This window comes from Pinus tabuliformis, chromosome X, assembly GCF_031772625.1.
Source record: "Pinus tabuliformis cultivar Carrire ecotype Pingquan chromosome X, CPIR1, whole genome shotgun sequence".
Classification (NCBI taxonomy): Eukaryota; Viridiplantae; Streptophyta; class Pinopsida; order Pinales; family Pinaceae; genus Pinus; species Pinus tabuliformis.
This window is the reverse complement of record NC_142308.1, coordinates 212,147,560-212,291,738: the sequence shown is the minus strand read 5'-3', so window position 1 is coordinate 212,291,738 and position 144,179 is coordinate 212,147,560.

Below are 144,179 nucleotides of genomic sequence, written 5' to 3'. Positions count from 1 at the left end.
AGCATATTGTCATCAAAATGAGAAGCATGCATATATAGGAAAAAAAATAATGATGATAAGAATTGGTAAAACGAATATAATACCGTTCAAAAATTATACATGTACACATCGATCATTAGGGTTAGATAGTTAAAACCTAATGTAACAATGCATATGTATTCAAGCTGAACAATGATTTAAGGAAAGAGAAACCCAGTTAGGTTTTAAAAACAAACGAAAAATACTTTGCTAACATAATAATTATCACAATAATATAACTATTTTGAAAAAACCTACAAAAGGGAGTTTAGTAATACAAGTCTGGTAAGAACTTCGTTTAACCATTTCTTCCAATATACACTGAACCATAATGACATTCAGTACCTCAAGGGTACATACCCTAAAAGAGAAAAATGAAGTAAAATTATATCATTCAAACAACAATATGATTTTTTTGTTAAAAGAAATGAGCAAACCGAAATGGGTACCAGACTTGTCATAGGATAGTTATGGTTAAACAGTTTTGAAACCCTATCTTAAAAGTAAATTTTAAAATAAAATGCCAGTGAATAATCAAGGATTATGAGAAAAGTTTGTAAATGAACGTCATTCACATTACTGGAAAAAAAAATCAAGTAGACACGAGGAGATTAGTATACAATCAATTCTCAACTTGAATTTTTTGGCAAATAAGATTACAAAGCACTTTAACTGACATCTTTGGAATTTAGTTCAAGTATGAGCCATAAATGTTTTGTATAAAAATCCTCTGCGAAATGTTTGTATGGGTTTATTAAATAGAAGGTTTTCCATTAAGGAAAATCCATCTATATACCTTCCAATACAAGAAAAAAGAACATAAGTACTAGTTGTAAAAACAAAAAATAGAAATGAGTAAAATCTTCCAAGAAAGGAACCACAGTAATATAAATTACCTTTATGGTTTGTTGTGGCTAAGCTCAAGGAAGAAGTTTGATCAACAAGTGACTGTGTTAGTGCTTGAAATTTCACCTCAGGCTGAGAAAGGTAAACTTCAAGGCAACATCAAACCACTTAGCCTCGTAGCTAGTCCTACGGGGCACGAGAGGGCTCTCTCCGGTCTATCTCAGTAAAGATCTTCAATGGGTGAGATGACCAATAGGAAAACACTGATTTTAGGCTAGTAAACTGATCAAGAGGTTTAAATTTCGGATTTTTAAAGTTTTGGTGGAAAATTGGGGAATGGCAATTTCGGGTGCGGGGATTGGACACAGCTTTCGCAGGGAGTTCTTTGGGGTGAGGTAGGAAACATTATCGATGCCTTTGATAGAGATGGATGGATGAGAATGACTGGTGAGGAGTTAAGGAGAGCAAGCAATAACCTTGAATTCCCCTTAAACAGTTGAAAACATTGATATTAAGCAAACTTAAAAGCAGAGCATGACAGTCATGAATTCTACTTTAACACTTCATTTGCCTAATTTGCAGAAGGAAAAGTAAGGAAATAATTCACATAACACACTTACAAGTACAAAGAGAAACACACCATCAATACATGTGACCACAAGAATCCCAAAAAGGACTGCAAAACCCTGGTCTTCCTTTGCCAAAAATTGCAGAGATACAGTGAATAATACAATAAGAGCTTCTCCCTCAAGAGTCCAACCATGAAAATGAGCAAGAAAGTACATAATATAGGCCATCTAACATCTTTCCCTGCCTCTAGGGGTCAAGCTCAACCTTCTAGGAGCTATTTCAACTAATTCTAAACTAAGCACTGAAAACTAGGCAATCAAAACAACTTGCCTCTATAAGCTAAGAAACCAATTCATTCATTAAATGCATGCTATTTCATGAATGAATCTTCTAGAGAAGGTAAATAAGTGTCATATCAACATGAAAATACATAAATTACATCAAAGAGGGTGAAAAATCCCATCAAAAGTCAAAACGAGTAAAGGCTGGGCGAATCCATGAGCTGTAAGTGAAAAATTGTGAAAATTGCCTGATGGGTCACGCGCATTTCCTGGACGGGTCGCGGGCCTTTGGAGGCACTTTTGAGGCTCTTCCAGGTGTCAAAATGAGGCAAAAGTGTGCTTTTTGGAAATTTCTGGATGTCTACTTTCCAACACAAGTGGAATTTCTGAATTTGGTTGTCATTTGACTCTCCAAAATTGCAATCTCCCAAGACTACTTTTTGTGTGTCAAAAATGTGGCAGAAAGTCATTTTTTGCTTGTTTTTTGACTTTCTGGAGGCCCAAAACTTCATAAAATCTCTTGGAAATGGGTGAGCATGTGTAACTTTTCATGGAAAATCCGGAAATGCTGAGTTTTCCCGGAACAGAGTAGCCAAATGAAAGGGTCGCGCGGGGGGTGAGACCCGTTGAGGGGACAAAACCTGTTTTTTGCCTGAAAAAACCAAAATGACCCAAAATGCTCAAAATTTCTTGGAATTTGTGCTAGGGCTGAGCTATTTAGTGCCATGCTCAGTCAAAGAGGCTTTGGCCAAAATTTTGAGTGGATCGGGCCTTTTCCATCGTTTTAGTGCCTTGGCCAACCTCCTTGGATCTCGCGAGTGTAATTTTGACATTTCTCTAAAACCATGACACCTGTGCAAAAAGTGAAGGAGGTTTTTCTTCTTTGGCATGTTATGGAAAAAAACCTCTCTCAGTTTTCCAAAATTCATCTTTTATTGCTTTGGAACATCATTTGAGTGCGACTTGTCCCGATGTGTGAAACAAGGAATTTTGTCGAAATGGAGCGAAATGAAGGGGATAGGGGGCTTCTAAATTCTTGGGGAAATATTTGGGAGTGGGGAGGGATGTTAGGAAGTAGGGGAAAGTCGAATCTCTGAGATTGAGCGAGGGGAAGGGGTCCAAAAGGGCAAAACACAGGCCAAACCTAGAAAATTGCCAAGTTGTAGCTAGAAACTAGGGTTTGTGCAAAAATGAGGAATTTGGGGGATCTCAGTGATGGGAAGCATTTGATAAGGTACATGAAGGATAGGGGAAGGTGTATGAACATCAGGATACAAGTTTTTCCGATGATTTGACCATCCAAGAGAAATTTCCTTCAAAGCCCTAGGAGAGGGAAATGACCTTGCCTAGGCGCAACTGAAGCATGAACAAGGTGTAAAATGACTCATTAGACACTGACATGATAGTGACAACCCTATGAATGATGATAGACTCAGCTGAATAATGACATGGACCGACATTTTGACAACTTTAGAAGGAGTGAAAGAAAACCCTAGACCTAATGCCTAGTGACCAAATTTTGCTTGAAAACTCTTTGAAATGACAAAATTTGACTTGGAAACTATGAGACCACTTTGTAAGAGCATATTTGATCACTGGAGGAAGGCTGGAAAGACTGACACTAACAGACTGAATTCTCAAAAAATTAACTAGAGAAACTATAAATATTAAATGTATTCCAACCTATTTATGGTTCTCGAAAACCATCAACCAAGCGGGTCTCCTCGATTTGAAATGCCAATTAGAGGTAACACCATTTTTTATAGGAGCCCCATCCAGAGTATCAACCAAGTTTCCATATAATCTGATATATTTTCCTTGGCTAAAAAATTCAACACAAGAGAGTAATTATTTTTGGATCAAAAATGAGTGTTCCTTGTTAAATGATCAATTGCATAAAGTATCAAGGTCCCTCTATCGAAAGGGAAGAGAAAAGTGGACCCTTTAAAGACATATTAATAATAATCTAGAAATGGCATACGAGAATATACATATGAATGAACCATTGATCAACTAGAAAAATAGTTCACAAGGAAGCAATGATTTTTAAATAAAATACAAAAAACCTTCAACAAGAAAGGTACCAAAGCCACCGAAATAGTTCAATTTCCTTAGTACAAATGAAAACAACATACATTGTAAAAATTCAAAGAATAGTCTTACAATATTCATGACATATGCATGAAAGCGTGTTGGCTCAACGAGCTTCCAAATTAAGTAAACGTTCCAAGATACATCAAGATAGTGAACACCACTAGCCCCAATAGTGGAGCATTCGAGTAGTCACTCGCTCCTCCAAAACAATTATCTTACTTTGCAATGCCTAGTAGGTGGATCCAAGGTGAAATATCCTTTAAATGAGAAATGAGGGGGTATATATAACAAATAGGGTGACCATTCACATCCCTTGTGACTCTTGCACTACCCTTGGGACTGTTTGAATTCTCAATGACCTTTCAACTTCCTACATGACTTTTTTATTACATGGATGATTCTTGGACTTCCACTTTACATTAAAATTCTCCAATTTTGAATTGACATAATCCATAAATAATGTGGAAAATAATCATTCGTGACCATACATGACATGACACCAATGACATATATCGTATGATGATGTGGCCATGCCAAGTTGTCCTTCTTGATGCTTTGTCTTCAATAAACTATGTAGAGAATACTTTGTCTTCCTAAGAGATATGCTCTCTTATTCATATTTGACCTCCAAAGGGTTGTGAATTAGATGAAGCCTTCATGCAGTCCTCATATTTAGTCCTCTATTATAATCTAATGTTCCTTCATCCTCTTGCATGATGACCATCATATCTCCTTAGCTCCTTAGGTGTCTTCTGGGATGGTCTCCTTCTCCATCTCCTTCATCATTATCCTGTCATGACATAATAGAATACCTATGATTAAAATCCACTCATGACAAGATGACATTAGTTTAATAAACCCCTAATCCAAGATGCTTCATGCAATCACTGATTGGGAAGGGATTTGGTGGCTGGTTGAGCATCTGACTTAGGGATTGCATAGCTCCAAAGTCCAAGGTCTGGGACTGAGGCTTGAGACTACGAAATGCATAGTTTAGGATGACCAGGGTTAAAGGACTGCACATTTGATGGACTAAAGAACTCAGGTTCGAGGCTTCATCCTTGAGATTACGTAACACAAAGTTATTGAGACCTCGGCATAGAGACTACACATTTCAGGGACTCAAGGACTCAGGATGGAGGCTTTGGCCTTGATACTGCAAAGTGCGTACTTTTGGAGGCTTGGGATGAGTGACTACACATTTGAGAAACTCAAGAGGTCAAGCATAGAGCTTGATGTTTCCCAATGTGTAGTTCATACAAGAGAACACGCTGGGAGATTGCATAGTTGAGGGGTTCAAGGAATCAAGCTTGAGGCTCGGAGATTGAAGTTGCCTAATGCATAGTTATGGAGGGAGTGAAGCCAAGTGATTGTGTCATTGTGCAATTCAAGAGCTCAAGGTTGAGGCTGGATGCTTGAGACTGTGCAATGTGCAGAGAAGGTTAGCTAGAATGAAGGATTTTGAAGTTCTGGAGCTCAAGGACTGGGACTGAGCACTGAGAATGCGTAGTGTGCAGTTCCAAGAGGTAAGGTAAGGGATTGACGGTTGATACTACATAATGTGTAGTTCAAGAAGGCCGAGTGAAATCAAGTTTCTTGGGAACAAATTTTTTTTAGATAAGGTTGTGTGGAATCAGTGAGGTTCAAGTGAGTAGAGACAAAACTATATCATGATCAAACACTGGAAAGATTCAACAAGACAACATTGATCACCCAAAAAATAAGAAAAAAATGATGCCCTTAATGCGATAGCAATGAAACATACCTCTCCAAGTGCCTCACACAGGATACGCTTTGTGATGAAAGTGACTAAACTCATGCGATAGTGCATGAAACCTTGGGAATGAATGTAAAACATGTCCACACGACTAGTAGGAATCATCAACATTAAAGTTACCCCTTTAAACAAGCCAAAACTCCACTTTACATGATAAGTGAGACTTCCCATGCCAAAAGAATACATTTTCTATATAAAGAGAAAAGTGCGAACAAGACTTGTGATATTCGAAAGATGATGAAAACAACACATGCCAAAGAAAAAAATACACGAAAATGACACTAATTAAGACGAAATCAAGAGAAGGTGATAGTCGAAAACACAAAAGAAACACTCGCGAAATCGAAGGTGCACAATCATGACAATTTGGAAAAACCACTAAAAAAAAGTACACTCATAGCCAAAAGTGATAGATTGTCAATGAAATCTCACACTAGCTATCAACATGCATTTATCTTTGTAGAGGCACAATATTGATGGTGATCCAAAAATGGATCCTGGATAAACCTCTAAGTCTAAAAGACTTCATGCAAGAGGTGAAAAGTGCCAAATGGCACAAATCCATTATAAATCAAAGGAAAATGAAAATCATAGGCTACTCTCAAAAATAGTCTTATTGTAGGGATCCCTCTATTCTGAATCCAACACAACTTAAATGGGCGAAAATAGATTTCAGATGGGAAAGTTATCATAAAATGAAGATGCCCTTTTCAAAGGAAAAAGAAGCAAAATCCCTTGAATAATGGGTCTAAAAACCCTCTTAGTCTCCCAAATCTCCTCAAAGGTCAAAACCACCAAAAAAGGGGAAGTCTTAAGGAAGCGAATTACACTATCGGAACCTTAAAAACATGAGAAAGCAACAAAAATGAGGCAATCAGAGGCTTGAACAGTGGTTGCATAGGGGCCATCGGATTTGGCCGATCAATGATCCAGATCCAATCGGCAATCGCAATTGGCGAAGGCAATCGGAGGCATAGCGCGATGGGATCGGGCTAATGCGATACTGTGATTTCCGAAATCAGCGGATCACAATCGGCGATACCATAAGGCAAAGGTGGGACCCCAGGCGATGCAATGGTGCAATCACTGAAATCGGCGAATCGCAATTGGCGAATTACAATGGAACGGGGCCACATATATATGTATATATGCCCGATGCGATATTGCGGACCCGATGGATATATAAATGCTATTTCATAATATTTGAAATCCATCTGTTGGCATTTTTAGCGTGTTCTCATGTATTTCGTTTATCAAGAGAAATACAAAGGGGAGTACGGATGCGATATAAACCGGACCCGAAAGGGTTCCGGAATCGAAATATATATAATTTCAAATATGCCCAAATCCATATTTACATTAATTTCACTGATTTGATGTATTTTAAAATACAAAGTGAAACCTATGGATAGGCCAATTGTGATATGCAATAGCGATTCCCAAGCAGACCTAATAGGGATATAAAGCGTGATTATAAAACTTTGAAGTCCGGGACTATTTGTTCTACGGATTTTTCCATGTTTTACAACATTCTCTGTGTAAAACATAGAATGACTATTTTTAATAGATTTCAAGCGTCGACGCCGTCATCCATTAAGGAACAAGTGGCCACCTACCCTAAGGACATTATGCAATGTTACTGAACACTCAGAAGAGGGATTTGAGTGGACCCAAAGCCGGAAGATAGAGAGCCCAAAAGCGAAAACCAACAAACAGCATCGATTTGGCTTAAAAGCCATGAATGTCAAAGACAAAGGGCTACTGAGTGTTGAAAGTGGCCCAGTTACTATTGAAGGTTGTTGTTGAGGTTTTTTTGTAAAGCAGAAGCAAAAGGAAGCATAGAAGCCAAGAAGGCAGCATAGAAGCAAAAGAGCAGCTGAGGGAGCCTTTGGGGTCACTTGAAGTTCAAGTGAAAAGCTAAGGAGTTGAAGGTTGTAGAAGGGAGACAGAAGCCAGCGCCGAAGAGCCAGAACCAGATCCAAAGAACCAAAGTCAGAGCCAAGAGCTAGAAGGAACAGCCAAAGAGCCAAATCCAAGACCAAAGAGCCAAAAGCCAGAGCTTCAAGAGCCAAGGGGATTAAATGGTGTTTGGACCCACTATTTTTATGTATGAACAGTAGGAGTTGGGCCAAGAGCTTGTAAAAAAGACTAATACCATAATCCCAGAGAGCTTAGCTGAGTTGACTAAAGCTCACGGAGACGTAGCCCAAAAGTTTTGGGTGAACTCAAAATTAAATCGTTGTTTCTGTGTGTGTTTTATTGCTGCATTATATATGCTGCTTTAGTTACTGTTATATGCATTTATATATCAGTTTTAGCACATTAATTTACAACACATAACTAGTTTAAAACAAATACAAGCATACACCCATATTTTCAAGCATTTCTTAATTCCGTATTGGTTAATCATATAGACTTGGGAAAATTCAAGCTTTGGAAGTGGGAGAGGTTCTTGTAAGCTAGAAAAGAAGCCTAAGAGCCCCATTTTCAGATCAAGTGGTATCAAAGCTTAAGTTTGATTAGCCACACCTTCAAAGAAGGTATTATCAGAATATGTGATTGATATAGAAAAGATTGCTTGTTTGAAAGGTGTTGGAATAGCAAGAGGCTGATTGTATGCTTGTTTGTAGACTTACTATTTGCTGAGTTTGTAGAGGTGAAGGGAAATATATTGATAGCTCAGACTAGGAAGGACAAGAAGGAGAAGGGCTGAAGGCATTCTTCTACCCCAAAGGATCTCAAGGCAATCTAAAGCACAAGAGGTTTGTTGCAAGAGGTTGCTTAAATAAGCTCTTTATTTATCTTGTTGAATTTTTTTTTGTTCATTAGCATAATGACAACTTCTACAAGTGGGTCCTCAAATTTTGATCTCTTAAAAATATTCCTTGATGAAGACATGAAGCAAGAATTGTCCACCATGATGGATATGGTGAGAGAAATGAATGAGGATGGAAGGAAGAGAAGCAGTTTCTTACTGATAGACTGTAGGAAATGGAGAGACAACTTCATATTACAAATATGAACCTAAAAAGGATGCATGAGTTGGAAACACAAATCTTTGTTGCCCAAGAAGCATTAGCCAAGTATTAGCTTGAAGAAGAGGCAAGCCATTCCAGTTTGTCTTTAAATCCTTTTGAGAATGCTTGTATTGGTTCTTTTGAGAAACATACTAAAGGCATAGGTTCCAAGCTAATGTCCAAGATGGGTTATGAAGGAAAGGGCTTGGGAAAGCATGCAGGAGGTATTGTTGAACCAATAATGGTTGAGGAAAGTCTTAAGTATTTGGGTCTTGGCTATGGACAGTCTTATGGACAGAGTTCCAAAGCTACCATGAAGGCCATTGAAACAGTCCCAGGAAGGAGTTTCATTTATTGTCCTCTACTTCAGAAGTGTGAAGGTCATATCCAAGAGGAATACAATAGCTTGAAACATCAATTGTAGGATGCAGGTGTTCAGAAGCACGCACTTGAACCAGAGAGTTGGGGAGACTCTAACAACCTTGAACTGTTTGATGGTGTTCCAAAGGGAGCCACTTCTTTATTTGCTTCACCTCCTCATGAAGGCAATAAAGGTGAAAGAGGCAGGTATAAATTTGGTTCTAGTTATATTCCTTTTGATTTTACAAAGCATGATAAAATTCCACATAAGTATGGGGAAAGAGTTTCATGTTCCTTTTTTGCAAGGATAATTTTAGGGGCGAATGTTCACCCTTTGGCGAAATTAAGGGGTTTTAAATTTTTAGTGGGCGAATATTTTGTATCATAGTACATTTTTACAAATCACCTCAAATAGCCCACCTTATTTTAAGGGAGAGGGTAAAAAAGGTAAATTTAGCCCTTGAAATTAGGACTTACAACCTTCCATTTGCCCATTTTCAAGAATAGGTTTTATTTAAGTGAATCCATTCGCCCATTTTCAAGAATAGGTTTTATTCAAGTGAATCCTATGGGCCAAATACCATATTTATAAAAGAGGTATGGTAAATTAATAAAAATATAAATAAATGAGAGGTATGGTAAATAAATAAAACATTTTTTTATATTTACTCCATAAGTCACCTTATATACATGTAAGGGTGTAAACAAATTAAAATATAAGTAAAGTGGAGGTATGGTAAATAAATAAAATGTCTTTTTATACTTACTCAAAAGGTATGGTAAATAAATAAAAATATAAATAAACTAGACGTATCGTAAATAAATAAAACCTCTTTTTATATTTAGTCCATAACCCTCGTTCTATTTATGAAGGTTCATGAAAGAGGTTTTATTTAATTGAATCCTATGGGCCAAATACCATATTTGTAAAAGAGGTATGGTAAATTAATAAAAATATAAATAAACGAGAGGTATGGTAAACAAATAAAACATTTTTTTTATATTTACTCCATAAGTCACCTTATATTTATGAACACTCAAAAAAATGGGTTATATTTAGGTGAAACCTATGGCCAAAATACTATGGGACAAATACCATGGACTAGAATGTTATTAATACCATGCAAAAAACCATTATTAACCCTAATATTAGAATTAGTAAAAATAAAAATGGCACATGGTATTGACCCATGGTATTCACCAAAATGGCACATGGTATTGACCCATGCTATTCACCTGGAATGTAGCCTATTTAAATGGGGGAATTAAACCAGCATGTAGCCTATGCTAAGATTCACTAGGACTTTACAAAGTTTTATTATTTAGTGAAAGACTCGCCAAGATCTTACAAGATTTTATAATTGAGTAAAATATTTGCCATGCCTGGTGAGAGATTCACCAAAAAATTATATATAAATATTATATTATTGATAAAATCACCTTCCATTTTTCCTATATACCATGGAGATTCACCCATTTATTATATTTATAAATTTAGGGGGGGTTCTCAAAATTTTCCCTGCTTTTTTGGTTTGGATAACCATGATGTTTCTAGATGTTGGAAGAGAATGGCTGCATACAGGAAGCAGAATAAGGAAAAGAAGCAAGTAGCTAAAGGTCCATTGGACAAGGCAAATAATGTTGTGAAGAGGATGCACATGTAGTGCACTTACTGCCATAAGCAAGGACATATTGCTGCAAAGTGTTGGACACTGAATCCAACAATGCTTCCACCAAAGCTGAAGAAAGTGGAAAGAGAAGATGGCAGAAATGGAAGTGAAGATTCCAGGAATGATGCGTCTCAAAATGATTCACATGAGGATGTTGATGTGCAGACAAAGGTAGTACCTTTGAAAGGGATTGGTAAGGAACGGCTAGAGTTCTTATCTGATTGAGATTGCATGTCTATTGATGCATCTACATTATATTTCATTTCAGCTTCAAAAGTACAATGTGCTTAAGTGAAATTTGAGGGAGGAAATGCATGCATGACCTTGAGGTGCATGAACACAGGGATGTCAATGGTTTCCTTGTTTTTGAACATGTATGTGTAATTAACTTGAAGGGTTGATCAATTTGACATGCATGTGATGCCATGTTGACTTGAAAGAATTTAACTTGGTCTCCAAATGGAGATAATGATGAAAGTTCTATCTTTTGGAAAAAGAGTCCTAATGGTCTTTTTCTACATGCTTGACTGAAGGGTCATCTATTTAAAGGAATGTTTTGTGGGCTTTTTATATAGTCCATCATTTGTATGCAGATGTAAGACATGGAGGTGTTCATAAGATGTGAAAATATGTTTCTTTTGCTGAAGCAGGAGTTAGTCCATCTAGTTGTCGTTTGTATGCCTGTTGTCATTAACAGTTGTTGTTGGCAACCTTTCAAACATGTACAAATGAAAGTTTTGTGGAGCAGATGTACTTCACATTTGTTGATCCACCTTGGATCAATGATCAAGGCAAAGAAGCTCAAACTACCTTCTATGACTATTTTAGTAGATGTTCTGGAGGAAGGCAAGGAGGAATATAATTCTTCTCACGAAGACCAGCCCATCCAGAGAAGGGAAGTGGTCAGAAACCTTGGTTCAGAGGCACTATGCAAAGGAAAGTGTAGGGAAGCTAAAAGAAGAGGGTGAGTCACTCTCATTTACTATTTAGATCAATATATCAGTCTTTTGGAGACCAAAAGTTCTTTTAGTGGGGAGGCGTGATCGAAAAATGCGTCCTGGATAAACCTCTAAGTCTAAAAGACTTCATACAAGAGGTAAAAAGTGCCAAATGGCACAAATCCTTTGTAAATCAAAGGAAAATGAAAATCACAGGCTACTCTCAGAAATAGTCTCATTGCAAGGATCCCTCTATTCTAAATCCAACGCAAATTTAATGGGCGAAAACAGATTTCAGATGGGAAAGCTATCATAAAATGAAGCCGCCCTATTTCAAAGGAAAAAGAGGAAAAATCCCTTGAATAATATGTCTAAAAACCCTCTTAGTCTTCCAAATCTCCTCAAAGGTCAAAACCACCAAAAAATGGGAAGACTTAAGGAAGTGTATTACACTATCGGAATGTTAAAAACATGTGAAAACAAAAAAAATGAGGCAATCGCAGGCTTGAACAATGGTTACACAGGGGCCGTCAGATCTGGCCAATCAATGGTACAGATCTGATCTGCAATCAAAATTGGCAAAGGTAGTCGGGGGACAATCGGAGGCATAGTGCGATGGGACCGGGATGATGTGATACCGTCATCGCTGAAATCGGCGATACCACAAGGCAAAGCCAAGACCCTAGGCGATGCGATGGTGCGATTGCCAAAATCGGTGGATCGCAATCAGCACATTACAATGGAACAGGGTGACATATATATGTATATATGCCCGATGCAATATTACAGACCCGATGGATATATAAATGCTGTTTCATAAGATTAGAAATCCATCCGTTGGAATTTTGACGTGTTTTCGTGTATTTTGTTTATCAAGCGAAATACAAAGCAGAGTTCCGATGTGATGTAAAATGGACCCAAAATGGTTTTGGAATGGAAATATATATAATTTCAAATCTTCTCAAAGCCATATTTATGTTAATTTCACCATTTTGATGTATTTTAAAATACAAATGGAAACCTGTGGACATGATAATTGCGATATGCAATAGCGATTCGCAAGTGGACCCGATAGGGATATAAAGCGGGATTATAAAACTTTGAAGTCCGGGACTGTGTGTTCTGCGGATTTTTCCATGTTTTACAACGTTCTCTGTGTAAAACATAGAATCACTGTTTTTAAGGGATTTCAAGTGCCAACACCCTCATTTGTTAAGGAACAGGTGGCCACCTACCCTAAGGGCGTTATGTAATTATTATTGAATGCTCAGAAGAGGGATTCGAGTAGTCTCAAAGGCAGAAGACAGAGAGCTCAAAAGGGAAAACCAACAGACAGTGCCGATTTGGCTTAAAAGCCATCAATGTCAAATACAAAGGGTTGTTGAGTGTTGACAGTGGTCGAGCTGCCGTTGAAGGTTGCTGTTGGGGTTTTGTTGTGAAGCAGAAGCAAAAGAGGCAGCATAGAAGCCAAGGAGGCAGTGCAGAAGCAAAAGGGAAGCTAAGGGAGCCTTTGGGGACACTTGATGTTCAAGTGGAAAGCCAAGGAATTGAAGGATGTAGAAGGCAAAAAGAAGCGAGAACTGAAGAGCCAAAGAGCTGGAGAGCCAGAGCTAAGAGCTAAAGTTAGAGCCAAGAGCCCGAACCAGATCCAAAGAGCCAGAGTCAAAGCCAAGAGCCAGAACCAAGAGCCAAAGAGCCAGAGCTAAGAGCCAAGATCCAAAAGCCAGAGATTGAAGAGCCAAGGGGATTAAATGGTGTCTGGACTCACTGTTTTTGTGTAATAACAGTAGGATTTGGGCCAAGAACTTGTAGAAAGGACTAATACCATAATCTCAAAGAGCTTAGCTAAGTTGACTAGAGCTCACGAAGATGTAGCCCAAGATTTTTGGGTGAACTCCAAATTAAATCATTGTTTCTGTGTGTGTTTTATTGTTGCATTATCTCTGCTGCCTTATTTACTATTATATGCATTTATATATTAGTTTCAACACATTAATTTACATCACATAATCAGTTTAAAACAACTACAAGCATGCACCCATATTTTCAAGAATTTCTTAATTCCGCATTGGTTAATCAAATAGACATGGGAAAATTCAAGCTTTGGAAGTGGGAGAGGTTCTTGTAAGCTAGACAAGAAGCCTAAGAGCCCCATTTTCAGATCAGATGGACTATTTTATGCTTGTACAAGCTTGTGCAAAAAATGCACTCATGAAATAGTTGCAGACTGAGAATGTGCGAGCAGGTGACTTTGACACTCATAATCCAAGATGGATCTCAAATACTTAACAAGGCATCAATTGACAAAGAAGTGATTACGGAATGACTGGTCAAAAGATCCTCAGTAGGCTCCAAAATTCAAGTGTAGGAAACATTTTGGAGGGTGTTTGTCATAGTGGAAACACTTGGCGACACAATGGTAGAAATCCAACTTCTCTGACTTGGTAAACTCTTTGTGCACGGTCTAGCTCTAAAAGAATTATTGATTCATCGTTCAAATTACCCCAGCTTTCCCACTTACCTTATGCATTATCAAAATGTTTCAAGATAAGGCAAGGGTAATGTAGCATGCGAGTTTTATATTTTCAGAGTATAGCTTTTCATCTATGGTGTTTATTTTCTTCTAGCAGGCCTCGACGGTACCTCAACATAGTCACTTCAGGAGCACAAACATTGCTCAACTGACAGTGATCTTGTACAATACCTCGGTGGATTTTCTTGCTTCACCTCCTCACACAAGAAGCCTTTCTCTTCTTTCACACTATATTTATTTATTTTATATAGAACTGTGCATTGGAACTTATTTATTTCATGGGCGAAAGAGGGATCCCAACTGTTTGAGAGTAGAAGAGGTTGTCCTTTAGAGAAGTATGTATAAGAGTTATGATATTAATTTTATCATTTATATTTTTACATTGTCCTACTCTAGTGATTAGATAAGCATGGATAACGTTGAAGAATAAATAACTGAATATACTCATGATATTTCTAGAGTAGACAAAGATATCATGGTTTGACAGAAAGCTTTCCTTATGTAAGGATCATATTTTCCGTGAGAACATCATTGACCAAAAGGTGTAACCAAGATGGAGAAGAAGGACATAAGGTTATCCAAATGTTGCAGTGTCACAAAGCCCTTTTCTATTTGGCCACTTTGTCTTTTGAGCCCAAATGGGACACCCTTCATGGAGAGTCTCATTAACAAAATAGAAAATAAAAGCCACGGGACAACATGAAAGAATAACCAGAGCAAAAGCAAAAGGGGGCTAAACTAAAACATGATGCAAGACATAATTAAGAAAAAACAAGAAAGACTAATAGAGAGTAAGTGAAATATGAGTGAAATAGATGGGAAACTAGAATGTAGCTAGTCCTACTCCTAACCTAATATCTATAATGTTAGGGTCGAGTATAATGAAATTTCCATTGAAGCCACCGTAGCTGTTGCTGACCTACATACACAAAGATACAAACAATTAAAACTAATATAAAGTGATGTGAAATATAAAAAATAAGAGTTTGAATAACTTTCAAAACAAATAGAAGGTATTTCCTGTTAGTAGAAAGATATTCCATAGTGACTACTTTTAACTAGTTCATGTTCTTACTATTTCGATAAAAAACTATCATTAAACAAACCTTGGAAGCTTCTTGGAGATATGTCTTCATTTGTGTTGTAATTAGAAAGCATGAGGAAAGATAAAATCGTGTTATTTGTGATGGATATATCCAAGTAATATTTCTCCAACCATTTAGTGATTTCATCATGAAATTTGAAACAATCCTCTTGAAAACCTTATAATATTTGAAAATGTGAATTTGCAATTAAAAGTGCGGTATCAAGATGAGAATGTTGTAAGGGAAAATAAATATTATCATGCTTAAAAGACTCATCAAGATGGTGAGGGCCAGACACAACCATCAGTGAATGTTGAAGCACCTCAACAACTTGACAAGTATCTGAACCGAGATATAAACTATAACGATTAATCAATGTGAAACAAATGTCATTGGATATAGTGATGGGAAAATGGTAAAATGATTGACAATTAATATTATAATCACATAGCCCACAGGGCTTTGGATTGACGGTGAATGGGTGCGCTGTTAAGGCACTCCTTGCGATAGGTCACCGGTTCAAATCCCCCGTGGGTACTTAGGTTAGTCTAATAGATAAAAAAAATATATTATAATCACATGGACCATTTGTGACATGATATTATCGATTAGAATATAACAAAGATAGATCCATTTGAATATATTTTAAAATGCTCTGAATAATATAACCATTTTCCTCGCATGCGGGATATGATAAACCATTTTCCTATAACTGATGAAAAATTGTACAAGCATTGTAATCATCAAAATAATTGAAAAGGAATGCAGGTATAAAAAATATATGAAACCATTTAGGATGAAATGGATGGAAAAGAGGAACTTGATTCAATAAATAAATAAAAAACTTTCAAACACTCAAGAGGATTTCTGGTGTCATGAAGACATTCACAAGAAAAAACAAGAGATGATTATTTGCCATAACACTCAACATATATGAATTATTTGGCCAAAGGTAATATTCAAATTGATCTACTTCACAATTCTACACAATCACAAAAGGTATACACTCCAAAACTAAATTTGATACAAGAGATTTGCATGAGGATGAATTCACTACAATAGTATGATCATTAACCTCATCTCGACAAGTAGAAAAATTGTGATGAGAAATCCTGAAATCCATCGAGTATGAGTTTTCATCCAGCAAAATAATACGAATGAAATTTTTTGTGTAAAAATCCAAATGCGACATGGTTCAGGAATTTCACCAGGTGTGAAGTAGGAAATTGTTCCCTCTACGGATAGAGGAAACCCCTCTAGCCCTAGAGTGGATCTAGTCACAGCAAAGACAAAACAACAATCGATTCCCTTAAATAGTCATCGTTGGAGGCCTACCTCAAACCAGTGGTTGATGAAGTTCCATTGCCCTTCTCTAGCTTCTATTTCTTTCTCCTCAATGAGTAATCAACCTGAAACACCATAAGAAAACAATAAAGCACGTAACTGAGAACAACAATGATATATTTACTTATAAAGTCAAGAAATCATAAGCTATCAAGTAAATTGTACACAAGATATAGGAAATCATCATTGATTGTATTACAATGAATGAAGAGAAAAACTTACAACCAAGTCTTGACATCGTAAGCCTTCTCGAATGGTCCAAACGTTATGTTTCTTCAAGCATTCACTCTCAAGAATGGGTCTCCCAAATAGATAATATCTCTCTCTCACTCACAAGATCTAATACAAGGTTAAGGCACTCCACAACCTATTACCAAACTATTAGCAATTCCACACTTGTCACACTTACACCAAAGCTATCTACTTAGTTTCAAAGCAAACTCAAAAGAGCTAACCAGCACTGCCCAACTAAAGAACTAGCAGATCATAGCAAAGGTGAGTGATTTTATAGGAGAAGGAGTCTCCATGAAATGAGGGAGAGGGAGCTTATCCTCAAGGGAGGTTGCACAAGGGGCGGAACCACCATCGCAGAGGAGGAAAAGCGACCCAAACTGAACCAACGACCAACTCTAGAAACACCTAGAAAGCCGATTTTTTGAACAAATTCGCCAAATCTGGGTCGTCGCAAGTCATGAACTAAGGATCGGTGATAAAATCGCAAGGAGGCAATTCATTCAGACCAATCGTCACAAAAAATAGTTTGAAGCCTCATACTGAGCCTTAAAATCACACCATCACGGGAAACACATGTACACTGACGACGCTGTCGCGACGAGTCAGTTCATGACAATGGATCATTGTGCCATTTAATGTCTTATTAGCGACAATGCAGAAACTTAGGAAAAAGGGTCAGTTATTCAGCATTAGAGAGCACTGTTTAATCTTTTTGCATAAGTGGGAAGATATGGACATGTGTATTTGATACATGACACAGCAAAGGGACTAAGATGAGGACAATGAAAAAGTACTGTGTAACAGATGCCCCCTAAAGCATGAAACACGGGAGAGTGGGAGGGGTGAAATGCTTTACAAGACCATGACCAAATTAGAACACCACCTCGAAGAACCTGCAGGTGCAAGTACAACTGATATATCTGACAATGAAATACATGTAGTCTAGGATTGGGTGCAGCCATCCAAAAGACATATGAAACATGGTCTGTGGTATGGACACAGCCACCCAGTTGATAAGACCATAATGATAAAGGTATGGTCGCCGCCATCCATGAAGACTCAGATACTGTCACAACCATCCAATCAAAGAGTCATGTATGTAATCATGAACCAATCCACGCAGCCCGAACATATGTGAGCTTAGTCCGGGGTCTTGAAACCCTAACCAATTTGAGTACAAATTCTAACATGCAAACAGACATGCTAAAGTCGAGCAGGATATAAATTCGCTTGATTACTGGTCCATAATGAAAATAGTTAACAAGCACGAAAGAAACAGTCAATAATGCCAATGGCTCTCAAGGTATTTCTAGTACAATCCACGAAGCGTGAAAAACGGGTTGAAGTCGAACACTCATGGAATCACCCAATTGAAGCCCAATGATGAAATCCTATCATCAGGCACGAAGAAATTGCCATTGAGGAATGCAACCTCTAAGGCCCCGAAAGGGATCTCTAGATCAATCTCCTAGATAATGAGCTGGTGTCGACAGAGATGATCCGTCGCAGGAGGGCCATAATGTTTCCCCCATCAACGACTTAAGATAAGGAACAAGTGGTAGATGGTGAAACAGAGCATCAAAGGAGGAGGTAAGGGTGTAAACTGCAGAAGGATTATACTCTTGAACATATTGGTGACACGACTCCAGAATATGGCAACATTTTGGTACCGAGGGATCGGAGGTCTAATGGAGACAACATGGATCAGATGGAAGGAGGCAAAATGGCAACCCAAAACCCCAGAAGGCTAAAGACGATGTGAGGATATCCCAACCTGACGAGAAGAAAAAGTGTCGATGTTCAAGAGTGACTAGCTACCATAGGTAACCAATGACGACTTCCAACTTTTCCCCCGCCATTGCAAACGAGTACCCCAATTATTTTTGAAAAACAAGTTTGAAGGGGATAGCATATGCTTGTGATATAAGTTTGACCTTCAGACGAATCCAACCTAGTAATAGTTTAATGATCCATAGGGAGGAGAAGCTCGAGTCTCATCATGGTGACCAGTCCAATGTCGTTAGGGTTTAACGAGTCTGACACAGGTAAAACTCGAAGTCCTTTCCATCTTTAGAGAGTTTGAAAAAGGCACAGAAGAGAAAAATCCAGGGGGGTCCTTTTTCATAAGTATGTGTCCCTCAAGCCCGAAAAAGTAAAAAACAATACCTGAGAGAACCGCTTGACCATTACGACCAAGGAGTACTTCTTTTAATTAATGGTCCCAATTCGGAAAAGTAAAAATGTGATCAGAGACACGTTGTTTCATAACCAAAATCGAACTTGAAATGACAAAAGTCCCGCTATATTTTCACATTTATACAGTCGGAAAAGAGCTGAAAGTGGACCGCCTTTTTAATTCCATTTAATCAGTTAAAAAGGAAAACTCGGCAATCTTTTCATTTTTTACGAGTCAGAAAAGGAGCTTAAAGGTGACTCATCCTAGGGGAACAAGTGGTATAAAGGGTAGAAGCTAGTTCTGGTAATGCTGGAACTACTCAAAACACATAATGGCCAAGAGGCTAGCTAACAAAACCATTCATCACTGTGGTCCCTCACGAAAGGAAAAACAACCAAGTGAAAGCATATGATCAACCAAAGAGATGGTGGCGATGGAATGAAAAAACCAAGGATCATCTAGGAGAATTTAGCGGATAAAAACGGCAATCACGAGGTGTAAATCGGGTATGGGTTCAAGTTTACACAAGCTTGAACCATGGAGAACTCTGCTTGGATTCGGTTTCATGTTTACACAAGCTTGAAATGAAAAACTATGCTTGTTATAAGTTCACATGCCCTCAGCATGATGACACAAATCGAGGTACTTGCCACCCAAGCTTCATTGCATTCAACGAGGTGGATGGAATGAAAGTTCACTTTCGAGATCTTGGAAAGACTCAACTTGGATTTTACGAAATCTTAATCAAAGTCTCAATTTGGAAAGGGAGTTGTTTCCTTCTTTTAACGAGGTCGACACAAGATAAGAACCATCCTCAGACACCTTGTTTCATTTTTTAACGAGGTCAACACAAGATAAGAACCATCCTTGGGACTTGTTCATAGGTCATATGAAAACATGACTCCCAAGAGATCTTCACTGGATGGAAGAACCACGCTCTGGGAGGAACACATGTCATTAGAAACCAATGACAGATCGGGTTCCAATGCCCCCAGTACATGATGTACGAGACCATCTGCATGATCATCAGTAGATGCAAAGACAGAACGGGTAGCCACATAATTAACCTGTGGCAAGGAAGTTACTGCTTGCAGATAAGAACCAATGGAGAATGATGGTGGTACAGGGGGCACCGGGTGACTAAAGAACGATATTTAATCGATAGTTAGTGACCATTCTTCCATCGTTTAGAAAGCAAAGCACACGGAAAAGTGAAGAAACAAGAGCTCCCATGGCATAAATATAATCATGGCCAAGGACAAGACTAAACTCTAAAGCAACTTGGACAACCATCACATATATATAGACAGTTTTGCCTCCCAAAGTAATAGGGAACTTCGAAAGGATCCCTAAAGGTTGACTGGTTCCTCCGTCAAATTCCAACAGATTCTGCGTGACTAGCACAAGTTGTGGGGAGCCCAAAGCTTGCCAAGTAGTGAAAGGCATAAGACTGACAGACTGACCTTCGTCCAAGAGAGTGCCAGGTACTGCCTTATCATAGGCATGTACTGTAATCTGGAAAGTAATGTAGGATGGAAGGTATAATGTAGTCAAATGACTCTAGTCGAAGGAAACGACTGAACTACTTGGCGGGGGTATCATATGACTGCCCCCATGCTCAACAGGAACCGAAGAAGGACCATTTGAATCAGCTGGGATAGGACGGTCGTTCTCGGACTTAGGATAATCTGACGAGACAAGAAGAATATGAGCAGTATAATCGTGATGTTTTTCGGGAACAGAGTGGACCATTAGTGGGGAATCCAAGTCGACACTCTCTCCGACCAATGGCTGGTCAGGAACAGACTGAGGACAACAGGGTTTGGGAAATGGAGGATGGAAAACAGAAGAATCTAAGTTAATCTTTTTTTCAACCAAGAGACGGTCTGAAGAGAGCCTCTGATAACCAACAGGAAGTGGAGGCAAAGTAGCTGTAAGACATTCCAAAACAGCGGAAGCTTTATCCATGAGCAGACAAATGTGAAGGGGATGGTTACCTTCACATAGCCTACAGGGGAATAAAATCTTCCCTTTCTTCTTACCACTACCAATTGAGGATTGAACATCGACATGAGCTGTAGAGGATGATGGGGGATGGGCCAGATCGTGAGACCATACATCTAAGATCCGAGGAATTCCAGGACAATCACGACGAAGATGATCACCCTTGCACAATTTACAAGGAAACTTAACCTTCCACAGAGGAGCAGAAGGTGTTCTGACCTGAGATGTACTCAGAGCAATAGTTGCACGGGTGGCCTCGCACTTATCGGACTTCTTCTTCTTCTTCTTCTTCTTCTTAGTCTCCTAGTTACTAGATGTGGAACTTTCACCAGGCGAAGGAGGAGATGAAGGTGAAGCAATAGAGGAAGAAGGTGCAGGCTCAACTTTGGAGTCATCCTGTCGTGGTGGAGCCGAAGGAGATGGTGGAACAAGAGTCATGACACTCAAAACCGCCGAGGTTGAAAGCAACTAAATGGGGAAAAAGATGGTTAACCCAGGCAAGGACAATGTTTCCATATAAAGATCACCAACATTTCTAAAAGGAGGAAACAAACCAGGAGTTCCATCTAGGGGAAGACCTTGGCCGGTAGACTCGGGGAAGGTTGCCATCGGGAACGAGCCTGAAAAGAATTTGTACTATAACCAAGAACTCGAACTATTACTAGGAATATTTCGTGGGTAACAAAATTTTATGACACAGGAACAAAACTTGACCTTTTCATGTTTCAAGAGTCGAGAAAAGGACGAAAAGGTGACTCTATCTCTTTCGAGGTTTAATGATCCTGAAAGGAAAAGTGCTCAGATGATCCTTTTCTTTTAGGGAGTCGAAAAGGAATGAAAGTGACTACTCTAGAGAAATAGGCAAAAGGTTAACCAGAAAAACCATAAAACTACATATACACCTTGGTGATCAAATGAAAGAGAAATGACCAAGGATTTTCCCTATGGTAGTCAATATTCCTGAATGTTGTGTTCGGTGCATTACGGTTCACAAGGTGGAAGACACAGATTCCTATGGATGTAGGATGATAACCTAGTGGGGTCTCCTGATATATACTCAATGGTACTGGGAGCAGGAGTCTGTACTAGGCAGCTATTGAGTCATAGAAGGAGGAATCACACAACCTTAAGTGAAAGCAATAATGACTAGGTTTAATGACACCAGAGCATGTCTCTAGCCTAGACCTCTAAATAATGTGCATTAAGTTCCAATGCATTGTTAAGTTCACTCAGTTAATTTTAGAGTTGATCTTAAATTAAGTTTCAGTTTTTAGGACCTACCGAATGTATCTCAACAATTTCTAGGATGCAACTACAATGCGAAAAGCATCAATCATTTCGATGAACACCTACTTAAAGGAGGGTAGAAAGCTCATTCCCAAGAAAACACAAGCAAATGCAAACACTAAGAAACCCAATGCATCAATACACTAATCTCACAATGCATTGATACTACTAATGATAGATTTAAAGTTTGCTTTCCAATTTCTCAAACATGAAGATTTGAAATGCAAATGTACTTTCACTTTCGTATACTAAATGAATGCAATCTTTCGATTTTGATTTTTTTTTTGTGTGTTTCAATATAAAGAGACAAATGAGCGAGTGTAAACTGATCAATCCAAACAATTGTAATCTATGCTTGGTAGTGAAGAAATCGAATCAATCGTAAGAAATTTCCTCAAGAATCGACACCAGAAATCGACTAGCCAAAACAAGTAGTAAAAGATTCAAGAAAATCAATAAGACGGTTGCGGATGAACCTTGAATAGACAAGAAACCCAGACAAATGGTTAAAAAACTTGAAAGAGCTAGGTCACAGGGCTAAAAGTACAAGATTCACTCAAATGAAGCCAAAGAGACACTGCGTTAACTAAAAGCAAGCAAAACAAGCTGATGGGAGAGAGGAAACAACAGAGGATAAACAAGACTAGTTGATTTAGGAGGTAAAGTTGTAAAAACAACTTTACAGGAATCGTCGTAGGTGTTACACTGACAACTAGAGACGTCGTCGTAGGTGTTACACTATCAACTAGAGACGTCGTCGCAGGTGTTACACTGTTGACTAGATACTAGTCGATAAAGTACACCTGTTTTCAGAGACGGTCCGATTTCAAGAGTCATCGCGAGAATTAAACTAGCAACCTAAGATACAAGCCAAATAGTTGCGGGTACAAAGCTAGAACATCAGCGACATCGTCACAACTGTTAGGCTATCTTCAGCGATGATCTTACTTAAGAAAAAGACAAAGTAAAATCACTTGAATGACACTAGATAATCTTTCCAAGCAGTAAGGGGAATTCCTAGATTGACCTAGGAAACCCAAAAAAATGATGGTTTAACCCCAAAATTCAAGGGACACTAAATCAAAAGACAAACAAGAAGAAAACATACAAAATACTAGTCCCGAATAGAGTCACCAACTTGTGAAGTAGGAAAGTGTTCCCTCTGTGGATAGAGGCAACCCCTCTAGCCCTAGAGTGGGTCTAGTCACAGCAAAGGCAAAACAACAATCGATTCCCTTAAATAGTCATCATTGGAGGCCTACCTCAAACCGGTGGTTGATGAAGTTCCGTTATGCTGCTCCAGCTTCCATTTCTTTCTCCTCAATGAGCAATCAACCTGAAACACCACAAGAAAACAACAGAGCACGTAACCGAGAACAACAATGATCTATTTACTTATAAAGTCAAGAAATCATAAGCTATCAAGTAAATTGTACACAAGATATAGGAAATCATCATTGATTGTATTAAAATGAATCAAGAGCAAATCTTACAACCAAGTCTTGATGTCGCAAGCCTTCTCGAAGGGTCCAGACAATATGTTTCTTCAAGCATTCATTCTAAAGAATGGGTCTCCCAAATAGACAATATCTCTCTCTCACTCACAAGCTCTAATACAAGGTTAAGGCACTCCACAACCTGTTACCAAATTATTAGCAATTCCACACTTGTCACACTCATACCAAAGCTATCTACTTAGTTTCAAAGCAAACTCAAAAGAGCTAACCAGCACTGCCCAACTAAAGAACTAGCAGATCATAGCAATGGTGAGTAATTTTATAGGAGAGGGAGTCTCCATGAAATGAGGGAGTTGGAGCTTATCCCCAAGGGAGGTTGCAAAAGAGGCGAACCACCATCCTAGAGGAGGAAAAGTGACCCAAACTACCCAACAACCAGCTCTAGAAACACCCAGAAAGTCGACTGTTTGAACAAATTCGCCAAATCTGGGTCGTCGCAAGTCATGAACTAAGGATCAGCGACGACATCGCAAGGAGGCAATGCATTCAAACCAATCATCACAACAAATAGTTGGAAGCCTCGCGCCGAGCCTTAAAATTGCATCGTCGCAAGAAACATGTGTACACCGACGATGGTGTCATGATGAGACAGTTCATGACAATGGATCATCACGCCTTTTAATGTCTTATTAGCGACAATGCAGAAACGTAGGAAAAATGGTCAGTTCTTCAACATCAGAGAGCATTGTTTAATCATTTTGCATAACCGGGAAGATATGGACATGTGTATTTGATACATGACACATCAGAGGGACTGAGATGAGGACAGTGAAAAATTATTGTGTAACACTAGGATCACGATAACCTAACACAACCATCAAAAAGAGTTGGAGTGCCTTGTCTTCCTGATTAGTTCCGAAACTTTGAAATGAAAGATAACAACATTTTGTAGAATAAGTCATATCACAAATTGTATGTGGACAACTTCTCTTGGTTAAGTTAATACGATCACCACTATATTGATGGAGACTATCTACATCTCTGGTTTGATCATATTCTTGGAATAGATTACTCGAGTTATATTATTTTTTTTATTGTAGGTCTAAGAATTTATGGATCAAAAAAATCTCTTGATCACACTGATTCGAAGAATTTCCCCCATACAAAGAAAGAGATGATAGAGGATGGAAGGATACTCTATAATTTCATTTCTTTCCTCTTTATCATGGATATTCTCATTATCTTGTCTAATTTCAAGATTCAACTCATGAGATAACAAACTTGAAGACAATTGAAAGTCTCCGTCACAATTTGATGCATTATAAATTGTAAAGCACAAAGGATAGGGAGTTGAAGAGGAATAAGTAATCTTAAGTGAATTATCTTTGACCGAAATAAATTTAAGATCTAAATATTTTGAAATAAAAAGTTCTTGAGAAACTGAAAGATCAATTGGTGCACTTGGGTATTCATCATGATATGTATCAATGAAGTCATCCTCATCAGAATGATTGTTTCCAAATACTTGAGATTGATTAGGTAAACTGATCTCATTTGATTGACAACCAAGATTACAAGATTAAATATCCTACAAGGATTAGGAACCATCATCCTCACATGAAGGATCTTCCAAAAGGTAATAAAGACTGAAATAATCTTTACCTTTCTGCTCCTCTACCTCCGAATTGTGATACATTGAACTTAATAGAGAATTGGACCAACAACTTAAAAATCAAGAGAGAGTGAAAAGATAGTTGGTGGAGTAGATTGATTAAGTGGATCATGGTAAAAAGAGTCATGGCACGTAGATGATAGAGGATAACATAAATACAAACCATATTCAAGACTAGAGTTCCGAGTGTTAATACAATATTGAGGAATGAAAAAATTGGTTTTCACCATCGGCTTCAGAAGCCATTCTAGGATTTCCTTTATTGAATTTGAATCATGAAAAGCGGAAGGAGGATGAGAAGATGGATTTAGAATTTGAAGTGTAGATTTCTCAACTCTATTATCATCACAAAGAGGCACCCTCATCAAAACTAGAAAATGAGGAGGACAAGGAACAAAAGAAGTAGTAAATTCCTCCTCTAAAATTTGAGGTGTCTCAAGATTTACAAGAGTAGAAACATAATGGGGTTCAGGTTAATCATGCAAAAGGATATGAACCGAATAAAGAATTTTTTTTTTATAAATCCAAATCCATATATTCTTCAGGAAATTCAAAACAAAGGTGAAGGAATCGATGAGATAAACCCTCAACGGATTCATTTGGCTTCATTCTTAACTAATTATTTCTTTGAATAATAGCTCGGTAATCATACCTATCAAAGGAATGATAAATCTCTCAGAGGAAATGATGAAAAGAATGGATGGAAGAATATGGTAAGGTATGACACCATCAATTAAAATGACCTTCAAGGACCAGTAAGACTTACACACAAAATATTCATCATCAATTTTGTAATATTGACAAAATTTAATAAAACGAGAAATGTGGCCAATTATGGACATTCCATCTTCACCATCAAACTTCAATTGGGACAAGTGATAAAGAGGCTCATCGAGGATTGAAAATTTAACAAGGGATATGTTAGAAAAACACACCGAGAGTATGATTTTAGGATGAACCATTTAAGATAAGAGATTCAAAACAGACTCAATGGGCACAACTTTTCATATGGCCCTCCTTCTAACAGAATTTGTTGATGATGCTAGAAATATGTTAACCAAGCGGTCTCCCTGATGTGAAGTCCCAATTAGACCTCACACCATTTGGAATAGGAGCCCCATATAGAGTATCAACTAGATTTCCGTATGTTCTTATAGATTTTCCTTAGCGACAAAGTTTAGCACTAGAGAGTAATACACAAGTATTTTTGGATAAATAAGTGAGTATGCGTTGTGAAATGTTTAGATGTGGAAAGTATCAAGGTCCTTCTACTGACAGGGAAGAGAAAAGTGGGCCCTTTAAAGACAGGTAATAGTACTAATTTAGAAAAGGCACATGCGCATATACATATGAATGAATCTTTGATCAACCAATGCAATAGTTTACAAGGAAGCAATGATTGGTAAAGAAAACACAACACTCCTTCAACAAGATAAGTACCATAGCCACCAAAATATCTCAATTTCCTTAGTACCAATGAAACAAACATACATCACAAATAGTCAAATAATATTCTTACAATATTCACGACATATGCATGAAATCGTGTTGGATCAATGATCTTTTTAATTAAGTAAAAGTTCCAAGATACATCAAGACAATGAACACAACTAGCCCCAATTGTGGAGAATTAGAGCATTCACTTGCTCGTCCAAAATAACTATCTTCCTCTCCAATCCCGGTAGGAGTATCCAAGGTGAAATGTCCCTTACATGAGCAATGAGGGCGTATATATAACAAATGGGGTGACAATTCACCTCCTTTGTCACTCTCGGACTACCCTCATGACCGTTTGGATTCTTAGAGACCTTTCAACTTCCTACATGACTTTTTGTATTACATGGATGACTCTTGTACTTCCACTTTACATTACATTTATCCAATATTGAATTTACATAATCCAAAAATGATGTGGAAAATAATGACTTACCACCACAAATGGCATGACACTGATGACATCGACTAAATGATGCTATCGCAGTGCTAAGTTGTCCTTCTAGCTACTTTGTCTTCAATAAAATATGTATCCAATAATTTGTCTTCCTAAGAGATATGCTTTTTTGCTCATATATGCCCTCCAAGGGGTTGCGAATCAGATGGAGTCTTCATGCAGTCCTACTATTTAGTCTTTTCATGTAATCCAATGTTCCTTTTTCTTCTTACCTGATGATCATATCATCTCCTCAACTCTTTAGTTGTCTTCTACCATGGTATCCTTCTTCATCTCCTTCATCATCATCTTATCATGACATAATTGAAGACCTATGACGGTAATCCACTCATGACAGGAAAACATCAGTCTCATAAACCCCCAGTCTAAGATGCTTCATGAAATCACTTGTCAAGGTTGGAACTAGTGATTGGTTGAGTTTCTGACTCACCGATTGCATAGTTCTAGAGGCTAAGTTCTGGGGTTGAAGCTTGAGACTGCGTAATGTGTAGTTCAAGATAACCCGGGTCAAAGGATTGCATAGTTGAGAGACTCAAGAGCTGAGGTTGGAGGCTTGAGCCTTGAGAGTGTGCAATGCATAGTTCTAGAGGCATGAGCATATGGATTGCATAGTTGAGGGACTCAAGGGCTCATCTTGGATGCATGATGCTCAAGACTGTGCATTAGACAGTTATGGAGGCATGGGTTGAGTGACTGCGTATTTGAGGAACTCACGAGATCAAGATTAGGGCTTGAAGTTTCCCAATGTGTCATTTTAGATGGAGAGAGGCCAAGTGAAATCACAGTTATACAGTTCAAGAGCTCAAGGCTGAGGCTTGATGCTTAAGACCAGGAAATGCACAGAGAAGGTTGTATAGAGGGAAGTATTACACAGTTCTAGAGCTCAAGTACTGGGACTGAGCACTAAGACTGTGTAATGTGCAGTTCCAAGCGGCAAGATCATGGATTGAGGGTTGAGGCTATAGAATGCGCAGTTCAATAAGGCTAAGTGAAGTAAAGTTTCCCAAGAATGAATTTTTTCGGATAAAGCTAAGTGTGGGATCAATGATTCTCAACTGAGTAGAGACAAAAGTAGATCATGATCACACACTCGGAACAATCGACAACAGAACATTGATAACTCAAAAAATAAGAAGAACATGATGCCCTCAATGCGACAAAAATGCAGCGTACCTCTCCAAGTGTCACACAAAAGATACACTTTGCGACAAAAGTGACGATATTTGTCTGGCAATGCATGAAACTTTGGGAATGAGTGTAAAACATGTCCACATGACTAGTCAGACTCATGAACACTAAATTTACACCTTGAAACAAGCCACAACTCCACTTTACATGATAAGCGACACTTCCAATGCCAAAAGACAACATTTTCTATCTAAAGAGAAAAGTGCAAACAACACTTGTGATATGCAAATGACGGTGAAAACAACACATGCCAAAGCTAAAATGAAATGAAAAAGACACTAATTAAGATGAAAGAAAGTGAAGGTGATAGTCGAAAACATGAAAGAAATACTTGTGAAAGTGAAGGCGCTCTAAAATGACAATTTGGAAAAATCACCAAAACAAAAGTACGATCACAGCCAAAAGTGAGATACTGTGTTTATCATTGCACATGCATAATCTTGATAGACTGTGTCATACTTGTGCAATTTTGTGTAAAAAGATGTCCTCATGAACTTGTTGCAGTCTAAGCATGTGTGAGTAGTTGAATTTGATAGTTATAATCCAAGAAAAAGATCAAAGACTTAACAAGGCATTAGATGACCAAAAAGTGAGCTCAAAATGACCAATCACAAGATCTTCCGTAAGCTCCAAAATTCAAGTGTAAGAATCATTTTAGACTATGTGTCGTAACAACAACACAACGTTAAACCTTTACTTTCAGATCAAAAGGATTTCAATGTACGAACATACCAAAATTAATAGGGAAAAATAAACGGAGCAATAGTCAATACAATTTCGAGAAAACCCTAAAGGTTTTCACTGTCGATTGAGTATAGTTTAATCCCCATCGTCCGCTTCGTAGTTAATTGTACCATATCCAAAAAGACCAATGAGTATCTTGTTTAGCTTCGGGACACTCCAAACAATACCCGATATAATGCTCAAACCTTACATTAACACTACCACGTTCAAAACATTGGAAATGAGTCTATCCATTTATTTCGCATAGGAAATTCAATCTGATGTATCGAATCAGATGGATAGGTGTATAACAAAGCATGGTTAATCCGCCTTCATTATGTGACAATAAAGGGTGTTCTCATATAAAAGTTATAAATGGTAGTCTAAAAATAATATTATATGTAATTAGTAGTTATGAAATGGATAAAAATCCATATTTCTGGTAAATATCATAGAGAATAGAAACTAGAATATCATAGAGAATAGAAACTAGAACATGCATATGTAAATTTAATATTTTCCATCACAAATTGAAAGGGTTATGAAAGCAGTGTTGTCATAATCATGTGACTAATATACGATTACTTGTAAAATCCTTTTTCCTAAGGAAGAATCGTTACATAATCAATCGACGAGAAAATATTCGTTCCTAGGGAACGTATAAGTTACACAATTGTTTATATGTGTCAACTATGGTTGTAGAGTATTCATATATTATTAAATGAAAAAAAGGATGCCCAGTGTGATCACTATTACAAGAACATGTTAATTTAAACAGAATGAGAAATTATTAAAAAAAAATGGTGTACATGAGGAATGTGACAAATATAATGATATTTTATTGGATACTCTCTGAAAGGATAACAATTGCATAAAATTGTGGAATATAAGCATCAATTTTTTCCTTATTATGTAACTTAAACATAAACCTATACTGAGCTTCAAAATAAGCTTGAAAAGTTAAGATCCAATTCTTTTTTAAAGGTTCAACTATAAGGATGTAACGCAACTTTATTAATTTAAATTTTGAAAATGAGAAAGGATGATAAGTATTTAATTATATATAGCATTTAAATGATATTTTTCTTTAAAGAAATGGTATATTATTATGAAAAAGAAGTACATAGATTTTTTTTTTTAATTTCTAAAATAGATATGCCATAGGTTTAAAGTTTTTAAATCATAAATAAAAAATAATATTAATTAGTTGATATTAATATAATTTAAAAAATATATATATAAATATTCAAATAACATGTAGAAATCAACGTAGCCTCAAGAGTTAGCTCAATCGGTCAAATCAAGTGCCTCGCCAATGGGAGGTCATAGGGTCGAATCCCGAAAGCTCTTGGGGTTAGGTCAGTAAATAGGCCGAGGGGTGTTGATGCCTTCGGGTGCGTCCACTCAGTGTTGAACAACCCTGGATGTAGCGGCTACCCATTGACCCGAGTATCCGTGAACCAGAAGTGAAAAAAAAAAAAAACATGTAGAAACCAACCATATGTAAGAGAAGTAACCTCTTGGTTATAATAAAGTAACAAAACATAATTTTAATGAACCATTTCAACTAGAAGGAGATTCCACAATAATAAGAGGATCACTATCAACATATAATGAAGTGAATGTAAGGCTATCTATCTTCCTTGTTAGGATTGAGACTCTTTCATCCAATTTCTATAATTTTTTAAGCACCTTGTTAAAGCTTAATAGTAGGTCTTGTTTAGTCTCTGATTTTTCCTCTAGAACCATAACCAATAGTAATTTTATTTCCCAATAAAATTCAACTATTTACATGTATCACAATTGTAAATACTTGGTGTTTCTTGTTTGAAGAATACAACTACAAATTTTATTTTTCTGGTGTTTACTAAAGATATGTCGTGAGCTAAAAGATAATTCCTCTTTAATATCCTAAATGATAGTGTGAATTTCGTGTGGGGTGCAATCCCTGTATCTATCCATGGAACATTGAACCTACACCTGGACCTGTAACTATGGAGATGGTTAACCCCTTCTGAGACCATACCTTTCAAAGCTTTCTTTACACCATAGCATTCTAATTAAGAGAGAAAGAAAAATACCAAATACTCCACTTACAAAGCACAATTCCTCTTCCATATCCTAAATGACAGTGTGAAATTCCACTTGAGTGGACTCATTGTATCTATCCATGGAACGTTGACTATGTACCTTGACTCATGGATGTGAAGATGGTCGACACCTCTTAGTATCCTACCTCCAAGAGGTTGCTCCACACCATGAAATTGTAATTAAGATATGAAAAAAAATACCAAATACTCCCTGTGTAAAAAGAGAATAAGCCAAAACTCAAATAATATTCCATAAAAGAGGTAAAATAAGGATAAGGACATAAGGCACTAGAAATTAACTAGAGAGACCAATCCCTAGAATTCTTTAAACATACCAAAAAAATCCAAGGAGGCTTTAAATGAGGAGGTAGAAATGAGATAGGACCTTCGATAGGACGAAGAATATAATGATCACATAGACTCCTCTAAAACCTCTGAAGGGAAGAGTGACACTCTTTCTAAAATAAGGCAGACCTAGATTTAGTGAGAGCACCGAGACAACAATAATTAGCCCAAAGAATTCGAAGTGAAAATCCCACAAAATGAACGAAGTCACAAAACTTGAGGCAAGATTCAGAACTTCAAAGGTTAGAAGCAAAAATCATGGGTAGAGAACCACCTAACCATAAAACTAGGTACACAAGGGAAAAACCAAATGCCCAAGGGCATAGTGAAGCGAATATCTCTCTTTCCTCAACCTAGAAATAGAGGATAAGAAAAATAGATAATTAATTGTCATACAAAGAATAGAGTGAAAGTCGTATTGAATTTTCAATTTGTAGACTAATACTTCAAAATAAAAATACTCTAAAACAAAGGCACGCAGACACAAAACTAGCATAGGAATGCCTCTACTAGTTGCAAAAGTGGTAAAAGAACACCATGTAATAGGATATACCGAAGAAACTATCTAATGAAGTGTATCATTAACTAGCTATGCAAGTTTACATTAATAACTACCACCATAGAGCATGATGAACATCGCCTTTAAATCCACCTCTCGTAATCATGACTTACGAATATTTACTAGGGAGTTGGGTAAAGGATTAAGTTGTCTTCAAAGAAAATCACATCATAGATATCTCATGGAAAACCAATATTACGACCACGAATGCATGTAAGATGCTACCTCTGAGCAGAGACAAACCCTCTCATAAAATTATTTTCGCACATCATGAGACAATGGCCCAAATTCTTTGCTTTGATAGCCACCATTGGGAGCAATGAAAAAAATCATATTAATCTAGTTAAAAAAGTTATTATTGAAGCATTCATAGATTTTAGTTGTTGTGATGCAGTAATCCTTGATTTCAGATTGAGTGAAATCATTACTACAAATATTCAATTATTTAGCACTCTATAATGTATGAAAGAAAAAAAAACATGATAATGTAAACCGAAAACTTAAACCATACCATCACCAAGACAACTAAAATGATATTTCAGGAAATAAAAATATTATGCAAACGCTTTTACAAGAACCTTTAAAAGGTATAAATTTATACGTATTTGTTACGTCAGATTTGAGAAAAGAAAAATAATTTAATCGATATTAAGGTTGCCTTCAAAGCTTCTCTAACATTGTTATTTATATTGACTTAATTTAAATATCATCAAATAAACAAGCTTATAATCGAATACTTGTCCTTAATGTCATGTTTGAATTTGTTTTTCATACCTTACTGATGTAGGAAAAGTAAATTGATTCAGTTTTGAATATATATTCAATTAATTATATAACATATTTACTTATAAAGGTTTAAATTAGAAATTGAAATGCATTAAAAAAACATTATAATTCAAACCTCAATTTCACAAATTTCATGCTCTACTTCCTTCAAAGACACATTAACATGTATTATCGAAACAAAATGGAGGTTTTACCTCCACCTCCTTCATAGACCATTATTGGAAAATTGGGAAAAGGAAATGGGATTTATTGATCCACCTCATTCATTGGAAATTGAATGATGAAGATAATATTTCAATGTTTTTGTTTATTAATTTCTGTTTATCTTCACATATATATAATTTGAAAATTATATATAATTTTTAAAAATTTGCACTAAGTAATGTAGAAAATTAATCAGTATTTTTACAATATATGTATTTTATAAATTAATGTTTTCGAGGATGAAGTGGGTTTACTATTTTATCATTAGGGCTCAGACCACATTCCCCTCGACCATGTGGTTGAATCCCTTCTTCCTTTAGCGATCAATGTGACATTTAGCATAGGGCCACCATCTGTCACAATATTTTCCTCCCTCCCTTACCATTTTTCCTTTCAGGCATTTCTCCATCAAGATTTTTTCCATTCCTCCAACTTAGGCATGTTGCGTGCACCTCTAGACAAATGGCATATGATGAGGGTATTGATATAAATGGCTTCATTGATAGCCTAATCCTTGAATAAATACGTTTTACTGAAGAGAAGTATGACCTACATCTACACATTAGACTTCATATCGATCTCCTCACCCCATTTGACACATTACAAGAAATTGAGCCCACTTCTCCACCAATCGAATGACTCTTTATTACGCTAACAATTTCCGTATCATAATATACATTTATGTATCTCATACCTAGATGAAATGCCTTGAAAATAAACCTTTCATCCTCCTCCCCTTTTCCATTCCACACACACTCCCCCTAGCCATTTGTTCCCCACCACCCCCATCTCATTTTGCATTTTCCTCCACCCTCTGCATCTCATGTATTTGAAGCGCTTCCTAATATATTTGTAATAAATGACCATTATTTCCTTATTTATCTAATTATTGACAAGGATATTATTTTTTATGATTCCCATCATCTCCTTGGAAAGGTGTAATCAAAGATTTAGGCGAGCTATATGGATCGATCCAATAAACTTATTCTAGGCTTCACCCCCACATATCACCTCTTTTTTAGTTAATGGGTTTCCTTCATATCTTCCTCTAATGAAAAATACGCCAAAATAGTCTCTTCATATTGGAACTAAGTATTATCAAGTTTATCCCTGAAGTGGTGGACAATATATTTTGACTTAGCTAAATAATTTGACTCAAGGAAAAAATATTTGGTTATTTTTTCAAGCCACCAACTAATCCTCTATTCAGAGAAGGTCTTGGAGGCCATCAAAGAAAATTTAATAAGATCTTGAATTTGGAATATCATTGGGAAAAAAAGCCAAAATGTTCTTACTATTGGCATGTAAATTTTCATTGCTTTAGTTTCCACACAAGTAGACACCTCAGATATCATTGCACTAGATCTGGGTACCCATCAATGGAAGACTAACACATTTGGAGAAAAAAGGAATATTTGACATTATTTAGGGATGAGGAAAAGTCAAAGTCAGTAATATATCTGATTAATAGTAGAATTTGTACAAACTAATTGAAATATCCCACTCAATAGAATCAATCATATTCCATAGATTCCCCCATGTTAATTCTAAAACTCCATCTATTTATCATACATTTGATTCTAGTATGGTTTTATCTAGTTTAGGTGTTGATATTTTTTTGATGTTTACCCTTCGCCTCCACTAGTTACCTCTTCTTGCCGTACTAGTACTCCCCTCAAATATTCTTCATCCCTACCTAACCTCATCTCCCCTATACCCCCCTAGTGGTTCCATTTTTTCTCAACCCCCAACCCTCTTGATCAAGCCTCCATTAACCTTTTTCCCAGAGTCTTTCACCCATTCCACTGCTTCTATGGAACAATTATCTATTTCATCTCTTTGTACCAAAAAGCCCATTAAGTCCCCCACTTACCATAAACTCGATGAACTTCATCCTCATTTCAAACTAGGAGAATCCTCCCTATTGTAAGGTGGGCTAACCCTTGACCCCATTCTCTCAAATCCCATGCGCAAAATATCTCATCTCCTCAAATAACAGCCAAGGTATATCTTAGACAATGACAATGGAAAGAAATCCATCATTAGTAAGGCCCTCAAAGCAGTGAAATCGCTTCCCCCATTTAATCATGATCATCTCTCAATAAACTCCCACGGGTTAGGGGGCACCCATAAAATTATATCCATATGGAAAAAGGATCCAAAGCCATAGGTGCATTGGAATATGTGTTCTATAATTTTAATTTAATTATCAATAATTATTAGAGGGTTGGTAGAGATTTAATGTCCACTAAAAATGTTGGAATATTTGGAGTAGTATTCATAGAACAAAGGTTACCTCAATGTTAGTTATTTTCTTTTAATAAATCCATCTCAATTTAATTAATTAAATAAACACCATATTAGCATGTGTCATATTGGTATACAGTATTGATAATCGATAATACTAGCCCATGGCATTGTTACAAAAACTATTTACAAGGTAACAATTTCCATGGTAACCTCGATGTCAATATCCATAGTTAAAAATATTGTTTAACTGATATAATAATAATAATAATAATAATAAATAATAATAATAATAATAATAATAATAATAATAATAAAGTTATAATTTAGTTAATTTTTATGATTTTTTTTTATTTTTTAAATCTGGCCAATGTGAAATATCTTGTGGAGTAAGTGTATTGATTCTTATCATCGGTTGATGCCTATCAACATATATCAACCATTTAATATGTATATTTGTGCTAGCTTTACTATATAACAATAATATGAACAACAAATATCTACTTTTATTTATAATTTGGTCATAAAAATATAACAGAAAATGCTTACTCAACTAGTTTATAATAATAAAAAAATGTAATCAAAATTTATGTTCATAAATTACTAATGAAATTAGAAAATTGATTGTTTTTAATTAAATAATAAAATATAAAAGAAAATATTGAAGGTGACAACTAAAATAACTAACCATATAACTATATAGGTATAAATGTACATGTGAATATTTTAAAAAATTAATCAACATAGATTCATAGTAAATATATGGACCAAATTTCTTAATGTGTAAATCTTCTTATCATTTATTGGGCACAAAAATACAGAAACAATGTTTACTAAATTAGTTTATAATAAAATCATAAAAAATAAACGTGTGCTCTAAAAAATTAAATGATTGGTAGATTCTATGTATGCATCAAAATGATTGCTGATAATATATGTCACATTATTAAAAAAATATCATAAAAATGAATTAGATTAAGACCTAAATTATTATTATTAATATACAAGATAAACATATATGAATTAAAAAAAATGTGCAATAATACTGTTAAACATGGAGATTCACCCTCATTAAATTAACATTTTGGAAGTCCAATCCCAAAAGAGACATATATATCGAAGTAATAATAAATTAAACTAATATTTTAATAATGCTTACAATTTTTAATATAAAATATATTTGAATTGCAATCTATTTTATTTAAAATTTCAGAATTTAATTTTTTCAATAATATATTAACATAGAATATAATTGTAATATAAAAGTCAAGAAACTTAGCTTAATGTCCTAAAACCTCTTTAGCATTTCCATTGATCCATTAGCTTGTTGGTTAAAGGAAGTTCAGTGTACTAGCCTACTATTGCTAGTACAGTAATCATATTTGTTCTTTATGCTAATGATATTGTTCTTATGGCATGGAATCCATATCACGCTAATAGTAATAAACAAACCATCAAGGACTTCTACTATAGTATGGGAATGACTATGAACATGAAAAAAATAAAGGTAATTATAATGAAATCCCGTAAGATCACTTATGACACTTTTGTATATGAAAACAATAGTTTGGAGGAAGTGTTTTCATATAAATATCCTAGAATTGATATTCAACATAAGATCTATTAGAACTATAATGTTGAAGAAAGGATAAACTAAAGGGGAAAATATTATTACGGGCTTGAAAAGAAGAGTGAATTGGTAGACCTTAGTCGTGGGATAAAAAAAAAGATCCTTTTTGATACTTGTTGGTCGTTTAAATTACCCATTTTCACTCACCTTTATTGATTCCTTTTTATCCATTTCATATATTTTGTGAGGTCGATTTATATATCAAAACAACAAAGGTATATTAAATTGGCATGTCTTCTTGAAATATTGATTAATGAAGCATAGTACTAGGGGAACATTGCTTAGATGCCTTGCTAACTGAATTCTTTTTCAAAATCATGAGGAATGATGCCTAGCGGGATATGAGTCAATGTGATTTTTTTAATGAGATGGAAACACTATTCACGGATGGGACTGTTAAAATTGTTCAACTGTCGAGGAGTTGATAAATCAACTCTAGCTAGTATCTTTGCATTTTGTTTCTACTTGAACAATCATTGTATATTTGTGGGTAGGCATGATTGCCAAAATTTCTACATTTGTTAATTATTATTCATGTAATGATAAATTGTATAAGGAAGGCTCAGTGAAGCAAAATGACAAACTTTTCCTTGGGACATGTAACAACATAACCTCAATTGTAATTCATTTTCTATTAATGTAAATTCCAGTATTCTATAATCATGTGTGATCTTTAACTCTTTTCCACAACCGGGATTGAAGAGTTGGTCCCACTCTCCTAATCACGTGTTCTTCGAATTTAATCATGTGAATAGGTATGCCTTTTGGTTATGTTATTGATTTTTTGTAATTATTGTTCTTTCATTATTGTTTTATAATTTTGCTGAGATTTCGAATTATTGTTACTCTAGGTTGTTGTTACTATTATTTGCTTGTTGTTACTCAATTCACAACATTTGTTGGGCCTTGTATTTTTTCACTGCTCAATACTAGGTAGGAAACATGTGGTATGCATAGACCTTGCATGATAACCTTGAAACAATTAACAAACCACAGATTGGCAATAAATGTGGAAGGGATTGAATCTATAACTCATATCTGAACCCAAAAGTTTTGGCGTCATTTGTGAGGAAGTTATCAAAGGCGCAAAAGTACAACCAATATTGATCATAGGAGCACTCTCTCTTCGAGGTTAGGAAAACTTTGTAATAAACCTCTTGTAGTACCCAAACATTAAACTATTTTGATTGCTTTATTTTTCAGCATTTTTGTTGACCATAGGAACACTCTCTCATCCTGGTTAGGCGAAGTTTGTACTAAACCTCTTCCAAGAATAGAGACTATTTTTATTGCTTTATTTTTATGCCTTTTAGTTGATCATAGGAATGCTATATTGTCCTGGTCAGGTGAAGTTTTTACTAAACCTCTTCCATGACCTGAGCACTAAACTATTTGATTGCTTTATTTTTCTGTTTTTTTGTTAATCGTAGGAACCACTCTCTCATCCTAGTCAGGCAAGGCTTTGCACCAAACCTTTTCTAGGACCTGATCATACAATTTCTTTGATTGTTTCCTTCTTTTTTATTTCATATAGGAACCACTCTCTCGTCTTGGTTAGGAAAGGTTTGTAACAACCCTATTCTAGGACCTGCACCTCAGATTTATTTTGGATGTTTTTAATCTAATTCTCCACTTCTAGTTTGCATGAATAGAGAAACAAGCAAAAACGGCAAAGGAAGACCCCCAAAAAGAGGTTGAAGGAAAGATCTAGGCAAAATAATCTATATCTAGGAAATCATCGCAAGAGCTAAATTAGGGAACTCATCAAGGAGTGTTGTAAGGGTAAGATCTCAAATGGGATCCAGGCCCTAGACATTTCTGCAACCAGAGCCCTTCTTAATAACAGAAAAAGAGTCCAGAGAAGAGGAAGAAGGATGTAGAGGATCTGAGGTATTAAGTGTTTAAGGTTCCGAAGGAGAAGAGGCAGGGGAAGTAAATCCTTCACCTGATCGAGGAAGTGTTGTTAAGCAAGCTTAATCGTGTCTCGTCGAACAACCAGAACCTATTGAAATTCCAAGTGAATATTGGAGGATATTCATGGCCAACAATATCAGTTCCACAATTGAATTTCCAATCAGGAAAATTAGGGGTGATGCACCCATGAAACTTATTCCTCTAACAACATTACCTAATTTCCATGGTCTCTCTTATGAGGATCCAAATACATTCCTCTTTGAGTTCAATGTTGTCTGTAAAGGATATGATTATGTTTTAGATGCTCAAAAACTGGAGATATTTCCTGCTACATTAAAAGGGATAGCATTGCGATGGTTTATGGGTTTATGAGGAAAATTTATTACAACATCAGACAATATGAAGAAAAATTTCTTTGGAAAATATTAGGATTACTGCATGTCTCGAGACATTAAAGAATAAATCTTCAAGATTCTATGAAAGGAGGATGAGAATATGAACGACTTTATGGAGGGCTTGAAATACATCCTACAAATATGAAGCCAAATTGATTTGGATAAAGGTATTTTGAAGATAATCTTACTCTGAGCACTAAGAGAAAAATCTCTGGAACTTCTGAATGTTGGAGGAAATAGGGATATCTCAAAGGAAGAGTTCGATACTATCTGTGATTTGTGTGTTAGATGTTCATGTGGAGCTGCGAGGCATAAGTAAATAACATGAGCTCTCAAATCATCTAGTAGTGGGGTAACAAAATATGAAATTGGAAACCTACTAGACAATTCGAGGATTGATATCCTAAGCACACAGTCCTCACAGCTAGACATTCTACAAGAAAAAACATAAACGGATGGAAGCCAAGAAAGAAATGGCCATCTTCTGCCCTCAATGCAAGAAGAAGCACCCGTTAAAGAAATGCCCACTCAATTTTGTCGAAACCTATGCAATATGTGAGAAAAAACATTCCAATAACACGTTTTCATCACTTGCTAGGTTGAATGTAGTTTATCAAGGAGAAAATGAAGAGATAGACCAACTTTACATCATGGGACTAAAGAAGCCATGGAAACCGCGACCACAAAATATGAATCAAGGTATGACTCAAAACCCTTCTCAATATTTTAATAATTGGAATTTTGGGTCTCAGCCTGCACCGTTTCCACCTTCATGGCTGTAATATTATTAGTAACCTACATCTTGGTAGTCATGGTCACCTCAACCTAGTCTAGTTCGTTGTTGGTCACATAATTGTTGTGGACCCCCTCTTCCTACCAATTAACTTCCCCATCATGTGACACAATAATAGTTACAGCTCCCACCTAATACCTCCATCTGTAATACTCCTCTTCATCCTCAACGCCCTATTGAACCCAACCCAAACCCGAATAATAGGGGATCCCAACAAGTTGAGACATTCAACCTTCCTGCATAAGGTATTTCCAGCTCGAAATGCAATGAATTGAATCTTCGATCCAGATGACTGGTTACTACAAAGACTTCATCGATAATTGTTGAACAAAATGATGACAAAGTCTCAGAACCAGAGCTTAAACACCCCTCTAGGGAAACTGGGGGTAATTCGACACAGATTGTTATAGAACATTAACCCCCGACAAAAACAATTGTCACTCAGAGGAGTCATATATGGCCACCTTCTCCTAAGAGGGTGTCCTTGAGAAAACAACTTCCTCAACTTGAATTTGATCTTTTGGGAGAATTACATAATTTATTCGTTAAGATTCAATTACTTGAGGTTATGAAGGATCTGCCAATATACGCTAAAACAATTAAGGAATTGTGTTCCAAAAATCCTCGAAGGAAGCCAAAAGACCTGCCCACTATCCATGTCATGAGGAATTTGTCAGACATAATGTTGGGAAAAACTATACACATCAAATATGGTGACCCACGAAACTTGATTCTCATAGTCCAAATTAATGGGGTTGATAACTCAAATGTTTTAATAGACCTTCGAGCTTAAATTAACATTATAACATAATCAACTATACTTACATTAAGCCTACATAATCTTAAACCAGCAACGAAATTTAGAACTTGCAGATCAATCTACTATAAGGCCTGTAGGGAAATTGAAAGATGTAACTATCTTCATGGATTCTTGGGAATACCCTATCAATCTCTTGGTTTTGCACACTCAATATCTAGTTGGGGAGCATCCCCTGATCTTAGGTATGCCTTGGCTCACTACGGTTGATGCCTACATTGGTTTTCGATTAGGAAACATGGTAATATCAAATGGAAATTACGAAAAACCTTGTTCTTTACCCTCCTGCAGAACCAAGTACATCAGTCAAACTAGGATTCACCCTAGAACAAAAGTATTCCCTCAGGGATGACTATAAGCCTAAAAATGAAAACATTAGACAAATTCTCACCATTTGAGAAGTTGTTTGTTTCAAAGAGGAAATGAAATACGATGCTATTAATACATTTAGTAGTAATCCCAATTTCGTTTCTTGCTTGACCCAAAGACTATTAGAGTCTCTTACGAATTGTATTTCCCAGGAAACCATTCAACCAGAAACTAAAACTGAAAATGTTCTTGTCATAGTAGCCCATAATAGTATTGCAATAGAGATTGATCCAGGGAAGAAACTAAGCATCAATCCCAATCGATCGCCCTCCCAAACTGAATAATTGTTAAAAAAAATTGGAATAAGAAGGAGGCCTTTTCTTGGGAATACATAGATATGAAAGGGATTCATCTTGATTTATATAACCATCACATATGTATAAGAGATGAATGTTGACTTGCTCGCCATCCACAAAGAAGAATGAAGCCTGCTTTGAAAAAAATTATTAAGGAAGAACTTTAGAAGGTACTGGATGTTGGGTCTATTTATCTAATGTGACAGTCAATGAGTATCCCCATTAGTAATTATTCCAAAGGAGAATGGAACATGGAGGATTTCTGTTGATTATAGGGAACTAAATAAAGAGACCCAAAAAGATTAGTTTCCCTTACCTTTCATTAATCATGTTCTCGATACAGTAGCCAGAAAGAAGTTCTTTTCTTTTCTAGATGGATTCATTGCATATAAGCAGATCCAAATAGCTCCTAAGGATTAGGATAACACCACTTTTAATTTCCCTTGGGGAACTTTTACATACTAGGTCCTCCCATTTTGACTCTGTAATGCACCTTCTACTTTCCAATAGGTGATATTGGCAATCTTTTATGATTTAATTAATAACAGTGTTGAAATCTATATTGATGGTATTACCCAATATGGTGATTCTTTTGAAGATGTTTTGGGAAATTTAGAAAAGGTACTTAAGCGATGTAAACAAACTCATGTTTCTCTTAGCACATTAAAATTTCATATGGCGATGGAAGAAGGGATCATCCTAGGGCATTTACTTTCAGTTGGAGGAATATGGGTTGATTGTCCTAAGGTCAAGGTAATTTTAAAATTTCCCACCACAAATACATACACGAAGGTACGTAGCTTTATTAATTATGTTCGGTATTATCGACGCTTCATAGAATTTTTTTTCTAAAATAACATTTCCAATTTTCAAGCTATTGTCTAAAGATGGGGAATTTGTGTGGATTGATTCTTGTGAAGCAACTTTCCAGGAATCAAGAAAATAATCTATGAGGTTCCAATATTGTCTGGTCCTGATTGGAAACTTCCATTCCATATCTATAAGGATGCCTCTAATAGAACAATTGGAGAAATCTTGGGACAATAGGTAGACAATAAACCATACATGATCTACTACATCAGCAAGAATTTAACTCCTGCTCAACTTAATTATATGGTAACTAAGAAGGAATTTTTGGCTATCATTTATGCTATTAATAAATTTTCCGCATTATATTACTGGGTAACCCACCTTTGTGCACATAGATCATTTAGCCATCAGGTATCTAATGAATAAACCTATAACTCTTGGGCGAATTATAAGATTGTTGTTATTGTTACAAGAATTTCACATCATTATTGTAGACAAACCAGGAAAATATAATGCGGTAGCAGATTTCCTATCTAGGTTCAATATTAAGGATGAAGATAAACCTGTAGAGGATAGTTTTCTTGATGAACATCCTTTTGCAGTTTCTACGCACACCCTTTGGTATGCATATGTTGATAAATATCCTACTGCAGATAAGGTACCTCGTCATTTTCCATACAAGGAACAATGAAGAATTATCCAAAAAAGTGCTTGAAATACATGGATAGAAGGGTACCTCTTCTACACCAGACGAGATTATAAAATTCAATGTTGTGTAGGCAAGGGCGAGATCTATGATGTTTTAAAAGCACCCACAATGGATATTGTGGAGGGAATTTTGCTGATAAATGCGCCGGTCATAAGGTGTTGCAGATGGGATACTATTGGCCCTCTATATTCCAGGATGCTACAAAATATGTTCAGGGTGTGACATCTGCCAATGAATGGGTTATCCTATTTGGTCATATAAAATGCCACTATAATCTCAACTAGTCCTTGAGCCCTTGAGAAATGGGCTATTGATTTTGTTGGGCCATTTAATCGTCCTTCTCTTAAGAAATTTCATATCCTTGTCTACACAGACAACATGATGAAATGGGAGGAATCCAAATCCATTGCAAAAGCCACTTAACAAACTGTCTCAAACTTTTTATTTGAAGAAATTTTTTCTCGGTATGGGGTCGCCAGCAAAATAGTTTCAGATGGAGGGGCACAACTTACATCACATTCAATAGGAGTACTTATGGAAAAATATGGAATCAAACATTAGGAGACATCTCCATATCACCCTTAGGTGAATGGTCAGGTCGAGAGCACAAATAAAGTAAAATAGTGAGACTCTTTGAAATGTTTTAGCCGTAAGGTTTTTATTTTTTATTTTTGTATAAAATATATACATATACATAGTTGACGTTCAAATATTTCACTATGGAAATTAACATATTTTATTTATAAACCACAGTGTCCATATTAAAATACTTTTCAATTATTATTCATTTTTTCAATACATGTCAATAGTATTTAAACTTACATGATGAAATATTTTATTTATGACCTCAGTGAAATATTTTTACTATTTTGGAGAGACAGTCTCCAACCAATATGGGGGAGATTTTGTAAGGATTAATTTTTTTACTAAATCAAAATAAAACAGAATAAAATTAGATTAAAATAAAATATAAAATATAAACTAAAAAACATGAAAGTCTCAAGTTTATGTTTTCTTGTCACGGAATTCTCCTATTTTAAGTCTAATAATTAAAGCATCCTATATCGTAAATATTGATCTACCAAGAGCGGAGACAGTAAAAGAGGCTTGCAACGCAAGAGATAGATTTGATCCCTCTCGGAACTTATAGATTCGGAGTTAATATGGATCTTGGATGGTTAACAATATTTTTTAAATGTCACATATCTTATTTGTCCCTACCAAGGAAGGACTCTAGCAATCAATTTACGTTTTGACCACTATTAATATAGCATTGACGAACTCAATTTATAATGTTTACCTCTCTCTCTCTCTCTCTCTCTCGCTATATATATATATATATATATATATATATATATATATATATATATATATATATTATCTGAGAAGCAAATATATATCTTGGCGCATCTTTGCTGTATACCTGGTTCTTTGCTATATATCTGGTTCTTTCTATGTTTTATGGTATCGGAGCAGTGTTACCAGGGCCAACAATAACACCTTCTTTTAAAGCTCTACCGGTTAATTTTGGATTCAGAGGAGGCATGGAAGTGGAGACAAATCTCAGGCATGTAGAAGCATGGAGCTGAGCGATCTGTGACTGTGGGGCAACATTAAAACCATAAAACTGAATATAAGCATTCAAGAATTCATTGATATAAGGGTCTATCAATGAAACTTGATACCTAGGGATAACTGATGACCAAACAGGGCCATTATTGAGGGGACTTTGGAATCCTCCCAATAAAGCGTCATCGAAGTTATTCATTCTTGTATCAAGGACACATGTCAAGCATGAAGTATTTAGACCAGGACGGACTAGAGGATTAATTCCAAATTGTACGATACCGATATGGATATATCTATAACCATTTTCTAAACCCCATTTGATATCTTCTGGCTGTATTAGTGGGATTTGATATACAGATTGGCCAGTGGAAATAGGAATATTCACAGATGTAAATCTAAATAACTGAGCAGCTCGAAACTGGAAAACAGGCATTTTATAGAGTTTATCAATATCAATCTCTGGCAATGTCCAGTTAGGCTGTGGTTCAAATTCTTGTACTAATACTTTTTCATCATAGAGAACATCTTCATTTATGGTTTTATTTAAAAACTTATTCATAAAAGACCATCGATTCTTATGAGCTATCTTTCTGTCTTCGGGCTTCTGAAGAGAAAACTCATTCATATAACCAGCCATTGAAAGAAAGTATGAGTAAGCACCACTTCCATGCCTCCTCTGAATCCAAAATTAACCGGTAGAGCTTTAAAAGAAGGTGTTATTGTTGGCCCTGGTAACACTACTCCCCTACAGATTGGTTTTGCAGAATGTACTCTTCCATATGAATGGAATAGTACTTATGTTCCACTTTCACAGAAATATCCTCAACTGCAAACCTCTAAAGTTCCTCCGAAATTGTCTCTCATCCATCATCCTGACGGATCCACTGGTCTTAAATTTACTACTCCTTCACTTACTAGATCTATGTCATCCTTCCCTAGATCTACAATCTTGGGTGGTAGGAAACCACAGATACCCCCTGTTCCTAGAAATTTATCATCAAGACATTCTGCTCCAGGAGAGGATCATAGAAAATCCACCTCTCAGCTACCTGATGATTGTCAGTTCTGTGTTCCATCTTCATCTTCTACATTCCAGACTGATGAAACTCCTAGCTCTGAAGTCTTTATACCTGATATCAAAAGTTTCTCACTTCCTAGAGCTCAGTCAAAAGTTACTGCAAAAATACCAGAAAGATATTTAGAATCTGGAAATTCTAGAAGGACATTTAGCAATGGAACGAAGAAAGCAGATTTCCAATGGTTATCTATGAAAGCAACTTCTGATCCCGATCAGAATGAAAATGAAAAGCTGCATAATTATACAAACTACCAAATAGTTTGTATGCTTCAGAATATTGATGATATAGCCCGAGATGTTTTAGAAATCAAAGAGCACATCAAAAAGATGCATACTGGTTATGTTGAGACATTGGGGATCCAAGATGAAAACACACAAAAGTTGAATAATATTCAGTCAAACATGGGTATTATCTCCAAGTCTTTAGAACATCTTACAAATGCACTCCCCACTCCTGCTTCTCCACCTCATTATAGAGAAGTAGATGTCTTAAGTTCAAAGCTGAAATTCTCCTCCAAATCTGATGAATCAAAGCAAATTCTTTTTAAAGGGATAGAGAATATAGATAAAGCCAGACTTGAGAAAATCAAGAAAGGAATCAATTTAGCTAGAGAAAAGACAGAGTTGATGAAAAATAGACTAGCTGATATTCCTTCTGTTGAAAGTCTAAGACTACCAAAGAACTATGTTAGCCTTAGTTCTTTGATGAAACAAAATGGCCAAGCATCTGCTCCTTCAATAATGGCCATGTCAGGAGTAACTGGTGAGCAAACACATGGTGAATCAAATTCTAAAAGAGACAGAAGTGATTCATTTTTCCATTCCAACAAAGGGAAAAGAGGTGCCAGTGATACCAATGCACATGAAGGATCACCATCCAGCCCGTTCAGCAGATATACTGAAAATCTGCAATCTGTACCTATAAGGCTAGACAATCCTGCTTCCAGAGGATATGGAAATTCATTGTTAGTAAATATTGATTGCCTTGATTATAATGAAGTAATTGTTGTTTTGCATAATGTCCATGCTTGGGCATTACAGAGGAAAGCCGAAGCCAAAGTGTCATGGTCTGATGTAGTTACTCAGATTGTATGGTCTTTTACTGGCATACTAAAGCAATGGTGGGAAAGGCTTGCAGAGGAAGAGAAAGATCAAAGAGTTGAACATAGTACTGATCCATTAAGAGCACTGTTTGAAACTTTAAAACATGAATTTGTTGGATTAGTCCCTGAAGATTCAGCCCATCATTCACAGTTATTTCTCTCCCAGAAGTTATGCGACATTGATTACTTGCAAGAGTATTTTTGTGTTATGCAAAAGCTTCTGTATCAGGCTAGTGATCCACATAATGTTGCCTATCTGAGATATTATATCCAGTCTATGCCTGGAAAAATTCCTGATCTAATTAACCAGTACATAGCAGATCATAAAGTAAATTTGGAAGGACAATCATTTGCAGCTATTCACCAATTGATTGTCACAATATTGCAGAAAGAATGTGCAGAGAGCAAAGCCAAGAAGAATTTTTCAAAACAGATGCACTTTAGCACAAAGCTTTGCAATAATTTCAAAGAAACCTATAATTTTGGTTGTCACAAGAAAAGTGAAAGAAAGGTTTCTAAAAAGACAAAGTTTGATAACTCTTGCTCCTGCAAGGCTGATAAATACTTTCCTAAAAAGAAAAAATACTTTCCTTCCAAAAAATCATTTAAAGGACGAAGGGTAGTATTTAGGAAAAGATCAAAACCTTCTAAAAAAGGTGTGTGTTTTATTTGTGGTAAAGAAGGTCATTATGCTAACACTTGCAGAGAAAGAAAGGATAAAAAGCAGATGAAGATAATGAATATCTTTTCTACAATACATGATCCACAAGATTGGGATCTCATATCCCACTCTGATGGAGAATATTTTGAAGTTTCAAGTTCTTCTTCAGAATCTTCGGATAGTGAAATTCCTGAAATCAGGAAATTAACAATTGATTCAGAATCATCTGATTCTGATGAAACCTTCATTCCTGATATTAAAATGTTTAGTTTGAATTCCTCACGAGAGATACAAGCAAAGATTGCAGCAGTCAAAGCTGATCTAGCACAGTTAGATCCAGTTCAGTTTACGGCAAGAAGAAGATTGACTGAAAAACTTGAAAATCTTGAGAAACAACTGCCATCCAAAAGGAAAGAAAAATTTTCAGAGGAAGAAATAGATGATGACGACTTCATCGAAAAAGAGTTCGATTCAATGTTCAGACCTTTGCAGATTTCAGTATCTCTAGGTATGAATCAAATTGATGCTCTTAAAAAGAAGATCACAGATTTGGAATCTTCAATTCACCATACAAGGTCAGAAATGTTACAGTTGTCTTCCAAACTTCAAATGCTTATTTCTGATTATGATGATTGTAATTCCAAATTAACCAGCCTACTGATGAAAAATGTGCCAGTCATGGAAGAAATATCCCCAAAGAAAAATGTTGAGCTTTTTAATGTTATGCGCATCGGAGATAGAGTAGTTATTCCAATAAGAATTAAAGTCCCTAGCATTAAACAGTATACCTTGGATGCTCAAATAGATTCTGGTGCTATGAGTAGTTGTTGCAAATATAAAGCTATTCCTCATTATTATTGGCAGCCTACTAAACTCCAATTCAGGGCTATCACTGGTGATTTAATGGAAATAAGTCACATAGCTCCTGAATTTCCTATTTTCTTGAACGATGTCCAGGTTTTTGTCACTTTGTATAGTTTTGATACTGGTGCTGATGTTCTGTTAGGACAAGATTTTCTGAAGAAATATTTGCCAGTCACTTTCGGACAAGATTATGTTACATTCTCCACCACTGCTGGTCCTATCACAGTCCCTGCTTCTAGTGACTATAAAATTAATGTGCAACCTGAAGAACAGGATCCTCTCCAGTATAGTCTGCAAGATCTGACCAAGATTAATAAGATCGTAAAAAATGCAGAGTTACATGGTCCCAAAACTTTGCAACAAATTTCTGATAAACTTCGTGCAGATTGTACTTCAAGTAGGCCAGATGCTTTTTGGGCAAGAGAAAAGTATTTTGTTGCACTACCTTACCGAGAAGGATATATTCCTAAGCCACAAAAAGCCAGTGCAAATCATATGAGTCCAAAAGAGCAAGAATTATGCAAAGCAGAAATTGAACAATTGTTAGAACAAAAGCTTATTGAATCCTGCAAGAGCCCTTGGGCCTGCCCGGCTTTTTATGTCAATAAGCATAGTGAGCAGAAAAGAGGCAAGAAAAGGCTTGTGATTAATTATAAGGCTTTGAATGATGCTCTTCTTCCTATTCGATATCCTCTGCCTAACAAAGAATTATTACTTGCCAAAATTGCTAATGCTAATGTGTTCAGCAAGTTTGATCTTAAAAGTGGATTCTGGCAGATTGGTATTATTCCTGATGATAGGTATAAAACAGCCTTCACTGTTCCTCGTGGCCAATATCAATGGACTGTGATGCCCTTTGGTTTGAAAAATGCTCCATCTGAATTCCAAAAAAGGATGGAAGACATTTTTGGTGGGGTAGAGTACATTATTGTATATATTGATGATTTGCTTTTATTTAGCAGAGATGTAAATATGCACAAGATCCATTTAGAACAATTCTACCAACTTGTATATAAGCATGGATTAGTACTTTCAGATTTAGAAGAGAAGTTTCAGATTGGAAAAGTCAAGATTGATTACTTGGGTTTACACATAGAAAAAGGACATGTAGAACTTCAGCCACATGTGCTAATCCATCTATTAAAGTTTCCTGATATAATTGCCAATGTAAAGACCCTGCAGAGATTTCTTGGATGCCTGAATTATATAAGAAAATTTTATGCTAACCAATCAGAGGATACAAATATACTGCAGGACAAACTAAAGCAGAAAGGTGTCAGATGGACAGATGAAATGACAGCAGCAGTAATTAGTATTAAGAGTAAGCTTAATGATTTGCCAAAACTCAAGCTTCCTGATACTAATCTTCCTTTTATACTTGAAATAGATGCTTCTTATCACACTTGGGCTGCAGTTTTGCTACAAAAGCATGGAAGAAAAGAATTGGTTTGTGCCTATTCCTCAGGATCTTTTAATGACACAGAGAAAAAGTATCCTTCTTCTCATAAAGAAATACTTGCAGTAAAGAGAGGAATAAAAAGATTTCGCTTGTTCTTGAAAAGTGTTAAATTTATTGTCAGAACAGATCTAAAGCATATGAAACAGATGTTGGCAAACAAAAGGTTGTTAGAAGAAGGCAGTACCAGAGTACTAAGATGGGCACTATGGCTAGAAGGTTTTGATTTTGATATTGTTTACAAATCTGGTGCAGAAAATTATCTTGCTGACATGCTTACCAGAGAAGGTGCTCAAGAAACCAAGGAGATCAAGATGTTCAGACCACTTAATCAGCACGAAGCTTCTACAAGTCAGTCCAGTCATGTCAAGTCTAAAAGAGTTAAGTATGTTACAGTCTGTAGTAACTGTCATTATGAGTTTTGTCTAGAATGTCTATCAAAACAGGTCCAAGTCTTGCCATTATGCTTAAGACAAATCATTCTGCAAAAATGGTTTGATTCCGAGGAGTCTAGATGGTCATATACAAAAGAGTTACCATATAGGATTAGGCCATGGCGTGTTTATTATGCATTGTCTAGGGAACCAGATCCTGTTTATTTTGGGTGTATTCAAAATACTGACTGGACATGGGCAGACTACTTTTCCATTCACCAAAGAGCTAGGATACATGGTTCGGTTAAGGTCATATTTTATGCTGCCGCTATAGATCCCTCAAACAATTGGTGGAGTCCATGGTTTAAGCTATTCATGTTTAGATATTTGCCTAGAGCTAAAAGCATTTTCGATAGGACTTTTGCTGAGTTTGTCAGAATCTTTCATTGGGAAATGCATGTAGCTGTCCAAAATGATTTTGTCTTAGAGTTTGAATTCATCCACAAACACACAATTGTCATTCCTAATGAAGAAGATGAATCCTTTAAGCTTTCTGTCAGATTCAGAGGATTGATATCAGTGGACCCACATGACAGGCCAACATTCATGTTCACATTTCCATTCTTTTGTTGTACCAGAGATGTAGCACCATATTGGCTAGATGAATCTGTCCCATATGAAGTGCTGGCTCCAAACAATGAAGAGCTAATTGAAGAATTAATAGAACAAGACCAAAACAGGCTTGGCCATAATAATCCAGCTGTTCCAGATACTCATGCACATGATTATGAAGACAGGGCTAACAGTGACTGATTGAAGGGATCAATCAAATGAAATCCTTTCATATCCTGCTTTATTTGTACATATACTGCTCTTCGGTTTCCGTGGGATTTAGTCCGAATAAAATCTCCACTGTGTAATTACTTTATCTTGTTGTTCTTTGGTTTGCGTGGGATTTACTCCGAATAAAATCTCCACTGTGTAATTACTTTTGTATAAGAGCCGACGTCCTAGATTCCGGCCATCTTTTCACTTCAGAGATGTCATGATTCGGTCCCCATATGGCTTAGCCTCCAAGGGATGAGATAACAAGTGGTTGTCCCCACTTGCCCGAATCTTTAGGACTATTCATTACTTTTGTACAAAGTTCTTTAGTGATTCGTGATAGACATCTTGCATGATGATCTAATGAATCTTTTGAAGTTTCAAGTTCCCAGTAAAACCTTTCACCGGATGACCTGCTAGGATATTATAAATACTAGCATTGTAAGCTCATTAGGGGCATGATAGTCTTGAGAGTTTTGAGAGAGTCTGAGTAGTGTGGTAGTCTGAGTGAAGTCTCCCTACTCTGCATCTGCGAGAAGTTTTCTCGATCTGCTTGCATCACGGAGGTTAACTCTATAGTCTGTATTGTGAAGTTCGAGTTCTTTGAGTTTAGACGAGACGAGATCTCCCTGCTCTGCATCTGCGAGAAGTTTTCTCGATCTGCTTGCATCACGGAGCGCTAGTCTCGTATCTGGTCTCATATCTGGAGTCTGTAATTATCTGAGAAGCAAATATATATCTTGGCGCATCTTTGCTGTATACCTGGTTCTTTGCTATATATCTGGTTCTTTCTATGTTTTATGAATATATATAGATATATATATAGATATACATATATACATATACATCTCAATATTATTAAAAAAAGAATTTTCAAATATTTTATTAAACGATAACTTCAGGGTCTTACTGGATAATTTGCATAATATAATTTCATGTGGACATTTGACTCAGATATTTATTCAATAATTTAAGGATATGGTTTCACTAAATCATCGCAAATAGCTCATACTCAAGTAAATAATATATTTAGCATATGTTACTTTACACCACTATATATGTTTTCCTCAGCACTTATGCTCGACTAAATCTCCCAATGTGTAGAATTACTAGTTTCTATTACCACAAAAATTTATGCAAGTCCTTGTACATGGGAAACCAATTCATTTGTCCACTTCACTTCTCAATTTATTAGTTCCTATTAAAGAAAAACTATAGGATTTTATTTTCCTATTGACCTTACTAATTTAGAAATGTTTATATTAAAAATTAAATGAATCACACATCTAAATTATTTTAATTGTAATTACTTATTTCTTTTGGGGATTGAAAAATAATGCACACACACACACAGACATATATTTATGTCAACATGAATATTCAAACAATTTATTTAATTCCTATATTCAAATATTTATAAGGTAAACGTAGGAATTTTTTTAACTTTTATTTATATTATCTCTCTAAAGTTGATATAAAATGTAGACATTCAAATATTTTATTTATAGTTTTAGGAGTTGAAAATGAAATATTTTTATACTTCCTAGGTTGTAATAATAATGTTTTATATTCATTTTAATTAAATGTAACCAAATATCTATATTTTTTTATGTTTTCATGATAGGCAATATTATTTTTTTATCTAGCTGATTTAAATCCTATATTGAAATATTTATAAGATAAATACTTGGTTTTTTTAATATAATTTTAATTACTTTACCTATGTAGATTTTATATAAAACATATATATTGAAATATGTTAGTTATGGTCTTAAGAGTGAAAGTGAAATATTTTTACCACATCTCTTCATATTGGGTATTCTTTTGTATAGATTCATATTGGGTTGTAATATTACTTAGGATATATCTATTTTAATCACATATCTACCATGTCCTGAGAGGGATCAAAGTGAAAAATTTGGAAAAATAGTTGCATCCCTCTCATCGTTCTATATATCCTAACCAATATAGATCCATCTTAAGGACAAAGAGGGATTAAATTTCTTTATGTGCAGAATTGTTTTCAGAGTGAAAAAAAAAAAATACACTGAAAGAGATTGTATCCCTCTTGATGCTAAATATATCCATGGTTAAGGTGGATCTATATTGGTTTTCTCTCTACACACATAATGTGTAAATTTTCATTGTTTAAATTAGATTTCTAAATGCATAGATGAATTCAACTCCTTGAAAAACTCTTTAGGAAATTCAATTGTGTAAACTATACAATTTAAATTACAATTAGAACAAGTCTCTATTGGATAGCCTCTATTGGATTTTAGAAAAAATCAATTGAAAGTAATGAAAAATGTAAAATATTGAGATTGATTAAAATGTTTTAGCCATAAAAAATATATATATATATATATTTTCAACTACTTTATATAGATTCTATATCGTTTATGTTTTAGTCACCCCCTCCCAACATACACACACAATTGATATTGAAATATTTTACTTCAAATAAAGATTGAAATATTTTATTCATCAATCATATTATGTATATAAAAATATTAATGATTTTTTTTAACTAATATATTTTTAAATATATATAAATATTAGTTAAGCATGTATATTGAAATTTCTTTCTTATTAGCCATTTTAAGAAGTGATTGATATTTTTTTATTCTAACTACCTCATTTCTTTGGGTATTGGAATATCTTGTTATGGTCAATATTAGGCTTTGTTTTCAAACTTTCTTTTCTATATACATACATGTAAAATTGGTATTCATATAAATTAGTTAATAAAGATATTCAAATCATTTATTCAAGTTTTATATTGAAATATTTGTAAAAGTGTAAATGTTATACATTATACATCTTTCTCACATACAAAAGTGAAAATATAAATTTTTCTTCATCAATTTTAATTATTTTATCTCTTTTAAGAAATTAAAATTATATTTCTTTCCATGAAATTAAAGTATTTTATTTATCTTTGAGAGTAATAGTAAGAATGGAATATTTTTAGGAAAAGTGAAAGTAGGATTATATTAGTTTTGACTTTTATTATAACACACATTATTTGTTTAGAGAATATTTTATTTTTATATTTAAAAGGACACATGTTAACTCGAATTTGAGCACATATATAAGTACATGTTACCCTCATACTGGTTATGGAACGCACCTCTCAACCCAAGGAACATGTAGTGGTTCTGCCTCTCTAAACATAATGTGTAATTCTTTATCGTCTAATTGTATTTTTGTATTCTATATAGAGTAGATAACATAAACTTGTAAGTCCAAAAAAATCATTTTCATAGAAATGAAAAAAAATATTACACCTAACCCAAAATAAATGTATGAGGGGATGTGTAATTTTTTCGTACGTTCGTTCCCCTTTAAAATAAAAATAAAAAATAAAAATTATGTTCTAAATAGAAAAATAATGTTGGCTATAATGTCGACCATTCCCTCTTCTCGTATTAAAGTGGGTGGTGGCATGACCATCTCACCCCATCCACCCATATATGCCAGTGGACTCGCCTATATACAACATTACGATGGAAGAATTTTCCTTCATTGGGAGCTCATACATTTCTATCCCAATGTGTTTTTGTAATGCAAGTGGAGAATCCCCACTACATGTGGACATTTCCACAATGGTGGGTAAAAGCATGTTAATGTGTCTCATTATATGGCAAAAGCAAAAAAGTACTCAAATAAATAAATATTAAAAAAAATAATATAAAAATATCAATTAAATGAGTTGAGTTTCATACTTGTTAATTATAAAAAATAAATGCTAAATTTGTAACAAAGCTAACTCACAATAAATATTGGTAAAAGCTATAGTGAACCTATTTAATGGGTTTAGAAAATATAAATAATGTTATAAAAAGTAAATACTAAATTTGCAAATAAGTCAACTGATAGTAAATATTGGTAAAAGCTATGGTTAATCACTCACAAAATATAAATAACTTGATGTAAAGTTAAATGAAATGCTAAAACTCTTTAAATATATATATATATATATATATAAATAGAAGTCAAATTTCTAAACAAATAATTTTATATATTTATTTTGAATAATATAAAATACGTTATTATAATCATAATTAAAAATTTTATTATAAAAAATATAAAATATATTTTAAAAAATTTCAAAAAATAATTTTAACATTTTGTTATATGTTATTTTCAAATTTCTATTAAAAAAAATGATTTTATAAACTTGAAAGAGTAGTTTCTTGGGTCGCGGTTCTATATATACGAAAATATGATCATTTTTACTAGTATTTTAATAATAATTAAAAAATATGCTTACCTTTTATTTTTAAATGTGTTTAACAATCGTTAGAATGTTTACAACACATCTATTAAAGAAATTGGAATTAAAAAACATAAATCAATAGAGAAATGGGGGGTCCCGGTTTTGTCACTACTTAAAAATTTATGTAAAATATTAATGATACCTTTTAAAGAAAACGAATAAATTAGATAAAAATTAGATATTAAATTTTAGAAAAAATATGACATGAAATTGAATTTAAATTGACATGTTTTGTCTTCTTTTACCACCACCTAGTTTTTGATGATTTTGTGAATTTAAGAGTAAACATTCCAACTCCATTGATTTTTATAAAACTTCTTTGCCACAAAAGGGAAAAAGTGATACACATTAACATGCTTTTACCCTGTCAACCTCTCTAATTTACTAGGAACTGAAGGCACTGGTCATCTGAGAGAAGTCATTGTCAACATTTTTAACTCTATAGGAATTAGCTCCAGACATGAGGATGGAATTGCAAAACAAATTCAACAAGGAATTCACGACATATAGGAAAAATATGGGACTCAAACACTACGTCTCCAAGCCCAATGAGATGTTACGATACATGTAACACTTTCTATGTACAATCATTTTTAGACTATCAATTTATTTCTCTTTCCATGTGCTAGGGTCCTATAATAATAGGATTCACAATTTTGAATTGGCTATAGTTAGTATTGTAATATTGTACATACTTTTTCTTTCTCCAAAATGTTCTCCACAATAAAAAAAAAAATGTAAAGAGGGTATGTCATAAAAGAAATATCAAAGGACAAAAAGTATAAGAAAATATCAAAAAATTGAAAAAATATGAACCCCAAACAAAAGCAGATCATGGAAGTGTCCAAGTCTAAGTGGCACTACTTTTTACTTTACTGTGCAAAATAATGGTTGTGTGCAGCTTGTCATAAATGCCACAACCCAGGATAGTCAAACTATTTAATCTTCACCAGTTCATGCTTTAAATTTCATGTTTATAGTTAGAGAATAGAAGGTCTAGCCAAAGTGTTTAATCTTGTGAGATCAGTAGTTAGGAAGAAAAATAAAATGTGCTCAACAACTTAATCTAAGCCATTGGAAGATATGAGGTTAGAATTACATAGTTTAATTTTCAAAATAAAAAGGAAAGAAAGGGTCAACTAGTCTAAATGCACCCAATAAAGTGAAGAAAAAAATGTTAGGGTAAGTAAAGGGTAGGTACAAGAAAGGTTGCAGAAGTATAAGGATGTTAAAGCTAAAGCACACTTATCATGCTTAATCATATGTTTCAGTGTGCAGAAATAGTTATGAAAGTGAAAGGATGTTCAGAAGTTGATTTAATTAACTTACCCTCATTTCAAATCACCCCCCATTACATGATTACTAATTTCCCCACTATTCCCATTTCCCATTAAAATACCCTTTTCCCTTCATTTTGACGCTTACCCCTAGGTTTCACACATTTCCCTAGAAAATTACCCTCCAAAGGTCATTTGCCAACCAAAACCCCTTTTCCCTAGTGTGAAACCCATTCCCCTTCGAAAAGATCATTTTCCCCTTATTAATTTCCCTATTTTATCTAAAAAACCCATGAAATTCCCCTTGTCCTAAGTTTTATTCCCCCCTTTGCATTATTTAATTAACTCTACAATTCACATTTTCCCTGACGTAAACCCGTTTAACCCACCACCCTGTTACGGTTAACAAACTCTACAACATACAAACCCTGGTCCCACTTTATTAAAACCCACTTATATTTCATGTTGACTTATTCATTAATTAATTACAAACTAATTGTAATTATCCCCCGCACCTCACAAATCTTCACCCTTATTCCCTCGTGCATTTCCACTGTGCGATAGTCATTAGATTCCCCCCCCCAGATTTGACTGTGCACATCCATATCGCGTAGACTCCCTTTCCGAACTTTACCCCCGTGAGAGTACACGAGATTCATGGTTTTGCTTGGGCCCTCTTCGGCTACATGGCAGCACTAGGCGAACTCGCGTGATCTCAAGGAAATACTGCCTGTCTGGCAAAAGCGGTGCTATGGCCACCGAAACAACCTCCCCACCAAAAGCTGAAACCACTCACTGTTCATTTATGAGATTCTGCACCAAATTCTAACCGTTCCTGGTTAAAAGGCTGAATACGCTCATTTTCACTCTTTTTGCTCATTCACACTGTGAAAACTGCCTAAGCCTTCCTACGCCATTGTTATGCTCTTAACCTGCAAAATGATACCCAAATACAGAATATGCGAGGAAAAGATACCCAGAAAACATAATAGCAATGATTTTATTATTCAGAGAGTAATGTTCACTTGCCTCTTCGAGGGGGTAGCCTCCAATAGAGCAGAGCTCGATCACAAAATAAGACATGATGCTCCTCGCAGGGATTCTCTATCCTTTATATATGACTCATACATGCAATACCACAGACCAATACCGTGGGTTTTATTAATACCATCTATCTAATACTGTGGCCCATTTGCAACTAACTGTGGTTCCGTCATTAATTGCGGATTAACCACTTACAATTATTAATATGGGCTTTATTGACTCTTGACTATGACGTGATCCCATTACATAAATAAGGGGGTTAGGGTGGGACCCTAACATGCCCTCCCCCTTAAGACTAGCCTTGTCCTCAAGGCTGAAGCTACAGAAACTGCTGAAGAATAGTGGCTGGTTCCCAAGTTGCATCTTCTGGAGAGGTGTCTTTCCATTTGACAAGGACTTCCTTAATCATGCGGCCGCACAGTTGCTTGTCTCGTGTATCTAGGACCTATTCAGGTTGAAGCCAGATGGGCCCTTCTTCTTCGAATTACGGTAGACTGGTCTGAATTCTGCAATTATTCCCAATCACTTTCTTGAGGCATGAGACATGGAAAACTGGATGGATTTTTGCAGTAGGTGGCAAGGCCAACTTGTAAGCCACTTCTCCAATGCGCTGAAGTACTTGATATGGTCCGTAGAATTTGGGATATAGATTCTGACTCCCCTTGTCTTTGAGTGATGTTTTATTATATGATTGTAGCCGTAAAAAGACTTGATCCCCTTCTTGAAATTGGCGCTCGGAGCGATGCTGGTCTACTTGTTGCTTCATGCGGTTCTGAGCTTGATGAAGATTCTCTCGAAGATGGGTGAGCATGGTTCCGTGGTGTTGTAGGAGTTGATCCACAACTTGTACTTTTGAGCACCCCTTGAGATACAAAGTAGGTGAAGGCGGGAGTTGACCATATACCGCTTCATAGGGAGTCATTTTGGTGGTGGCATTATAGTTGGTGTTATACCGCCATTCAGCCAGAGGTAACCATTGTACCCAAAGGTGTTGCTTTTCTGAAGTGAAACACCTAAGGTAGGTTTCTAGACATTTGTTGACGGCTTCGGTTTGACCCTCTGTTTGCGGATGATAGGGAGTACTGAGTTTTAGTTGAGTGCCTTGTATCCTGAGGAGTTCCTACCAAAAATTACTGGTGAAGATCGGGCCGCGGTCAGACACAATAGAAGTGGGCATGCCATGCAATTTAAGGATCTGATCCATGAAATATTAAGCGACCAAAGTTGGTGTAAACGGGTGGGGTAGGGTGTAGAAATGAGCATACTTCGACAGTCGGTCCACAACCAGCATGATGACTGACTTGTTCCCTAACTTTGGAAGACCTGTGATGAAATCCATAGAAACCTCCGTCCAAATTGATGCCAGAATGGGCAATGGTTGTAATGTGCCTGGTGTGTTGACGGCTTCCCCTTTGTGGCATTGACAGACATCGCATTCGGCTACGAAAGTAAGGATGTCCTTTTTCATGCCTGTCTAAAAAAATGATCTTCTGATGCGAGCATACGTCTTCTGAAAGCCCGAATGTCCTGCAATGGGAGATGAGTGCAATTCTGCCAAAATACGACTTTTCAGGATGGATGTTGGTGATATTACGACTCGGTCCTTGTATCGAAGAATATCATCCTGCCACGAGTAGCCCTTGGTGGAATTTGGATCTACCTGCAATTGAGAAATGAGTTGGGAGAGCCCGGGGTGTGAAAACCATTCCCTGCGAGCCTCTTCAATCCATTCTAGAATGGGGAGGGAAATTGCTAGCAAAGTACTTTCCTCCTCAAATTGGTGAGATAATGCATCTGCTACACTATTGTCTTTCCCTTTCTTTTAAATGATCTCATAATCATATCCCAGCATTTTGGCGAGCCATTTATTTTGTTGTGGGGAGGATAGGTGTTGCTCCAAAAAATATTTAAGATTGTGACGATCTGTGCGGATTTTGAAACATCTCCCCAATAAGTGAGGTCGCCAGGTCTCGACTGCATGTAAGATGGCCATCATTTCCTTCTCGTAGGTAGATTGGCCCAGATTCCTCCCACTTAGTTGTTTGCTTGTGAAGGCGAACGGGCGCCCTTCCTGCATTAAGACCGCCCCAATACCTGTACTCGAAGCATCAGATTCAATGACAAAATATTTGGTGAAGTCAAGTAGTGCTAAGACTGGAGTGAAACACATGGCATTTTTTAGAGCCGTAAAGGCCTGTTGTGCTTTCTCATTCCAGAAGAATGAATTTTTCTTTAGGAGTTGGGTGAGGGGCTTCGCTATGCGACCATAGTTGCGGACAAATTTATGATAATAGCCTGTGAAACCCAAAAATCCTCTCAAGCTCTTCAAGGTCTTAGGTTGAGGCCATTCCTGCATTGTATGGATCTTTTTGGGGTCCACCTTGACACCGTCACACCCCACAATGTGGCCCAAATACTCTACTTCTGCCATGCCAAACGAACACTTGGACATCTTGACAAATAATTTATGCTTGCGGAGCAGTTGCAAGAGTAGATCTACATGATGAAGATGTGTGGCCCAAGTGAAACTATAGATGAGGATGTCATTGAAGAAGACAAGGACAAATTTCCTGAGATATGGTTTGAGAATGTGGTTCATAAGGTTCTGAAAAGTAGAGGGGGCATTACAAAGACCAAATGGCATGACCAGGAATTCATAATGGCCTTCATGAGTTCTGAAAGCAGTCTTGGGAATGTCGACTTCCTTCATGCGAATTTGGTGGTAGCCTGAGCGAAGATCCAACTTAGTGAAGAATTATGCCCTATTGAGTTCATCTAGCAAATCATCAACCACCGGGATGGGAAATTTATCTTTGACTATCAACTTATTGAGGGCCCTGAAGTCGGGACACATCTGCCACTCCCCATCTTTCTTGAGCACCAATGACCATTGGTGATTAATAAGGACTAATGCTGGGACAAATGACACCTGCTTCCAAAAGTTCCTTGTTCATTTTTTCTATTTCATTCTTTCGGGTGAACGGATATCTGAATGGGTGAGCATTTGGGGGTTGGGCCCCTGGAACCAAGGTGATGCTATGATCATGTTCCCCTCGCGAGGGTGGAAGCTCATGAGGCTTGTCAAAGACCGGCAGATGGTTATTTAAAATCTGTCGCATCTCAGGATGAATTGGCAGAGTCTTGGTTTTGACTGCTTGGATGGCATTGAATTGAGCTACAACTCCATGATTGCCCTTTTTTAACAATTTTTCCATCCTATGCGAGCTGATGATAGAGGGGGCTCCCTCTTGGAGTCCACGGAGGGTATGTGTGTAGTTGTTCTGCTTAAAACTCATATATAACTCCTGGAAATCCATTGTGATTGGCCCAAGAGTGCGGACCCATTCAGCGCCGAGGACAATGTCGCAACCCCCCATGTGTATGGCAAACATGTGGGTTTTCAACTGATAATCCCCCATTTGAAGTTTGACATTTTCACAGCAGCCTTCACATTTCATTGTGCCTCCATCCGCAATTTGAACTTGGAAGTTAGAAACTGGTCGTACAAAACAATGCACTGCTTCTGCAGCTTTTTGATGGATGAAATTTTGTGTACTTCCACCATCATTCAAGACTACTACTGGGTGATGTTTAATAAAACCTCTGATTTTGCGAGTTTGAGGGGAAGAAATCCCTGCCAAAGCATGCAAAGAAATAACTAGCTCGTCAGAGACATTGTCCTTTTGGTTGTCTTCTTCTAGCGGCTCATGTTCCTCAAGTGGTGGATCTTCCTCTGTTGAGCTGTAGTCAGTGGCATCAATTTGAAAAAAATTTGGCTGCTTGCATTTATGACCTGGGGAGTATTTTTCATCACAGTAGTAACATAGTCCTTGCTTTCTTCTGTTGGCCATTTCTGCAGGGGACACCTTTTGGACCTTAAGTGTTTGAGTTGTGTTGTGAGCCTGTGGGGGGCGACCTTTAGCGGAGAAATTTGGGCGACTGTATTGGGCTGCTAATGCACATTCCACGTTATGGGCTACCTTGCAAGCCTCCGTCCATGTGGGAGGGTGGTGCAGTAGGACTTGAGCTTTGATGGCTTCCTTAAGACCGCTGATAAAACATTCCGTGTAGAACACATTTGAGAGACCCCAATTGCGGAAGGCTAAGGCTTCAAAAGCTGTAATATATTCATCCACTGTACCAGTCTGTCAGAGCTTAGTAAGACGACCCAAAAAAGATGATTCCTGGTCAAAGCGCTCTTGAAGAGCTTTGGTGAATTTGGTCCAAGTCCTAAAAGGTCCAGTGCAACGTTGATGCCATTCCCACAATTGCCACCTTTCATTGTCCAAGTACATGCTCCCCAACATAAGCTAAGTCTCATCATCTAAGATGTGATTCAGTTTGAAATACTACTCCATTTGTGCTATCCATGTCGACGGGTGACAACCGTCAAATTTATGCATATCCAACTTGGGAGGTCGCTGACTGGGTTGTTGGTGGGTGTGCCAGATGTGAGGAGAGTGGCTAGACTCACCCTCATTGTCTCCATTGCCATTATACTCCTCCTCGTGGGCTTGCTTCTTGCCCTTCGGGATTATTTTCTCGACCATGCTACATAGTCCGCTAAGCTGAATGTGGAGGGTTTGCACTGATTCTTCAAGTTTGTCTATCCTTTCATTCGCCATCGCTTGAGCTCTAGTTTCTACCATACACCAACCTGATTTTTTGAAAATTGGGATCGCCTAAAAAAAATTTCCACTAAGAAGTGAATGGTACCACTGTGCTCAGCTCGTCGTCCCGATTCTGATCGGCTAGATGACCAATAAGCGCCCCGAAAGATCTCAGACTTTGAAAACTCCTAACGGAGTTTTACTCCTTCCTTATCAATACTGCAGTCGCCAAATCCTCAAAATGTCAATGCGGCCAAAAGTCCTGTGAAAATTATACCCCAGTATAGGAACCCTTCACAGCAACTCTGATCTGGTGGATCTGAGAGATCTGAATGGCGGATCTGATAGCTCTGGGTGGCAGAACAGACTGCTTCTGCGGATCTAATGGATCTAATAGATCGGAATGGCTGATCTGCGAACTTGAGACTGTGAGACTGGTGTCTACTGCTGCTGCACCCCTTTGCACAAGTGGATCTGGAAGAGATGATGTGTGATCCCCCAATAGAAAAGGGAACTATGGTCTTGAGCAGTGTCAGGTGCTACAGATCGCAATATACATAAGGGTCTAGGAGTAGTACTCGGCCCAATGTTTCAAGGCTCTAACTAAGGAGGATCTACTGTACCCTTAGCCCTACAACCCAAATACCCTATTGTACGGGTGAGTAATCTCTCCGAGTGTTGTTCTCGGTGTACTGTAGCCGCAAGACGACCGATAGTTTAACTATGGCGAGGTTTCAAGGGAGCCTAGGGGGCTTCCAATATACCCAAAGGGTACGTGGAAGACAATCCGTGCGCGGTTTTGTCTAATGCGCTACTACTCAAAGGGGTACCCACAGGGGTTACGAGGGAGTCCAACAGATGTGACCACATCTTATATTTCCTGTGTGCATGCCTTCCCAAATCCGCAGGTTTATGCGCTCAATGACAGATCCCGTGGTTTAAAGACACCGGAACACGTCTCTAGCCAAAAAAAAAATTTGCTAAGAAATAGAGATCCCACCGGCCCTGGAAAGTGCTCTGATACCACTTGTTATGCTCTTAACCTACAAAATGATACCCAAATACAGAATATGCGAAGAAAAGATACCCAGAACACAGAATAACAATGATTTTATTATTCAGAGAGTAATGTTCACTTGCCTCTTCGAGGGGGCAACCTCCAATAGAGCAGAGCTCGATTACAAAATAAGACACGATGCTCCTTGCAGGGAGTCTCTATCCTTTATATATGACTCATACATGCAATAACATGGACCAATACTGTGGGTTTTATTAATACCATCTATCTAATACTACGGCCCATTTGCAACTAACTGTGGTTTCGTCATTAATTGTGGATTAACCACTTACAATTATTAATATGGGCTTTATTGACTCTTGACGATGACGTGATCCCATTACATAAATAAGGGGGTTAGGGTGAGACCCTAACAGCCACCGTTAGCCTCTGGAACCGAATTTCACCACCAACTACCTCCCGAGCATGCTCGGGTTGCCTAGTTCAGCCATCTAGTGCACAGTTCAAGCCACAATACCCTTTGCAGCTACCATTGAAACCAATTTGCAGCCTACACCACCATTTCCAGGTATTTTGATAAAAAACTAGAATGACCATCTCAATTTGAAAGCATATAGTGAATTCAAACATTCATTAATTTAATTTAATTAATCTTTCCCTTAAATTGAGAGTATTTCCCCCTTGAATACCCAAACCCCTCTTTTCCGACCTGCAAACTACCCTTTCACTCCACTAGAGTTGTCAAAGTTTCACTTCCACAACCCGAAAAGCCTAATTCCCACAATTTTATCCTAAAGATGGCTTCCCAGACCTCTCTGGATGTCAAACCTGTGTCGGCCCCTCACTAGGAGATTGACCATTAGGCCCTAGTAGACAGGGATTTCCAAATAAAAGACAGTGCAACTCCAGCCCACCTTTTGAAGCTCCACTATTGGAGTAAGGATAGATTTCTAAACCATGCAGATGACATCCACATTTGGGAATCAAATTTACCCAGACACATATTCCCAGAAGTTCACCCATTCCCAGATATTTTACAGTTTTGTCATGCCTGTTATATCGCTAGCGAAAGGGCAATTGTTGCCCCAAATCAGTCGTTGTTATCCACCATTACACCTAAGTCAATAAACCAAAAGCTACCAATCCAGTATAGCCCTAATTATACCCCTCTATCCATTGAAAATCTTCCACAATTTCATCAATGAAGACCGCCATACTCCTATAGCTACCCCACCCTATGCTACCACCATTTTCTCAGAGACTAGAAGACACATAATCACCATGCTCTCATGCATCCTAGGATACAAATTAGATGAGCATGTGGATGAGGTCATCCCAGCCTTCCTGTCCATTTTCACTCTAGGAAAGCCTCCTGCTATCTTGTATGATTATGCTCAGTTCATTACAGATAGAACGCATGAACAATTCACCAGACCGCCCATTGAAAGGGTTTTCAAATACTCTTCAGTGTTGTTTTATATGTTTTTGTATTACCAGACAGATAAGTTCCCTGTGACCATCCAGAAGTTGGACACGAGGGGAAAAGAGAGATCAGTGGTCTACTGGACACCCTTGGTCCAGAAGTTTTCCACAAAATTCACCTACAAAGACTTCATAGATTCCTTTGTATACCCTATCATGAACATGCTAACTTCTAATACTCAGCCTAGAGTCAACCAAGACATCAAGATAGTGCTACAATCAGGAAATAACAGTAAGGTGGGAGACTGGTACCTCTATCAGAACCACACCGACATCAGAGTTTATGGCTGCCAGTTAGCCCCTTATAAATTTCCAAAATACCTCCCTATGAGGATATTTTCCCTTGAATATTTCAAACAAATCATCAATTCGGATGAGGTCCACTTACTATCCGCTAGGAAGAAAACCCAGTTCAAGGTGGAAAACGAGTTGGGTCCATTCATTTGAAACGACAAAGAGGCTGGACTAGAGGCTGACAGGTTACTACAGCAGATGAAATTCATAAACAACTTCATATCGCAATATGACCCTCATGGGGTTATAAATAAACTTAGACTCAAGGTCAAGTTAAGACCATACGTCCACCACCCGAGACCTGACATTGAACAGTTTGCTAACCAATCTGAGTGGGTGGAGAATACATTGATTGATATGGACATCACAGTTGTCGATGTTGAGAACACACTCATTGATCTTGAAAGACAATTTGACCAGAGCTCTTTCCTGCAGGTTCCAGAAATAGGATAAATAATTAATGTTCATCTTTTGTTACAGACCTCAGCCAATGAAGAAAAGAATCCAAAGAGGAATAGGGAGGAGGCATCCAGGTCTGCCATGGACACTACATATGAGTTGTTTGAGCTAAGAAAGAGGCCCAAGTTGAATCCTAAGTTTGAACATGAGGAGAACATTGCATCAGAGGAAATAACTGACACTGAGACAATATGGCAAAGAAGTAAAGAAGCAGCTGCATTAGGTGAAACACAACAACCATCAGCCTCCAACAAACAAATGATAGAGAGACAATAGAGTGTTGAGGTTTCTTCCTTTGTCAGGCTAGCTGAAAGGGAAAAGGATATCAAAGACAGATTCAAAGAGATAAATATTAGGAATGATAAGTTTAAGGCAGAGACATATGCCCAATACTTCAAGCATACTCCACCAAGCCAGAGAAGATTGATGTCAGCCTTTGACATCAAAGCAGGAAAAATGTAGCTATCATTTTTGTGGCCCACTGCACAGCAATCAAAGACCTCAGAAGACTACAAGAAAACTAATTTTGAGGTGTTGGCTAGGGATGTTCATCCCATTGATCAGATAGAGTTCCATAAGAAGGCTGAAGAAATGATTTACTCCACTCTCGTATGAAAGGCCATGGCTTCCTATAAGTTGCAAGATTCATTGGATAATGTGACAGCCCAATACAAATTGGAGAAGGCATCCTCACATGCCAAAGACAACATAATAAAGTCCTTGGGGGACTTGGTCATTGAACTGGGTCATGACCTAAGTGATATTAAGGCCACAGATAAATTAATAAAAAAGAATAATGAGAATATAGCAGCCCTGAAGAAACAGTTGAGGCTGCCTCATTTACATCACCCACAAAAAAAGGAGTTCCTAAAAAGTCAAAACAATCATGAAGAAATGATGGACCTAGTGCTGCAACTGAATGATCAGTTAAAAGAGATGTAGAGAGAGTTGGAAAGCTTGATGCAACTTAAATAAGCTATTTTGGATGATGCTCCTGCAATTTTCATCCCAACAGTTACCATTGTTGTACCTTCTACTTTGGCAACATCCTTAGCTCCCAATGCTCCTATGGCCACTGCACTATTGATATCTACATCAGCTACATCAGCAATAGGTTCGACAAAAACAGGCTCCACAGGGGATGAAGCAAACAGGCTAGTCAAAGCAATGGAAGAAATGTCCATTTAGACCACTGAGATCAATAGAATCAAGGAGAAAGCCACCATCGTGGAAACAGATTACAAATTGGCCCAAATCATGCATAAAGAAGAACAACAAAAGGTTACATGGATGACTGAAAGAATCAGAAGCCTGGGGAAGGAACTGACACTCAATGAACCTCTAGGTTAGGCTAAGGAAGAACTTTGGGCCAATATCATTGACTCTGTCAATGATATTTGGCCATCCATCTAGGTCATTTCTGAAAAAATTGATTTGATAAAGCAAGCTATAGAAGCCATTCAGAGGGTTAAATCAGAACTTGGAGATATGCCAGAGGAAGCTGCGAGAATCATCCACTTCCTCAACTCCAAGAAAAAGTATGAGCTACAAGAGTTAGAGATACCTAATATGACAGGTACAATTATGGAAGTTAAAAAGGTCATCACCAAGAGGAATTTGATGTTGAACTTGGAGGATAAGTGTCAAACCATGCACTGGCCATTGACAGGTTCATGGTTATGTTCAAAATTTTGAGGCAAAAGGGATTACCAAATCCCTTAGTTATAAATGATAAGCTAATGACACAGGTGGATTAAAATAAGAAGATTAGGGAAGTGGCTAGAGATCAGGGAAACACTTCATCCATGAAGGGAATAGCAATAGGCAAAGTATTGTATCAAACATTTGAGAATTTGTTTTACCTCCAGCATGAGGTAAAACACCTTTTCCTCAATAAGCCAAATTTTGCCAAGTATATAGAGGCGGTTGAGATATACAGGAAGATGCTCACTATCCAATTACCAGATGTTGAGAGATGGGAAAAACTCAATGATTTACTATGAAATACACATTAGAAGTATGAAGTGTACAGTAAAAATTAAAATAGCACAGTAAAAGGGTATTGACAGGATAGCAAGGTCAAAGAGTATCAGATGAAAGTGTATCAGATGAAAGGTCATAAGTAAATATGACATCTAGCATGAAGACCAAACAGCCAAGCAGCTTAAAGTACAAAAGATCAAAGACTAAAAGATAGTAGAACCTAAATAACGGAGACAACAAACAACAATTCAATAGTTGTCTCTATCTTCTTGCATAAAGACATTTCCTTTTCCTAGATTAGTTCTCACGACAGTTTGAGATATTTTATAAATTCCTTTTGTATAAATACTTCATAATTCAAAGTACTGAGGATGGATTTCTATACATTTTTAGAGTTATTTTGATCTTAAACCTAATGGTTATTGTACCAATTTTCAAGTCAACAAACTGGAGCAAGTAATAAAAAGATTGCACTATGGGATTCATGAGATGAGCTATTTGCAATGAAGTATCTTCTTTGTTTGACTTTGTTACTTTCGCATGTATTTCATAAACTTAAATGTTATTAAAATTTGAATCAATTAACTGGAAATATCACTCAGAACTTGTTTAAGTACACTTTGTTTTGCACAGTTAGTCATTTATATGTTTTCCTCTGATATCTGAATTTGAGGACCCTTAATTGCTCTCCCATCCTGGTTGACCACTTTCATTCTCTTCATAATCCTGCCTAAGGAACCCTTAATTGCTCCCTAGATCTGATTAGAAACCATTTCACCATCCAGCCTTTGAGATCTGTAGTAACTCACCTACCTTGCCTTGTAGACACTATTTTTAAAGCTTGATCCAGTCCAGTTTGTCTGAAATTCGACCCTATAGCCCAATGGTAAAAGCAAACCTCTGTTCATCCAGGTAGGTGATCCCACCACCCAAATTCAAATCAAAAACCCCAGCACAATCATAACTAGACTAAAATCAATTAACTAAAACAAAGTTACATCATAAAGAGAGAGCCCTCTCTGAGATTAGGAGGGCTATATCTTGATCTCCAAAGTTGGTTTGTGGTTACCTCTATCATTTCTTTTTTTGAACAACTTACTAGAAATTTTGGAGTGATAACACCATGGTGGCATTTTGTGCTTTGTCTGGAGGGAAACCTAGTGGAATTAGAAACTATTCTAACGCTCCAGTTTATTTGGTCTTTAATCCATGCCCAACAACTACCCTTGGCACTTCCTTCTTTGTGTATGTTGCCTCAGTCCATCCCTCTACTTGTTTCAGTCCAATCCTTAACTGTGTTCTCATATTTTTCCTATTTAAGGCTTGTTCATACTACTAGATTTTGTCTCCTCTTGGGCTTTTTTACTTTTGTATTTGGTCTTCTTTTCACTATTATATTGAGTTATAGAATGAGATCCTGGAAGAGATCTAGAGGCCATTACCCTTTAGGCGGGTCCTGATCCCATAGTCCCAATATACTAATGGCATATTCCACTCCTCCATGCCCCTTGAAATCCATACTAAGATTCGTGAATTAGAAGCCCTAACCACCAATGGTCTCTAGGTCTACTTTAACTGAAAATTCCAAACTAATGTTGCTAGTTGGATAGCTAATTCTAGTGACACCAATGAAAGGAAAAGTCAATATTTTATTTCCATTACTTTTAATTTTCAAGGGAAGACACTCATAGGCCATGTGCTCAAAGAAAAACATGAGAACCGTAATCAGAACATTGCATGCCTTAATGAAATTTGGACAATACAATGCAAGGAGAACTCTAGCTTGGTCAGCCTTAGATGCTCGTTTGTCGCATATTAAGGGTGATCTCCAATGTGGTCTTAAACCTCCAACAACCTCTAGTTTATAGGACCTGGCCCCAATCATGTCCTCCAACAAATAATGATTGTTTATAGATCTCGGTTGAAGTTTCTATTTTAAAATATAATTTTGTTAGTTAGATATATGACCAAGATAATTGGCAGTTGTTATGATGGTATTTTGTCAAACTTGGTTTATCAGGAGACTATCTAGAACAACATTTAGTTTTAAAATACTTTCATATTGGGTCGACAAGATAGTAGCCCCCCTAACCCCATCAGTTTGGCTTCCATTGGTAGGAATTTTATTTTTATATAGAAATGATCAACCTGACCTGTAAATAAGATTTGTTAGAAGATTAAACCATATTAATACTATATGCCAAAAAAATTATAATTCATTTTATATGACAATTCTTTTTATTTAATCAATTTAATAAAAAAAATACATAATTACTTTCCAAATAAATTTTAATATTTAGTTAGTAACTTTTATAATAATAAAAAAAAAAAAAACATTTTACCATAAATTAAATCTCTATCATATTTAATAATAAATGTATTGAAAATCTTATTTCAAAATAAAAATATATATTAACATAATTATTATATTATTTTAAAATGTGCTTATAAATTCATCGACGTAATTACTATATTATTAGTCCCTGCCGGGGACTATATGCGATCGATCGATCGTTGACCATTGGTTGACCGACGTGATTTTTCATTATAATAACATTATAACCTAAGTCGAACCAAAGTTTTGGGGTGGAAAGGTTTTGGGGTCTTATTACGGGCTTCTCATCGTTCGAGGTGAATGCGTCTGTGAGGAATTAAGTGGCTGGTACCAGATGGCATGCTTCGGCTTAGTGTTTGACGTTAGTGTGGTACACCTGGGGACTAGCATGGCACTGTTGTTTTAATTGTTTCGTCGTGACGCTTTGGGGACACATACCGCTTTTGACTCGATTGGCGTAGAGAAAGCTTTTCAGAAAGCAAAAATATCTCAAATTCCTTCTGTAATGCCGAGCCATACGACATGCAAGTCCTTTTCAACACAGAGGGATGTACATTCCCACGGCTACATAGGTACATCACTAAGCTGGAGTATGTATGCGCCACATATTGCCTTTTTAATGGAATGTATTATGATTTGGAGAAATGAATAATTACCTGCAAGTATTTTTCCAGGGCCTTGTGGAGACTTCGTTAACCAATTTCGTCATTTGCACATTTCTTGTTTTTGGGTGGGAGTGTGAGGATTTTTACACAAGCTGTCCTGTTTCTTCGAAGGCGAAAAGTATCAAAGATCTAGAAGTTTCTACGGTGTTTCCATGGTTGTTCAAAACTTTAGAACAATTCAGATCGGTGGAAATTTATACGAATTGAGCGAAGTCTGGCCAGCTTTAGCTGAAGAAACCATTGGTACATCGTTGTAGGGTTTCTTTTTTCTTCTTTTTGGGTGAAACTGTGATTCTTGGTACAGATTGAGCCGCAATCTTTTGTAATTTGAATTGTTTTTGCGCATGAAGATCTAAATAAATTAGGGTTCATGAGTATTTATATTGAAGCTTGAAATTACTGTTAAATGATTTTGCAAATAAAATCCTTATGCTTTCAGTGTTCTAATTATCTTTTTCTCTTAATAGTTCCTCCTGGTATTTCTTCTGATACGCAGAGAAGTCCTTTTTGCCTGGAAGAGATCGGGAATGGTATTTTTTCAGCCCAAGGGATAGGAAGTATCCAAACGGGTTGAGAACAAACCGAGCGATGGAAGTTGGTTACTTGAAGGCCACTGGAAGACGCTTGTGTTTTACACAGGGCGTGCACCTCATGGTACTCGCACAGGCTGGGTTATGCATGAATATCATCTAGACGAGAAGGAATTCGAATGCTCGGCTTCGTTGCAGGTACGACATTATTCTATTAATTGCTTTTTGTCAATTTGTTAGGGACCACCTGCTCCAAAAAAATCTGAAAGTAAAAACATAATAAATTAGTTATATTTGTCGAGCGGAGTCCGCTTGCAATCAAATTGCTTTTAATTTTTCCATTATGTAGGTTTATAGTCCAATTACTCTAGGTTTATAGTCTAGTTACTCCCTGATTGTTTTAAAAAATATAGATATTTAAGCCGTATTAGATTATATATATTTTTTCTCTCATTCAATTATGTTGGAATTCAAATCTGGAATCGTCGTTGTTTAGATTTTAATAATGATACATTTGTATGTTACGGGTGTCTCTATTAGAAAATAATTACAAATGAAATTAATTACATAATTAATGACTATTAATGATGAAACTCTTTTTTCAAATTTGAAAGTAAAAACTGACAACGAAGGTATATCTTCAATTTTTCATTGAAATAACATTAAAATTCTTTTTATAATAAGCAAGATTGAAAACTAAAACACCTATATTGTATATTTCTCGATCCTAATTTGAATATTTATTTGTATTAATGTAGGTAGGGTTTTATCTCTAATTTTGCGCGATATACATTGTTGTAAGTTTTTAGTCCCTGCCGGCGACTATATGCGATCGATCGATCACTGACCGTTGGTTGACCGACGTGATTTTTCATTATAATAACATTATAACCTAAGTCGAACCAAAGTTTTGGGGTGGAAAGGTTTTGGGTTCTTATTACGGTCTTCACATCATTCGAGGTGAATGCGTCTGTGAGGAATTAAGTGGTTGGTACCAGATGGCATGCTTCGGCTCAGTGTTTGACGTTAGTGTGGTACACCTGGGGACTAGCATGGCACTATTTTGTCGGCATGTTAGGGTTTATCATTTTAGTGGAACCTGGGAGAGCGTTCTATTTAACCCCTGCGGAACGAGCTGTCAAAGCTACGGTTTGCCAAAGCTGCGAGTTTGGCAAACTTCTCTCTGCGGAACGACCTGCGAGTTTCTTGTGGATTTGCTGCAAAAGCCTCTGCGGAACGACCTGCGAGTTTCCTGTGCATTTGCTGCAAAAGCGGATGTTAGGGTTTATCATTTTAGTGGAAGATGGGAGAGCGTTCTGTTTAACCCCTGCGGAACGAGCTGCCAAAGCTGCGAGTTTGGAAAACTTCTCTCTGTGGAACGGCCTGCGAGTTTCCTGTGCATTTGCTGCAAAAACGCGTTATCTCCTTTCAAGTCGAGGTTAGAATCACCGACTATGAATATCGAATAGTTTTGGTGGTTAAATGTACAAATGTAAATTAGGGGAACCATTGCGAATGGCTGTTGTGTTTATTATCGAGGTAACGGAAATTAGTTGTGTTATTGCAGGTTGGACCTGTTTAAGAGTTGTCGAATCGGCTAGGGTTTATCATTTTAGTGGAAGCTGAGACAGCGTTTTGTTTAGCCCTTACGCGGAACGAGCTGCGAGTTTCCTCTTCATTTGCTGCAAAAGCATGTTATCTGCTTTCAAGTCCAGGTAAGAATCGCCATGGGTCCTGTCTTCAAAAGCCTATAATGAGAAATAACTCTTCCTTTGATATGCATGTCGCCGACTGTGAATATCGAATAGTTTTGGTGGTTAAATCCACAAATGTAAATTAGGGGAACCATTGCGAATGGGTGTTGTGTTTATTTGGGTATTTGTTCGCTAAAAATGTTTATTTAGGGTTTTTGGCCAAAGCCATCCTAACTGAAAATGGCAGGCTCAGGGCGTTGAATTTAGTAGCTGGGAGTTTCCTCTTCAAAAGAGTTTTATTTAGGGTTTTTGGCCAAAGCCAAATGAAAAATCACCGAGCATAAGATTTCATTTTCCTAAGTGAAAATCGCAGGCTCAAGCCATTGAATTTTCAAGTGTTTTGTCCGACCATATGTGCCTTTACTAATAATAAAACGCAGTTGGTTTTATTGGTAAATATCCAGACTTTTGTAGCTAAATATTTCTTTTGTTAATTTTGCATGCTTCCAAAAGCAATAAGAATATTTTGATTCAAACGATCTAGTGGGACTAACATGCGACTGTTCTCTCGCCATGGCATGAATCATCACCGATATATCAGATGCAGGGGGATGTTTTTCACACTTTGGGTTTTGGGGATGGTTCCTAGGGTTTATCATTTTAGTGGAAGCTGAGAGAGCATTCTTTTTAACCCCTACACGGAACGAGCTACGAGTTTCCTCTGCGTTTGCTGCAAAACCATGTTATCTGCTTTCACCAAGCATAAGAGTTTCATCTTCCTAACTGAAAATGGCAGGCTCAGGCCATTGAATTTTCAAGTATTTTGTCCGACCATGTGTATGTTTATTAATAATAAAAGGCAGTTGGTTTTATTGGTAAATATCTTGACTTCTGTAGCTAAATATTGCTTTTCTTAATTTTGCATGCTTCCAAAAGCAATAAGAATATTTTGATTCAAAGCATCTAGCAATTAGGTATAATCATACACAATTGGGTTTATTCGTAAAATATGTAGACTTCTGTAGCTAAATATCGATTGGCTTAAATATGTTATGATTCCATAAATAATACCAGTATTTGGATTTAAAGGAACCAGGGTTTAGGGGAAACAAGTGAGGGGAAACAACTGAAAAATAATAATAGATATGCCTGTATTTTGTCTTGATTTTGTGCTTTTGGTTCAAATTGACTTCTGTTGCCAATGCTCTTTACAATGATATATTACTTATGTTTTAGAATGGAAGTAACAGTTGAGAGATGACTCGTATAACGAAATAAGTTTCATCACCTGTTCTGGTTTGCACTTTGACCTTTAACAACTGTAGGAGATTTGCATAGTGTATATTATTGCTCACTCAAAGAGTACCATCATTGTTTCCTTCCAAATGGAAGAGTATTTTTTATTTGGCCTCGTACCATATATGCAAGAATGAAATTGCTTTCCATAAGTGATTTTTACTGCGCTTTCGTTTACAGGCATTTTTTTCTTCTATCTGTGCATCCAAATGACTTCTCAACATTATTCTGCTATTTCAAAATACATATTTGTGCCATAGTCCGGGTAAACCCTGTAGTTGAGAAGGGGTCATTCCGCATAACCATTTTGTACTTTTATCATCCATGACAAAGTGGATGTATTGCGATCATGTTAATTGCGGTCAATGCCGCAGACAACTTGAATTAGCATATGTTTCAACTTTCCAGTTTCAGAGCACTTCATATAATTAATTAAGAAATTATTCTCGATTCTAATGATTTGTACTATCTTATGTTGGTAAAGTATATCTTAACTTTAAGGTACAATGTTAGACAAACAGTTGACCACGTTAAAGTTAGATGTCAATTTACACTGGAAGTCTTGTTTGAGATGATCCCAATAAGTAGAAGTTGGGTAATGCATCCAAGTAGCTGTGTATAATGATGTATGAAGACATTTTTTCTATTTAACCCTTAGATTAAAATCTCATGTTAGCTAGTTATAACCAGATTGGTTCTGATATGATGTTCGGCTACCTTATTCTCCTCAGGGACAAAAAATAATTTTATTATGAAAACAAAATTACATTTACTATATGTGTTTCTGCATTTTAGAGATATCCTTAAGTATAGGAAGTGAAAAAAGTATGGCTGAGAAGATATCTTGCTTCATAAACAGTTTTCAAAAATGTCAATATGACAACCCTATCATAGTCATTCTAACATATATCACAGGTTTGAAACCAGTTTTGTCTCATAAAAAATTAGCTCCTAGATATGTTCATAAACAGTCCCATAAAAAAATATACATATAGAGATATCCTTAAGCATAGGAAGTGATAAAAGTATGGCTGAGAAGATATCTTGCTTCATAAACAGTTTTCAAAAATGTCAATATGACAGCCCTATCATAGTCATTCTCACATATATCACAGGTTTGAAACCGGTTTTGTCTCATAAAAAATTAGCTCCTAGATATGTTCATAAATAGTCCCATAAAAAAATATACATATAGATATTCACATTTAAACAGTCCCATGATTATATGAAAGGTGTGTGAAGACATTCCATGAAATGCCCTTCCACTTTCTTTTGAATGATCCAAGCTCGTGCTTCCAAGTGTAATCCAGCTTTTGACATTCCCTCAGTTTCCATGTTCCTCTCTTTGTAGACATGTTGAAAGATAATGTGTTAAATACTCTGTTCAAGCAAGTTGAATCTCCTCAAATATAGGCTGAAATTTATAATTATCCAATGAATTTGTTCCATTCATCCAATTCAACACAATTTGTGAATCATCAAAGATCTATAATTTTTGGGCATCTTTTTTCAGGTGCCAGAATCGGCAGCAGTCTTGGGGCAATTTGCTCAGGCAGATTGTTGGTGTGTTTGCCAAAGCTGTCCTTTGAACATATTACATGTTGATCATTTATATGAATCATACCTCCATCATCACATAATGATGGATCTTCTTGACAAGCCTTATGGAAGTACGCTTATGCACTACTCGTATCTGCTTCTCAATGCCCTGTTTGGGTTCCTTGATCCTTGAATTCTGTTTAGATCCATATAGTATAGCCATACTCTCATACCGAATAGGAGGAAACTTTTTTCCTTGAAATATTTTGGAGTTGCAACCTAGCACCAATTGGAGACAATACTTTGTATATTTTGACAGTTGAATTGCTGCACCACTTATGTAAAACTCATAAATAGCCTCAGAGTTATTTTATTTCACAAATGCAATTGACAATGATGTTAACTTTCAGAAATATTCTTAAAGTTATGGTGCATTTTTTCATTTTGTCTTTCCATTGCTTCCTTTTGTTAACTTGCACAAATATTCTTAAAGTTATGCTCCATTTTTTCATTATGTCTTTGCATTGTTTCCATTTCCAATTTCTTTGTTATTTATAAATATGGCTTCTTGCTAGAAATTTGATATTTGTTTAGCAACATAATGCAATAGCCTATTTTTTTAATATATATATATATATATATTTTGTTCAAAACAATCATCTTCACTATTTGCTAACTTGATCAATATTTTTTGCAAAGCTGTACAAGACAATTGCAAAAGGCAACTCTGGTAAGCAATTGCAAATGATGGAAGAAATAATAGATGTTGACAATTACAAATTCATATTGCAATGCATTTTGCCTGACAACATTGATATTGTATTAAAAAGAAATGGTCTTTTAGACTAAATGCATTTTCATATACTGTAGGAGATTGTTTATTTGACTCATTCGAAATGGTTCTACATTTTTGTTATATTTCAAATGAACTGCGAAATGGTTTAATAGACCACTTTCTTTTTTGCTTAAAGAACAATGACGTTGAAGCAATACAGTCATATGAGTATGAATTAGCACCTGACTTCCTATACGAGTTACATGGTGTTAATGATAATGGTACATATCTTCATAAAATGCGTTGTTCTGCATCTACAAATATAAAGGAGTCTGACCAAGGTTTATGGGGTGATACCTTTTGCATATGTTGGTTAGCTAAATGGCTAGATATATAAATTGTAGTTCGGTCATTGACAAGAAAAACAAGATATTTGCTTTTTAATCAACATGAAAATGCAATTCCATATTGCATTCTCTTTCATGATGCAAATCCTGTTAGTGGTCATTATGAACCATTGGTTTACCAAAAGTTTCCAATATGCATTTGCAACCAGTCTAATATCTACCTGTCACCTATTTGCAAAGCCACTGGATGCATATTGCAAATAATATGCTTTTAAATGAACTAACAATTGCAAAGCAGGTGACATCTAATTGTGGTGACAGTCTCTTTAATGCAATTTGCTATTTAGTAGCAACAGAATTCAATGCAGAGTGTTTACGACTTTACATTGTGCAAACTTTTTGCAATGCACTTATGCATAAGAATCGAGAGGCATTGCATTGTTTAGAGCAATACCTAGTAGTTGATGTGATACACTATACAATGAATAGCAACTGGCAACAATATCTCATAAATATGGAAATTCCATATGAGAAAGGACAGGTGGAAGGCGGACCATTCTGTCTGCAATGGATATCTGTGATATTCAAAGTCAATATCCAAGTATGGTCCTCTGTTGCTAATAACTTTGTCAATTACAGTTCCGCTTATTCGAGATGGAATGATATTGTTAACATCATGTCATTCAGGACAAATACATCACATATTCACTACCACGCAATGATACAAAAATATATTCACAATTCTCAACAAGTGCACATGGAAGCAAACGATGTTTGTAATCAATTGCATCATAAGCATATACTAGAAAAAGAGCAATGTATATCTCAAGTACATTTTAGCAATAATATTGCATTTGAGATAGCATGTCATTTAGAACAAATGCAACCAACTAAGGATCGTAGGCTGAATTATCACAAGCTAAAGCAATTCATACGTACAAAACGCAAATGCAATGACATATGCAAAAAACCATTTTCTAATAGTAAGTCAAGAATTACAAGCAAGAAAAATGCAATACAAATTTATAAGGAAAAAGTTGAAGACACGCCTAGGAATACATGTGCAATTTGTACCAAATTGCATTTTGCAAAAAATATTAGATTCTTCACTATAGATTTGCAAGAAAAGCATATGAATTTGACGTTGAACAATAGGACCTTTAGCAATGAAAACATATGTGTTCCTTGCAAAAAAGCACTCAAGAATGGAAAGCTACCACAATTTGCAACACCTGAACAAATAAGACGTAACATTCCATTGCCAACTATAAATATACTTTCAGACCTAGAAGAAAGACTTGTGTCATTGATAATTGCATTTGCACAAATCAGACAATGGGGACATAGACGATCATAAATTGGCTTAACAAGGTCAATTATCAATGTACCAGTTCATATGGACATTGTGCAAAAAGCATTGCCACAATATCTAAGTGATACAATGACAATTTCAGTTGCATTAAAAAGATGATTGCAATACAAAAATGCATACCAAACTGGTAAAGTATGTCCAATTATTGTCATGAAAGCATTGAACGAACTATGTTCTAGAAGTCTTTATAAAGCTAACAACATTTTTATAAATGAGAATTGGGCCCATGTTTTACAAGAGAATAGTGAATACATTGTACAAAATTCAGACAGTGACAATGAAAGTGATACAGACAGTGATGCAAATAACGAAACACCTACTGAAACATTGGTGCATGGATTAATAGAATCACAACGCATCTACGATTTGCAGGACAAGATTATTGAATTGGCACCTGCTGAAGGACAACGACCATTAGGCATTTTCAAGGACAAATATGCAGAAGAAATGAACTTTCCAACATTATTTTATGGCAATGCACGTGATCATGACATCACAAATAAGTTTAGTTACCAAAAAATTGTACAACGGGAATTGTTACAAGCAAGTGGTGACTTCCAATATCATACAACAAATTTGTTTTTCAAAACAATGCGAATAATAATTGATAAAGTGCTTTCTTGCATATGGGTACGAATAAGAAAAGGACAACTAAAAGGCAGGAAAATATTAGCAAAATATGTCAAGTATTGAGAAAATTTGGAAAAGTTATTGAAATCTGACATTGGATACATAGATTTCAAAAACATTCGCATATCTTCTGATCATTTGGAACAAATTAAGAAAAACATATTTGCAATGATACGACAATTGGGGCCTCCATCTATCTTTGTGACATTCACAAGTGCAGAACATCGATGGAAACCATTAGTAGATACACTCGTCACATTGTTTAGAAATAAAGAAAATAAAAATGCTATTGATATATTAGAAGATGATGACATTGACTACCTTATAAGAAAATATCCAGTCACATGTAGCCGATACTATAGACATAGAATTAATGCTATAAAGCAATTGATATGTCAAGATACTACATTCTTTGGAAAAACATCTGATTACTATTTCGTAACAGAATTCCAAAATAGAGGAACTGAACATGAACATGGACTGTTATGGATAGAGAATGCTCCAATATATGGAAAACAAAGCAATTTAGAAATTGAGAGGTTTCTTGACAATTACATGTAATACAGATCATTTGGAGCCAGATGTTGCTAAATTGCATAAACATCACCATACAAAAAGTTGTAAGAAGCGAAAAAATTCAAATTGCAGATACAACTTCCCCATGCCACCAATGAAATAAACAATGATCATTGAACCAACCAATGCACAAAATAAAAAAATCGTAGAGAAATCAATATCGCTTTTTGCATTCTTGGAGCAAACAAACTACAATGATTCAATAACACATGACAATTTCCTCCTAGAAATAGGGCTACTAGAAAATGAGTACATAGAACTATTACAACATACAATAAAGCAACCAACAATTTTCCTGAAACGAAAACCTTCTCACATTTGGAATAATAGTTTTGCAAAGGCTATGCCTACTTTACGGAATGCAAATACAGATGCACAATTTGTGCTAAATGCATATGCCGTAGCGTCATATTGTAGTTCATATATGACCAAAATTGACAAGTCTATGACAAATGCATTTAGAAGAATACGCAAAGAGCATCAGAAAGATGAAATTGATGCTATGCAAATGATTCGTAAACTTGGAAATACATTACTCAATCTACAACAAATGTCAGCTCAACAAGCAGTGCATATAGCACTTTCATTGTCATTGAGTTGTAGTTCAAGGGAATGTATATTTGTAAACACATCTCCAGTTGATGAACGCACATTTATGCTTATTCTTTTGAAACAAGAACCTGACGATTCAGAAGATGTTATGTGCCATTCCATTGTTGACTACTACATTGGACGACCAAGTTCCATTAGAAAAATCTGCCTTGCAGAATTTGTATCCAATTACAAGAAAGATGGCACACCCATATCTAAAAGGAAAAAACCAAATGTTATACAATTTGTCAAATATAACAAACACAGTGATATTGAAAACTTCTGTCGAGAGAAATTATTATTATATATGCCATTTGAAAATTGTGAAAATATATTGAAACAAGAATTGCCTACATGGCTCTCTGCATATACATTACATGAAAAAACAATTCAAGCCAATGAAGCCAAATTTACATATAACATCAATCCAACATGGGGTGATTTAGAGACTGCAACAAATGAGCAAATTAGTTCTTTGAATACTAACCAAATGAATATGCGAAACCAAGAGAACAGTTCCCATTATGAGGAATATGATCTGCAATCGGACTTGAAATTTCCAAAACATTTTGAAATGAAGAAAAAAATCAATCTTGGATTTCAGATTACTGCCCATCCATTTTTAATGGAGAACAATGAATATTACAAACTTAGAAGAATCTTGAACAAAGAGAAACAAGCAATTGTAAAAGAAATTGCAATTAAAAAAAAAAAAAAAAACCCCAAGAAACCAATTTACCTTTTTATTACAGGTGGAGAAGGTGTAGGTAAAACACTCAGAGCAAAAGCGATTTTTCAAATGCTTATACGAATTTATGATTCACAAAACACAACTGATCCTATGAAACCAAAAGGTCTAATATTAGCATACACAGGAAAAGCTGCATATAATGCAGGTGGAACAACAATCCATTCTGCATTGCTAATGCCTTTTAACAAGTCTCAACTGTTCTCACTGAGCAAAGAAGTATTGGACAACTTATCAAAGCTATATCAAGAATTGCAGCTAGCTTTCATAGATGAGATCTCGATGATTGGAAGTCGGTTCTTATATTCTATTGACAATAGTTTTAGAAACATAAAACATGTCCAAACGAAATACTTTGGGAACATTGACATCATATTTTGTGGTGATTTCTATCAAGCACAACCTATTCAAGACTCTCTTATTTTTGAACAACGAAGAATCAACAATCAAACAATAACACATGATTTATGGAAGGATAATGTCAAGTGCTTCCAATTTCATATGACTATGCGACAAACAAATAAGAGATTCATAGCAGTGTTAAATAGAATGCGAACAAATTTTCAAACATCTGATGATATAACATATATGAATACAAGTTGCATGTGCCCTGTACCAAATGATCCGACATTTCCCTATTTATTTTACAAAAACAAAGATATTGCAATGCATAACAAGAAAATGTTAATGCTGATGCCTGGCAAAGAAATTTTAATTAATGCAATTGATGAAAATGAGGAGAATAACGGCAATTTCCCAACCCATCAACATACAACTATTTTGCCTCCGCACCTTCTTATAAAGTTGAACATGTTAGTTGAAATGTATCCTTGCAATTATGATGCACCAGATGGGCTAGTGAATGGTGCAGATGGAATAGTTAAAGCATATACCCATACAGATAAGGTCGATGTTCTATGGATTAAGTTCCATGACCCTAATATTGGTCACCGACAATCTAGAAAACTAGCTCATTTGTATACTTTAGACATAGCACATGATTGGACACCAATATTACGAATATAAAAAACAATGCCTATGACATCAAAGATGGCCCCATTGGAAATATGGAAACAATTTCCAATTCAACTTGCATGTGCACGCACAATACATAGATCAAAAGGCTTAACCTTGGATAGGCTTGCATTCGACCCTACTGGAGTACAAGTGCATGGCCTAGTATACACAGCACTATCACGTGTTAGAAACATAGAATCATTGTATTTGCTTAATCCTCTTAAACACAATAATTTTAAGGTCAAGCAAAAAGTAAATTGTGAAATGAAACGTTTGCAAACCACTGCAAAATGGCAATTAGAATATGACTCTTCATCAATACAATCATTGCGATCCATCTTTATTCTTTCATTGAACACTCGTAATCTTCATGCACATCTTACTGACGTATGCAATGATTATGACACAATGCAATTTGTTATCTTATGCTTACAAGAAACACATATGTCGTTGTGTATGGAAAATGAATATTTCAAAAATTTCAATTGCATCTCAAGTTGCATTAAGCATGGAGTAATGATATTGATAAAGAAAAATATCATTATCCTTGAACATACCCATTTTGAAGACTGCTTTGTAGAAGCATTGCTCACAAAAATAAAAGTTCACACATTACAAATTGCAATACTCAATATATATGCATCGCCACATGCAAATCTAAACAATATCCTCAATGTCATTGCAAAAGCTTTATGCCACTTAGATCTAAACAATATCATAGTTATATTAGGGAACTTCAATATTGATATGGTACATTGCAATCAAAAAACAAAACAGCTAGAAACCTACATGCAAAACTACAATCTTCATTTCCTAGTTGACAAAACTAATAGCATGCATAAATCATTGATTGACCATGTTTGGGCAAATCTAGCTAATATAAAATATAGAATTTTCGTATTGGATACATATTGGTCTGACCATGATACAATATCTCTTGTCCTTCAGCTATGATATACACATGAAACAGTTTACAAAATTGCAAATTTTGACATTTTTGCAATACCTCATTGGTTTTACCATTTCTATTTTACTAAAGAATATTACAATATTCTTTTTGTACTAAACGAAATGATAACAACATATATACGATGCATTCTATTGTACATTTACATATATGGCGTTGTGTATTCATCAATGCAAGTTATGCCAAAGACACCCTTTTCAATTAACCAACACAAGTATCCTATCATAAATTTGCAGATATGACCTCATCTATTAATGGATGCAGATTCTGCTAGTAAAACCTTTTTCAATTGAACAGAACGACCAAGAAAAAAGAACAACAACATGGAACATAAACAAACAGAGTATATTCTTCTTGCCTTTCCTTTCCTATGGATCTTCTGTTCTTGTTCAACTTTTACTTTTATTTTGTTCTTTTGGCTTGCACTAAATATGTCTTACTATTCTATAACATAGCATAAATCTTGAAAAAGGAAATGAAACTATTGAAGAAATAGAATGCATAAGACAATTAGGAAGCGCAAGCCAACCACTTGTTTTGCAAAGGTATGTCTATGAGAACTACACAAATATGCTAATTTGTATTTAGAATATTAATGTTTACTATATATGCATTCTATTTTTACATATGTATGGTTCTATGGTTTTAATGTTCTTGTTCAGTTTTTACTTCTAATTTGCACTAAATATATGTTACTATTCTATAACATAGCCTAAATCTTCAAAGAGGAAAAGAAACAATTGAAGAAATAGAATGCATAACCCAATTAGAAAGGGCAAGCCAACCACTTGTTTTGCAAAGGTATGTCTATGAAAACTATACAAATATGCTAATTTGTATTTAGAATAATAATGTTCACTAAGGTATGTCTATGACAACTATACAAATATGCCAATTTGTATTTAGAATATTAATGTTTACTATATATGCATTCTATCTTTACATATGTATGGTTCTATGGTTTTAATGTTCTTGTTAACTCTTCACTTCTATATGCTCTTTCAAATTGAACTAAATATATGTTGCTATTCTATAACATAGCATAAATCCTGAAAAAGGAAAACAAACAATTGAAGAAATAGAGCGCATAACTCAATTAGAAAAGGCAAACCAACCACTTGCTTTGAAAAGGTATGTATGACAACTATACAAATATGCTATTTTCTATTTAAAATATTAATGTTTACTATATATATCTTCTCTTTTTACATATCTATATTTAAATGCATATAAATTAGAAAATCTTGGATGAGTGAAGAAAGCACTAGTAGTAAGTCCCCCCCCAAACAATGCAGCAAGAAGACATGTACAGGTTACATATCACAATTTCTTTATTGATTGCTTATTAGAAAATACATGTGATAATATCCACATCATATTGAACTGTGCATTTGCTTGTGTTAGTCCAACTGAAACAATCACAACAAAACTTGATTCAACAAATGTACAAAATGATACATCAAAAAGGTATGCATATGAAACACAACACTCTAATCTATTTCTACTTATTCAATTTTTAGGAGAAACATACTATTGTACAAATGTTTATAGTAATTTCTAACTAAGCAATTTTAATAGGCAAAAACAGATACTGCCAATTAAAGTATCAATTGAAGATCTCAATAGTCATAAAATTGGGAAGCTATTTGTTGGAGACATAATGGTTGTCTATACTGCATTCATTGATAAAGAAAACAAATCACGTCAAGTATTACGAGCTGATTTGACAGATGCTCAAGGAATGATGACTATAACGTTGAGTGTACCTGCACATTTAGTGGAGCGACATGAACAGAAAATTTTGCAAGGCAACAGCATCTCAGTTACAAATTTCAGGATATTGCCTAAAATTGTTTATGATCGCGGTGACCGTGACAAAATACTTTTGCTTAATGAATCAAGTATCATAGAAACTGTACCGGAAGTTTGCAAAAAATATTGCTTCATTCCCAATACAACCATTAGGCAATTTGCAAACAAAAAAGAAATGTACCCAATTGGCACAATCGCTGCAGCCGTTACACTTGCCAAACAAGTTGGATTGCATTACATACTCCATATCAAAGATGGAGATTCTGAAAACGAGAATGCAACTGTATGTATTCGCATGCTACTTATTGCTAATTTTTAGTAGATAACATGCATCACTTCAATATATAGTTGTTGTAATTTGTCTATAGTTTTTGTAATTTGTCTGTTGCAATTGCAATTTTTCAATGGATACGAACAATGTATTTGCATATTACTTTTCGTATTTTTCAATAGATAACAACTTCTCTTTTGCAGTTGCAACTATTTGACACATATGAACAATTTTTCCTTTCAATGGAAAAACAATTGCAAAAAGGACACTTTCCGCTCATCCTTTTCAAAAATTTAACAAAAAAGGTAAACACAAAAGAAACAATATTCAGAGCATCAAAGTCAACGTTCATGACTGAACTTAACACATATGCACTGAACAATCTCAGAAAACTAACTACATCTACCTATGCTGTAAGTATAGCAATAATAATGTTTTTACTGCCTTTGCATTTGCCATGTAATAATGTAAATTAACATTTGAATGTTTTATAAATAGGTCGAAGGTATTCTGATCGCAACAAATCCATATTCAACTCCTTTCGAACCTGTTTGTGCAATTTGTAACTCCCCAGTGAATTCATCCATAGCGATAGCCAATGCAACAATTTTTTGTTCACAATGCAATGATAATTGCCTTTCCTCTACAAGCATTGTATAAATGCTGTAATAGAATCCATTACAAATAACTTTGTCCAGTGCATTATCAGGCAGCCCTTATTACATGACTTACTTCCTGATTTAAAAGCAATGTCATATGAAACATATTTGCAATAGAAAGCTACCACTGTTTACATGTTACGTGACTTCAAAATTCAGAGCAAGTTCACACTCAATGAAGATAGTGAGCTATTACATGTCAACTAACAAATGGAAGGTACATCAACATATGCCTTAACATGTTTTGTCTCAAATATGTCCTCTCTTCAATTTAAAATGTTATCATTTTATTCTAACTAACTATTTGTTATACAGATTACAAAATCTAGGAACATGGCGGCCTTCACGTACACGACAAATGCAAAAGTGATATGAATATGTTTCTTCATATTATGCTCTTACTGTAATACAAGTATTTGAATTACAATTTTGCCTCATTTACAAAGAAAATGTAACGCAACGGTTCAGGAAAAAAGGATAGAAAGTCTTTATGCATCTGTGTTTGTATTGTTTCTGTTTCTGTTGTGTATCTCGAATGGAACGCATTCTGCATCATGCTTCAAGCTTGACAACCAGACATTGTCTTGCCACCTTTTGTATTTATATTTTTGCTCCATCTTAAAAAGTACCATGTTTGGTTTAAATTATATCATTGAATACAACAAATGCAACATCAGATGAGCAATAATTTTGTATCTACAGATGTTGAATGCAAACACCAAAGGTTCCATAGATTGATTAAACGTGGCACTTATTATCCACTCAAGTTAAATGACAAATTGTATATTGAATCGGTTACTCATTTCTGTTTCTTCCTATGTTATGACTGAATGCTATGTTAGTTTTTGTTTCTTGCGTAATGTAGGTAACAATTCAGGAAAGAAGGCTGGAAAGTCTTTATGCATGTCTGTTTGTACTGTTTCTATTTTTGTCCTGTATTTCAGATGGAACGCATTCTGCAACATGCTTGAAGCTAGACTTTATAAATAGCACAAAACTATATGGACTTTAAAATGAATATATGTTGTTTGAAAATGGAATTATGGCTTAATGCATTTGGTATTATTAGTCCCTGCCTGGGACTATATGCGATCGATCGATCGCTGACCGTTGGTTGACTAACGTGATTTTTCATTATAATAGCATTATAACCTAAGTTGAACCAAAGTTTTGGGGTGGAAAGGTTTTGTTTTATTTTACCTATGTTTCTGTTTACTGTTAGCTATACAATTTGCTTAAATTTTTTGCATGTTCCTAAACACATCTGATTCAAAGTCAAACGTAGAGTTATATTTTCAAAACGAATGCTACAGGGTAACTGCTTTGCATAAAATCTGGTAACACTACCAGGAAAGAATTTATCCCAGAGACCATCTGAATATGCCATATATCTGAAGAGTGCTGACATGGTTTGCAATTTACAATCTGAAGAATGGTCACATGGTTTCCAATCTACAAAGCACGAAGGACAGACTGGCCGATATACATTTCTGGTAGCTTCCACTCATTCCATTGGTATTCTTGCTCGGACTCAATGCTGGATTTCAGAGTAGTAAGTTTATCTCAACCCATTTCATTTTTTATATGATTTGAAGCCCACATCACACAGAATGTCGTGTATGGAGAAGCTACCGTTGGAGTACTTCGGCAAGGGGACTTAAAGGTTTTTATGAAACCCGTGCCTAGAATTTCTAGTCGGTTGTTTGCATTTTCTTGCACCATTTTGCCCCTTTTTTGTATACTAAGACAATGGGCATCTCATAATTGCCTACATCCTCAGCACTGTGGAATATTTTGGGCCAATGTTTTTATTAGATCTCATTGAAAAGTAGGCACTGCAAGCCTTATTTCAGAAGTTTATGAGTTTGTAGCCTCACGGTTTTGATCTCTCCTTCTGCATTGTCATGTTTAGCTAGTTAGTATGAGTGTGAAGTTTGATGGCAGATACAGTTTAACACTGTCGCATTTGCACACATTAGATGCCAAAGATTAGAGAACACAGGATTAGTTTTACAGTTATTATTCTGAACTCTTAAAAGCTACCCTTCTTTAAACCTTCTAATCTTACTAAGTAGAACTGAGCTAGAGACAAAGTAGCAGTCCCCAATCTCATGCCCATTGTGTCATTGCCATCTTGGTGCAACCTTTTGTCATTTGATAATGATAGATCTGTAACCAGTAATAGGATTGCTTAATTTACAACCTTCAGTAGCCACTAGAAACACTTTGCCATGAGGAACTTGCATGTGATAAAGTACCTTTGAGCAGTTTGATCTTATTTTGAAATTTTGTTGTCTAATTGGCAGGGGTGGTGTAGTGAGTTCTGAAATGAGGCACACAACAACTGCCAATATTAGAATATTATAAAGAGAAGACCTTCATCGGCGTGCTTTGGAAACTGATCAGTTGGTTCAGGTATATACAATACTCACTTTCTAATAAATTGTTTTTGCAAATTAAAAGAGATCTCGTCAAGATTGGAAAGCTGGAACAAGTCATGTTAGGGATGTGTTTTACTCTTATACAGCTTTAGTCAATCAAATACTCTTTTTAATGTTAAACAAGCTTTTGGCACATTGTACGTGATATAAGGGTTGCACGAGAAGCTTTAGTTCAGATAACTTCAAGACTGCGGGAAAATTTAAACCATGAAAAGTCCAGTACTGGTGCTATGGTTTCTTCGTCTGTGGCACCATTAAGTAGTAGAACAAGGTTTGAACACTGCTCTCCTGGTAGATCTATCTCTTCTAGCATCCCGTTTCAAGGTTGTGGTCATTCATCATCAAGCTATCCGACTATGCAGTCTTCACCAGCCCCATGGTCATCAAAGGTCAGCTTTGTTTAAACATTTTTATTTGTTTTCATCCACTTTTGATTAAAACGAGGTTTTTTCTGTCTTTGTCGACTGTTATCAACTATTCGACATTATTTCTGCTCTACTATGCTTCAATGTATCATGTTTCAATTTCAGAATTTTAGCAAATGGGAGTTTGTGTCATTTTCAGAATTTTGTAGTGGATCAATTTTTGACGGGACCTGTTCTGTATATTTAAAATTGTTGTCACATACTGGTTCCTGTATACCTTATGAGTTTTCTATTTTGAATATTGTTTTTCCGCAATGAGATAACATGGCAGCAGTATGAGATTAACGATAAATTTGGCTTCAATGCTAGAGGAAATAACAATGTGTTAAATGGCTAGTAATTCAAGCTCGATTGTTGATACCTTGCTATGAAGACCCTTTATTGATCATGTTTTCTTTGTATGTTCAGATTTCTCGTGCCAAAGTTAATCTTCTTGAAGTTAGACCAGGAACATCTGAAGCAGTGGTTGAAATTTCAGGCACTCCAGAGCAAACAAATGCAGCCCAATGCTTGATTCAAGCATCCATTGTCAACAGCAAACCTTTATTTCGTTAATATGCCAATGAACAGATTTTATGGTAAGATAATCGTCATCCAAATTCAAAATCCCTATGCAAATATACCTGATTTCTTTATTTTAGCTTAACATAATCTGCTCATGGTATATCCCTTTTTGGCGATTAAAGCCCGCGTTAATATCTATTGGCCTAGTTCTGACTTACTTACCGGATGAAGCGCAAGAATGTTTGGAGTCTGGAACACTATTTTGTATGCAGTTTTTGATTTGGCTTTGACATTTTCCAATATTTGCTGAGATTTTGAAAATGTGCTCAGCATTTGCCAAGTTGTGTATAGATTGGACGATCTATATTCTACTCTTGAACAATTAGTAATTTAGGGCACTCGATGAATTCCTCTACTGTCCCTCTGTTGGTACTTTTTGGTTTTGATTTCTTAGAATAGAAGCAGATTCTTTGCTTCTAATGCAGTATCGTGACTATCGTATGCAATTAAATTTCTATTTAAGATAATTGAGCATAAATTTGTCTGCAAACAGCAACCCCTGTGGTACTGACTATATGCTTTGTTTCAAAATTCAGTCAAATCGGGATATAAGCAGTATTGGCAATTTCTCTGAGTTTGAGGAGCCAATTCTTCGTCAAGGGAGTTCTGCCGGATTTGGAAGGTACACAAGATTTGGGAAATTTTGTGGGTTGGTGCTATCATGGGGGTTTTGCTGATTACCATTTTTGTACTAATGTCCCTGACATTGTATATCATCTTTGGCAGTGTCAGAGCCGCTGGTGGGCTTATCACAAAAACTACAGTTGAAGTTGTAATACCTGAACACGCAGTTGCAGCCATTCTAAGAATGTCTGGGAATGGTATTGTTAAAATTCAGCAGCTAAGATGTTATAAAGAAGCATAAATTTCTGCAAATTCCATGGGATCCCCTTCAACTGAAAATTTTGAAACGTGGAGACTTGGAATGAAATGCTGTAATTGCCAAAAATGTTGCCGCAGAAAATTTGACATTGTAGTGACAGAATACTTCTTTATCTAGCTTATAAAGTGGGATTTCTTTGACTTGACATAAATGTATTTTGGAACAAAAATCACAGAACGATTTTGATAAACAACAACTGGATTATATTTTGAATTTGTATTCTACTGCCAGTGCTTATGCTTCAAAACCAATGTTGTCTGTTTTTAATGTTTAGGCTGTACATGTTTTGAGGGTCCAGTTAGACATTTATCATGCACTTATATTTGGTCATTATCATTTTATGAATTTGTTATTTTTCGTTATCATAGGAGGTTAGACCAGCTCTCATGATTGACATTAAGATATCTCACTGTCACCAAGGCAATTTAAATCTCATGATAATAACTTACCAAAATGTTTTGTTAATCGGCAGGGACTACCACCACAGCAGTGGCTCCTTGTTTTAAAATGTCGTTGTAAATTGCTTTCGGCTTCTCAGTTTTTTCCAATCAGCAGTGATGTCAACGTTTCAAATTCATTTCATCATAAAACTAAAATCATTAATAAATATGACTGTTTATTATATTGACGTTGGACTTTTTTATGCTTGATGCTGAGTTTCAATGGAAAGTTTTAAGAGATGAGTACGAGGACATTGCTGAAGAGCATTGCAAGGGTGTGAGTGAGATATTACTATGATGCATTATGTATTAATTAAACACTTTTAAAACAAAAAAGTTATATAGTATTTTAATTAAAAGCTTTTTAATGTTTTATATCATTTTTATATTTATAATTTTATAATGTATTAAGTGGATTCAATTCATAATTAATTCATAATACTATGTAAACAATCAAATTTAAGGTTTGTAAATAAAGTAATCCCAAATATATATATTAATGATTTTATTATCCATCATTGTAATTGAAGAAATTTCCAATATATTTATATCTTAGCTAATGTTATTATGGTAATTATTATATTCAGTAAATTTTTGTTTTAAAAAGTGAGAATAACTAAAGAAATCTACTTGTAGGACATTAACTAGTCATAGATTGTTTAATTAGTTAATTTATTAACATCGATTAGGTTGAGAGTGTAACAAAAAATTAATATAAAAGTAATATTGGAAAATATATTCTATTAATAAAATAAAGGCAAAAAAATATAATCTATGGAATATATTATTAAAATATATATACATTTTAAATTATAAAAATATTTTAAATATTTTATAGATGTTTTACATTAATCATTTTTAAGTTAAACACCTCCTTATTACCAAACACTATTTTTATTTTCCCCTTTCTTACGTGTCCATTTGCTTCAAAGAAAGAAATTTCCTAATAGTTATCTTATTTATTTATTTAAATTCTAAAAAATATAAACAATATTATTTAATATAGATGAATATGGTTCATTTCAATGAGAAATTAATCAATTAGTTATAAATTAAATGAAAGATAAACACTTATTTTATGGTACATTTCACATTGCCAACATTAAAAAATATAAAAACTAACTAAATTATATTTTATATTATTAATAATATTATTATTATTATAAAAAATAATTACTATATGATGTAAACATATATTCAAAAGAAAACATATAAGAAGATTCTTAATCGTTGAGATTCATCTAACATTCTCATGGAGATTCATGTTTTGTAAATACAATGTGTTACAATACTATGAACAAATATGGCTTACCAATATCACATGTCCAAAAAATAATAGCTAATTTTATATGCCACTTGTTTATTCCACATTGTTTTAATTAATCGATTTCATTAAAATTGTAGAAAGAGCATAACTACTTTCGCGATAAATCTCAACCTTTGATCTACAACTACCACTAAGAATATTCAATGGAAATTAAATCCCTCCAATCCACCTAATAAATATTGATAATTAAATTAGTATTTTGGAAGCACAATTCCAAAAGAAATATACATATCGACATAATTATTAATATAAAATATATTAGAATTACAATCTATTTTATTTAAAATTTAATATTTTTGAATAATATATTTACATAGAAAATAATTGTAATATGAAAGTCAAAAAACTTAGTTCAATGTCCTAAACTCGAGTCCATTGATCACTTAGATTCTTGGTTAAAGGAAGTTTAGTGTACCAACCGACTCTTGCTAGTACATTAATCAACTTTCTTCTTTATGCTAATGATATTGTTCTTATGGAGAGATATCACATACACGGATACTTTTGTTGGGCTATTGCCTACGGTTTTGCTTTAGGGTTTTGTTGCTGGTCACTATGGTGGGGCCCGGAGGAGGGAGATCAGATCCCTCCTACAGTCAAGTGGTTGTGGATAGAAGCAAGGGAGTTGGATTGCATCGCTTCAAGAAACCAATGAAGGTGGTAATAGAGGTTAAGAATACAAAAAAATCGGAAACTATCAGACCTCCAGGATAGGAAGAGAATCATGAGGAAGCTAGTGAGGAGAAGAGGACAGAGGTTAGTAGTCTGACAATTTTTCCTATGAGTACATCAGGGGTCTGTAAACCCAAGTCAACCACTATTCCTGGAGTCATTTTAAGTGACCCAGCGCTACATGTATAAGGAGACCACATGTCGGAGTATGATATTATCTGTAAATTTATGGGCATTTGGGTGACAGAGAAGGCTTTGCAAGCATGGATAAGGAACCACTGGAAACCAAAGGGGGAAATTGACATTCACCTTGGGTCCAAGGGCTTCTTCATAGTGGTGTTCACAAGCTTCGAGGATAAAGACATACTGTTTGATGGAGGACCCTATTTTTACGATTTTGCAGGCCTTTATATGAGACCATGGGTAATGAAATTTGTCCAGAACGAGAAACTTTCACCTCGATACTGGTATGGATAAGACTCTATTCCCTTCCTTTACATTATCGGCTATCGGAGTCTCTGGAGGCTATCGACAACAAGCTAGGGAATTTTATAAATATCTTCGATGCTACTCTAAGAGGGAAATACACTTCCTTCATCCAAATATGTGTGGAAATGGACTTATTTGGGGCACTTCTGGATCCAATGATTTTAGAAGTGTATGATGAGGAATGGGTGCAAGCGGTGGACTATGAACACATCCCATTTAGGTGTCATAAGTTCCATGAGCACGGGCACCTATACAGGGACTGACCATTGAACAAGCTGGAGAGCAATACGAAAGCGACTACAAGCAAGGATCCCGAAGGTTTTACTAAGGTTGGGGCTAAATGGAAAGGAGGCAAGCGGTACTAAAAGAAAATTAATGAAGACAGACAACCGAGTCACAATAGTTTCAAGATCTTAGAAGAAGAAGTCGAAAACAATGGGACAAATAAGGAATCAGAGAATATTCCCACTTAGAAGGAAAGTGATTACTAATATGGAGGATATACCAGAAAACAACAAACAAACGGATGATATGTCGAGCATTATGGAGCTCAGTAGGTACCACGAGATGACACCAACTGAGGCTAGAACAGAAGACCATGAACTACAGGAGATTCTAGAGAGGGAGAATTTAGATCTAGAAACGTTTCTGGAGCAAGGAATCACCAAACAGGTAGAAACTCTTCCAAAACAAGCGTTTGGCAGCGTTCAACAACTCTTCCTCTGGAGATCACAAATGAAGTGTTTTGGATTCAAAAGAAACCATGATAGCCAGAAGAATATGGGAGTGAGAATGATGGAGGATACACTAATGCATTCTTCCAAGAACCTGGGTACGAAAAGAGGAAGAAAAACACAGAATGAGCTGCTGACCGAATGTGGGAAACTTATGATTAACTCAGGTAATATGAGGGATCTTACCAGTTACTCCTTTACAAACCTTTCTTGATGAAGCTTACAACCTGGAACATTAGGGGTCTAGGAAGTAAAAGGAAACAAAGAACTCTTAGCAGTAGAATGAAAGAAGAAAAATCAAATATGGTTTTTGTTTAGGAAACAAAATGTTTGATGGAGAAGATTAGAGAGATATACAACAAATTGTTAATCAAGTATGAGTATCTAGATGTTAAAGCGGATAACTTTGCGCGTGGTATTCTTACTCTATGGGATCCTCAGAAACTTGGAATCCTAGATGTTGAAGCTTCTAGGAACTATCTATGGCTAGTGATTCAACCTTTGGGTGATAAGGAGATCTACATGATCACTAACGTCTATGGTCCTCAAAAACTAGAAGACAAACTTAAGCTTCTCAACTCCCTTGAGAAGCTGAGAGAGAGATATCCTGATATGCCCTAGATTCTAGCTGGGGATTTCAATATGATCAGATCTCTTACAGAGAAAAAAGGTGGTACCAGAAAACTAGGCAGAGATTCCATTGCCTTCTAGAACTTCATGGATAACATGGGGCTAGTGGACACCAAAACAGAAAATGGCACTTTTACTTGGAATAATAAGAGGGGAGGGGCTTCTCAAGTCGCCTCTAAACTAGATAGATTCATAATCTCAGAGGACCTCTTTCTCAAAGACCTTGATATGTTAGCTTCAATCCTTCCCTTCGGAGGCTTGGACCACTGACCTGTCCAGCTTGAAGCTAATTTCATGAGTACACCGAGGAACAAACCCTATAGGTTTGAAAATGTTTGGCTCTCTCACCCTGACTTCATTAGTAATATTCACAAATGGTGGGTAGAAGATATGCCCATTCAAGGCCCTAAAATGTTCATGTTGCAATAGAGACTTAAAAACATCAAATCTAGGCTTAAAGAATGGAACAAAAAGAGTTTGGTAATAATTTTAAAGCCAAAAGAGAAGTTGAGCAGAAATTGTAGGAGATTAATCAGATTGTCATCTCAAAAGGTTTTACCGAGGAATGGAAAATTCATGCTGACTCTCTTTAGAATTAATGGGATGATTGGTGCATGCAAGAGGAGATTTTCTGGAGATAGAAATCGAGGGTGAAATGGATTAGAGAAGGAGAAAGAAACAGGAAGTTTTTTCATAGATCAACCTTGGATCATAGATCTCATAACAAAATTTCAAAACTTAAAGATTCTTAAGGGAAAGAGCTCATCTCTCAAAAAGGAATGGAATCTATACTAGTTGAACACTTCCTTAGCATAATAGAGGAGCTTCTCATCGACGGATCTTGGTTCATTAAAAAATTCACCAACTTCATTTCTAAGCTTGTAACCAGAGAAGACAACCACAATCTTAATAGGCCAATGTTTGAAGAGGAGGTTAGTGAAGTTATCAATGAGATGCAAAATGGGAAACCTCCTGGACCTGATGGCTTCAATGTGGACTTCTTCAAAGCTTGCTAGAAAATAGACAAACAAGATATCCTTGATGTTGTGGAAGACTCTAGAAGATCTAAAACTATTTTGAAAGCTCTTAATGCCTATTTCATAGCTTTGATTCCAAAGCAGGAAAAAGTTATGACATCGGATAGATTCAAACCCATAGCCTTATGTAATGTGGTGTACAAAACTATTTCCAAAGTGATCGCTAATAAACTGAAGCCTCTTCTTCCTGCTCTCATCTCAGAAGGGAAAACTGGATTTGTGGAAGGGAGACAGATTCTCAACAACATCATAGAAGCTCACAAGGTGGTACACTCTCTTAAGAGAAATAAGCAAGCTGGTATTATCATGCAACTTGACCTAGCGAAAGAATATGATAATCTAAGCTAGTCTTACATCAGGGTAGTGCTAAGATCTTATGGCTTCGACCACAACTGGATAAGATGGGTTATGGCCATTGTATCCACAACTAGCTTCTCCATTTTGCTTAACGCCTCTCCCTCTAGGACCTTTATGCCTTCTAGGGGTATCAGACAAGGAGATCCACTCTCCCCCTTCCTCTTTGTTCTCATGATGGAAGAGCTAGGCAGAGCGATAAAAATGGAAAATTCTGAAGGAAGAATCCAGGGTCTGAAGCTTACTTCGGATGGTGCTGCTTATACTCATCAACAATTTGTTGATGACACAATGTTGCAGGGCATTCCTATGGTCAAGGAAGTCAGAGATTTCAAGGAAATCCTAAACGAATATTCATTGGTTGTTGGTATAGAGGTAAGCCTTGTCAAATCAAAGGTGTTCTTTTCTAACACTGACATTGCTATTCAGAGGAACCTCACCAAAATTATTGGGTTTCAAAGGGATCAGTTACCTTCCAAGTACCTTGGAATGCCTCTCACTGACAAACCTCTCAACAAGGGAGTGTGGGAGCTAGTAACTAATAAACTTCAGGACAAAGTTAGTAACTAAGGGACCTGTAGGACTTTGAATTTAGTGGGGCATATTATGCTTACTAAGGTTGTCCTGTAGGCTATACCCATTTTCATGTTTTCAGCTCTTCCTACTCCTAAAGGAGTTATGCAACAAATCAGGAGTATTCAACGAGATTTTCTTTGGGGTAAAGGGGAAGAGAAAAAAAAGTGGGCTTCTGTAGCTTGGGACAAGCTCTACAAACCTAAGGCCCAAGGTGGTTTGGGGCTTCATGGCCCTAAAATCCTTAGCAGAGTTTCGGGAGCCAAACTTTGGTGGAGGTGACTCGAGGAATTTGCCACGCCTTGGGCCAAGCCTTGGAAGCAGAAATATGGAAATAATTAGCAGGAGAGGGATCATATTAGAATGTTAGCGCTCATCAACGATTCCCACATTTGGAACCTTGCTTGGGAGAATAGAGCCATTGTCCAGAAGCATAGTTTCTGGGAGATCTGAGCTAGAAACCTTGCACTGTTTTGCGAGGATAACTGCCAACAAGAACCAAATTTGTTTAGCGAAGAACTAACCTCTCTCAAAAATGACACTGACAATAAAGGTTTTCTTATGGTAAGTGACTTCTGGGATTAGGTAAGGAACAATGGTAAATGGAGAATGTGGAAGGATCTTGGTTAAAGTGAAGAGATTCCTTTGAAGGCCCAGGTAGATTCTCTTGCTCTTGACTTGGAGTAGAGGAAGATTTTGGTGTCATCCTCATCTGACCAGCTGAGATGGGGTAGAAACGTTGAAGGCACCTTCAACCTCAAAGAATCTAAACAAATGGCCCTAGGTTTCAATTATCCAAACACTAATCAGTTTTGGAATGACATTTGGCAGAACTCACAATGGATGAAAATCAAGATGTTTATGTGGCTGGTTCACCGAAAGAAAATTCTCACATGGGAGAGTCTTTTGAAAAGGGGCTTTGTTGGCCCATCCAAATGCCATCTATGTGGCTTATAGGAGGAGACGATGGAACATTTACTAAACCTCTACCCCTTCACCTCTACCTTGTGGGATGGGCGTCCTCAGTCTTCATGCAAAGTGACAAGGACAGACTCAGCATCACCAAAACTTTGAAGAATTGGTGGAAAGACTTCTCAGGTAATGAAACCATTAACAAGGATTGGACTCTGGTTCCAGGCTTAATTATCTAGGATGTCTAGAAAGAACGCAATGGTAGTATTTTCAAGAACAAAATAGGCTCGACCCTGAACATCATTGTCCAAATTTTATGACAGCTCAAAGATAGAGTAGGAGCCCTTATGTGGAAAATTCCTGGGGACCCTCCTTCACCCCAGGATGCTCGCATACTACTGCAGTTGGGTCTCCAATCTTTGGTTCCCCAAGGGACTGTTAAGGGTGTGAGAAAAACAACTACTAGTAAAGATATCTGGAAGCCTCCTCCTCATGGATTTTTGATAATCAATATAGACGAGGCCTCTGATGGCAACCCAGGGAAGGCTAGATGTGGCAGTGTCATAAGAGGTGAGCAGGGGTGCATAAAGGATATCATTCACAGTCATTTAGGTACTGCCACTAATAACATGGTGGAGCTCATGGCCTTAGAGCAGTGCCTGGAAATCCTGATGGAGTCAAATTTACACAACACCATCGTTGGAGCTGACTCTGAATTGGTCATTAATGTGTCCAAGAAAATGTGTAATGGAATGACACCTAGAAAAGTGTCAGAACATTGAAGGCTCTCATAGGCATTTCGGCGTATTCATTCCCACTTGTGAACCTTGAGAACCGTCAGCTTCGTTCATGTGCGAAGAAAAGCCAATATGTTAGCTAATTGTCTGGTGAATGAAGGAGTGTTATGTAAGGAAAGCTATATTCGATACGACTGAGATTCTATACCCTCTAGTAAACTACGTGATGATTGTCAACGACAGACAGCCAAAGACATGGCATACCTCCACACCATGAATAATGAGCAGGAGGAGGACAATGGTCTCTCTGGACCAGGGATCTAATTTTGTTTTTGTGTGGAAGGTTTTGGGTTTTGTTGACCCTATTGTTTGTTTATCATCAACGGGTCTGTGTTTTGTTTGTCTTTACTCTAGTAAAGATGTGTACCATATGTAATCTTTTTCTCCAGTTATTGAAGGCTCCACTCTTACTTCACCAAAAAAAAATTATATTGTTCTTATGGCACGGGATACCTATGACGTTAATAATAATAAAACAACCCTCAATGACTTATACTCTAGTATGGGAATGACTATGAACATGGAAAAAGAAAAATTAATTATAATAAAATCCGGTACGATCACTTATGTCACTTTTATATATGAAAATCATAGTTTGCACGAAGTGTCTTCATATAAATATCCTGGAAATGATATTCATCATAAGCTCTATTAGAACTATAATGTTGAAAAAAGGATAAATGGAAGGGAAACAAAAAGCTCTTTTTTGATGCTCAAAACACTCCCTTTATCTTATACGTATGTAAAGTATAGGGATGTAGAATCTATAGAGATTGCTAGAAAATGATAAAGAAAATCCAAAATAATTTTCTAACTTATAATATTAATATTAAAAGTGATACACCATGTCATATTATTGTCATAGATGTAAGCCTCACCTTCATTCCGTGTATGACCATTGTTAGGTACTAAATGTACAAGAACAATATAAACAACGTGGATGATAATATTCTCCCAAAAATTCCTTCTAACTCCATTTTAACTATCAACTACTTAAGTGAGAATGACATCAACATGCCAAGTATTAAATAAATCATGGAGGATATAGAAAGATGTTATCTTGTAGGATATTTATAATATTACAAATAGTATTTCATCTAAATCTAAAGAGAATTTATGGTGCAATAAAGAGTTAGAGAGTAAAATAAAGATAAGATGTAATAAGGAGGTGGTGAGCTTAAAGTAGAAGATTGAAAGTACCTTTTAATTTTGCCTAGCACAAAAAATAAAATTAACATGGTTAAAAGATGAACCAACTCTTACAAGCTTCAAAATGAAACTAGTTGTTGGACAGTTCCAAAAACATTGTGGCCTGTAAGAATCTATCATTATTTGACAATAAAAAAGGCTTAATACAAAATGTACTTTCTCATAGAATACCTTGCTAACACCCAAATGAAAACTAAATTTCAAAATATTTGTTGCAATATTAATTTTCTTAACCTCCTAAATATTAAAAATTAAATTATGATAATCTCGAAATATTTCTCTTAATACTTTCTTAGCAAAAAATTGGTATATTAAAATAAGTTAAATAATTTCCTACCCTTTCTTAAATTAAATAAATCAATTACACTCTAAAATAATATGAGTCATCATAATTATTAAAGAAACATGATAAGAGTAAAATGATTATCTTTTCAAAATATTTACATATGTATTTACACCTCTTAACTTATAATGATAACATTTGAAGTCTATATCATAATTTTACTATAGCCCTATTACATTAGCTATTCCTTTATCAAAGTGTCATACGAAAAGAATAATAGAACTATGAACCCTTGATCTAATAACGAGAGTTAAATGGTTAGAAAGTAAATTATGAATGCTTCTAAGCAAGACTATACGATTTTATTTTCGTATTGACCTTACTAATTTAATAATGCTTATATAAAAAATTAAATGAATCACACATCTAAATTATTTTAATTGTAACTACTTCTTCCTTTTGGAGATATCTATCTCTCTCTCTCTCTCTCTCTCTCTCTCTCTCTCTATATATATATATATATATATATATATATATAGATGCTTTTGTCAACATGAATATTGAAAAAAATATTTAACTCCTATATTGAAATAATTATAAGTTAAATATAGGAAATTCGTTTTGAACTTTTAATTATATTATCTCTCTAAAGTTGAAATAAAATATAAACATTGAAATATTTTATTGATGGTCTTAAGAGTTAAAGTGAAATATTCTCACCACTTCCTAGGGTGTAATATTAATGTTTTATTATCTTTTTAATTAAATCTAACCAAATATCAAATTTTTTATGTTTTTATTATGGTCAATATTATTCTTTTATCTAGGCATATATATATATATATATATATATATATATATATATATATATATATATATATATATATATATTACTTTACCTGTGTAGAGTTGATATAAAACATAGACATTGAAATATTTTATTTATGGCCTTAAGAGTGAAAGTGAAATAATTTTACAGTGTCTCCTTCGTATTCGGTATTAGTGAGCATAGATTCATATTGGGTTGTAATATTCTTAGTATATATATTGATGGCTCACATTCAACCCATTTATTATTATATTTCTAGATGTTACATATTAATTTAACATTAATAAATAAATGAATTACAAATTTCCTTATTATTAGTTCTTGCCCATGCAATACTATAGGAATCGATTTGCCTATTGACCACTATATAGTTTTTCATTTACTCACGGGGAATCACTAGGGGAGAAATACCATACCATGCGGGTTCATATTGGGGGATATATATTGAAAAAAAAATGACATAATATATTGAGCATGTGCATTCATATTGGGGGATATATATTGAGAAAAAAATAACATAATATATTCAGCGTATTTTCCTATTGACCACTATTAGTTTTTCATTGACCCATGGAGCTCAAAGTTGATGAAAAAATATATATCTAGTGAAAGTAAAGGATTTTAAAATTGGGAATGTGTATTGGGTTTGTATTGTAGGGGGTTAAATAATATGATTTTTACAAGCAATTTACAATATGTAGCCAAATTAGGAGTATGTTTAGTTTGTCATGAATGCAAGTGATATGTGAGAGATATTCATTGAGTGGAGCCACTATATGGCAAGTTATAATGTTTAACTTTATAAATAATTAAAATATTTTTAATTTAAATTTAAAAAAATAATTTGCTATCATTTCATTGGATTAAAAATTTGTATTTCTTATTTCCGGGTTCGTGAGATGTGTATCATATTGCCTATCAAATTCGCTTACCCTTAGAAGTCACCAGCTTTCACGAAGATTACCAATTTTAAAGGATCTTGTAATCTAATTAAAATCTTTAATAGAAATTAATATAATATGAACGTTAGAATCATTAATAGAAATTAATATAATATGACCATATACTGTTAACATGATCATTAAATTAATATAATATGACCATATACTGTTAACATGATCATTAAAGTCTTTTGGTGTTTTAAAATCGATAATATTAAAGCTCATTATATTATTAATGTAACCAAAAACCTATTCCTTTCATGTCCACAAAAAAAAACCTATTTCTTTCATGTCAATCATGAAGCTAAAAGATTTAATTGATGCCATGAGATATAGGATAGGGTCATTCTTGTGGGATTTCTTGTATTTGTATTTTTTCATGTGCACCTTAGTTTTCTCACCACGAATCGACGACGGGGATAGAGGAAGTCGAGGAGAAATCTGTGACGGTGTGAGTGTAATCGAAAAATAAATTTGGTGGAGAAGCATATGAAGAAAGAAGCGTTGGAGCATTGTTGTCATTGCAAATTCATTCAATTGTAAATTACAAAGTAGCCTACCTCCCTGGTTTAATCGTTTTCACGATTCCTCTCACATTTTTCTCATTCAAACTCCAAATTTCAGATCTCCTGAAGTGGCATTTTCGTGGCCTATCCAGTCCATATTAAAGAAAAAACTATGTTATAATATCAATCAATGCCATGCATTAAAATAACTGGTAGTATTTTGGCAGGTAGATATAATATTGTAATATTTTGTGACTCGAATAATGTAGGGGTGTGTTTGTTGCTTCTTAAAACAGGGTGCTGTGTGTTCCAGAAAAACTATTTAGAATACAAATTCTTTCGGCATTGTCGTTTTTTGGTGGTCATCTGTCACTTCACCTTGAGAGTTTTCTTGGGGAATACTGCGCGTTTCCATCAAATGTGTCCAAAGGATGCTTTGCCACATTTCACACTGAATAGATATAGGCGTTGAGTGAGAAATATGCTCAAAGTATTTGAATCAAAGTGGATTCTTGGTTTGGAAGATTTATCTTGTTTTGCATCTACTGCATTTGCAAACACTGACTACATTTCACAATTTGCAAAAGAAACATTATACTGTGGCAGTTTAAGATAATTATATAAAATACATATATGTTTAAATTCAGAAAATGATATTAGGGAAACTGATTTTTCTGTTCTGACCACTTCTACGAACTTATAATCCGAACTTAAGATACGACTAAGCTAAGTGTACAACACTACCCATATGCAAAACATGCTCATAACCAAATCTTTATTTTCCAGAGCCAACACTCATCCACAAATACTTTTAAACAAAACAAGCGTTGAGGCAGGGGTAGTCCCAGCCGCGCAATTGAAAGGAGAAATTGGAGAAATTAGGGGCAGTAATAATGCATTGATGGAAGCGGTAGTCCCTCGGCCAAATTCTGCTCGTAGAAAGCTAAATAGTTGAAAATCGCCAAGTTTTTTATTATAAAAAGTCGTAATCATCCTTAAAAATAAATCAACTTATTGATTCTGCTTGTAAGCAGAATAGTTAAAAATTGCCAACTTTTTTATAAAAAGTCGCAGTCATCCTTGAAAGTAAATTAACTTATGGAATTTTCCTAAAAACATATATACATATATAAAGACAAGGACTAAAAGTCAAGTCGATCGCCAAATAACTAATTTATTGATCAGTGTACTATATCTCTTAAATAAATTTGCAAAAGAGAATGGAGACTGCTTCCAATATAATATTGGATCCATACATATGTATCATATAATATATGCGGCAATTGCTAATTGCCTTCAACTTGTGGATGAAAATTCTCTTATTTTTCTGTTGTGCATTATGGATTTTTCCTTTGAAAACCAGTTCTAATGAGTGTAACAAAAAAACAAACAGCTTCGCTAACACTTTACTCTGTATTTCTAATCAGTGTAACAAAGAAACAAACAGCTTCGCTAACACTTTACCCTGTGTTTGCTTGTATTGCTTAAATACCATGTCAGTGTTGACAGAAATATTTGATTCCAATGACTTAAATACTACTACGCTAAAGTGCTAGGATTATTTTAGTTCTCAAAGTAAGAGAACTTGTTGTGTTTATCTTTTTGTAATCGTACTTTTCCAATAAACATTAATGGATTATAAGGACTATTATGAGTGTAGCATCCATTAATATTACAATGTTGGAAAGTGAGTAAATGGGTAAACATTAATGGATTATAAGGACTATTGTGAGTGTAGCCTCCATTGATATTACAATGCTGGAATGTGAGTAAATGGGTTAGCCAAATTGGCTGTCACTAAAGATTTCAATCGTCAAATACAATTTAAGCCTTTCTCAAGATTTCATTGTCAAATACAACTTAAGAATTTCCCTGATTGTCCACTTAGCATCATCCCAAAACCATTAAATGAAGAGGCTGAAACTGTTTACAGTTTACAATTTTTAATTTGGATTGCTTCCAAATTCCCACTATAATTGAAGACTCTTCCAAGCTCTTCATTTTCGTCTGAGTGTAACTTTTGACAGTCGGGTTTATCTTTTTACGGGTTTATCTTTTTAGAAGCTCAGCCAATTGTGGTCACATTTACTTGATAGCATAGTTACCAAGTTCGAATTCGAATTCGAATTCGATTACCGAAAAAATTCGGTTACTTAAAATTTAATACGGGAAAAATTCGGCAGTACAGTATATTTGTTATTCCAATATTTTAAATAATTTAAATATACAATTATAACTTTGAAAACAACAAAAACTCTTTTAAAACGGTTTCAATTATAAATATTGCAGATAAAATTATATAGTTTTATATTTAAAATAGCAAGTAAAATAGTAAGTTTTAAGAATTTTTGTATTGATTCATTCACCCACTTGCACCACAAATTATGACATTAATATAAAGTGAATTTTCAAGAAATAATATATTACAATGAATCACATAAATTCCACATTATTAAGTATTTTATGGTCACAATGAAATGGTATATTAAGTGTGTACAGTGTTTAAAAATATACGCTTATATTATCATTATTTATTTTTCAAACCAAACTCACGTCTAATTTATAAAGTATAGTAACAAAGTCTATTATTTAGTATAATACAAAATGTTAATCTGTATAATTGAATACTTAATACTTACTCAAAATCTTAATTAAGAAAATCCACTTTAAAAGAAATTCCATTTACTAATATAATTGAGATAGTATTTCTGCTTTTTACTAATATAATTCATGCAATATTTCTATTTTTAAAATATATTTGTTTAAATTTAATAAACTTACAAATTTCCAAATTATATATATCATATATACTTTTTGCTTTACTCTACAAACACATAATTATGATAAAAATTATAAATTTTTACATATTTCATTAAAAACTAGCTAAATTTACTATAAATTTCTTATTACAAAAACTTGTTAAATTTACTGTAAATTTCTTATTGCCTAAACTGACAAGTAACCTTATCATTTATTAACCATATTCTCATGCTATTTCCTAAATTTAAAAAAGGTTTTGAACTGTAAATTGAAAACTAGAGTCTCGATTAGAAAGGTACAATAACATTAGCTCATTAAACCAAAATTGCATGTAAAAAGTTCTTTGGATAAGGCCTTTCACGAAATTATGAAAGTGCGGTCTAAGAATCAGTCTAAGAATATAATAGCAATGTCAGCGGTAATTCCTCGACTTTCCCACTCTCGTCAGTCTGAAGTCTTTTCTGATCCCTCTCGCTCGATCGCTTCAATGCCTATAATTTGAGAGATAACAGGAAAGCGTTCTGTCGAATTCGAGGATGTGACACAAATAATGACTCTCTTCGCCGGGGTGTTAGCGGGTTAGGTAGCTGTAAGGTTTTTGATATTCGGTGGAAGGCAGACTGAAACTCTGCCCCAACCAAGTGAAACCAAGGCTAACGGTCTGGAAGAGTTCACGACCTGATCTATGGAGGTGTTAACCCTCGGAGGACGGCTAAGAATGTCCCTTATGAAAAGGAGCGGACCGATGGTTTTTCAAGCAAGAGGCGTGGATTATTAATCCGTGAACGTAATATTCAGTGAACCGAATCGAACCCGAATTTTCGAATTAATTCGCAAATCGAATCGAACCAACGAATTTTCGAATTTTTTTCGGCAGTACGGCCGAATTTGGTAACTATGCTTGATAGTTCCAAAGCGAGTAAGATGGATAATGAACTCACTCACTGCCGCTCTATGCTTCTCGGTCTGTGTAATCTCAAAGATTCACCTAACAGAATGTGAGGTTATTGGTTCGATCTCGTGAGCTAACTACAGAGGCCACACGTTATTATACAATCATGGATCAAAATATGTGTTTGTAGATTGTTCTTTTAAATTTTTGACTTTCCACATTATGAAAACTATCACTATCATAACACAAGAGGTTCCAAATTGTTCCCATAAATACTTTCTCTATAAATGGCTCTTGAGATTTGTCCATTATATATCAATGTGTATATTGTAATTTTTTTTTTTTGTAACTACTGAAGGAAAAATTTGCTAGTCGTATCAATCTCTCTTGAAAATCTATCCTGAAATAGAAGCATGGCACCAGATGGGAATTCCTCAATAATTTGCTCATTATAATTGAATCGAAATTGACCATCAATTCACGAGGTTGAAGCATCGAAACACATTGTACATGCTATTAAAAATTGTTAAACACACATGGACAACACAAAAGATATGAAAGATAAATCAGTGAGTACGTTTTTTATTAACAATAGATATACATTTATAGTACAAATATGTGACTCTTGGGTTTCAGATCCCAAGGTCTCTTGGACTGCTTTTGTCCATTCAACTTCCACACTAACCATTTAGGATTAGGTGTCCAACATTCCCCCCCTTAATCCGAAGGGTTATGTATGAGTCCAAGAAGAGAGCTGTAATACAAAATGTGCAAAAAATGCATGGCAGCACTAGGCTGAATGTGCTCTATGAAATGTTGGTAAAAAAGGGCGGTCGTTTAAGGATGACCACCAACACTGGAACGCTTAGTGCAGTTCCCGGAACTCTTCCAAAACTGGCAAGAAGCTGGAGTCTTCTGCTAGAGGAAGTGTTCTTAATCTGTGATGGTTTAAGGATGACCAACAACTCTGGAATGCTTAATGCAATTCCTGGAACTCTTCCAAAACTGGCAAGAAGCTGGAGTCTTCTGCTAGAGGAAGTGTTCTTAATCTGTGATGGTTTAAGGATGATCAACAACTCTGCGATTCCTGGAACTCTTCCAAAACTGGCAAGAAGCTAGAGTCTTCTGTTAGAGGAAGTGTCCCAGATTGCCAACTGAAGGCATGTTCACGCATCTTTGTCTCTGGCTACAACTCTGAAACTGGTGTGGCAGGTTGTGGCTCAGGCTCGCTTGATGTGATTTTGAAGCTTGTAGATGACCATCATTTCCCCCCCTGTCAGGTACAAGGTGAGAAGATGGAGAAAACTCAACTGCAAGACTGTTCAATATTCTGGAACAAGTTCTGACATGTGTTTGGAATATCTTCTTGGCTGTTGATGTCCATTGCCAAGAAGCGATCCATCCAAGATGAATCTTTGTTCTTGCAGGACGTTTGTTTCTGAAGCATCTGTGTGAAGAATGACTGGTTTTATGACAGTGCTTACATGGTTGAAGATCAAAACAGTGATCTTTCAAATGGCCAACTCGGTCACAGTGTTGGCATTTCACAATCTGTTGTTTTTGTTGTTGTTGTTGCTGTGGAAGAGGGGCAGAATCTGGAACAGCTGAAGCTGAACTGTCATGAAGAGCAGCTGAACTGTCATGAATAAATCTAGCACTCTGAAACTGAATGGGCTTGGCATAGTCTGGAATATGAAAGGACAAGTCCTTGTCATATCCAAGACCAGTTTTGTGCTTGTTGTGGACAAGTTGTTCCCAAGGTCTGATGATGGGCTTGGGAAGTGCAGACTAAGTTTCTGCATCTGCATATACAACTGCTGCTTTATTTGAATGAACTGTAACATTACAAACATGCTGCTGATGGGTGGTTGTTTCAATGTTCTGAACAAAAACAGTTTCAGAATGGTGTCTATTTTGATGTAGCTCTTCTTGCTGTAGCTGTGATTCAAGCTGCAAAAAATCGATCTTTTCTTGTGCATCATGCAGGCAGGTCTGAATGTCACAAAGAGTGTCTTTGCTAACATTTACCTTCCCACCAATAGTGTAGTGTATTAGTGTATTCAGTAACTCTAATACATCATCAAATCTAGCCATTGTCTCAACAAAGAAATGAACACTCAACTAATTCCAGCTAAGAATTTAGCCAACCACAAACAGATTTGTGTCCAGCAAGAATGAGAGGCTCAAAGTCCTTCCAACACAGATACAATAGATATGTTTCTCCCTTAAAATGCTCAGGTATACCAAGATATGCTTTGTATGGATGCACAACTAAATGACTTCTTCCTTCTTTCAAATTCGAACTTCAACTACAGGAATGGATTACATATACCTCTGATATATCAACTCTAATAATAACAGAGATCTGAAGTAGAATATACCAGCAAATGTTAGGAAGAACACTGGCTGTAGATAAGTGTTATAACATCAAAGAAGCTCCATCATTACAGAGAAAACACCACAGTGATAATATATGCAACGTATTCAGCTCCAAGACAGGGAAATAAATATGGAGTGTCTTCAATATATTCACAGCCACACATCCAATGAGATGAGGAAGTTTGAGATCCTCTATAGCAGAGGTACATCACCAAACATCACTTCCAATAGTCTATACTCATTAAGATTTCAAGCACAGGTACAGTGATATGCTGCTCAACTGAAACAACCACAGAAAATACAAGTTTGTAGCCTTGGGGCTAGATCATTCTTTATGGAAGTCGCTGTAGAAAATACAAAGTTGGCCTATGCAGGTCACGAACCAACTTTAGAAAGATTGCTTTAGGCCTGGAAGTTACAAGGCTATTGGAGGAGTACACCTGGTATAGGCTCCTTCTATTAAGAAATTGAACAAGTTGATTGCATACGCCACTGAAATAAACTCAATCTTCTGTATAGGCAGTCTGCTACAGAATTATGGCAGAATACTCAAATCTGGTGCATGTGAACCTATATATACGACGATGGTCTCCTTCATATCAGATTTGTTGTCCCTCTTCATTCATTTGAAACATAGCATCATTGTACATTTATCCAGTTCGGTTTTGTGCTTGGTACTTAGGAAATCTGTCCCATCTTCTTATAAATAATTTGGCTCTCCTCCACAAAAAAGATAGAGCTTTCTCTGGCACCTGGTTCAGCCTTAATATTCTCTGAAAAATGCACAAAACAACCTTGGGTACAATGAGAAACCATACCTCAATGCTCCGACTCTTTAATCTCTACGACTTCCTAATCAATGCGGCCATGATACCTTGAAATTCTGAGCATAAATAAATCTGAAACAGGCTCCTTATTTGCACATCCTTGGATCTTTAATTTCGGCCCAACCATTGAGAATAAATCAAGCTCCTTGCTGAGATTGGATACACGACCTGCCTGGAGATGGAATGTAGCTGTAAGCAAATTAAAACGCCAATGATGGAGCCCCCATTCTCAGATATAATAATAATAATGATTGGAGATTACATTTGCGACTCTCAAGTCACGAAATTTTGCTTCGTCCAGTTTTTAGTGCCGTCAAAGATTTATTGGACCCATGTCACCCATATGGTAAACGCCATCGCGAACATTCTACCGCGTATTGACCACATTTTTACACATTTTAAATAAAATTGGTATCCACCGCTGGAATTTTGAGAGTTCTCTGTGATTTGCTCTCAAAAATTTCACTCGACAACAACAATATCATTCTGCTCGGAAGGTGCACGCGTCTAATCCTCAGCCCGAAGTGGCCTTGAGATATATAGATTTTCATATCTTTGATGCAGAGACAAGCATTTTGTCATTAAACGAAACCAAAAGACACTGAAAGCCAATTAATAACGAAAAGATGTGAGGCGGTTCAAGGATCTGAACTCCACCCAAGAATCAATCCGGTTCTTCATGATGTCGTGGCCTTTTGTCAAATAGAATCTAAAAGCATTTAAAATCCAGTCAGAGTTTATCAATCCTGGTAGCCTTCACGATAGGGTTGGCTTTGGCAATGGCCTCACAACCGGCAGCCTTGAAATCGAAGGAGCAGTTGTGTTTTTCGGCATATCGATGAAAGTAGCATCAGTAGTTCCGCCCTCCTTCAATACAATGTCACCGTCCAATATACGCACAGAAAGGATGGAAAATCTCTGTGTAATTTCTTAGATATCCGGAATCAACAATGGCGTGAATTTCAAGGAATTCCAGTACTGGGACAGTTTGGAAATTTTGATTTGAGAGCACCCCAGTGAAAATAAAATTTTGCTGGACAGAAGCCTTTACCCGCTAGAACGAGATACGAAAGTGGGTAATGGAGCCATTGCAGGTGAAGGATTTTATCAAACTCTGAGACCCACAGCTCATGGTATTTCAGTGATAGAATACTTAAAAAATCTGATACAGTAGCTTGCAAAGAGTCACAACGTCTTTCTGAAGCCGAGAAAGCTGAGAAACCGACTATTCATCACAAAGAATAATACAGTGACTCGAATAATTATGGGTTTAGAATAGCAAAGTTTTGATAGGTCAAGAGAAACAGAGAGCGCGGGAGCAGCGATGGTTAATGCAGAGCCTTCAATTCAGCGCAGAGAAGTAATGCAGCCGCAAGATTCAGCACAGAATATGTGGCAGGAAAACGGGAGTTACAGAGAATATAAAACGTCTATGACACTCACACAGTGTTTGCAGCAGGTCAAACAGTCACAGCATGTCAGTGGCCAAAACAATAGAGGCAGAAAGCGTTTCCAGAATCCACTGGAGTCAGGGAGTAGTCGCAGATTTCAGAGCGTTAAAGTAGGCGTAGCTTGAGGAAACGGCTTGGACAACAAATGATTTCATGCAGGGGCGGTTATGGAAGATGACAGTTGCTACACAGTTATGCTGTTGGGTAGCTCAGGAGAGAGAACAACCAGATTTTCAGGTACAGGAGCATAATGGAATAATAATGGCAGACAATGCACAGGTCTGTATAAAGGAATATGGCAGAAATACACTGCACAGAAATGCCATAAACAAATGGCTCAAATTAATTTGCAGGGCAGGAATAGGCCTGCTCTGATACCATGTTAAACACACATGGACAACACAAAAGATATGAAAGATAAATCAGTGAGTACGTTTTTTATTAACAATAGATATACATTTATAGTACAAATATGTGACTCTTGGGTTTCAGATCCCAAGGTCTCTTGGACTGCTTTTGTCCATTCAACTTCCACACTAACCATTTAGGATTAGGTGTCCAACAAAAATGGAAACATAACATCGGATGGGAATTTCTTCAACAATATGTTCATTAGAATTGAATCCAAGCGGGCCATCAGAGCACGGGGTCGAAGGATCAAATTGCGTTGCACCTGCTGATAAGAATGGAAGCATGGCACCAGATGGGAATTCCTCAACAATATGTTCATTGGAAATGAATTCGAATCGGTCATCAGTGAACATGATTGAAGGATCGAACCATGTTGCACCTGTTGGAAAAAATGGGGCTTCCATGATCCGTAGGGTGTCTTTTGAGGGACCCATCAGTAGAACAATATCTAATGTTTCTATAGTCCTCCTAGCTGTTACCGGCAATATTAACATTTGATACTCATTTCGAGTTTCACTATCCTCCCAGCGGTTACCTGCAATATTAGAGTTTCAGATGTGTTTCTTCATGTGTCACTGCACTTTAATACATCTGCCCACACATGATCTTTCATATATTTCTAAGTAACGTGCCACAACACTTAAATATGTGAAAGACACTTAAATTTTAAATTTGTAAACTGATTCTATTTATTATTATTTTTAAATAAGCGTATGATGTTGTTTTTATGGAAAATTTAAAGGTCACAGTATACATTTCTGTGGAGTTCTAAAAAGAATTTGTGGCATTGACACAAGCCCATCTAGCTCAATTACTAGAGTGAAAGGCTCTTATACACAGTGGCGTTACCTTTTTTTTCACTTTACGTCTGGAGGCTTGCCAGCGTTACATTTTTAATTTGAAAAATATATTTGTAAATTTCTTGTGATTGAACCTCCCGTGGGAATAATTTGATCAGTGGCACTTCAATTAGCTTTCGGAATGACACAACTTGCACTATTCGCACTTAGGTGCACAGTGGTCTCATTCGGTAATGATTCAAAATTTCGTAATTGAAAAAAAAGCTGATCCTAAGTAATTGTTGTCGTTCATGGGATTCTGAAATATTTTACTGTGGGCCTCGGCTATCTCTACATGAAATATCCCACCCTCTCGATCCTAGAAAAGGTAGTGCATGCAGTACACTTGTCTGGCTACTAGGAAAAGCTCCAGGTAAATCCAGATGCCCTTGAACAACCAACTTGGGTGCTTATTCTATGGGCACTATGCCTCTTATGCATTTGCTTATGGGTTTCAATTTGGGTGGGGTGGTTATGAGACTAAGTAAAAAAAATATTTGTATCTGGTGAATAATATGAAACCCAATGATCTTCATCACTGTCGTGAATTGTAGCAGTGATTCTTCTCGTGGATTTTCTCAGAAATACGTGGTAATCACTGCAGTGTTATTTGTGATCTCGATTTAAGATCCTGACTTAGGCACCAGGTAAGATATCCAGCAGGATCCGTAATTACTGCAGTGTTATTCTGATATGCCGTCATACTGACTTAAGATCCCAAACTTAGGCATCTGCTGTATTTATGAATCTAGCATTAACAATGAAATTACCAGAATGATCCCAGAATTAGACTAGGTATTCTATATTTATGAATATAGTGTTAACCAAGGACCTAGTAATTTCGACAAACCTCGCATTATATTTTTAAATCCTAGTGTAGTAGTTCAACAATGGTTCCTTCAACAATGGTATTGTGATTTATCGATAATTAACATGGCCTTCTACTGGTACTAAGAGACTGGTGAATTAGGCTTTCATAATGACGCATTGTGCTTCGTAATTATTGTACATTCCCCTTGCAAACGACTTGTGTGTTCTACTAAGTGAACCTTGAAATGGTTTGGTAATATTTTTTTCATTAACGTAGCCTTATATCATGCATTTGGCTATTTTCTGAAAAAATTGTTTTAAGAGATTGGTGTTAGACTGAGCAGACTCCTTCTGAATCACAAGGCCAACAATGAGTCTGGTGACCAATGATTTCAGGGCTCTCGTCGCTCTCTGTGTTGTAGATTCCCTTTGTTTCTCACATCATTTAATTTGATCCTCTGTACTTTACCTCTAGTTTCTCTGTACTTTAGTTGCTATTTCGAGTCTCGACAATAGTTTAGCTTATTGTATGATAATTTGCAGGGCACGAGTGACTTCCTTGCATTCATGAAATGCCAAACAACTCTCAAACATTGGCTCTGGAAAATGGTAAGTACGTCAGGATAAATCTTGGCTGAATTCCTTTTTAGAAAACATGAAAAACTGTAATAAACATAGATATAACAAGTTCACCATATTTGTTTTGTTGTCTTAGATTCTAGATTTGATCGCTAAAACAATAAGACAAAAATGCCTAACACACAATTTATCTCAAGGAATGCATAATTTACAGTGATGGTTTTTTAATTTTGACGTAATGGGTTTTTAATTTTATTGTCTAAAGGGGTTGACATTAGTGTATCTTGTGGACAATTAGAAAAAATTTCATATTCATTTTAATATTTTCAATCTTTATGACTAGTAGGGCTCACTAGGGGGTATTCCATAACAGATGATCTATGCCATATTAGAATCGGTCTTTACAATAACAGAACTTATGAAACCTGATACCCAATAACAGAACCTATCAAAACTTGATACCCAATAACAACGAAAAAAAATATTGATATCAGCTAGTGTTTTATTTTCAGCATAAAGACTAACACAAACTTCTAATATTTAAAAAAGAATCTAGATTTGCCAATTTTGTTATCCCCTACTCTCATCTCAAATACCTCTCCTTTTAGTTGTTCGAATATTAATTACAACTGATGTGCAGGGACAACGACGACACTGAGTTAATTGACGGAATCCACCATAGCAACATCGACCATTAAATGGTGACCAGAAAGCTACTTCAGAAAACTGCTAAGCCTTATCGCATCGCTTTTGCTGATCAGTGGTATTTCTTGGTGAATCCCTCTATTAAAGGGGAAGGTGTTTTTCAGCACAATCTCTTGGTGAATCCCTCTATCAAGAGGAAGATGCTTTTCAGCATAGACTGGTGAATCCCTCTATCAAGAGGAAGATGCTCTTCAGCATAATCTCTGGTGAATCCCTCTGTGTGAGGAAGACTCTTCTGTAACAGTAGTTTTGTAATACCTCTGTTAAGAGGAAGACCTCTTTTTTTTTGGTAACACGCAGTCATATTGATGAATGCAAAGTTTATTTTTGGGGGTGTAGAAAAACTCTGTTTCTCTGTGTCAAAAACAGTGTTCCTGTGTTAGTTTCCGTTGTGTCAAAACAGAGCATTGTTTCTCTGTTCAGTTTGTTTGAAATTACCAGAAATTTCCAACATGGTATCGGAGCTTCTCCAGGCTCTTTGAAGGTGTCAAAGAAGGTCAAGGAAGGTTTCTTTGTTGCAGCAGCTTCTCCAGCAGTGTCAAGACTCAGTCAAAAGATCCAAGGTATTTTTCAAGCTAATTTTTTTTGTTGCTGTTGAAGAAACAGTCAGTTATTTTGAATACATAGTGAAGTATTTGAAGCATAGTTAAGAATGGCGAGGTAAAAGAAGAAAGTCTCCAATCCTCCTAAGGATGTATCTCCCTCTTCTACTAAAATAGAAGACAATCTATTTGAAAGCATTCTATTTGAGGCTCCAAGGTTCAATGGGAACTTTGATATATGGGAAATAAAAATGAGGACTTTCTTACAGTCTGAAGGGATTGAAATTTGGGAATCAGTGATTGCTGATAGTAGGATGGATAGAGAATCCAAGGAATACAATGAAAAAGCAGCAAAGACAATCTTGGATGGACTGCCTGATTCTATAAAGAAGAATCTAGGGAAATATTCATCAGCAAAGGATATATGGGACCGACTTCATGAACTTCATGCAAAGGGAACACTGACCATGACCATCAGTCAAGAAGGAAATTCTAAACCCATCATAGAAGCTTAAAATGAGAAGCTTGACCTCATGAAGCTTCAAGTACAAGAAAGGGATGAAGAGCTCGCTAATCTTAGGAAGGAACTTGATCAAAGCAAAAGGAAGCATCATGAAGAAGTCATATCCATGACAAATCAATTGAATAAAGCAAAGAAGCAGGAAGATACTTTGTCAAGTCAACTTGAACAAAGGCACAAGAGAGTGAACAAACTTGTAGAAGAGATTGGACAGTACAAGGTATAGGTCTCCTCCCTTAAATCTCAATTACAAGAAGCCAGGAAACAGGCACAAGAAGGTGAGAAGAAAATGGAGAGCAGTCAAGCAAAGAATGAAGAAATCTCCAAAATGAAGTTAGATATCATCTCCCTTAAAATAATAGCAGCTGAAGCTACTTGTAGCAAGGAAGAAACTGAGGAACAACTTACAAAAAAGAATAATGAGTGTGAAAGATTGGAAGAAGAGATTGTCCTCCTCAGAAAAAAGGTTAAAGGGATGAATAAAATCATGAAGAGCTCTCAAACTTTGGATGACATGCTCAGCTATCACAGATGTCCATCCGATAAATCAGGACTCGGGTATGCAAGTGAACCCTCAAACAAGAATGAAAATGCTTTAAGCAAAAGAGATGTGAAGAAGCCAGAAAGAAATTGTGATGCTCCTAGTTCCAGAAAAGGCAAGGAGAAAGACCAAGGCTACAATAGAAGAAATTCTACTCCAAGTAGAAAACCAGCTTCAAAAAGAAATGTTGATGATGTCAAAGAGGCAAGAGGCAATGGTTATCATCAAAGGATCTCAAGGCAGAAAAGCTTCATAAGTACATCAAGGAAACCACCATCTCCTAGGTACCAAAGTTCATTTTTTGGTTATTGTTATTCTTGTTCAAACTTTGGTCATATGGCGAAAGATTGTAGAGCATTTCATAGAGATAGATGTTATGGTCTCCGACAACATCTAAGAAACAATTTTACAAGAATAAATCATGAAATCTTATTCATGAACAATGTAGAATGTTTCAAGTGTCATAACATTGGGCATATGGCACGTGATTGTAACTTAACATGGGCTCTTACACAAGCTAGAGCCATGCAAAAGAAGAAAGTTACACAGGTATGGAGAAGGAAGGAAATACAGTCCGAAAGTCCTTTGAGCTCCCCAACCAATCTAAGTTTCTTTTGAGAAGACTCTGCCAAAAGGGGACGATGCATACACTTAGGGGGAGCCTGTAATTCTTGATCATTATCGCTGAAGCTATTAGTGAATGGGTTCTTATGAAATCCTTGCTGAACTAGATTAACAGTCATTCTTTGATGAAGATCTTCTTATAGGGGAGAGATATGAAATTAAATCTTCCATAAAAGCAGAGAAGAAAAGGGTTGCAGGATAGCTTGGAGATGCAAAGATTGGAAATCTTGCCTAAGGCAGAGAGAAAGAGGATATTACATGATTGGAGTGCCTGAGCAAAGCAGTGAAAGTGATGAAAGGAAAGCTGATACGAATAGGCAGAAAAGTTATGAATTCTTGAGGAAGTGTTTGGGTATGTCTGAACGCCCAGCAGTTGAAATTAAAGGGGAGTGTTGGAATATTAATTCCAACTGCTGTGCAGGGACAGCGACGAAAGCGAGTTAATTGACGGAATCCGCCATAGCAACACCGACCATTAAATGGTGACTGGAAAACTACTTCAGAAAACTGCTAAGCCTTATCGCTTCGCTTTTGCTGATCAGTGGTATTTCTCGAAGAGGCTCCGATCACACTCCGTTGCTGCCACGCATCCTGTGTATGATCTGAAAACCACCAAACTCTCGGCCATTAAACATCATTTGGTTCATGTGATTTAAGCATGCGAGATGTGTCTGATCAAGTCAACGGACCAGGATCTCCTTCAACCTGCCTGAACTTTTGCTTGACTGCCCATGTGAAGGAATTAATGAGATTTATGACATTTCGTAGATTGTAGGTGAGATGCTTTAATTCTTGTTTGCACGGATGTATGGCGAATTAAAGAATGGTATGGGCAAGTCAACGGACAACTAAAATTCCCTTCGTTTTTGATATATGTAATGTTGTTATTCATCATTATAACACATGGAATGAAATGAAATTGGGTTCGCAGCAGCGAATCAAAACCAGGGAGATGCACATTAGTGCATAAGATATGCATTTGTATTTGTAATGTTTTGTGCATGCTCATTTGCATATGAATTGATTACACACGGGATGAAGGAAAGTGTTCGCAGTAGCGAATAAAAACCAAGGAGAGCACAACAGTGTGAAACCAGAACGAGGGTTGTGAAACCGGAGCAGGGATGAAATGAAGAAAAGGGCTCGGGGCAGCGAAGAAGAAGAACAGGGGAGCAGCATGGAAGTTTTTGTCATGTGTTGACTTCATTTTGTAAGTAAGGAACGCACCGCAGTGCGAAAACGTTTTTGTTGTAAATCATATACATTGTAATCTAATGGAAGGAATATACACATAGCAATGTGTAGAAGAAGCAAGGGAAAATTTTTGAACAGGTAGATATTGTATTGAAAATATTTGTGAAACGCACAGCAGTGCGAGTAGAGAAGAGAACGAAACTGGAGCAGCTTGCAAATGGAGTATAGGTTTTTCACAGCAGTGTGAATGGGAATGCACAGCAGCGTGGTAATTTTGTGGAGCTCATGCATTGAAATGCATAGCAATTTTATGTAATGTGAAGAATGGATTTGTAAGTTTTTTTTTTAATTTACAGCAGTGAATGTAAAAACTTTTTACATAGCAGTGAATGAAGATTTTACACAGCAGTGTAAAATTATTTGTAAAAGAGGCAGAGTAATTTTTGGTGAAAGTTCTTGGTGAATCCCTCTGTTAAAGAGGAAGGTGTTTTTCAGCACAGTCTCTTGGTGAATCCCTCTATCAAGAGGAAGATGCTTTTCAGCATAGACTGGTGAATCCCTCTATCAAGAGGAAGATTCTCTTCAGCGTAATCTCTGGTGAATCCCTCTGTGTGAGGAAGACACTTTTGTAACAGCAGTTTTGTAATCCCTCTGTTAAGAGGAAGACCACTTTTTCTTTGTAACAGGCAGTCATATTGATGAATGCAAAGTTTTTTTTTGGGGTGTAGAAAAACTCTGTTTCTCTGTGTGAAAAACAGTGTTCCTGTGTTAGCTTCCGCTGTGTCAAAACAGAGCATTGTTTCTCTGTTCAATTTGTTTGAAATTACCCGAAATTTCCAACATTAGTCTTGTTTTAGTCTTGTTTGTTCTTTTAGATTAATGATTCTGGTTCTCTAGTTCAGATTTGTGGGTGAGAGTAGCATACCTGAAATATCTACTTGGAAATTGTAGAAAAATTGAGAGTCAACATAGTTAGTGTTACTGATGCACTCTTGGAACCCCTTGACACACGACGGCATCAAGCACAACTTCAAATTCAGAAGGAAAAGAAAATACAAGTAATGTGGCCTACGCTGCTCCAAATTCAGAAAGAAAATAAAGAAAATAAAATACAAGGAATGTCTGTTGTCATAGTCCAAATTCAAAAAGAAAAGAAAGAAAATAAAATACAGGGAGCTCCAAATTTAGAAGGAAAGAAAATACAAGTAATGTCGCCTACGATGCTCCAAATTTAGAAAGAAAAGAAAGAAAATAAAATACTGGGAATGTTTGTTTTCATAGTCCAAATTCACAAAAAAAATAAAGAAAATAAGATACACGGAATGTCTCTTGTCACAGTTCTAATGTAGGTAATGTCTCTATCACCATTTTAATGTCTATGCAAGAAGAAATTATCCATTCTAATGCCTATGGAAGAGAAAATTCTTCTTTTAGACGAGCGATTTATATCATATATACATCATGATGAATCGATGTCAATAGGAGTGAATAAAAGAGAAATCCGCAGTGCCAGGACATGGACATGTGGAGGAAGTTGAGGACATGTGGAGGAGAGATGGGTTCAGGAAGAGTGTCAACTTGACACAGAGCATCAATTTTCATAAGGACACATAAGTAGTCTGAATGTTTGGATATATATGAAGTTTCAAACTTTGGGAGATGTATGAAGTTTGAAACCTAAAATGTTATAAAAGTTCATGTATCACAGTCTGTGCATGAGTTTTTCCAAACATTGGATAAATGTTTGTTAGCCATTTTCGAAACATTGGATAAAAGTTTGTTACCCATATAATGTTACCTCGAGACCTGCGAAGGTTCCAATTAGAGTCTGAAATCAAAACTTTGGATAAAATTTCGGTGAAGGGAAATTGCAACCTAAAAGTTTGGATAAATTTTGATAGCGCATAATTTTTTAAAGACCTATGAAGGTTCCAATAAGAGTCTGAAATAAAAAATTTGGATAAAATTTGGGTGAAGGGAAATTGCACCTGAAAGTTTGGATAAATTTTGATAGCGCATAATTTTTTAAAGACCTGCGAAGGTTCCAATAAGAGTCTGAAATCAAAAATTTGGATAAAATTTGGGTGAAGGAAAATTGCAACCTGGAAGTTTTGGATAAAATTTGGGTGAGGGGAAATTGCAACCGGAAGTTTGGATAAATTTTGATAGCGCATAATTTTTTTAATCAGTCAAAGGACTGATTAATGTCAACGGGTTCGTCACGCCCTAGCGATAGCTAGAGTCTCTGCATTGCTAGAGGTAGGGAATAATAATACAAACTATCACAACACTCATCATCTCTCACATTTTTGACACTGATCCCCATTCTTCTTATACGTGCATGCATGAGTTCCCTTAATATGTATATCATTCATAATTTTCTATATGCTTTTTTCCACTAACCATTTGGCTGGAACAGATTTATTTACACAAATGCAGCGAGTCGTTGACCAATGCCTTCACTTAATGCAATGACCAGAGCATAATTTTCAAAGGGATGGAATAATAATCTAATTACCATCCAATGTATATAATCACTCGGGAAACAATATTCCTACTCATGCCGCACACCTTCCAACAAAATTCTCTATAGTTATTTTTATTCGGAACCCAACCATGTCTTTGATCACATTTTATTCATGAGTTTAATTTATGTATGGCTGTCTTTGATCACATTTTATTCATGAGTTTAATTTATGTATGGCAGGTTGTTGTGAATGGGTAGAATATAATCAATTAGGAAACAACATTTCTACTCATGCCACACACCTTCCAACAAAATTCTCTATAGTTATTTTTATTCAGAACCCAACCATGTCTTGATCACATTTTATTCATGAGTTTAATTTATGTATGACAGGTTGTTGTGAATGGGTAGAATATAATCGATTAGGAAATAACATTTCTACTCATGCCACACACCTTCCAACAAAATTATCTGTAGTTATTTCTATTCAAAGCCCTACCATGTCTTGATCACATTTTATTCTTGAGTTGAATTTATGTATGTCGGGTTGTTGTCAATGGGTAGAATTTCATTTCCATTTCTCTTAGGAAATTATATCTCGGATAAATTGTACCCATGAATTACACATCACACACTCGATTCTGCTCTTACAACCATTGAAAACTCAACATTTTCTTCCCAATTAAATTATTGATCATATAAGTTCAAGAGACGATGTTTAGATCGTCGTTTTCTTTAACCAATATGGATGATATCATTCGGTTATTGGTCACTTCAAGATTATTTTTGTTTTCTCTATAGACAATAATAGAAACATCTCATCACCATCGTGTATATACATAATTCAACATGATGCCAATCTCCATCATTGTTCCATACACAATCATATCCAAATAATTAAGAGCTCACCTAGCGAAAAACAAAAGATCAAATTTCAACAAAGACGCACTCAATGATAAACAAAAAAATCGATTGTAACAAATTCACTCAACCATATGATATTTATTTACTCACAATCAGTCCATAAAACACACAACCATGGTCAGATTAATGCACACACTCTTATGGCCGGATCTCTTCTTCGTTTTTCAATTAATTCTTATTCCTTATAGGATTACAATAAATAGAATTAATAGCCCTTAAAAGCATTTTAATAGTTTCTATGATTTCTAAACATTTTCCATCCTAACAACTTGTTAATTGTTGTGAATAGGTTTTCTTCTACAACCTCTCATCTTTACAAGATAGATTTTATTTTTCATTTTTTTATCTAATCAACCTTATCTCTATCCATATCTCTAACCATAGTTCTTTTAGAAATAAATTATTTAAAATTATTTAAAATAAAGAAAGAAAAAAATCCATGTTGAAAGTTAGTTTGAAGCTTTGACTCCAAAAAAAACTTGATGAATGCGAAGCTCTAATACTCCTCCCAAATATGAAAAATATATTCTGTATATAAATTTAATAAATTTTTTTTCACTTATATAAAATGTTGAACTATAATAAGAGGTAGTAGGTGTTTTGGCTTTACATATAATATGGACGTAAAATGTTACTCATTTTATGGAAGGTAGCTTCATGGATGACCTTAAGGGAGAGTAGTTTTCTTACAAATAGTGGCACCATCTCATTGAAGGTCGTCAAACATAGGTTTTCTAGCCCCTAAAAGCATTTTAATAGTTTCTAGAATTCTAAACATTTTCTTATCCTAACAATTTGTTAATTGTTGTGAATAGGTTTTGTTCTACAACCTCTCACCTCTCATCTTTAAAAGATAGATTTTATTTTTAATTTTTTTATCTAATCAACCCTATCTCTATCCATATCTTTAACCATAGTTCTTTTAGAAATAAATTATTTAAAATTATTTAAAATAAAGAAAGAAAAAAATCAATGTTCAAAGTTAGTTTGAAGCTTTGACTCCAAAAAAAACTTGATGAATAGGAAGCTCTAATACTCCTCCCAAATATCAAAAAAACTTGATGAATGGGAAGCTCTAACGCTCCTCCCAAATATGAAAAATATATTCTGTACATAAATTTAATATTTTTTTTTTACTTATATAAAATGTTGAACTATAATAAGAAGTAGTATGTGTTTTGGTTTTACATATAATATGGACATAAGGTGTTACTCATTTTATGGAAGGTAGCTTCATGGATGACCTTAAGGGAGAGTAGTTTTCTTACAAATAGTGGGACCATCTCATTGAAGATCGCTAAGCATATGATTATAAGGAAGATTAACTTTCTAGTAAATATTAAATAGGTAGAAACTATTATTTCATTTTAAAAAAGTGGTGTGGGATGTAACAAAGTTTGTTTATTTATATATATAAAAGTAAAAGTGAAACAAAAATTGTCAGATATGATATGTAAGGAGAAATGAAACAAAATCTGTCAAATATGATATGAGAAAAATTGGAATATATTCAATAAGTTATATTAATACAATTTAATGAAATAATGAAATACGATACACTATGCTAGACTATTACATCAATTCCACACATTTATACTAGCTTATATCCATCTTAACTCGGGATCTACCAAGCGTTGAGAAAGATCAAATATTCTTTTACTTTAAAAGTGGTTTCTTTTCACTTTAAAAGAGGTTTGCATCTAAAGAAATTTGATCCCTCTTAGCCTTTGGTAGATTGGAAGTTAAGATGGCTCTACGCTGGTTTAATTATTAATTATAATTAATTATAATTATAAATATAAATATAATTATTAATTTTATGTTTTTCAGCAAGTCAAAATGTTAAATATTACAACATCTCTACCATACTGGGATCCAATGTTTACATACGAATTAAGTTTAATTATGAACCTAAAATATAAATAAAAGTTCTAATAAAAAATGAATTGGGTGATGGGAAATCTTGGATAAAATATAATATTACAATATTTATTACCACCCGCACCTAATAAAAAAATGTGTAGGTTGGAGGGGAATACTAATTCAAATGTAATATTATTACATTTTAACTAATATTTCCTATCACACCAGAGCCTGAATATTACATTTTGGGCCATATTTCCCCTCACCCATACTAATATTATAGCTGAATTTGTTTACTTTCAAACTTCAAATATAAACGAAAATTACAATAAGAAGTGGACTAGTTGAGAGGAAGTATTGGGTAAAATGTAATATTATAATATTATATTTTACCCAAGATAATCTACTAATACATGGATGGAGGTAGGTAAAAATATTAGATAAAATGTAATAAGTACATTTTTCCTAATATTCCCCCCCCTCTAAACATATCCAGACAAATGTCCAATGCAAACATATCAATAAAAGTTTTGTATAACATGGGTGGGACTCTTTGCAAATCAATTCCAAACACCAAAACTCCAGAGGCCGGAGTTGGTGATGGGACTTGCTTTTTTATTTCTTGTAAATTCCTACACTATGGGCATATGGTTGACGCCAACAGAGATTGAACACGAGTGGGACTCTTTGCAAATCAATTACAAACATGAAAACTCCAGATGTCGGAGTTGTTTTTTATTGCTTGTATCTTTCTACACTACGAGCGTATGTGTGACGCCACCAGAGATTTGAACACGGGTGGGATTCTTTCAAAGTCAATTCCAAACTCCAAAAATCCAGAGGACGGAGTTGGTGATGGGACTTGATTTTTTATTTCTTGTATCTTCTTGCACTATGGGTATATGGGTGACGCCTCCAGAGATTTGAACACGGGTGGGACTCTTTGCAAATCAATTCCAAAAACAAAAACTCCAGAGGCTAGAGTTGGTGATGGGAATTTCTTTTTTATTGCTTGTATCTTCCTACACTACGGGTGTATGGGTGATGCATCTAGAGATTTGAACATGGGTGGGACACTTTGCAAACCAATTCAAAATGCCAAAACTCCAGAGGCAGGAGTTGGTGATGGGAATTGCTTTTTTATTGCTTGTATCTTCCTACACTACGGGCGTATGGGTGATGCCTCCAAAGGTTTGAACACAGGTGGCACTCTTTGCCAATCAATTCCAAACACCAAATCTCCAGAGGCTGGAGTTGGTGATGGGACTTTCTTTTTTATTTCTTGTATCTTCCTACACTACGGGCGTATGGGTGATGCCTCCAGAGATTTCAACACAGGTGGGAATCTTTGCAAATCAATTCCAAACACCAAAACTCTAGAGGTCGAAGTTGGTGATGGGACTTTCGTTTTTATTGCTTACGTCTTCCTACACTACAGGGGCATGGGTGATGCCTCTAGATATTTGAACATGAGTGGGACTCTTTGCAAATCAACTCCAAACACCAAAACTCCAGAGGCCGGAGTTGGTGATGTGACATTCTTTTTTATTGCTTGTATCCTCCTATACTACAGGTGTATGGGTGATGCCTCCAGAGATTTGAACATGGGTGGGACTCTTTGCAAATCAACTCCAAACACCAAAACTCCGGAGGATGGAGTTGGTGATGGGACTTGATTTTTTATTTCTCGTATCTTCCTACACTACAGGAGTATGGGTGATGCCTCCAAAGATTGTAACACGGGTGGGACTCTTTGCAAATCTATTCCAAACACCACAACTCCAGAGGCTAGAGTTGGTGATGGGACTTGCTTTTTTATTGCTTGTATCTTCCTACACTATGGGTGTATGGGTGATGCCTCCAGAGATTTGAACACGGGTGGGACTCTTTGAAAATTAAGTCCAAACACCAAAACTCCAAAGGCGAGAGTTGATGATGGACTTTCTTTTTTATTTCTTGTATCTTCCTACACTACAGACATATGGGTGACACCACGAGAGATTTGAACACGGGTGGGACTCTTTGCAAACCAATTCCAAACACCAAAATTCTAGAGGCCGTAATTGGCGATGGGACTTGCTTTTTAATTTCTTGTATCTTCCTACACTACGAGCGTATGGGTGATGCCTCCAGATATTTGAACATGGGTGGGACCCTTTGCAAATCAATTCCAGACACCAAAAGTCTAGAGGCCAGAGTTGGTGATGGGAGTTGATTTTTTATTTCTTGTATCTTCCTACACTATGGGCATATGGGTGATGCCACCAAAGATTTAAACACAAGTGGGACTCTTTGCAAATCAATTCCAAGCACCAAAACTGTAGAGGCCGGAGTTGGTGATGGGACTTTATCTTTTATTTCTTGTATCTTCCTACACTACGGCATATGGGTGATGCCTCCAGAGATTTGAGCAAGGGTGGGACTCTTTGTAAATCAATCCCAAACACCAAAACTCCAGAGGCTGGAGTTGATGATAGGTCTTTCCTTTTTACGGCTTGTATCTTCCTACACTACGAGCATATGGGTGACACCTCTAGAGATTTCAACATGGGTGGGACTCTTTGCAAATCAATTCAAAACACCAAAAATCCATAGGCCGGAGTTGGTGATGGGACTTGCTTTTTTATTGCTTGTATCTTCCTATAGTATGGCCGTATGTGTGACGCCTCTAGAGATTTGAACATGGGTGGGGCTCTTTGAAAATCAATTCCAAACATAAAAAATCTAGAGGTCGGAGTTGGTGATGGGACTTGCTTTTTTATTTCTTGTATCTTCCTACACTACGGGTGTATGGGTGACCCCACTAGAGGTTTCAACGTGGTTGGGACTCTTTGCAAATCAATTCGAAACACCAAAATTCCAGAAGCTAGAGTTGGTGATGTGACTTTCTTTTTTATTGCTTGTATCTTACTACACTAAAGCCATATGGGTGATGCCTTCAGAGATTTGAACATGGGTGGGACTCTTTACAAATGAACTCCAAACACCAAAACGCGAGAGGCTGGAGTTGGTGACGGGACTTGATTTTTTATTGCTTGTATCTTCCTACACTACGGTCGTATGGGTGATGCCTCTAGAGATTTGAACATGGGTGGTGATTCTTTGCAAACAAATTCCAAACACCGAAACTCCAGAGGCCAGAGTTGGTGATGGGACTTGCTTTTTCATTGCTTATATCTTCCTACACTACGGGCATATGGGTGACACCTCCAGAGATTTGAACACAGGTGGGACTCTTTGCAAATCAATTCCAAACACCAAAACTCCAGAGGCCAGAGTTGGTGATGGGACTTTATTTTTTATTGCTTGTACCTTCCTACTCTACAGACGTATGTGTGATGCCTTGAGATATTTGAACATGGGTGGGACTCTTTGCAAATAAATTCCAAACACCAAAAATCTAAAGGCCAGAAATGGTGATGGGACTTTCTTTTTTATTTCTTGTATCTTCCTACAGTACGGGCGTATGGTTGACACCTCCAGAGATTTGAACATGGGTGGGAATCTTTTCAAATCAATTACAAACACAAAAACTCCAGAGGCTGGAGTTGGTGATGAGACTTTCCTTTTTATTACTTGTATCTTCCTACACTACGGGTGTATGGGTGATGCCTCCGGATATTTGAAGACGGGTGGGACTCTTTGCAAATCAATTCGAAACACCAAAACTCCTGAGGTTGGAGTTGGTGATGGGACTTGTTTTTTTATTTCTGGTATCTTCCTACACTATGGGCATCTAGGTGACACCTCCAGAGATTTGAACACGGGTGGGACACTTTCCAAATGAATTCCAAACACGAAAACTCCAGAGACCAAAGTTAGTGATGGGACTTGCTTTTTTATTGCTTGTATCTTCCTACAGTACGGGCGTATGGGTGATGCCTCTAGAGATTTGAACACGGGTGGGACTCTTTGTTCACCAAACACCAAAACTGCAGAGGTCAGAGTTGGTGATGGGACTTGCTTTTTTATTGCTTTTGTCTTCCTACACTACAGGCGTGTGGGTGATGCCTCTAGAGATTTGAACACAGGTGGGACTCTTTGCAAATCAATTTCCGAAGATCAAAACTCCAATTATGTATATAAATATAATTCTATTTTAATTTCCCGTTGAAATAGGTTATATTCCACATGAATACCATGGGTCAATAGCATGGATTCTTCAATCCATTCTTGCTTTTCTTTTTTTATTATTTTATTTTTATAGGGTTATTTTTATTTTATTTTCATGGAATGTTTACATTATATTACACATTTATAGCATACTATAGGAATTATATCTCCACTCAATGAAGGAATTACATATATCCCTCATATTACAAAGTTTTTTTTTTTTTTTAATTTCAATTACTTTATCTCAGGATATAAAGTCTATGTCAAATAAAAGTGAAAATTTTGGTATTTTATACTTTATAATAGTAACTATATATATATATATATATATATATATATATATATATATATATATATATATATATATATATATATAACGTTAACTAACAACATGTACTAAGCTATAAAAACTGTTTGAAAAGTAAAATTATATAATTATTAGAAAAAAACGAGTAACATGAAAATTTTGTTTAAGATAAAATTGTTGTAATAAGAAAATATGTTTTCCAGGCTACAATTAAGAAATATCCTCAATTTACACTAATAATAAATTTATAAATAAAAATAATAAAATATTATTTTAAATATTTTATTAAAATAGAAATTATGATTTTTTTTTTCTTTTTAAATTTGGTATATAAAAAATTATCTATATATTTTATATGAATTTCTTATGTGTGTGTTTGTGTGTGTGTGTGTGTGTGTGTGTGTGTGTGTATATATATATATATATATATTGGGACACCCTCAGTCAATGAATTTATTTTCATAAATTTCTGTCAATTACTTTTTATAATTTTTATAATTACTCTGTGAATGAAAGAGGGAACTTTGTATGACAAGTTATATTTTTTTATATAACACTAATTAAAAAAAATGGGAAATGCCAATTTGAATAAAGACCCAATAACAAACTTGTAGCCTCTAGATAGTTCGGGCAGTTAGGAGTTATCTCCTCTCGAAGCCCAGGAGACAAAAGGAACTTGGAGGGCATGAGGAGGGGTTAGTAAGGAGAGAGGTGAATACCACCTAGAGAAAGAGAGTGTGAATACTTAGTTTCCTTGGGGAAGGTTATTTCGATCTGGCTTGGTGCCAGTAGCAACCTCTGTGTCAGAGAGAAAATCTGACTTTTCCGGGCTAGACTAGTGGTCTTGAGACCTCAGAAGTAACACGTGAGAGGTTACTCTCAAAAAATGTACAGGAAGGAGGAAGCTCATGGGGGAACTTCGATATGATTGCCAGTTCCATAGGTTGGGAGGTGTGGTCCTGTCTGCAATTCAATTTCTTGGAAAACTATGGACACATCAGATAAGTAACTATGTTTATGTTATGCTTCTAAGAATGCAATAAATAAGAATATGTAATTATGTTTAGATTATACTTCTGAGAATGTGTAAGATAAGAAAAATTAGTTATGATTATGTTATGAGAATGCATCAGATAAGAAAAATTATACTACTTATGATATGTTTCCGAGAGAACAATAGATAAGTAAAGAATACAACTTATATTATGTTCTATTAATGCATTATATGAGTAAGAAAAGACTACTTTTGTGATGTACCTATGAATTAAGCATGTAACTGGGACAACATGTGGTATATGTAAGACTTACATAGTACTTATTTGAGTATGCATTCTTTGACAAAAAAATTGTACAAACTGATAGATGATACTATGAGATATACCTATCTAATAGGATTGAAATGGTAATATTCTTAAACCCATAATCAACAGAGACATTGTGACTAGTAAACTAAAGTAAAGAGAGTAAATGAACTATGTTCATAGTGCCAATATCTTGGTCTAAGGTTAAGTGAGGTATTAAAATACCCATCCTCCAGTCAGCGTCACCTGTTCAGGTAGATTGACCCTCTTGGAGAAGAAACCCCAATTTGAAAGAAAGAGCTCCAATGGGGAAACTGGGTAATCTCCATTGTAGAAATTATATACATCGACCAAATGAAAATAACAATATTCATCAAAATGATAGGAATGAAACCCATAACCCTATTTATTTATAGAATGAACAGTAAATAGAGATATCAACAATCTTATTCATTAACTAGAAATGAGTAAACGCGTGAAACACCGAGGAGTTGTAACATCATGACTTGTACATTGAATGCAAGATGTGCAAGGTGTATGACTACCTTATTTCTTCTAGACATAAATACATTTATTTTAAAAGGCTTATACAATTGTTGAAAGGGTGAAAATATTTATGCTCTAGAACTTAATTAGGAAATGAACTGAATGAATATTATTACTACGTTGGGAGTGATATTGAGGGACATAAATAATCTCCGCATACCTCTTTGTCGCTAGAATGCAATAGTCATAATCAATACAGAGTATCATCAACATAAACCAAATTTGAATGTGTCAAACTGTTTAAATTACATTGCAAAAAATAAATACATTCATAGTAGATCATATAGAGAATTTGTAATTAAGGTAAAAACCTTGTTGTTAGGTTTTGAACCATTAAACTATAGTTTGGGCTGAGGAATCCTCAAACCAGGGATTAAGGATGATTTTATTTGAAAAATTCATGGGGGTGGTGGCTTCAGGAATCCCTATGATACCACAGGCAAGTTCTAGGTGTAGAAGAACACATTTCACTATAAAACCCTCTACTGGAAGAGGAATAACCATACATGTTCCATAGTAATAAAACCTACAAAGATTCAAAGGAAATTGTAAGAAAAGCCTTAGACCGAGCTCGCCAACCTATGTGAGAGAATTTGTTCATGTTCTTCCAGAGTTCTTGACATCCAACAATGTCAACCCCACTTTGAGTTTGTTACTGGCCTGCAAAAAAACCCATGAAAACAATTAAAAACCTAGTTTCAAATTAAACATTGTAACTCGGAAGATAAGAGCTTCCATGGTGAGATTACCTCAGCTCTGCAGTGATGAAATAACTAGGAAGAAACAAGGTTCAGTGATATGAGTCTTGAGACGTGGAAAACAAGTTTTGTAACACCCCCTTCAAAACAATGGATCATGTGGAGGGTAGATGAAGCAAACAAGAATAGTTTGTTGAAGCATTAGCCGTAGAGTTTAGAAAAAAAATAAAAAAATTTGCAAGCACATTGTAATGAGGGTTTATGAACTTACCCGGTCCATATTCATATTCCAAGTTTGAAAGGAGCTGCATAACATAGCCTCTTACCAAAGCCAGACCACAAATGATTGGCAACTGGGGCATCGATGTGAGGTGGTTAACCTAAAACCTCCTAAACAGATCTAAACCATTGGATTAGTAAGCCAGAGATCAATTGTTTATTGAGCAATGAGTGGAAGTCCCATTTTCTGGCACCTAGAGGATAGGTATTGTAGAGGGTTCGGAAATTCACTCCAACATTAAAAATTTAGTTCGATTCCCTTGATTTAAAACAAATCAACGGTAACCAGACCAACAACTCGTTTACAGGATGGTGGAAGACATGACAGAAAATCAATGTGGAATAAATAATAATACGACATCCTTGTCAGATTTAACATCACATTAAAGAATCAATAACCTTGTGCAATGTGGGGCATAATTTATAATAATGTTTTGTCTTTTGTAATAACGAGACATTTTTTATTTTGTAATTATTTACTGTATGTGAGTTAATTTATTTTTGACTGGTGTTTTGTTACAAGTGGTATTAGAGCATAGTTGTAACACTGAGGCTTGACTTGGGCACTTGTGATTACAAAAATTGTCAATTTTGCACAGAGAGAGTAAGGTAGTTTAAAAAAAAAAACATGAGGACAGGAGTTGGAATTCCATCGCTAGGAAGACCCTAGGTTGGTTCCGGGTGAGTACCTTTTTCGGCAGCTGACCCAGAGATGTGGGTGAAACTGGGAACTGAAACTAACAACACCAATATCGCACTACTTGAGACAGTACAACAATTGCGGGCAAAAATGGAAAATTTATGTGCTGATAATGAATGTTTGTGATTGGAATAAGAAAAAATCATGAAGAGCCTCTTTGATAGGCAAAACCAAAGGAACTCCACTCCTGGTCCTGAGGGTGGCAATAGTACTGAAGCACATGCTTAGCAGGAAGATCATCGAGAGACCGAAGGAGACCAAGTAGAGCATGAAGAGGGATCATAAAGATTTTCTAGCATAAAGGGGGTAAAGAGACGAAGAATCGAACTGCAGGGAGAATTTAAAAAAATTAAACCACCTCTATTTGATGGAGAAATGGAAGAGGTTGTAGAGGCTTGGTTGATCAATATGAATAAGTATTTCTAGATATATGAGTACGATGATAATTTAAAAGCCAGATTGTCTATATACTAGTTGCAAGGTAAAGCCACCTTATGGTGGGAAGAGGTGAAGGCCATGATAAACTTGGAGAAACAAGATGTAACAAGGGAGAGTTTTCAAAATAATTTCAGGGACAAGTTCCTAACAGGTCGGCTTTATGATGAAAAGGCCAAAGAATTTCACAATTTGAAACTTGGACAATATTCCATACATGAATATGTAACTAATTTTACATCCCTGCTATGTTATGTTCCATACGTTCGTGGGGAAAAATATAATGTACAATGATTTGTAAGTAGCCTCCTACCATCTATGAAAGAAAAGCTGGAATTTGATAACCCAACAATGATGGACGAAGCTATTCAGAAAGCTCAACTTTGCTATCAGAAAATGAATTCAAGAGGAGAAAGTGGCAAAGGTTGGTTGAACAAAAAATAACAGAAATCTTTTTTTGAATAGAAATACAAAGGTGACTAGGGTTAAAAAGACTTTTTGGAAACAACAAAGTGGGTGTTCGAGGAATCTGCAAAAGCCTAGAGGGAAAGGTGAAAGTAGACAAGGAGAAGCATCCAATAAATCAAAATCTATTAGGGTAGAAAACCCACCCTTGCAATGATGGGGTTGTGGAGAACCCCAATACTATAAAAATTTCCCCCACCATGTTCGTGTAGAGAAAATAATGCATATACATGAATCTTATATAGTGGACAATGTGGAAAGGAGCATACAAAAAATTTATGCAGCCCTGGATGATCAGGAGGCTGAGTGTCAACCCACAATAGTGGAATTTGAAGATAAGGTTGTTGGCCATTATATTTTTGTTTTGATAGATCCAGAAGCAAAATTGAGTTACATTAGTCATAAAATTGTAGGGTTGAGTAATTTACAAGATATTATATTTAGTAGCCCCTGGTTGGTGAAATTAGCCATAGGAGAAAAAAGAAGAGTCACCGCTAAAATAGAAGATTGTCCTATCGAAATAGCAGGACAGCAAGTCAAAATGACTTTAAATGTTTTTCCATTAGGATATTATGATGTGCTAATAGGAATGGATTGGATGAAAAGCCACTAGTCTCTAGTGAACTATAGAGACAAAACCATTAGTTTTCTCATTGAGGAAGGCACTAGAAAAAATCTTCAAGTTATTAAAAGGAACATTAAATTGCAACCCATTACACCTAACCAACTGGGAAAATGTATTTGGAAGGGATGTCACATTTATGTTGTAGAAATGGGTTACAACAATTCCAAGGATAAATTGGGTACACTCGAAAATATAGCAGTGATTTTAAATTCATTGACATCTTCCCAGAAGAGATTCTGGGTCTACCACCAAAAAGAGATATTAATTTTATAATAGAATTAATTCTTGGAGCTACTCCAGTCTCAAGAACTCCATATCAGATGAGCATATGGGAATTGACTGAACATAAGATGCAGTTGCAAGAGCTACTGGAGAAAGGCTACATACGCCTAAGTGTATCACCTTTGGGAGATCTGATGTTGTTTGTAAGGAACAAATATGGCACTTTGAGGTTGTATATCTATTACCTACAATTAAATAAATTGACCATTAAGAACAAATACTTGTTGCCTAGAATTGATGATTTATTTGATCAACTTAAGGGAGGCACGATGTTCTCTAAAATTGATCTCATTTTACCGTTTGGCCTCACTAACACCCCTGCGACTTTTATGAGTTTAATGCATGGAATGTTTCACCCCTACCTTGATAAATTTGTTTTGATCTTTATTGATGACATATTAATCTATTCAATAAATTTAGAGGAACACAAGGAGAATTTGCAATTAGTGTTGTAGATGTTAAGGGAGAGTCAACTCTATGCTAAGTATAGTATATGCGAGTATTATAAATATCATATCCAATACTTGGGGCACGTCATTTCAAGTGATGGTATAGTTGTGGATCCTGAGAAGATCAACACTATTATGTAGTGGCGTGTTCCCAAGAACATTTCGGATATCTGGTCATTCATGGGGATGTCAGGTTACTACTGTCATTTCATTTAAGGTTTTTCCCAAATTTCCTATCCCATAAGTTCTTTACAAAAGAAGGCTAAGGCATTCAGGTGGACATCAAATTATCAGGACAGTTTTGACCAGCTAAAATATCTATTAACAACAGATCCAATACTAAACATTGCTGACTTGGAGAAGGAATTCATGGTGTGTAAGAATGCATGTAAAAAAGGAATTGGGGGAGTATTAATGCAGGACAAAAAATGTTGTGGCATATGAATATCGTAAGTTAAAGGAATATGAGAATATATATTTCCAATATGATTTGGAGCTAATAGTACTGGTCTGTGATCTTAAGGTTTGGCGACATTACGTCTTAGGCAAGAAAATTTTGTTGCTGACTAATTATAATAGTTTAACAACTTTCTTCAAACAAACCATATTAAATGCACGTCAGGCTCGGTGTAATGCCTTTTTAAGTGAGTTTGATTTTGACATCCAACATCTAAAAGAAAAAGAGAATTGTGTTACCGATGCATTAAGTAGAACTCCACTTTGTATATGAGATGATCTACACTCAATACATGTTATCACTCAGAATTTTCCTTAGAAGTTATCAGATGAAGGAATAAACTGAGATAAACACAAACCAATATTTTAAGTATAGGCTCTGGCTAGCCTATGACTCAGAGAGGTCTCTCTCTATAAAATTTGCTTTGTTTTAATGGGATCTTAGGCTAGTTCTTAATGTTCATTGGGGTTTTTGTTTTGAATTGAAGGTTGGGTGGTGGAATTCTTGGAATAGATGGATAGAGCAAGGTCATTAAGCCATTGGGCTATGGAGTCCACAAATAGATAGCAGAACTGGATCAATTCATTAAAAGGAATGTTCACAGGGTTGGCTAGCAGAGTAAAGCGCAAATCTTTAGGTCGCATGGGTGAAATGATCCTAACTAGGGTGAGAGAGCACTTAAGAATCCTTAGACCAGGGTTAAAACGAAGAACAGAGGATAATCATGAACAAAGGTTAATTAAAAATCCTTTGCTATAGATCACAAGGAACTACCTAAAGTAAGGAGAAATCAAGAATTCCTTAATTTAGCTTAGTGAAGAAAACATTAAATATGCATAACAGTCAACACAGAGTGCAGCTAAGCAATTTCTGAGATATCATTCCATGTTATAGCATTCAGATTTTTAGAGATACAAGTAAGATTGTGGAAAAAACTTAAAGAAAAATAACATTGAACAAGAGAGAATACTTACTTGAACTTTGCTTTACACAAGAATCCAATGAAATATCTGATCTTTATTCCTTGATTTAGTTAGTTGATCTAGTCATTGATACAATTGAATTTCATAATTAAGAACAAGAAGTCTATAGAAATGTTTTGGAATCCACCCTACATACTTCGAATTCTGAAGTATTTATACAGAAAATTATTCAAAATATCTCAAAAAAACTTGATATTTAACCTAGGAAATACAAATGTCTTCTTGCAAGAAGATAGAGACAACTAATGAACTCTTCCATGATGTCCCTTTTATTATGCTTTTGTTGGCCTTTATTGCTAAAGTGTGGCCTTTTATACTAGCTTGTTGTTGTATTATTTCATGCTAGAGTTTTATTTAACTTTTACGTTTCATCCAATACTCTTTAACCCTGATACTCTTTGACCCTGATGTGTTGTTATTACTTGTTTTACCTAGTTGTTCTGTCTTTACTGTGTAGTGAATTTATCCCAGTAAATCTGTCATTGTCTACCACCATCCTACATCAGGTAACTTTATATTCATCATTCTCCTGTAGATTTCATTAGATTTAGTATATTTCGTAAAATTGGGCTTGGTGAGGAATAAATCTTTGATCTCATGCTCTAGGAAAAAATAGTTTTCAAATGTGTTGTACAAAACTTTGACTGTTGGTAATGCTTTTATGGATGAAGAATTGGCTTGCCTCTTTTCCAACTGTCTGAGTCTGGTATCATAGTCTAACTGTGTAATGAATTTGTCATTGATAACCATAAGAGTGGGTAGACCTTTCTTCCTTAAAATTTGGAATTTAGCCATGAACCTATCAATGTCTACCTGCATATTGTGACACTTTTATTCTATGTTAAGCATAAGGTTCCTTTTGTAGAGGACCTTCCTTATTTCTAAAATGGTCGCAGTCCTATCTTCTATATTTAGCTCATGGAGTTCATATCTATTCTTGTTGTTGAGGAAGTGGATGAGTCTATTGGCATCCTCTAGCTTATCACCCAACTCCTCCTTCACTTTCTAGATAGCTTCTATAGCTATCTTTACTAACTCTACTTGTTCAAAAATAGCCTGAATTGAGGGCCAAATAACCTTGACGGAGTCAATGATACTGGCCCACAACATTTCCTTGGTTTTCCGAAGTGGTTTCTCCATTGTTAAGTCTTTCTCTAAGACTTTGATCCTTTAACTCATTCTTTGGGTTTTTTGTGCTTCTTCTTTCTGGTTCAGTTGGGCAAGTTTGCAGTCTGTTTCTAAACTTGCAACCTTTTCCCTTAACCTGTTCTTTTCAGTAGCCTGGATAGACATCTCTTCCATGGCTTTCACTACTTCTGTTTCTTTCTCCCCTGATGCACCTGATGCTGATGTAGATTCTGTTGTTGCTGGCAAGGCTGTTGCAAGTGGAGCTGTAGGTGCCAAAGATGCTGCTAGTGTGTATGGCACTACTGTGGAGACTATAAGGATAACATTTGTTGAAGAAGTGGCCACATCTTCTTGTTTTAATTGGATTAAAGCATCCAATTCCTTTTATGTCTCTTTTAGTTGATCATTCAATTTTAAGACTAAGGCCATTAGTTCTTCATGCCCCTATTGGGCTTCTAGGACTTCCAATGTTTGTGGATGCTGCAATTGAGGTATTTTTAGCTATTTCTTCAATGCAAATATATCATTGTTTTTCTTTTTAATAAGTTGTTCTGTGGATTTTATATGATAGGGATGACGTCTGAATTCAATCACTAAGTCCTCTAAGGACTTGATCCTGGTATCGTTGGCCTGTGAGGAGGCCTTCTCTAACTAAAATTGCATTGAAATGTTCTTTAGAGAGTTTTGTAGCCAGTGAGCAGCTATGGCTTTACCTTTCAAGGTGGATTATATAATCTCTTCAGCCTGTTTGTGCAGTTCAATCTAATATATGGGATGAATATCCCTTGCCAACACTTCAAAATCTACCTTTTTGAAATCTGATGGTGTCTTTGGCTATTGAGCTATAAGCTTAACAAAGGTCATATATAGCTTTCCCTATTTAATGTTAAAGGCTAACATTAGCCTTGTTTGATTGGTGGGAGTTAGCTTCAGGTACTCAGCATATGTTTGTGCCTTAAGCCTCTCATTTCTAGCTTTGTTTTCTTTATATCTTTTCATGATATCTTGGTCTTTGTCAGTAGGAATTCTAAAGGAAGACACTTCAACACTAAGTTGCCTTTCCAGCATCTGATTTTGTGATGTGGAAGGCTCTTGCATGCCTCCAGATGGAGTGGTAGGCCTACTCCTTTCTGCTCCTGCTTTTGTGACCTAAGCTGATTCTTCAGTATATTCCTGCTCAAAGGCTAGATTTAGCCTTTGCCTCTTGTTTGTTTCATGTTGCAAATCGGAGGTGGCCATTCCTAAAGCGGAAGCCCCTTCTCTATTTCTTTTTGGGATCTTCTCCTCACTCTGAGGAGTCTGCATAACTGGAGGGGTACTCATGGTTATTTCTGGTTCATCTGGTACATGCAGAAAAGAGTTGTCATCAAGCTACTTTTCTAAATCAGTTAGATCATTCTCTACGTCTACTCTGGTGTTGTCTTAGTCTACTAGGGTGCCTTCCAGCCATTCTATTTGATTTGAATATGCTTCTATTTCAGGTATGGGATGGTGAATGAAAGGTCCTAGCTTGACCTTTTGTCTCTTCTTGGTGATGAATTCTAAAGGATCATATCTACAAACAAAACATCTTTGGAACTTCACTCTCTGCAGAATTAGGTCTGCTTCTTTGCCTGCCTCCCTAGAGTTGCATATGAAGGGGATTAGTTAGTCTTTTATCTTGAAATAAGCCTTCTTCCTAGAATTGACAAAGTTGACTTCATCTGCATTGATGATTTGTCTATAATATTCTAGGGAAACCAACCTCATGGGTAGGTATCTTGGTAACTTATATGGTGCAAGCATGCAACCATATATCCTGGTTTCTGTATGGTTCTGGCAAAGGTACCAACCGCCCACTTCGGTCTATTTAGACAAATAAAGGACTCTCTTTATTTCTGGACTGATTCTAGGGGGAGGGCTTCCAACCAACATTGTCATGATTGGGTGTATAAATAAATCAATCAAATCAGAATAAGAGTATGGAGACTGAGATTGGTGGATCAAAGGGGTGTAAAAAATGACTGACATGGGATGACCTTTGGTGTCCAGCTTCTGAAGGGTGAATGGAAACTTATCAGGTTGGTAACATAAGAACATATGGTATAAAAGTAAAGAATACTTGAAAACTCTTTCATTGTTCATTCTAAGGAATTTCTCATCCATCCTATGAGCTATAAATTGGGCATAGTCATAAATGACAACAGGGGGCATGCTGGGGTGTAGATGGACATGAAGGCAAGGATTAACTCATCAATGTATTCACTAGTGGTGTACCCCAAAATACAGGATATCATGGCTACAATATTTGGCCCCATAGGGCAAAAATAGCTGCTACATATGCAGGGGAGTCTAGGGATGTGTTTCCCTTCTCTCATGAAGGTTTGGAATAGTTGGGGCAATTTTGCATAACTAGGTTTAGGATACAGGTCGAACAAGTCTCCAATTGAGAGAGGGGTTAGGTTTGGCCCTAGTTGGAGCTGCAACGTTTCATTAATAGACTCGGCAATAATGGTGAAAAGGACCTTGTGGTCGTGAGACATGATAGTTCTGTGACTGGGGATGTAGCAAGCATAGCATATATGAACAATCTCAGGAAAAATGTGGACTTGGGGGAACTGGTACTTGGGAAAATTTGACTCCCAAAGGCCAATTTCATTATCATGGTTAAGGAACCTATCTCTACTTTGGTAATGTACTTTGAGTAGGGTCTGTTCAGCAGAGGTATCCTTTATCTGAAAATCCTTATCGACTAAAGGAAGGTGGTCCAGGTCCAAGTGAGGTGTAGATATGGGCCTTACATCCATTGTAATTGGGGCAGCCATACTCAATTCTTGTGGATTTGAGCATGGTGGGTGATTCAAAGTTTTTAGGGCAACTTAGGTTATGTAGAATGCTTAAGGCTGAATGCATTAAAACGGATGTAATTTTGATGTTTTTATTTTATTAACAATGTTATGAGGGTGAATTGACTTTGAATTTGATAATGGAGTTGGAATTCCATAGTTAAATACCTGGAATTGGGCGTAATTGACTATAAATGGTGGTTGATGGTGGCTGCAAAGGTTTGTACAGTTCTGGTAAGGACTGATGGATGAGTTGGGTTGTCTTCAACGTCTCTGGAGTAATGGCAGAGGTCAGCGAGCTATTTCACTATTTGTAGGGGTTGCAATGGATTTTCTAAATTATCAATAACAATTGCGCGAAAAGAGTGAAAGAGGGATAAACGAGCTTTTATAGAAAAACGGTTAATTTTTGGCGGGTTCATTGATTGATGAACAGTGACGGATTTCGGCTGAAAGGGGGAAGTGGTTTGGGAGGTCTATCGCACCACTTTTGAGGTGCGGGCGGTATTCGGGAGGGGTCACAATATCCCATTCATTGTTTGACACATAGCATCAGGGGCTAGGAGGAAAACCACCTTATCGGACGAGTAAAGCGCGGACATCGGGTTGGCTCAATATGGATGCGAGTCATTGGATGAGGAGGAGGGACATCATACAATGATTGGGAGGTGAAGTACTGAGGTGATTTATACATAACGTTTTGGGGGGGGGGGGCAATGGCTCTAATCACCAGCGGTATATGATTAACTTAATACCTAATCTCTTCGAGGCACTTTAATGAGGATTTAAGGATTGAGGGTGGGATTTATTATATTTGTGGGATATGGGGTAGTAATATAGTTTTTAAGTAAACTAAGGGGTGGGGTTAATTTATATACAGAAGTTAAATATATACGGGACAATGGGTTTATCGGAAATTTTATATATTTAATTAAAAAGTTAATATGAAGTGAAATGAGTGGAAGGGGTACTGTGCTTAGGTATATGAAATGTTATGTGCATTCCATACCCTTAGTACTTTAGGATAAATGTATTTGGTGGCTTTTGTACATAAAGCATGTTTATAAAGCTGTTTTCCTCGGCAAGAGAACTTAACCTTCGGAAAAGGGGTTTTGTGAGGGGCATGAATGAATTATAAGGGAATTTAACACCTTTCCTTCTTAAGTCATCAAGCCGAGGGTCCGGTCCCACCAGAAGTTAGAGAAATTCCCTGAGCCTTTTTGACTTAACAACTATAGGTATTAATATTTTTATTATGAAAGGGAAATTAGTGAGTGTCATATGGGTTAAAATGAATGAGGGGATGTTAAGTAAACCAAATTGTGAACCATTGCTTTTGTTTTGTTTACCACTTATGCATATTTGAATGATGCATTTGGAACAATGACATAAGTGCTTTTTGTATCAAATGACATGATATTTCTGCAACCTTTCTACTACTTACCCACTTACTCATTCTACCATTATTTGTTCACTTTAGTTGGATGCATTTAGGCTAGAAAACCCTTATCGATCTTTTTCTATTGTTTACAAAATAAACTATTTAATTCTAACCTATATCATCCAAGGGCTCATATTAAACTGATGAGCTCCTTTTATTCACTCTACCTATCTAATGATCTACCAAGATTACACTGTTTGGTCAGATTTATTCACTACCTATAAAAATAAAATTCAATGTATGAAATATCCATTTTTAAACATTTTGACTATCATGGATTGTGGCATAAGTAACAAGATGTACACAATCATTTATTATGCATAAAAAGTAAATAGTAGTGGTATTTTGACTTGCACACTTTCATGGTCTCTTTTTGTCTTTTGGGGTTGATATATTTTCTTTTTTTTTGACCTTTTCATTATTTTTGTCCTTTGATTATTCTTTTAGGACATACCCTCGTTACATTTTTTTATTTTTTAATATGGAAAACATTTGAAGAAAGAAAAGGTATGTATAATATTACAAGGCTTAACCTTAGTCATTCAAAATTATGACTCATATTGGTATAGGAACCTAACAGTGGCTCCATTTGGGGATGGCATTTCCTAGTGAAATGTCAAGAACTTTGTAGATCAGTAGCCTTTATATTGCTATTGATGTTACTTTGCAAAATTATCCTCTATGCCTCTGCATTAATGATACTTATGACAGTGAATCCTTAAAGCTTAGGGCCTTCTCTTCAGGCTTCAACTTCAAAAATCACCATCCAATCCAGACTAAATTTTTTTGAAGGAAAATGAAATATGTACAGTGGGGAAAATAAAAAATCAGTAGTTAGGTTCAAAATAATGTTTAAGAATTCGACCATTTACTGGTCCACCTTCTGCTTCTGTACCATCCATTTTTCTTAGGAAGAAAGCACTATTACCTCTGAAAGCATAAATGACATATGGGCCTTTCCATAGGAAATCAAATTTCCCATGTTTACCTTTATCTTCCCTCCTTGAATCCCATTTTAGGACTATTTAACCAAGGTATAAATCTTCAGCCTTGGTTCTCTTATCAAAAATCTTTTTAATCCTTTCCTACACAACTTGAGATTTGATGTATACCTCCTCCCTGGTTTGTTGAAGATGAATTGTTTGGTTGATTCTTCTTTGGATACTATTTGGTTCAACCTGCAATTCTTGAAGCAACTTCATTATTGGTGTTCCTAAGGAGGATGGAAAAACATCTTCCATTTCATAAACTAGTTGGTAGGGAGATGTACTAAATGATTTTTTAGTGGTTAGTCTGTCTGCCCATAAGGCATTGACTAGCTTTTTGTTCCATGTTTTCTTCTTATCCTCTAGCAACTTTTTGATAATGTTCATATGACTTTTGTTTGAGGATTATGACAATCCATTTTCTTGAGGGTAATAGGTTGTGGAATGGCCCAAGGTTATATGATACTTGTTGCAGAAATCTATCATTCTTTTGGATTTAAAGGCTGCTGCATTATCAGTAATAAGCTTAGTTGGACATCCAAATCTTGATAGAATGTTGGTTTCAAGGAAGGTTATGATAACAGTGTCAATGTCTTGCCTTGAATGTATGACCTCTATCCATTTTGTGAAATAGTATGTGGTAGTGAGGATCCATTTGTGCTTGGCAGAGGAAGGTGGGTGAATTTCACTAATGAAGTCTAAACCCCATTGTTGAAAAGGTGTTTTAGCAGAGACTAGCTTGAGGCGTAAAGGTAGAAGCTTTTACTTTCCCTCAAAAATTTGGCATTTGTGACAGGAGGTCACATGTTTCTTTACATCAAAAAACAAGTTAGGCCAATAGAAATCAGCTCTAAGAATCTTATCAATAGTGGTTTTCTAGTAAAGGTGTCCTCCACAGTAACATGCATGAAACTCTTGTAATACTTTGTTAGATTCATCTTTTAATAAGCAGTTGAGAAGAATACCTTCATGATTTCTCCAAAACAAAGCATTGTCTAATATACAAAATTTTAATGATTTGATCTTTAAAAATTTACTTTTAAAGATCAATTCATTAAAATTTATTTCTATTTTGTCTTTAATTTTAGTATGTATTGATGTGTCAGTATCTATATTGCTATTTACAAATTATTCTTCCGAGATTAAAAATTTATTTATCTATCTCTCATTAGAAAATATTTGCCAATTCTTCAAATTATCTGGGATTGCAGGTCTGTGCCTAACTTTAGCAATGTACTGATGGTTAGGTTGAAAGGGTAACTTGCAGGTGCTCGCAAACATTGCTAAACTATGACCCTGCATATTATGTTTTCTAGGAATTAGAACAAGCTTGGTTTCTAAGAAACTATTTAAATTTCTACAATGGTTCCTCTATAACAATTTGATCTAGGGTCTTTTGTCATATATACAACATCAATTTGTTTTATAACCAGTTTCGAGTCTCCCATGACAGAAACTCTTTTAGCACCTATATTCCTAACTAACTTAAAACCTAAAATTAGTGCTTCATACTCTGCCATATTGTTAGTACATTTAAAATTTAGTCTGTATGCATGGCCTTCTAAGTGATTATTCTCCAGATTGTATATCCAAACTCCTGCTCCTAATCCAAACTTATTGACTGACCCATCAAACTCAAGATGCCACAATATCTCATGTTCATAATTCTCATCATCTGGTGCCACAAAATTTTCCTCATCTCGACTATGTTGTTTAGTGGAAAGTTCTAAAGTTTGGACAATTTCCTCTTGTTTTGAAACTGCAATTACTTTTAGTTCTGTATCAACACTGTCTAAAAGACTTTCCTGTGTTTGATCAACGTTATACAGGATAAAAGAATAAATGTCTAAATGTATGGAGTAGATAGGAAAGTTTTGAGGCCGATCCTGGCTACTCACCATGTATTTCATTAAATTTTCTCGGTACAGCTTCTTTGGTTGTCCAAAAATAGAAATTGTTGCATATGACATATCAAGTTGTAAAGATCCTTGAAGTTTGGCTCCCCATGATCTGGATAACAGCATGCCATACTTCGGCGGGATGTTAGCAACCACAATATCCATAAGGATGCTCTTGGTAGGATATTGAATTAAGGTAACACACAGGTTTTTAATCAACCCCATACACTTTACTTGACTTGAGTCGAATGAAAATACCCTTGTAAAGCCTTGTAATTTCCAGGTTTAGTTTCTCCATTACTAATTTGGGCATTAAATTGTGGGAGGCCCCAAAATCCTACATTGCATTGTGAAGAATTTTGTCATGGATGCTAAGGCTAATGTAGAAAGGTGGTATTCCTCCTTCTAGTGGTTTACCATTAAGATATGGACCAAATATAAGTTCTGGTTGGTCATCAAACAAGTTAACAGAATCCTCATTTTCAGCAATGTTTAGAATCTGGTTTACCTGTGTCTTATAAGTTTCATTCTTGATTAGTTCTGTTAAAGGGACTAAAATATTTAACTTAGCTACCTCTGCTCCCAAATTGAATGGGAAAGGGGCTTTTTCTGTTTGAGGTTTTGAATTTTCACAACAGGGATTTGAGTGGGATGGTATTCTTTTCCTTTAATGGGGGTCTCTTTATGTAGATCTTCAGATCTAGTGTTTTGAGGTTTGTTCACTGATTCTTTATGGGGAAATGAAGTGGAGGGCTGATCATCAGGAGGTTGATTAGGGGTTATATCTAAAATGGTGGGGCCAGAAGGATTCTGGTTTTGTCTGGGGAGAATCTAGAGGATTTCATAAACTGAGGCTTCTTTGATTTTCTTGGGTTGGTTTGGCACTGTTTTCTTGGTTTGGTCAGGGATATCATAATTCTTTTTACTCCTTAGTTTATACTATTTATGCACTTCAGAGATGGCAGAATCATAACCTTGTTTATAATCAAATGACTCTCTAGAGTGGATTTGCAATTGTTGTAGCATATGCAATTCCTGATCATCTTGGCTCACAAAAGCAACACCTTCATCATCTAATCCCATCAGGTTAATCTGTGTGTCTTGCTCTAGGTCTTTAGGATGGGATGTTTTTGCATACTTTTCTTGGAAAGGAGGCCTAATATTCTGATCAGGTCCATTTTTTCTAGTGTTTTGGTTTTAGTTTTTCCTAAAGTTCGGGTTTCTAACTAGAGGTGCTTGTTGATTATCCCACTAGGGTTTCCTCTCTATATTCTCTATTCTATCCATTAACTTTTGCATGCCTTTCACTAATCTATCTATTTTAATGTCAGAGGGTGAAGGCTCATCTTTAGTTGTTCCTCTTCTTTCATTCCTAACTCTAGCTCTTGTAGCTAATAAATGAACCTCTACACTTACAACTACACTTTGCATATCTTCTAGGGTTGGGGGGTTTCTTTCCCTGAGGTGGAATGCTATGTCTCTATCAAAATCATCAGGGAAATTTATTAATGCTAAGTCAGGTGGGGGTCTAAGATTAACTGGAATTGCATTGTATATATTGTTAAATCTGGTGCAATAATCTTCAACAGTTTCATTGGGTCCCCTCCAAATATTTTCATATTCTGAAAGGATCTATAGAGGATTCTTTTTCATTTCCCATCTATTCAAAAGTTGCTTATGAAATACTTCTAAACTACCAATACAATTATCAGGCAGTGATCTAAACCATTTCCTAACATCACTATCTAAAGTCTAAGTAAATAGTCTTATTTGGACATCCACGATATCAATTTCATGAAGTTCAAAATAGTATGTCATCTTATTAACATTGTGTTGTGCAATGTAGTGTCATATGCCATCAAATTGGATGATTTTACTTTGGTAGTATACTGGCATGGCACCAAGTGGAGCAGGTAGGACTAGGACAAGGCGATCATATCTATTTGCCATGGATATAAGCTGGGAACGACTAAGATGTGGGGTTGAGGCATTGGAATATGATAAAGTAGTGGAGGATGAAGTAGGACTAGTGAGTGGTAAATGAGCAGTGCTAGGTTGGTAAGGGAGTGAGGGTATGAATGGAGGTGGGGAATGGACTTCAAAAGTTGAAGGGAATAATGGTGAACTAAGAGTAGTGAACAATTGTTCAGAAAGCTCAAAGATCTTGGCAGTACTAAGGGATGATTGTGGTAATTCCGGAATGTACTCATCAATTGATTTGTTCGCTTTTTGGACTTCAAGGTTTGCAATAAAATCAAGATCTAGGATAGTATGATGAATTTCACTTTCAGAATTTGACTTAAATAATGACAAATCAAATTTCTCATTAAAGGGAAGATCTTATAAAAACAACCACTCATCAGGACATGAATTAGCTTTACTCAATGGTGTGTGACTAGTTGAACTTTCTTCCTTTTGGGATTTTCTTGAGATCAGGTTGGGATTATCGGAAAATGGGGTTGGGTTTCGATCTGGGTTAGCTCTAGTATAATGAG